At 43.0% G+C, this 144,179-nt stretch overlaps 2 protein-coding genes, 1 long non-coding RNA gene, 1 other non-coding gene and 3 pseudogenes across 9 annotated transcripts; 4 read left to right on the top strand and 3 right to left on the bottom strand.

Moving 5' to 3' along the window:
* Positions 1-24,926: 24,926 nt before the first annotated feature.
* Positions 24,927-39,596, top strand: LOC127688680 (uncharacterized). Of its 2 annotated transcripts, none has more exons than XR_007978731.1 (6): positions 24,927-25,037; positions 25,467-25,557; positions 26,248-28,992; positions 29,258-29,332; positions 32,850-32,901; positions 39,476-39,596. It is a non-coding gene; the product is annotated as an uncharacterized LOC127688680 (long non-coding RNA). The 2 variants fall into 2 exon arrangements; XR_007978730.1 differs by lacking the exon at positions 24,927-25,037 and adding an exon at positions 25,259-25,349.
* Positions 39,597-53,758: 14,162 nt separating this feature from the next.
* Positions 53,759-54,993, top strand: LOC127689603 (60S ribosomal protein L9-like; annotated as a pseudogene).
* A 3,027-nt stretch (positions 54,994-58,020) lies between these two features.
* LOC127689602 (60S ribosomal protein L17-like) lies at positions 58,021-58,557 on the bottom strand (annotated as a pseudogene).
* Positions 58,558-60,841: 2,284 nt separating this feature from the next.
* On the bottom strand, positions 60,842-82,215 carry Faim (Fas apoptotic inhibitory molecule). Its single transcript, XM_052187565.1, has 6 exons — positions 82,131-82,215; positions 72,792-72,867; positions 70,017-70,137; positions 68,679-68,907; positions 66,574-66,623; positions 60,842-61,939 (listed from the first exon to the last, which is right to left on the bottom strand). Exons 3-6 carry the CDS (start codon positions 70,125-70,127, stop codon positions 61,790-61,792), a joined length of 540 nt encoding a protein of 179 aa, XP_052043525.1. The 5' UTR covers positions 70,128-70,137; positions 72,792-72,867; positions 82,131-82,215; the 3' UTR covers positions 60,842-61,789.
* Cep70 (centrosomal protein 70) lies at positions 81,444-137,237 on the top strand. Of its 5 annotated transcripts, none has more exons than XM_052187561.1 (18): positions 81,444-81,512; positions 83,438-83,537; positions 97,069-97,191; positions 105,225-105,315; positions 105,453-105,576; positions 106,252-106,432; positions 109,468-109,637; positions 111,249-111,305; positions 112,586-112,667; positions 112,759-112,847; positions 115,217-115,291; positions 123,754-123,859; positions 129,327-129,497; positions 132,787-132,933; positions 133,037-133,205; positions 134,545-134,659; positions 135,438-135,517; positions 136,493-137,237. In XM_052187561.1, exons 2-18 carry the CDS (start codon positions 83,529-83,531, stop codon positions 136,552-136,554), a joined length of 1,851 nt encoding a protein of 616 aa, XP_052043521.1. In that variant the 5' UTR covers positions 81,444-81,512; positions 83,438-83,528; the 3' UTR covers positions 136,555-137,237. The 5 variants fall into 5 exon arrangements, with proteins under 5 accessions (XP_052043521.1, XP_052043522.1, XP_052043523.1 ...); XM_052187562.1 differs by lacking the exon at positions 81,444-81,512 and adding an exon at positions 81,648-81,768; XM_052187563.1 differs by lacking the exons at positions 81,444-81,512; positions 83,438-83,537 and adding exons at positions 88,176-88,268; positions 98,807-98,909.
* On the top strand, positions 107,147-107,265 carry LOC127690234 (5S ribosomal RNA). The gene has a single exon (XR_007978975.1). It is a non-coding gene; the product is annotated as a 5S ribosomal RNA (ribosomal RNA).
* Positions 130,248-131,826, bottom strand: LOC127689481 (39S ribosomal protein L46, mitochondrial-like; annotated as a pseudogene).
* Positions 137,238-144,179: the final 6,942 nt, after the last annotated feature.

The raw sequence follows: 144,179 nt of genomic DNA, 5'->3' as shown, positions 1-144,179 counted from the left end.
AGGAGAGGACATGAAGGAGAGGGAGGGGGACTTGGGGATGGATCTGAGCAGGATATATACATTTGTGAAACTGTCAAATAGTTAACAAAAGGCATTCTGTTAAAAAAAATAGGAAAGAAATTAAATTGGGGGGCGGAGACCTAGGAAAGCTATGCCCTGGTGGAATTACCAGCCTAATGAGCGAGACAGTTTTTCATCTATTATTAAACAATATCAAAAGTTAAATAAAACTTTCAGTTGCAGTATTGTTTTAAGAGTGCTAGTCAGATAGGTAAAATGTAATGTGTGCAGTCAGGGGAAGTATCTTAGAATAGCTGTCATGGAAGTAATTAGTTAAGGGCCAGGTAGGAATTAATCACACTTAAGGGACAGAGTCTGGGGTGTGGCTCAGTTAGGTGAGGATATGTACCAGCATGCTGCAGAGACCTTCATGGGGAGGGGGTCTCCTCTAATTTATCCTTTGACCTTCACATGCAAGCCCAGGCACATGCCCCTCCCTCCACATAATAAATAAACAAATGGCTTTGTTGGTAATGTTTACAGAACTGAGAAGAAAAGCTGTGTGAGATGGCGGTAGTCTAGCACTTCCGCTAAGACCAACCTGGGTTTACAAACAAGTCCTTGTCTCAGCTGGGCCTGGTGCACTGACTACCCAGGCCTGTAATCCTAGGCTACAGGGTAAGTTTAAGGTCAGCCTAAGTGACCAACTTTGTGAGACCCTGGTTCAAAAACTATATAAATAAATAAAAGAACTGGGATCCAGGTGGGTAGGCACATAGCATTGATCCCAGCACTTGGGAGACACAGAGGTAGGAGGAACTCTGTAAGTTCGAGGCCAGCCTGGTCTACACAGCCAGGTCCAGGACATGGAGAGCTATGTTTTCTTTTAGAAAAACCCAACACAAAGCAAAGTAACAGTTGAATATGGGTAGGAACCCCCTCACCATTACTTAGCCAAATACAGTGAGGAGCTTCAACGTTTAGGAAAGAAAAAGAAAAAGGAAAGGAAAAAAAAGAAAACCCCAGGAAGATCCATTGTTCCCAGGGACCGGTACCTGGGACCAGTGAGGCATTGCCTTGGAGTTGGAAAGTGTTTGTGTTTCTCCAGAGACTGAGGTCTGAGCCTAGGCTCAGCATTACTCAGCATTAAGTCAACATTATTCAGCAAAGTGCTGCCAGCAGAACCGCTGTGCTTTGTGAACTGACCGTATTTGATGAATCCTGGCGCTGTCCAAAGACAAAAATGTGTTTGTCTATGTGTGTTCCTCCAGAGATGGAGGTCTGAGCCTAGACTTTGTGCGACAAGGTTGAATAACCTTTGGTAACCTATCCTCAAGGTTCTTTGCCGAGTTCAGGCCCACAGGAAAAACGTGGGGTTAAGGGAGCCATGGGATAGCCAGGCGGTGGTGGTGCACGCCTGTTATCCCAGCACTTGGGAGGCAGAGGCAGGCAGATTTCTGAGTTCGAGGCCAGTCTGGTCTACAGAGTGAGTTCCAGGACAGCCAGAGCTGTACAGAGAAACCCTGTCTCGAAAAAAACAATTCCAAAAAAAACGGAAAAAGGGGGGGGGGGGGGCGTGGGATGAAGAAAAAGAAAACAAAGTTAAGTTCCAAGATTCCTGTCTGGGCTTCTTTGTCATAGCCAGCAAATGGGATGTAGAGATACAAGATGTGGAGATACAAGACACAAAGTATGTGGAGTGGAGCAGGGAGATTACAGGAAGACTTGAGTGTATTAAACTCTTACAAAGAAACCAAAGATGAGAACTTGCTGGACATACTAGACTGGGGTAAGAGTGCAACTCCCTCAACTTGGATCCTACACAGAGAATACCTAACATTGAGCTGGTGGTGGTCCATTAATTTGTCATCCAACTATCTAGTATGTGAGCGTGTGCATGTGTGTGTGCGCGTGCGCGTGCGCGTGTGCGTGTGTGTGTGGTGTGTCAGGAACCAACAGGCCAAGGACTTCTCATTGTTCTGAGACTTCAGCTTGGCTCAATCTCTGCTACAACATGGCCTACTCAAATTGCTGTGCATTGCTGGGCTACAGCGTCATCTGTCTGGACTTGCTGTCTGTCCATGTGGACCTGGGCCTTTGCCATTGTCCCTTTCCTTATTTCTGCAGCCCAGGTCCATCCTGGGGCTTGGATCAAACCTTGACTCAACAACTGTGACAGCAGACCTCCAGCAAGGATAGTTAGTTGACCCCCTGACCCAGATACTCTGCATCCTCTTCTGTGTCCTACTTTCTGCTTAGTGGGTTTCTTTGAAATTCTTTAAACGTTGCTACAGCCTGTTTAACCCTCTTTAACCGCATTCTATGACCCCACTACATTTACCGCGTGACGCGGGACAGCGTGTGAGCTGAGAGTTAATATTAGTAACTCAGAATGGAACACAAGAACCTGCATTTCCCTCGGCCAAGCCATCGAGGACGTCAACATTACTCAGCAAAGTACTGCCGTCTGACGGGACTGCTGTGCTTTGTGAACTGATTGTTGTTCAATGAATTCCGGTGCTATCCAAAGAAAAACTGTGCTCGTTGCAATGCACGCATGATGCTGTCTCAAACACCACAAACCGAAAGAACTCAGAGATAAGCTTTGTGTGACAATGTCCCTGTAGGTAAATGTTTCCCTGGATCAAAGCCACACTGACTCCTCAGGAATACTCGAGCCAGCCAGGCATGGTGGTATAGACTTTTAATCCCAGCATGTGGGGGTGGAGGCAGGAGGATCACAAATTCAAGGCTGTTGTTGACTACATAGTAAGTTTGAGTCCAGCCTGGGCTACACAAGATGTGAAACTGCTTCACCCTTCCCAGCAGCTGACCCTGCCCCCTACAAGAAAATAAAACAAAAAGAACAAATAAGCCAGCCTACCTGCCCAGGAGGCCACCTTACCAACTAGGCAGTTGAACAATATGGATTTTTATATTGTTGCATTTTATATGTTAGATGGGACCAGAATCATTGCCAAGAGGGCAGGGCATGGTGGCACACAGCTATTGTCCTAGCACTGAGGCTGCCAGGCAAGAGCATTGAGAGTTGGAAGCTAGCCTAGACTACGTAGTGAAACTCTGCCTTAAAAGCAAACAGCTGGTTGTCGTGGTTTAATCCCAGCACTTGGGAGGCAGAGGCAAGCAGAGCTTCATGGATTCCAGATCAACCTGGTCTCCGTGGCCAGTTCCAGGTCAGCTGTGATTGTGTGGCGAGGTCCTGTCTCAAACAAAACCAAACAGCTAAACTGGTTGTTGTGACACACACATTCCTGTAGCCCCCATTACTCTGGAAACTGAGGCAGGAATTGGGGACTATTTGGACTACATAATCAGACCACATGTCTTAAGAAAAGAAAAAAAAAACGAAGTAAAAGGTAAGAGGGTAGGTAAGAGGAGCAGAAGACTCTGTCAAAGGGAGTGCTGAAGGGCCAGGGTGGGTGATAGAACACAGGGCCATCAGGCACAGCCTGCTTCTAACCTGGACAGGCAAGATTGCTGACCCTCTCTCTCTCTCTCTCTCTCTCTCTCTCACACACACACACACACACACACACACACACACACACACACACACACACCTGGATGGATGGATGGAGCTTCGGGCTTTCCTTCAAAGAAGCATGGGAAAGGAGAAGTCGGAGAGACTACACGTGAAGAAGCCCAGCCCTGTCCTGGTCTTGGTGTCAAGGTTCAAACCAGGACTCTCCAGGTCACTTAAAAAATTGGCAGCCTCCTTAAAGCCAGTTAGTTGTTTTTGTCAGTCCTTGTTTCCCTGAAGTGTTAATGTGGAGAGAGGGGGCAGCAGGGCTGGGGAGGCAGCTCACTGGTGGAGAGCTTGCTTGGCATACAGGAAACTTGGCGAGGCTTGAACTCCAACACCACATAACATCAGAGGCCAGACCCTGCCTCAATATAAAACAGAGAGGGCAGATGGTGGCTCGGTGGTTAAGAGAACCGAATGCTCTCCCAAAGGTCCTTAGTTCAAATCCCAGCAACCACATGGTGGCTCACAACCACTCATAATGAGATCTGACGCTCTCTTCTGGTGTGTCTGGAGGGCTGAAGACAGCTACAGTGTACTTACATATAATGAATAAATCTTTGGCCGGGCAGTGGTGGCTCATGCCTTTAATCCCAGCACTTGGGAGGCAGAGGCAGGTGGATTTCTGAGTTCAAGGCCAATCTGGTCTACAGAGTGAGTTCCAGGACAGCCAGGGCTGCACAGAGAACCCCTATCTCTAAAAACCAAGAGAGAAAGAGAGAAAGAGAGAGAGAGAGGGAGAGAGGGAGAGAGGGAGAGAGAGAGAGATACTGGACAGATGGTGGGTGGCTCAGTAGTTAAGAGTATGGGCTGTTCCTCCAAGGGGTGGGGGTTTGATTACCAGCGCACACGGGGTGGCCTACAAGTATCTCTAACCCCAGTCCCAAGAGATCTGATGCCCTCCCTCTTCTGGCCTCACAATCCAGCAAGATACCCATGTGCATAAACTCAAATTAACTAGAACATTCATGACTTGAAAAAGAAAAGGAAGAAGAGGAGGAGATTCAAGGGGATTGTTGGAGGGCACTGCAATTTGGGGTGCTTTGGGGGGTAGTTTGGCTGTGCGACCATTGGTGCAGCCTCCAGACTGTATGATAGGGGCGTGGGACCGAGACATACCAGAGCAGTCCCAAGGGGGAACTTCGGTCTACCAGGTGGGGAACCTTTTCCTATCGGTTGCTTTCAGTTAGGGGTCTAGGAACTGACTGCTGTGGGGGAGAGTCAAGGGGGAGTAATTCTGCATCTCCCTCTCCCTAGGCTCGCACAGGTCCCTCTGCTACCTCTTCCATCACTGAAGAGTCCTTCTGTCATTGTCCTTTCTTGGTCTCCTCCCACCAGACCACGAGCTTCCTAGGGAGTAGGCCCCGGGGCCTGATTCACCTCCTTCAGCCTCACAATGCGGCCCAGCCTGGGGCTCCACACTTTGGACGTTTCTCAAAGAGTTACTTGTTGAATGGATGAACAAAGGAATGCTTTCTCTGAATTGCTGCGGAGCTCCAAACGGGATTTACAAAATGCGCCTGCGCAAAGCTCTCTGCTCTTTACAATCCTTACCAACATGTCCCTGGGTCTCTGGGATTCAAGCAGGCAGTGAGGCCCCACAGTTTGGCTTATACATTTGTAGGCATTTTCCCCCGTTGGCAGGAGTCCCACCTTTATCAGGTCTCCACGGGAGTATCTTACTCTCAACAGAACAAGAATGACCATTTAAGAGAAGAATCACAGGAAAGGATGCAGGGAAGGTGCAGAGCGCTTGTCTAGAATTGAGGACGTCTAAAAAGGCATGGAGGGGTGGAGCATGCCTGTGGAGGCAGGAGGAGCAGAAGTTCAAAGCCGTCCTAGCTACAGACGGATTTCTGAGGCCAGCCTGGGCTTCTCAGGCTCTATCTTGGGCTAATGAGATGGATCATTGGGTAAAGGCACCTGTGTCAAAATTGATGACCTAAGTTCTCTCCCCAGGTAGCAGAAGGAGAAAAGCAATTCCAGAAGTCCTTGGAACCTCAGTGTGTATTTGTGCATACACAATTAAATTAATAAGTACAGATAAAAATCTCTCACACACACACACAAAACTGGGGAGGAGGGGTTTGCCAAGGATACAGTTAGATCCAGGGTGTGGATCTTACATAAATGTGCCCAGCATTGATTTTCCTGAACCCACTTGGTCTTTTCCCAATATTTTTTTTCTTCCTGTATATGATCTGCACAGCTTGTTTTGTGCTATTAGGTCCCCTGGCTCACTTCAGTAACAAGATACCATCACTTTCAAATTCTCCCAGAACCTCCCACTGGAGTCACAGCCAAGACACCAGTTCAGCGCCAGCTACCCTTCCACTTGACTGGATTCATAACCATCCTGCCAACCGAAAGACAGAGTGTGGTGCAGGTATGGAAGTGAGACCTCAAGGGCAGAAGCTGAACCAGGAAGAGAAAACAGAGATAACCTGCTACTGAATCCAGTTCTCCTTCTGGCACCTTCGGTGGCTGCCCCTTCCTCTGAGCAGCATTGAAAGAAAAGAGGAAGTGGAAACAATAAGGTATAATTGAGTTAGAACAGTAATTACCAGAACCCTGGAGCTGAGAAAGGGGGGTTAAGAAATCCCAGTGTGCAGGGCGGAGTGGTGTGCGCCTTTAATCCTGGCACTGGAGAGGAGAGACAGGAAAATGTCTGGCTTCAAGGCCCTCCTGGTCTATAGAGTGAGTTCCAGAACAGCCAGGGCTATGTAAAAGTCTTGTCTCAAACAAACAAACAAGCAAACAAGCAAACATACATACATACATACATACATACATACATACATACATACATACATACAATCAAACAAGAAAATCCAGCACTTTTGAGGTAGAAGCTGGAGGATCAGAATCCTGTTCAAGGGCATCCTTGACTACTTAGGAGAGTTCCCGGAAAGATGGATCATCTGAAATTCTGCCTCAGGAAAAAAGAGAGAGAGAGAGAGAGAGAGAGAGAGAGAGAGAGGAAGAAGACAGGAAGAATGAGGAGGAAGAAAGGAAGGAAGGAGAAAAAATAAAGGAAAGATAGGGGAGCCTGTGGAAGAAGGCTCCACAGAGTGCTTGCTGTATTTCAAATCCCAAGAGCTGGGCGTAGCCAAGCATGTTTGTAACCCCAATGAGAGGAGGCAGAGACAAAGGATCCCAGAACTCACTGGCTAGCCAGCCTCACTGAAATGGTGAACATACCTACACATGCACACAAACATGCACATACACTAACACAGACACACAGACATACACATTCACACACACACACACACACACATGCACACACACACACACACACACACACACACGAAAGCCATGAAGCCAGGGAGTTGGGAAGTTAGTAAAAAATATTTGCTTATACAGAGAGGCAAAAAAGAAAAGACCGCAGTACTGAACTAGACAGGGGCTGGGGAAGCCTCAGTAGCCTGAGGTTGGGAATAAAGGCTGAAAAGCTGTGGAGGCATCTGGAGAGGACAGACAGCTCCGAGCAAGCCTGGGGTTTTTCATCAAGGGCTGTGGCCTGATACTGAGTATCGGTGCCCCAAGGAACAGATGAGTCAGTCCTGGGGCATCCACTCTTCCTGTGGTGGGGCTTACTAGTGATCTCTGCAGAGCACAGTCCTAGCTCGTCTCAGGATGCGGAGGAGCCCTGAGCGCATGAACAAGAAGGCTGAGCATGACGGGCTATCTTCTTCCTCATCCTGGGAGTCTCAGCTGGATCCGCTATCTTTTGCTTTCAGAGTTGGCTAAAGTCACGGTTGTCAAAAGAAAGAAGCCAATGGATTAAATGCCAGATTAACTGTGAATACATATTAGTGCAGGAGGCAGGAAAGGAGCGTGGAAACCCAAGACTATCTTTGATTATTGCTGTATATCCTTGGTCTGGTGCCTCCTGGGAGACAATGAAGATCTGGTTGACCTTGGCCTGACCCCAGAGGAAGGTAAACGCGACCTCCCAACCTTATACCCACAGCTAGAGAAAAGATGTCAGCATCTCATAGTCACTTAGCCTAAGTCTGTGCTTGGGAACATGGAAAGTGACTTTGGGCAGGCATTGGCTGCTGTAGAAATTGTTGGTAGGGCCAGACATGGTGGTGCATGCTATAAATCCAGTACGTGGGAGGCTATGGCAGAAGGGTTGCCTGGCAAGACCCTGACGCAAAAGAGAAGGAAGGAAGGAAGGAAGAAAAAAAGGAAGGAAGGAAGGAAGGAAAGAAGGAAGAAGGAAGCCTTCATACCTGGTTCTAGGTGATCAAATACACACACACACACACACACACACACACACACACACAGGGTTGGTGAGAAGACAATAAAAAGCAGAGGGTTAGCTCTGTACAAGCTGTTTTGGGGGCTGATACCACACAAAAAAAAGACAAAACTCGCAGACAGACAGTCTGCCTGGCAGGCAGGACAGGTCAGGTAGCATTCCAGGTAACACGTGGCCAGAGGGTGGTTTGAGGTAGAAGCCAACAGGAGGCTTGGTCCAAGACAAGCAGTGGTCCTGTTAGACCTGCCTCTGTCAACTACAGGGCTGCTGGAAGTCAGATGAACAGTTTTTCCTGAGTCCAATTAAACGAATCTGGTGACGGGAGCCAGTGTCAGTGCTGGTGCTGGTGCCGTAAGCGTAGCCAGGAGAAAAGAGGAGGCTGGCGTGTCCTTAATGAGGGCCAGGTACAGCAGCTGCTGCTTACCACAGCAGCGCATGACATTCGTCTCCCGTGAGGGCTGTCTTCATGATATAATAATAGGCTGCTTCGAAAAGGCTCTCAGCAGCACCTAGGGCCTCCACAGAGCCCAACGACATCGTGCGAGGTGTCTTGGTTCTGATTTATGAACTTAAAACCATCGCCAGCAAGGTATCAGCATCAGGGGACTGACCCAGAGCCAGCAAAGTATGTTCTCTGACAGTGGGACTGCACTAGTGGGGTGATGATCTCTTTGCTTTGCTTCATTAAGGCAGGGGTCTCATGTAGCACAGGCTAGCTTCCAGCTTGCTATGTAGCAGAGGATAATTTTAGACTTCTGATCTTTCTTCTACCTCTTTAGCCGTCTGGAACAGCCATTCCTTGCCCCACTCAGGATCATAACTAACATCTCCTGATGATGAATAAAATCCTTTTAGAATTTTTTGACCTAGCAGAACACTAGCTTCTGTCAATCCAAAAGTTAAGAATGTCACCAAATAGCATGTTAGACCTATAGAATAGCTCCTCTGATCTCGTTGTCCTTGACTCTCTGGTCCCCACCAATGTATTTTATTTTTTATTTTTATTTTTGTAAATATCTTATTTATTTATTAGATGTAAGTACACTGTATCTGTCTTCAGACACTCCAGAGGAGGGCATCAAATCTCATTACAGATGGTTCTGAGCCACCATGTGGTTGCTGGGATTTGAACTCAGGACTCTGGAAGGGCAGTCAGTGCTCTTACCCACTGACCCATTTCTCCAGCCCCACCAATGTATTTTAAATGTGCCTTGGTTTGTGACTTTTTTTTCCTGTAAAACTATAAAAACTTTCTGAAGCTGATTTCACATTGGAACATGGAATTGGGGTAACCTAATGTGTCCCAGGCCAGGGTCACTCAAAATGGTGCTAGAATAAACTATTTCCTAGTCTCTTAAAAATGGGGGCTGTGATTTTTACATCAACCCTTCCAGTGGCTAGGAGTACAGCCTTGGGGTAGAACACTGTTTTTTGCTCTTCATGCCCCTTGCTTTTGCTGTTTCCAGTGCTAGTAGACAGTGAACCCAGGGCTGGGGCTGACTTACACTCTTGGCTCTTCCTTTTTAAAATTAGGCATCCTAAAGTGTGTGTGTGTGTGCATGTGTGTGTGTGTGTGTGTGTGTGTGTGTGTGTGTGTGTAAATGAAATGCCTCTGGAGACCAGAGGACAACTGTCCAGAGTTGATTCTGTCTGTCCACTGTTCATCATATGGGTCCCAGGGATGAACTCAGGTCATCAGGCTTGGTGGCAAAATAAATGTCTTTCCCCTTTGAGTCATCTAAATGGCTCCTTTTTTGTTTTTATTTTATGACAGGCTTTTATTATGCAATCCAGGCTAGTCTCTAACTCACGGCAATCCTCCTGTATCCTTAACGCTGAGATTGCTGGCGTGAGTCACCATCCCTGGCTACACTTTTGAGTTTTTGAGCTTTTTGCTGTTATCTGTGGCTCTGGCATGGTTGTTAGTAAGAAGGGAGCTGATAATGGGTAGGAGAGCAGGCCTAATGAAAATGTAGGCTATTTTGACATAAACTTGCTTAAAGGATCACAAACTGTATGAGAGACAGAGAATGAGACAAAGAAGAAATTCCACTTTTAAAAAGAAATGGGCTGGTGAGGTGGCTGAGCAGAAAGGTCTTGCTCTGCAAACATAACAATCTGAGCTTGATCCCTGGAGCCCACAGCAAGGTGGGAGTGGAGGGCTAAGTCTACAATGCTGCCTTTCTTCCACAGATGCTCTGTGGCATACACGCACATGCGCACACACATATATACATGCACACACAAAGAGGCTTCCCACATCACACAGACTCCAAAAGGTTGCCTTCTGACAACATGCTAACAGTCAAACACACATACACATGCACATAAACACACACACACACACACACACACACACACACACATACACACTAGCAGCAGCAGTCTTGATATCCTTGTACCTAAGAGAAAAGACCCTTTGGCTGCCTCTCTGGGAGTGCTGTGTGAGCTCACAGTTAAAGGATTGCTTTGATTCTCAGGAAAGAATGCGTCAGGTCCTCACCCTTGGAGTTCCTCCAACTCTCTGGAGTTCTTTCTCCATTGCTCTTTCATAAATCCACAATCACTTGGAAAGTAAAAAGAGATTTGGAACTTCTAAAACATGGCATTAGGTGTGTCTGGGTATGTACTCACGTGGATGTGTGCGAGCCCTGGTGTGCGGACGGTCAAAGGCAACTTTTCAGCTGGTTCTCTCCCCTCCGTGTGGGATCCTGGGACTGAATTCACATCAAGTACCTTTACCCAGTGAACCATCTCACCAGCCTGATCTTGGACTGTGAACAGTGCTGGGATGGCTTTCTTTCTTTTCTTTCTTTCTTTCTTTCTTTCTTTCTTTCTTTCTTTCTTTCTTTCTTTCTTTCTTTCTTTCTTTTCCTTTTTTTTTTTTTTTTTGGATTTGGTTTTTTACGAGACAGGGTTTCTCTGCCTCCCAAAGTGCTGGGATTACAGGTGTGTGCCACCACCCAGCTCTTTTTTTTTTTTAATAATCTTTTTAATTGGATATTTTCTTTATTTATATTTTAAATATTATCCACTTTCCTGGTTTCCCCCTTCCTGGAAAGCCCCTATCTCATCCTCCTTCCCACCCCACTCCCACCTCCCTGCCCTCGATTCCCCTACACCAGGGCATCTATCCAGCCTTCACAGGACCAAGGACCTCTCCTCCCATTGATGCCTGACAAGGCCATCCTCTGCTACATGTGCAGCTGGAGCCATGTGTATTCCTTGGTTGGTGGCTTAGTCCCTGGGAGCTCTGGGGTGTCTGGTTGGTTGATATTGTTGTTCTTCCTGTGAGGTTGCAAACCCCTTCAGCTCCTTCAATCCTTTCTCTAACTCCTCCATCGGGGACCCTGCGCTCAGTCCAATGTTTGGCTGTGAGCATCTGCCTCTGTATTTGTAAGGCTCTGGCAGGGCCTCTCAGGAGACAGCCATGTCAGGCTTGGGGTGGCTTTCTTCTCCACTATTTTTTTTTTCAGTCCAGGACCCCTGCCCGTTGAGATGGTGCCACCTACAACCAGGACAAGTCTTTCTGTCTAAATCTGGCTAAGGTGACAGTGAAGACTAACTCTGGAGATGTTGGAAACTGAGCTGCATACTCTTCGCTGTATGCGATAATTATACACTTATGGGTACCGGGATTATTGGAGTGCTGGGTTTATAATCTGCAACTGGGGCTCAATTGGCAGAATGTCTGCATAGCATGCAGGAGACCAGGGTTCTGTCCCCAGCACAGAATTAACAGGGCGTGATGACACACATACTATTTTAATCCTAGCACTGGGAGGAAGAGGCAGGAGGGCCAGACATTCAAAGCATCCTAGATTATGTAGGAATTTGGAGGCCAGACCAGGTGGCATAAGACATATCTCAGGTTTGTGTTTTTTCCAAAGTGGTATGCTTTGGCATCAAGTTTACAAGGGGTTGGCTCGCGGTGGTTAATTACTATTGTCAATGTGCCCAGATGGAGAGTCACCTAGGAAACACACATCTGCTGTATCTGTGGAGATGTTCCTGGAGGGATTTAACAGTAATGGAAAGACCCGCCCTGAATATAAGCGGCGCCTTCTCAGCGGGCTTGGGTCCTGGACTGAATAAAGACAGAGTAAAGGAAAACGCAAGCCAAGCAGAAGCATTTATAGCCCTCTGCTTCCTGTCTGCGGATGTGACGTAAACAGCCTCGCCACACTCCTTCCCGCACAGCTACCGGTGGCCTGCGGCTGACGTGGACTGTACAATCAAACTGCGAGCCTAAATTAAAACACAAACCAACAAACAAAATCCTTCCTTCTTTCCTTAAGAGGAAGAAAGAAAGAAGGAGCTGGTACCGCCACATTTTGAAATCTATATTTTACCACCTATGAATGAACAAAATATAGGGATAAAATACTCGGAACCCGGAAGGGCTGGTGGCAGAGGGAAGCGGGTGTTTGTAAAGTGGGCGACTTGGAAGAGTGTTTCCTGCAGCAGATGTCTTGGTCTCCATACGAAGGTTAAAAGGTTTGTTGGCAAGGACCCACGCAGATATGTGTCCTGACCCTGCGCTGGGCTCTGCTTGGCTGGGCACGCCTCTGGGCATGCACCAGGCTGCGTGGACAGTTTCAGCTTTCACAAGAAGTCCAGTCCTGGACTCATTTGGTCTATTTCTCCTTTCCTGGTGTCTCAGTAGAGGCAGGGTTAGTCTCCGTGACCTACTGTATTACATCAGTCTGGTTCCGTGGTTAAGAGCACCGGCTGATCTTGAATTAGGGTTCAGTCTCCCAGCACTCCCTTGGCAGTCCATAGACACCAGTTCCAGGGGTCCAACTCGTCTGGAATCTGTGGGCACCAGGCATGTACACGGCACATGTACATGCAGGCAAAATACTCACACACACGAAATAATACATTTTTTAAAAAAAGATTTGTTTGTTTATTTATTTATTTATTTATTTATTTATTTAATGTATATTAGGACACATCAGACATACCAGAAGAGGGCATCAGATCCCATTACAGATGGTTTTGAGCCACCATGTGGTTGCTGGGAATTGAACTCAGGACCCCTGGAAGAGCAGTCGGCACTCTTAACTGCTGAACCATCACTCTAGCCCCCACATTTTTTTTTTAAGAATTAAAAAAAGAAAATGTTTCATTTTTTAACTAAATGCTTACCTTTATGCATCTGGTAATTGTATGTACATTTTTTGAGATTTGATATTTTTTAACTTTTGTTCATTTAGAGAGAGAGAAAGAGAAAGAAAGAGAGAGAACTTTTTTGAGATAGGATATGTGATGGTTAGTTTTGTCACAAGCTAGAGTCATCTGAGAGTAGAGAACCCTGTTTGACAAAATGCCTCCATATTGGAGGTATTGGGCTGTCTGCAAACCTGTAGAATATTTTCTTCATTAGTGATTGATCGGGGAGGGCCCAGCCCATAGTTGGTATTGCTGTCCATGGGCTGGTGGTCCTTAATGCTATTTAAAAAGCAGGTTGATCATGCACCATTTTCTGTCTTTATAATTTCACTTGAGTACACACACAGAAACACAGAAACACATATATACACATAAGCACTCACATATATAAACACACAGTGCATATACACAAATCAGTGCATTAAAAAATACTATCAAACACATAAACCAAGAAATATAGTCACACATATATAAACATACACACATGAATGCACACATACAAACACATTAACACATAAAAATACATGTACACATGTACACACAAATGTACACATACACATACCACACAAGCACACAAACCAACATAACATACACAACACACAGATATACATACCCTACAATTACACACACACAAACCCATAAATACCCAGGAGTATACACACACACACAATTAAAAAATAAAATGTAAAGAAATGTTAAGAAAAGAGGTGACAGTACCAGCAGAAGATGGAGTTAGTATGTGGAGGAGCTTTGTTCTCACAGCCATTAGAAGCCACCAAAACTTAGCCTTCAGAACTGTGAGAGCATGTATTTATGTCACTTGACCCATCTGTAAACAGTCATCCCTGGGTCTGTGAAGAATTGCTTCCAGAAATCACCAATAGACACTGAAATCCAAGGACAGGTATTGGAGGCTGAGCTCCATGGTGGAAAGGTAGGGCCCTCAACTTGAATGTATGACAACGTGTGAGGACCTGGGTTCGTCCCTAACACTAAAAATGCTATTCTGCAAAGTACTGCTAATCTTACCTATCTTTCAATTTAATTTAAAAAATATTTTTGAGACAGTGTCTCTCTACATATCCCTGGCTGTCCTGGAACTCACTGTGTAGATCAGATTGGCCCAATACAGATCCACCTGCCTCTGCCTCCCAGGTACTGGGATTAAAAATGTGTACCACCATGCCTGGCAATTTTCCTCAGTCTCCTGTATTACAGGCTGGCTTTGAATTCATTATGTAGCGAAAGATGACTCTGAATTTCTGATTTCTCAACCTCCATTTTGCACTTCTGGGATTAAAGGTCTAGATCATTACCCTACAATTTCTCTGATGGTAGAAACTGAAAGCAGGGCTTCATGCTGACTAGCCAAGGACTCTAACAATTGAGCTGCTTCTCCAGCCCCCTTGACCACAGTCTTTAGCAATTCTGCCTTAATCTCTTGAGTAGCTGGAGCTATAAGCCAGTACCTTCAAGTTCAGTTTTGTTTCGTTTTTCATGTTGCCAAAGCTGGCTTTAAATTTGGTAGGTAGCATCCAGAATGCTAACGTTACTGGTGTGGACCACTATCCGCAAGGGCTTTATGAAATCAAGGCCAGTTTACGGTTTAGCTGAGGATGACCTTGAACCTCTGATCCTCCCTCATTCACCTCCTGGGTGCTGGAATTACAGAGCTGTACAATCTTGCCAGGTTTTGTGAGGTACTGGAGGCGAGGGCCTCATGGGTGCACTCTTTAACACCCGAGCAGCATCCCCGGCCCTGGTCATGCATTTCCTAATGAATAGTTTGTCACATAAAGGTACAACCCAGATATTTAGGAAGGCTACATTTTCAGCCTATTTGTTATTACACAAGATTTAAATTAGCCTTCTCCTTACACCTGCCCTCAAATCACCTCTTTACTCTCATAAAAGTATAACTCAACTCCAGAAAACTATAATTCCATCCCATTTAAAAATCCCCATATCTCCCTAATACCTGATTATGCTGTTTAATTTTAGGTGTCAAGTAAATAGACTGGGTTAAGAATACATAGGAGAATCAGGCATGGCGGTACATGCCTGTAATCCTAGTACCCAGGAGTGAGATGCAGGAAGGTCACTAGTGTGGGTTGGCTTGGACCACATGAACCCCTATTTCAACCTTGTTCCTCCTCCTCCCCCTCTTCTTCCTCCTCCTCCTCCTCCCTCACCCCAGGCAATACCTAGAGATCTAACAAATTATTATTCTGGGGATGTCTGTGAAGATGTTTCTAGAGCAAATTGACTTGGGACTTGGTGCTCTGTTGGAGAAAGATCCCCTAATATGGTCAAGCACCTCAAGTCAGTTGTGCCCCTATCCATAAGCATTAAAGGGCCTTGAAAAATACATTCTATCTTTCTCCAAAATTGGGGACACCGTTCTCCTATCCTTGGATATAGGGACCTTGGGTTTTACAGCCTTTAGACACTGTTATTTATCCAGAAGCCCTTTGCTTCTGATCCTCCCACCCCCACCCCAAGTGGTTTTGGTCCAGAATACTAAATACCAGCCAACATCCATGTCTTTACTTATTTTATTTTTTAAGAGGGTCTCAATACCTTAGGCTAGCTTTGAACTTCCTATGTGCGTGAGGATGACCTTCATCCCCCTCCCCCTTGAGCCCTGGATCTTCCTGCGCAGTCCTCAGGATGCCAGAATGCTGGGGCCTCTCCGCAGCTTCAGCTCGCAAATGGCCCATTGCCCGGTTTCTCTGTTTCTGTCACGATGTGAGCCAGTTTCCCTGGATCAGCTCCTGTCTGTGTGACAAAGCACCAAAAGAAAGACAATCGGCCTAGTGGTTGGAGGGACAGCTTAGTGGAGAAAAGCACTTGTTGCTTTTGCAGAGGACCTGGGTTTCATTCCCTTTAGAGAAAAGTGAGTCTCAGAAGCCATCAACTATCCACAGCTCCTCAGCTTGGGTTTGAGGGTCCAGCTTGTGAACCCATTACCCCTCAATGCTAGAATATTTATTGACTGGCTCGATCTTGAGTGGGTCCTGTGCGGACATCAGCAGCTGCCGTAAGTTTATGAGTGCGGTAGTCCCCGTTATATACAAAAGACACTACTTCACCCCAGTCCTCTCTGACCTCTGGTTTATACAACCTTCCATTCTCTCTAGCAGTGGGTTGGCCTGATGCTGCTTGTATTCTAATGCTAATACCGGATCCTCAAGACCTGGTTGCCCTAGAGACAAGAGAGTCCACATGTAGAACCAAGTGATGCTATGTGACTTTGCCCCCCATGTTATTTCTGATTGGTGAATAGAGATGCCAATGGCCAGCCAGGCAGTGGTGGTGCATGCCTTTAATCCCAGCACTTGGGAGGCAGAGGCAGGAGGATTTCTGAGTTCCAGGCCAGTCTGGTCTACAGAGTAAATTCCAGGACAGCCAGGGCTATACAGAGAAACCCTGTCTCAGAAAAAATCAGCCAACCAACCAACCAACCAACCAACCAAAGAAACAAAACAAAACAAAACAAAACAAAACAATAGGCAGAAGAGACATAGGCGAGTTTTGGGATTACCAGGCTTGGGGATTGGAGGAGAGTCACTAGAGGGAGAGGAAAGGTATAGAGGAGAAGCCTCCACGGGTTAGGTGAGTCTTGAAAACATGTCCCTGAGGGCTGGCCAATTGGAGTTAAGAGCAGCCCAGATGAAACATGGTAAGTAATAACTAGGGATGTCAATAAAAAAGGAGAAATGTCTGACCTTCTTGTGCTGCTATTTAAGGTTTATTATAAATAATAAAAGCTGTGTGTCCTTTATCTGGGAACTGAATAGTCAAGACAGGGTAGAAACCTCAGATTGGGATTAAAATTATACAACACACTCCTTCCTCTCTTTCCATTTACCTGAGCCTCAGTGCCTGCTTGTGTGTGTGTGTGTGTGTGTGTGTGTTTTACCGATGTTCCATTTGTAGCAGAGCAAGCCGTATCACCTGCACTTCTTCTCTGCACTTTGACAGTTTGTGAGTTTCTGAGGTGAACCACCATCACTCCCAAAGAAACTTCCCTCGTAAGATCTGAGAGCTGAACTAATCCATGGGTAGAGGGATACCAATTTTAAAGGGCACCTTGATCCTATCTGTCCAATTAGCAGAGTAATAGTAGGTTCATCCCTGGGACCTATGAGCTCACCTGCCATGTATTCTTGGCCAGATTTACAATATCAGACATGTGTTTCCTTCTGTAGAGTAAGCTTTAACACTTGTCAGAAGCCATAACATCCGTGCCATTATTGTACCCATGGGTGTCATTGTTATTTCCACGGGGTTCATACCTGGGTAAGATTGCAGATGCCTTTTTCTCCCCAGCAGACTAGACAGAGCTCTCCATCACTATGAAAACCAGGAAGCAGGGAGGAAGCTTCGTGGTCAATGCCAACTTGATTTCTCCATGTCCTGTGACGAATGTATGTGGTGTCTTCAGCAATAGGGTCTTACTAACAAGCTCTGGCTGGTGGCCGAGAGCAGTGGAGCAGGGCTCTCTAAGAAATACAAATATAGCTGGGCGGTGGTGGTGGTGGTGGCGCACCCCTGTAATCCCAGCACTCTGGGAGGCAGAGGCAGACGAATGTCTGAGTTTGAGGCCAGCCTGGTCTACAGAGTGAGTTCCATGACAGCCAGGGCTATACAGAGAAACCCTGTCTCGAAAAAACCCAAATTTAAAAAAAAAAGAAAAGAAAAGAAAAGAAAAGAAATACAAATATAGATCAGTTTCTTCTGTATTTCTGTAGCAGCCACTCTTAGGTACTCCCGGAAGATCAGTGATGATTAAAGACTCAAGAAGGAGAGGCCTAGGCTGCAGACTTGTAGCTGCTTCTGTTGGTGTTATGTCAATCGGGATCATAGAGTATGTCGGTCAACCTTCTGGGTCCATTGACTTTGAACAAATAAACTTGCTTCTTGCTTTACCTAAACCAAAGGTAAAATTGTGGTGACAGAAACTTCTCCACCAGGAAAATGTTTCACAGCACTGTCTTTGTGGTATGAAAGGCAAGAAAAACAATGTGTGACCCTACAGTTTTGGACACTGAGACAGATTCCTATTGGCTGTGAATAGCAGATATCTCAACAGATGTCAAGACACAGTTTTATTTGAAAAGCTGTTTCATTTTTGTTTGTTCATTTGAGGCAGAGTCTTTAGCCTAGGCTGCCTTCAGACTCAGTATGTAGCCAAGGGTGGTCTTCTCTGGCTCCCACTGGCATCTGTATACACATGCCAAAAACATACGGAGACATATATAATCAACACAATAAAGTAAAATTAATAAATATTCAAAAATAGGCAGGGTGGAATTCACATCTTTAATTTTAGCACTTGAGAGCAAGAGGCAGGAAGATCTCTAAGTTCAAGGCCAGCCTGTTTTACATAATGAGTTCTAAGACAGCCAGGGCTATGTAGAGAAATTCTGACCAAAAAACGAGAAAGAAAGAAAGAGAAAGAAAGAAAGAAAGAAAGAAAGAAAGAAAGAAAGAAAGAAAGAAAAGAACGAAAGAAAGAAAAAGAAAGAGGAGAAAGAGGAGGAGGAGGGTCTAGTTATTCTGTCCTTAAGGGATTTGTAATCTATTTGGATAGTTGAGGGGAGAACAAAGCCCAACAAGAAGTAGACATCCCGAGGCCAGCCTGGTCTACAGAGTGAGTTCCAAGACAGCTAGGACTACACAGAGAAACCATGTCTTGAAAAAAACCAAACCAAAACAAAACAAAACAAAAAAAATGGACAAAGAAAAAAAGAAGTAGACATCAAAACAACAGAACTGGGCTGGAAAGATGGCTCAGAGGTTAAGAGCACTGACTGTTCTTCCAGTGGTCCTGAGTTCAATTCCCATTACCCATATGGTGGTTCACAACCATCTGTAATAGGATCTGATGCCGTCTTCTGGTGTGTCTGAAGAGAGCGATGGTGTACTCATATAAATAAAAATAAATAAATTAATAAATCTTTTTTTTTAAAAGAACAACAGAACTACAGAATGTATTATTTCAAATGTTTGGAAATCCATCAGGTCTGAACTTCCCTGCTGAAGTGGAATTTCCCCTACTAGCTACTCAGTCTTTTCAGCTATGTACCACCATGTATGTCTCCAGTGATAAATCTACTGTAATTAAAAAAATTAGTGTATATAATTGTATGTTGTTGACATTCAGAAGAAAAAGATGAGGAAAACAAAGACTGAGAATGGGAGGAGCAGCAAGGGAGGTTGCTGAGGTTTGGTCTGTTGCTGTGTATTGTAATGCTAAATACCGGCCCCCAAGGTCTGGGTGCCCCCCCCCCCCCAGGGATGAGGAGATCCTCCTGTACACCAAGGGATGCTGTGGAACCTTGCTCCTTGATTTAAAACTATTGACTAAAGATGCTGACAGCCTATAGCTAGGTGCAAGAGAGGCAGGCAGAGTTTCAGTTTCTGGGCTTGGGATCAGAGGTAGGACCACGAGGGAGAAGATAGAGAAGACAGAGTGAGGAGAAGATGCCACAGGGTAAGAGATCGTGAAAACTGTCCATGAGGGTCGACCAGTCAGAGTAAGAAAGGCCCAGGCAGAACATAGCAAGTCATACCTCAAGGTTTTTGGCAGGGAAGGAGACATAATAACATAGAGGGTAGATTAAATATTTTCTACAACAGGAGGGATATCAGAATTTCTTTTCTAATTAGAAAAAAGATCTGTGTGGAGCTGGGGAGGTGAATCAGGAATTCAGTGTTGTGCTTTCAGGTATCTGTCCTATAAACATACAGTGTACAGGGAGAGGAAGTAAATCGTCATTGGTTTCTTTGTTTGAGAGCCCACCCCTTGCTTGTACTTAGAAGTCCAGTGCTTCACCCTACGGCCTAATTACAGCCACTAAATGAAATAATTTTAATTATGAAATGAATCACTAGGCAAGGCAGTGCAAGCCCATGATCCAGCACTCAGGAAAGGGGAGGCAGGAGATTCAGGAGTTCAAGACTAGCCTCAGGTACGTAACAGATTGGAGGCTAGCCTGGCATACGAGAGGCCTGCCTTAGAAAAACAGACAGTAGTGGAGGTGGTGGCATGTGCCTTGTAACCCCAGCACTCAGGAGGTAGAGGAGGGTAGGGTCAAAGGTATCCTCTGTTACACTCAGAGACCAAGGCCAGCCTGGGCCACATAAGAGCCTGAATCATCAACAACAACAAAAATCAAGCAAACAAACAGGAGATGCTTTCATCTGAATTATGGCCAGGCAAGATGGCGCACACCTGTAATGTGAGCTCTCGGGAAGCCATCCAGGGCTGTATAGCAAGATACTATCTCAAACAACACAAAACAAGATTATGTAATTATGTTAAATTTATAGATCACTTTATTGTGAACTATATCTTTATATGTTTAGTCTTCTTGTCTAGTAAATGTGTTTTTCCCCCTCTGGTTTGTTTGACTTGGGAGGGGAGCTTGAGACAGACTCTGTCAATGTAGACTCGGTGGAATTCCCATGGTGCTGTGCTTTCCTGAGTCTTCTCAGTTACTGGGATTACAAGCACACTGTACTACACCCACTGTACTGGTTCCCACTGCTCCATCATTGACGATGTTCCATTCTCAACACTGGGGGACGCAGATGAAGCTTTTTACAGTCCAGGGTGATCCTGGGAATAAGGGGATGTGGCTGCCTCAGGTCACACTGGGGAGATCAGCAGGGGGAGTCATGGGGGAATGCTGTAGGTGTTCTCCTCTATTGGCTTCCCCTACCTCATATAATCTGGGCAGTGCCCCACCGGGGAATCTATGCCTTGTCCCTGAACATCTCGTGTTACTTCATTTCAGCTAGGAGGACCTGTTTCTTTGTAGACTCCTGTATCCCAAGCTGTTTTACAAACTGAGCGATGACAGGTGGGATAAAAATCACTTTATTTTGATTCACTCATAAATAAATACATCATTCACAGCTGGTTTGAGATGGCCAGATGCGTGCCCAGCCTTGAACTCTGCACATCTCTGAGCTTGTATACACTGAGAACTTTCCCACGGCCGTCCTGAAACAGGGTACTATGGTCAACTAGAGGCTTACAAACAAGTCACACTTTCAGTATTGCTTTCTCTTTCTATGCCAGAATAAAGGTTCTCAACCTTCCTAATGCTGCAACCCTTTAATACAGATCCTCATGTTGGGGTGATCCCCAAGCATAAAATTATTTTCTTTGCTATTTCATAACTGTAATTTTGATGCTGTTTATTTGTTTGTTTGTTTTTCTGAGATAGGGTTTCTCTGTGTAGCCCTGGCTGGCCTGGAGCTCCCTTTGTAGACCAGGCTGGCCTTGAACTCTCAAAGATCTACCTGCTTCTGCCTCCCGAATGCTGGGATTAAAGGTATGCATTTCCAGTGTCCCGTAACTAGTGTTATGAGTCATATTGTAAATATCTGTTTGGTTTGTTTTTCTCCCAAAGATTTTAGGCAACCCCTGTGAAAGGGTCATTTGACCCCAAAGGAGCCGGCCATCAGAGCAGACTGCAGTTTTTCAGTTTAAACCACTTGATTAGACGAATCCTGCATTTATAACTCTGCACTGTCCCAGCACTCCCTCCTTGAAAACTTCACAGACCGTGACATCAGTCTGATTCTGGGAACTCTCCAGAAACTGTGTGAAAAAAAAAAAAAGTACTGTCAGATTGCTGCTCCAGCAGCTGACCTCCCTAAGGCTTCAGGCAAGTGACACCACCCAAGCTTTGGTGGCCCAGCATTGCCACATCCACTGAAGGAAACCATTGGTGACAACAGTATGACCCAGTGTGCACCCCACCACAGCCTCAGGGCCTGTTCTGCTTCCATCAAAGCCTTGAGGCCTGGCGACCCAGAAGCAGCTGCTGTAGGAGAGCCAACTGCGGCTGGTGGCCTGGACGCTGGAGACGGGTGGACGGTGGGCGGGCAAATAGGCAGGTGTGGGCGTGGCCGAAGATCTGGTCTGAGTTGTCTGACTGGCCAGAGGGGTCACCCAGAAGAGTGGCTCTGGCTTCCTCTTGGCATTTGGAGTACTCACTCATCCGGTGGACCTCTAGAGCCAGAAATCTGTCTGTCCATCCTTATTTATTTATTTATTTATTTATTTATTTATTTATTTATTATTTTGTTTTTGGAGACAGGGTTTCTCTGAGATCTGTCAGCCTCTGCCTCCTGAGTGCTGGAATTAAAGGCGTGCACCGCCACTGCCTGGCAACTTTATTTATTTATTTATTTAGGGTTTTTTGTTTGTTTGTTTGGTTGGTTTGGTTTTTTTGAGACAGGGTTTCTCTGTGCAGCCCTGGCTGTCCTGGAACTCACATTGTAGACCAGGCTGGCCTCGAACTCAGAAATCCACCTGCCTCTGCCTCCCAAGTGCTGGGATTAAAAGCTTGCGCCACCACCGCTCGGCTCAACTTATTTTTTAAGCTGTTATTCTTACTGCACGTGTTCCAGGCTTGAACTCAGTATGTAACTGAGGCCGGTCTTGGACTCCTTAGCTTCTTACCTCTACGGTGGAGAGCGCAGGCTGAAGCTGTGAGTCTCGACACCCAGACACACCCATCTTCTCACCGCTCTGCACACTCCCTGGGCCACCTGAGCCAAAAGAGATCCTCTCCCCTGCCCCTGGTCACAGAGTATTTTTCCTTCCTCCCTCCCTCCCTCCCTCTCCTCTTCGGTCCTTCCTTCCTTCTCTTGTTCTTCTTTTTTAAAGTCTAGTCTTTTTTTTAAAGGAATTATTTATTTATTTTATGTATATGAATACATTGCAGCTGTCTTCAGACACACCAGAAGAGGGCATCGGATCCCGTTACAGATGGTTGTGAGCCACCATGTGGTTGCTGGGAAATTGAACTCAGGACCTCTGGAAGAGCAGTCAGTGCTCTTAACCACTGAGCCATCTCTCCAGCTCCCTTTTCTTCTTTTTAAAACTTATTTTCTATGTAGATGTTGTTTGTGTGTTTGTCTGTTTGTACACTACATGTAAAAAGGTACCCCCTCCCCCATCATCATCAAAAGAGGACATCATCTCCAGAGGAGCTGGAGTTACAGGTGGTTGTGAGCTGTCCTATATGGGTGCTGGGCTGAACCCAAAGCATCAAAGTCAAGTTGGTAACCTTGGTGGCACAAACTTTTCAGTGGAGTCATCTCAGCCACCCGTGTGGTCGGCTTTGGCACGCGGGGACGTGAGCACACGGGTCATATCTCATAACATCCTTATTTTCTATAGATCCACATTGACTCTTCTAATTCCAAGGTGTACATGGTGGCCCATTCTTACAATCCCACTGCTTAGGATTGAGATTGAGGCAGGAGGACCACCAGGAGAAGCCTTGACCATCAAGGATAGCCTATGCTAGGTAGCAAGTTTGAGGCTGGTCTGGACCAACCACGATACACAAATGACAACCACAACAAACAATAATAATCCAAAGATTGAATTTCAGAATTAGCTAAGTATTATATTCAGAAGCAGATACATGCAAGCCAAGCTGGCTTATAACACAGCTCATTAAAGCCCCAGGTCTGCAGTATTTCCCTTTGCTTAGCATAGGAAGAGGAAAAGGCCCACAGTGGGATAGGAAGTGAAACTGAATTACCTGCCTTACCAACAACTGCGTGACCACGGTGGGCACGATACGTAGTCATTTAAGCTTCTGTTTCATTTTTTTGTGAGATGGGTGTTAGTGCCTGCTTCACAGGGTGATTGGAGGATTGGGGGAAAACAGATGATTAACACAAAGCCCAATCAATGGTGCTTATTGGTTTTGGTCGAAGCCCCTCTTCCACAGGTGCCTCCAGAAAACTGAATCCCACGTAGGGGGACTCACCAACCCTCCACCTTGTGCTCACCAGCCCAGAGCACACAACAAGCCAACACACATTACAGGGAACTTCCCTATCTAAGCACAAACAGCCCTGCACAACTCACCCCCTTGTGATTTACTTCACAGCCTTACAACAAGTCTTACATTAACTTCAACTAGTGTTAACCCCCACATCGCTCAGGGTTTCTCCACCAGTTGCCAAACTGACCTCACTTCCTACTGAATTAACCTCATGTCCACTTTTGATGTGTTACCAAACAGGATGGTCTCTGAGGACATAGCACATCCAGTGTCTGCAAGACAAATGATAAGGCCCCGTGGTCCCTCTGTGGTCAGAAGGACAGGGCAGTTAGCAGGAGTCACAATAGACCACATCATTCAGACATTTGTCTATGGGAAATGAGTGGGCGGACCTGGAAGAAAACTAATGTGTGCCTCAAAAGAACTCTTCAAGACCTGGAATAGGAAGTCCATCCATTCATTAATTTAGTAGCTATTTACTGAGTGCTTATATAATTCTCTGAGGATAGAAGAAGCAGCCCATAGACTCCTGTGTTTGGGGGACACTGACTGTGTTTGAGGGGTGCACATTCTAATGAGGGGAACAGAGAGAAGAAACACATACTACCTGGATGATTTTAAAGCTGGTGTTTACCAAGAGAACTGAGCACACTACTGTGTCCGCGATCCCAAGTATTTGGGCAACAAAGTAAAACTGTGAAAAGACTTGTCGGGAAGGGAAATGAAAAGAGAGAAGAGAGGAAGAGAATGAAGGAAAGAGACAAGAAAGGGGGGGGGGCAGTGCCATTGCCCTGTAAGAAGAAGCCTCTCTGAGTCAAGCTGCAGTGCTAACCTGTGGGCTTAAATACAACTATTTAGAAGACAGTTTGATGGTGGCGTCATGTCCTTTTAGCAAAGTGATAGCGGCAGCTGGCCGGCTTGGACCTGGGACTTTTCCCTATGGGCTTTTGACTAGATAACATTAGCAGACATGAGTTCTCTCCCACGGAGCAGGCTTCAGATCCAATCAGAAATAAGCTGGCTGCTCCCATGTTTCAGTTCCTTTTCTGTTGCCTTGATAAAATACCAGGACCAAAGGCAGAAGCCACTTAAGGAAGAAAGACCTTATTTTAGCTTATGATTCCACAAGGATGAGTCCTTCAGGAATATGAAGGCGTGGAAACCGGAAGGGGCAGGAAGCTGATTGACCACACTTTGACCACATATGGGAAGCAGAAGGGTAGGAGGAGGGAGGACAAAGGGGAAGAGGAGGAGGGTGGGGGGAGAGAACAAGAAGTGGGGCATCATAGCCCTCAAAGCATGCCTTTCTCGGCGTACTTCCCCTAGCAAGGCTCCACCCCCTAAAGCTCCCAGAACTTTCCTATATAGCACCACCAACTGGAAACCAAGCTAGTGAGTCTATGGGGGGGGGAGGGGAGTTCTCATCCAAACCACAACACTCCCTAACTGACTCGCCTCTATTGTACCATTATCTTGTCTCGCCTCAATTGTACCATTATCTTGTCTGAGTCTTCAGTATCGGAGGCCACAGGTGAGTAGCACTGTTAATTGCGATTACCTCCCGCAGCCTGCATAGCTCCTTCTTGCACTATGAGGGTGAGAGAGTAGGAAAAGAGCTTCCCATTTAATGCCAACTTGATTTTGATAGGTGACCAGAGCTTGTGATGTCGGCAACAAAGGAACATTACCATATAGATGGACAAGCAAACACAGAAGCTATTGCCTGTATTATTTGACTGGTAAGGCCTCAGGGTTTTTGTTTTGTTTTGTTTTTGAGGTCCTACCTTTTACTTCGAAGTGCTGGAATTATATCTTGCTTGAGTGCCCCCCCCCAAAAACCTGCATTAATTTAACAATTTCATAGTACTCTATATAAGGAAATGAAAGTCAGGGCAGACATGCTCAATGGTTAAGAGCACTGGCTACTCTTGCAGAGACTTCAGCACCCACTTGGCAGCTTAGAGTCAGATTCAGGGGATTTGATGCCTTCTTCTGGCCTCCATAGGCATCAGACATACACATACATTCAGGCAAAACATTCATATACTTCATATAAAAATAAAACTTAAAAAAAATTGAAAGTTGAAAGTAATCTTTTAAGGGGCTAGAGAGATGGTTCAGTGGTTATGAGCTGCTGCTTTGGTAGAAGATTTATCTCCCAGTAGCACATGGTGGCTCATAATCATCTGTAACTCCAGTTCTAGGGGATCTAATGTTTTCTTCTGGCTTCCCTAGGTACTAGGCGTGTATATAGTATGCATACATGTACACACAAACAGACAAAATGATCACATAGACAAATGTGGTAGTTTGAATATGCTTGCCTCAGAGAGTGGTACTATTGGGAGGTATGGCCTTGCTGGAGTAGGTGTCTCCTTGTTGGAGGATGCATGTTACTATTGGGGTGGGCTTTGGGACCCTCCTCTTAGCTGCTTAGAAGACAGTACATAGCCTTCTGGCCGCCTTCCGATCAAGTTGCAGAACTCTCAGCCTCTCCCCTTGCCATGACTGTCTGGATGCTGCCATGCTTCCTGCCTTGATGATGATGGACTGAGCCTTTGCATCTGTAAGTCAACCCCAATTAAATGTTGTCCCGTATGAGTTGCCTTGGTCATGGTGTCTCTTCACAGCAATGTAAACCCTAACTAAGACAACAAATAAATCAATAAAAAGATTATTTTTAGAACAATCTTCAAAAAGTCATCCAAGTGAGGCATCATGACACATGCCTATAATCCCAGCATTCCTGAGAGTGAGGCCAGAGCATCACAATGAGTTTATACCAGGCTGGCCTCGAACTCAGAAATCTGCCTGCCTCTGCCTCCCAGAGTGCTGGGATTACAAGTGTGTGCCACCACTGCCCGGTGTTCCTTCCATTCCTAATCCTCAGAATGTTCCACTGAGACTCCCATGTCCCTCTGACCAGGTCTTGTGGTGCTAGGAATGAAACCTCTGACCACTGAGCTATAAACTCTGGTCCTCTAGAAAAGCCATGACATCACCATTGCATTAGTAAAGGAAGCACAATATCTGGAGGCAGGATGCAATTCAAAACTGGCCTTCCTGACCTGGGCGTGACCTTCAGCAAGTCTCTTAAAAGTTTGTAGTTGAAACAGGGTCTTACGGTGTAGTGAGTCTAGGTTGGAATTCACAGAAGTCCATCTTTGCTAGGACTAAAGGTGTGTGCCACCATGTCTGTCTAGATTTTTGACAGCTTTTAATTTGTCCTTATCCATTCATGTGATGATTATGAGAAAGTACCTCATATACATTGCATGCTCATCAAGTGTGTGCTGCGATGAGAAATTGCTGAGGGAATTGAACTCAGCAAGAAGTTCCCTTTGATGTCTAAGGCGCTAACTCAGTTTTTAGCTCACTGAGACCAGAGAACATGCCTTACCCTCAGTTTGTTCAAACACCAAAGCCCTAGGAAGAAGCATTTGCTTGGTCAGCAATTATTAATGAAGTGAGTACAAAGGTTAAAATACCACCAATTGTTTGTTTGTTTGTTTGTCTGTTTTTGAGACAGAGTTTCTCTGTGTAGCCCTGGTTGTCCTATGTCTCAGAGATGCCCCTGTCTCTGCCTCCCCAGTGCTGGGAGTAAAGATATGTGTCACCATGCCTGGTAAAAGACCACAAATTTTCATGGCATCTGTTACTTTGTTTTGCTTGTGCATTGTCTCCATTTGGTGAAATAGATGTGATCGCAGCCTGAGTTCCTCTCTGGTAGGCAGTCACTCTGGGAGGTAAAGAAGGCAGACTTCTCCTCAAACCAATTATTTCCAGTTTTTTATGTTTTGTTTGGCTTTTTTTCCTGCTTTTGGTTTTTTGAGACAGGGTTTCTCTGTATAGCCCTGGCTGTCCTGGAACTCAGTCTTTAGACCAGGCTGACCTCAAACTCAGAAATCTGCCTGCCTCTGCCTCCCAAGTGCTGGGACTTTTGTTTCGTTTTTAAGGTGGGATCTTACCCTTTGACTGGACTGTGTCTCATCCTGCTTCAGGCTCCTGCAGGCCACGTTCTGGAATTTCTAGCATTCGTCACTTAACTAACAAGTCTGCTTACTCAGTGTCATGAGGGTCCAACATCAGAATAGCGATAGCTTGTGCCTTTCCATGATGTCAGAATCTAATGGCTAGCAACAAACAGATATGCTACCTTGTTTTTCTTGGCTGTAATTTGTCAAGTAATCCCAATTTCCCTTGATAGCCATTTAGGACAAACCCAAGTTCCTTTACCCCAATTTTACCTATTCGTATCAATCTTACCTGGTCATATGTTACACGCTATACAGTAAATGCATCTTTATGTGCGTTTATATAGGAATCGTTAAACAGGTACAAAGGGTTAAAGAGGCTGAAGCAGAATTCAAGGGCCTCTACAGAGGCAGCAGGAAGTCTACAGGAATGTGAAGAGAGTCTGGAGAGGGACTGGATAATGGATCCTGCCGGAGGTCTCCAGAGGTGCCTGTGCCACGTCACACTCACTCAGCCTTAGGGTTGAGTCCAGCTGCAGGGCCATGGAGGTCATAGAGGCAAAGGGCTGGACCAAGTCCACACGGCCAAACAGGAAGACAAATGGACAGCAACCCATCCACAGCAGAAACTAAGCCTAAATCCTGTCACTTGAGGGATGTCCAAAATCCTGCAGACTCTAGATTGGGCATACAGGTTCATTTTACTTCTGAAAATGTCGGCAACAGTGGAAGGCATAGCATAACATCAACATGATTATTATTAGCATTTACCCCTGAGCTGCAACCCTAGCCCGAATATTAAGGGAAATGCCTAAGAGAAGGCCGATAGAATACACCCAAGGGCCCATCATGGGCTTCCCAGGACAGTGGTATTGTTAGGACTTAGGGAGAGAAGGTCAACTCATGAGTTAAGCTGGCAGTGGGGAGTTTCAGGAAGTAACTAGTTTTTAGAACTAGGATCCAATCCCCTTTTCTTTCCTACTATGGGTTTTTCCAAATGTGTCATGGAGTCCAGTCTATGGGAAAAACAGGCGATTTGGCAAGAGAAATTATATGCTATGTAGCTTACCTCAAAAAGATTTTGCAATCTCTTTTCTCTTGTTTTGTTTATATACAGCCCTGGCTGGCCTGGAACTTGCTATGTAGACCAGGCTTGCCTGTTCCTGAACTTCAAGTGATCCTCCTGCCTCTGCATCCTGAGTGAGTACCACTATGCCCAGTATGTTTTACACTCTTGGAAATGGAGTTTCTCTGTATTCTTTTTTTTTTTCTCGAGACAGGGTTTCTCTATATAGCCCTGGGTGTCCTGGAACTCACTCTGTAGACCAGGCTGGCCTCGAACTCAGAAACCTGCCTGCCTCTGCCTCCCAAAGTGCTGGGATTACAGGCGTACGCCACCACTGCCCGGCTGTTTCTCTGTATTCTTTCACTACTCATCTGATGGTTTTTGTTTGTTTTGAGGTAGAATCTCCTGTGATCCCCAGCTGGTCTTGTCCTCCAGATCTTTCTCCCCGCTACCTCACCAGCTCAAGGATTACAGGTGTGTAATACCATCCTGATTTCCATCTCCTTGACTCTTCAAAGATCAATATTTATTTTCTATGCTTATCAGCTTGTTTGTGGATTTCTTTTTAAAAAATCCCATCATGTAGAGGATCACAATTAATATTAACTCAATATTAAGTCAACTGGTGGGCTTTTCTCTGGGATTGCTAGGGTCCAATCATCTATTCGAGGAGTTGGGCTTACCTTGAGGTGGCACTGTTTGTTTTGCAGGAACAGCTAGGAGCTGGGGGGACACTGGGAATAGTTTTTAGATTGAGACCTCTTGGCAAGGTTGGCCTCCTCCTGGTGGGCATTATTTAAGGTTAGAGGAGCACCAACTTGGAGTTTAGAGGAGCATCAGCTTCAAGTTAGAAGAGCATTGGCGTGGCTTTGCTGTTGAAGTTAACACTCTCCTGGAGTAGGCTTAGGTTTGTAACTGATTTTAGCAAATTCAGAGACAGAAGGAGTTCTTTGTTCCAGATCACACTGCCTTGCAGTCTAAATGGAGGGGTAGGTAGTTCAGGTCATTTACAACAGGGATTCCTTCAGCATCTTTCCCACATGCTGAAAAACAGTCTGAAGGTCATAGGCCAGGTGAGCATTTCCTGTGCTTTGGGATTAAGACCCAGGGTCTCCAGGCCACAGATCAGCTGAGGAGGCGCTACTAGAGTCACAGCTCTGGGATCTACCCAGAGGCAGGATTTGAAGGAAAATGGTGACTTCAGTGGAAGGGAAAATTCCAGATTAGGCAACTTCCTTGAACAGAAGCTTAAACTGAGGACGTAATAGTTACAACTTGAATACTGATTAATCTGATCTCAAATAAGTTAAAAATTAGCCACACAAAGGAAGGAGCCCAAAAGTGTACACAGGTTTTCTGTTGGTGATGGAATTTACAGGGACTGTCTTTTTGTCACCTTCTGTGTTTTCCAAAGGATTTGTTACTCTTTCCTCTTTGGAACAGTTTATCTTATTTATTTAATAGTGTGTGTGTGTGTGTGTGTGTGTGTATGTGTGTGTGAGGTAAGGCATAGAGGCACAGACTGTTAATCCTAGCACTTGGGAGGAAGAGGCCAAACTGGTCTGCACTGCAAGTTCTAGGACATAATAAAGAAACTGTCTCAAAACCCCAACTAAACACATGTCTGCCCATTTGTGCTTTGTTCATATCAAAAAAAAGAACATTCATTCTTCCATAGTTTTTCCAGAAATGGAGATTATTGGGTTTTTAAATCACCTGGCCCCAGTGGCATTATGGGGGCAGTATTAAATACCCTGCAGGAGGTGGCAGGCTGGACAGGAAGCTCTTTACGGAATCAGTCCCACCTTTGTATTCTGGGCATTGTCAGGTTTGCATGGTGTGTGCTTCGCCCTTCAAGCCACCCACCAACCCCATGTTCTAGTTCACCATCATTTCTGTATTTCTAGTGCGGATGAGTACCTGTTCACATCTCTATGCTTTTTTAGACAGGATCTTGTTATGTTGCTCTAAATTGTCTGGTAATTGCTATGTAGTCCAGGCCATAAATTACATTCTGTCTTCAGCAATTTGTCATTGTGGGGGTGGGGGTGGGTGGGGAGTGGGAGTGGGGGGGGCGTGTGTGTGTGTGTGTGTGTGTGTGTGTGTGTGTGTGTGTGTTGCTGAGGGCCCAGGCTGGCCTTGAGCTCCTGCTCTTCCTTCTTCTAATCCCCAGGTGCTAGTATTGCCAGTGTGCACCAACACATCCAGCTGTGCAATTGTTTTTAGGAAAAAAAACAAACAAACACAGGTGCTGGAGAGGTGGCTTAGAGTTTAAGAACACCCTTTGCTCTTGCCAAGGTCCTGGATTTGATTCCTAGCATCCCCATGGAGGCTTAACTCCAGTTCCTGGGGAACACAATGCCCAGTTCTAATCTTTGTGACACTAAACATGCATGTGGTGCACATATGTGTAAGCAAAATGCTTATACACATAAAAATTAAATAGGTAAATCTAAAAATCATAAAACAAATAAAGAAACAAACAAAAAAAAAACCAGGCCAGCAAAAAGCCTTACAGCCTGAGGTGGACACCAATATTCTCGCAAAGCTGAAAGGAGGGAATTAATGTCACAGAGTTGTCTTCTGACCTCCATGTGCATGCTGTGGCAAACCCATCTCTCTTCTCTCTCTCTCTCTCTCTCTCTCTCTCTCTCTCACACACACACACACACACACACACACACATATACAAACAAATAAATCAATAAAATACAGTTTTTAAATATTAACAAAAAGGAGCTAGAAAAATGGCTTAATGGATAACAGTCTGCTGTTCTTCCTAAGGGTCCGAGTTCAAATCCCAGCACCCACACTAGGTAGCTGACAATTACTTGTGACTCCAGTTCCAGAGGGCTCAGATACCTTTGGCCTTAGTGGGCATCTATACTTATATACTCAGGGGCATAGTGCCCCATGCCAACACCCCCCACTCACAGAAAAAAATAGAATAGATATTTTTAAAAATAACAAAACTTGGGCTGAAGAGATGGTTCAGTAGGTAAGAGCACTGACTGCTCTTCCAGAGGTCTTGAGTTCAAATCCCAGTAACCACATGGTAGCTCACAACCATCTATAATGAAATATGATGCCTTCTTTTGGTGTGTCTGAAGACAACTACAATGTACTCATATATAAAATAAATACGTCTTTAAAAAATACATCTTTATTGAAATACCTGACCACAGAAATGCGTGTGCTTGAATTCAGAAACAGGAGTCTTAAGGGATGTTTACTGTAGAGGCTTTCTGAGTGTGGTGAACGTCTGTCTTCCGAATGCTACAAATTCCTCTTCAGAGGCTGGCAGCCACTTTCTACTTTAGCAAATTCAAGCTGTCTCCCTCCCAAAGTTGGTTTGTCTTAATCTTTAGTTACTTCGTGGGTACAAATGCATGCAGCCTTTGCCTTAGTTCTAAAAGGCTGGACCAGTTCTAAAAGGCTGCTCCTGCTTTAGAGGTCCCTGGGGCCTCTTTTGTAACTATCTCACAGCCTAGCATTGCTTTAAACTTAATCTGTTTATCACACTGCTTACGTATGTGTCTGAGCGTTCCTCTAAGTAAATGATCTACATACAATTGTGTCTCAGAGTCTATTTCCTGGAGTACCCGTCCTATAGCAACGCTTGAGAAGGTGGGAGTTATATTTTCTGTCTGTAGAAACTTGGAATGTGTATTACAAATCTATTATCAGACGGGATGAGTGTCCAGAATCTGTAAAGAACTCTGTAGGGTGTGGTGGGTACAGACCTGTAAGCCCAGCATTGAAGGGGTGGGGGACTGGGTGTGGTCCCCACTTATGGGAAGTATGCAGAAATAAATGACTCGATGAGGTAGTGAGAATAGGTGGGTAGGTGGGCAGGAACTGAGTTTCTTTTTTACATCTTATTTATTGAATGGGTTTTGTTTTGTTTAAAAGATACAAGGTTTATTACAGACTTTTTTTTAAAGATTTATTTTTATTATTTTTAACTAGGTGTCTCTGCGTGTTTATACAGGTGTTCACAGAAGTCTGAGAGGGTGTGGAATCCCCTGGAGCTGAAGTAACAGGTAGTCACGAGCTACCCAACATGGGTGCTAGGAACTGAGTTTTGCTCTTAACTGCTGAAATACCTTTCCAGCTAACTAAGTATATATAAATCGATTTTCAAGACAGGGTTTCTCTGTGTAGCCCTGGCTGTCCTAGAACTCTCTCTATACACCAGGATGACCCCGAACTTAGAATCCACTTGCCTCTGCTGGGATTAAAAGCATGCACTATCACTGCCAAGCATGAAAGTGTTCAGAAAGAGAGACACACCCAAAAGTGTGAGTGTAGACTTCTTTAAGAGAAAGTCAACACACTGCCATTTTTTGTTTTGAGCCAGGGTCTTATATAGCTCAGGTTGGCCTTGAACTCTTGGGTGGGGGTGGGGGGTGGGGGGACAGTTGTTTGTTTTTGTTTTTCTGAGATGGAGTTTGTCTGTGTAGCCTTGGCTGCCTTGGAACTAGCTTTCTGGACCACACTTGTCTTGAACTCACAGAGTTCTGACTGCCTTTGCCTCCTGTGTACTGGGCTTTTTTGCCTCAAATTCTTGACCTTCTTGTTTCTGTTTCCTGATTGCTGGGTTTACAGGTAGGCGCTATCATACTTGGTTCATGGATCTATTTTAAGATTCTTTGGACCCTAAGTTCTCTTGGAGAATGTACTTCACTCTCCTATATCTGTAAAACTGCCTACTTAGACATCAGGAGTTCAAGCTGACCTCTGAGCAAACTCAAGTGGAAGGCTTTGAAATGTTTCCAAAAACCCAAAGAAGACTAGAGCGATGAATCAGCAGTTAAGAGCACTCACTGCTCCTCCAGAGGTCCTGAGTTCAATTCCCAGTACCCACATGGTGGCTCACAACCAGCAATAACTCCAGTCCCAGGAGATCTGGTGCCCTCTTCTGGCCTCCATGGACACTGTATGTATATGGTGCACAGACATTACTCAGGCACACATACACATACATAAAATAAATACATTTTTTTAAAAATGAAGAACTTGGTTTGGTGTGGCTCCAAATATGTGAGAAGCAGAAGGATCATCCACACATTTGAGGCCAGCCTGGTTTATGTAGGAAATAGCAGGATAACCAGGGCTACATAGCAAGACTCTAGCCTAATCACTCCCACGACAATGTCCACCACCATCACCACCACCAGTGCTGTTCTCCCTCCCCATTTCACTTGGTCAAACATGAACCCACACATGCATATACATACACATACACGCACAGATACACACACACATATGCCCACATAAACACATATACACAGATACACACACACACACACACACACACACAAACACACAAACTTGAAAACTGAAATCTGTTAATTGATCTGGGACAATGTACTTTATTTTGTCCAAGCCAACCCTATCTAATTCTAAATTAAAACAAACAAATAAACAAATAAATAGCACAAATGTTGGTGAGTATATAGAAAAAATGAAAATGGCTATTGTTTGGGGACTGGGAAGTGAACCTATGGCCTTATGCATGCTGGGTGTATATTCTGTCACTGAGCTGTATCCTCAGCTTCCCAGAGTTTGGACTTTCTATGCATTATTGTTGGGATTATAAAATTATACAAACTCTATGGAGAACAACATGGCAGGTCTTCAAAAATGAACCAGAAAACCACATCTAGCAAAACAACTTCTGGCCATATGTCCAATAGAATTAACAGTAGGAACTTGAAGAGACATTTGTATGTCCACACTTACAGCAGCATTGTTCATGTTAGCCCAAAGGTGGAAGCATTGGAATTTCCATTGACAGATGATGGATGAACTGAATGTATGCACATGCAATGTAATAATTCAATGCAACTTTAAAAAGAGGAAATCCTACCATGTGCTACCACATGGATTATCTGTATGTGCTTCATGTTGATTGAAATAAGCCAGTCTTGAAAATGCAAACATCCTATGATTTGAATTATGAGTGCTTGCCTGTATCCCCCAGCATCCGGGAGAGGGAGGTGGGGGTATCGGGACTTCAAGGTCATTCTCCAGAACTTGGACAGTTCAAGCCCATTCTGGGTGACTCGAAGCCCTATCTCAAAAGAAAAAAAAATCAGGTATAATCGGATAACAGAATACAGAGCTACAAAATGGTTCAGTAGCTGTGATAGAGAAACGTAGGGATGATCTCAAATGCAGATGGTTCATGAGCCACCATGTGGATGCTGGGAATCAAACCCAGGTCCTCTGCCAGAGCAATGGGCACTCTCGACCACCGAGCCATCTCTCCAGGCCCTCAGTGCTTGGCCATCTGTTTAGGTCCCTCTCCTCCGTTGTTTAGACTCACTTTCCCAGCATTTACTGTGCATCTCACTACTTAATGGCCTTTCAGTTTCGAGTCCAGGACACTTCCTCCTTATGCCAGCAAAAGCCCCTGAGCTAATTTCAATTGAACTTCTCCATCGTGTTAATAAGAAAACTAAGGTTCACAGGCCACATTAGCTTGCCGTTGTCGCTTTCACTAAATGCTACAAGGATCATGGCTTATAACAATATACACACTTTCTTACAGTGACAGAGGTCAAGATCTGAAATGGGTCTCTCTGGATTGAAAGCTAGGGAAGGCAGAAATGCTCTTTCTTCAGGAGTGCTAGACAATGGCTACTGAATGTTGGAGAACCAGAGAACAGGAAGCTGCTTAGTGCGACGAACCTGGACTGGAAAACTCAGAGCAAGGGGAACCCAAGATGCAGCCCTAGCTTAAGGCTGGGGACCTGAAAGCTACCTGGAGAGATGCTGCCCTGAGCTTGTTCTGACTGGCTGATGCTCACACATGATCACACGTGATCACACATGATCACACATGACTGTAGCTGTGAAAGACACACTGAGGAAGAGCAATGCTCGCACCCAGAGCTTGCTTGTTGTTTTTTTTTTTCTATCATCCAAGCCTGCAAGCCTCAGTCTATTGGATGGTGCTACCCACATTCAGGATGGGTCTTCCGCCAATAATTGTTCTCATTCACGCCCATCTTCTCTTTAAATGACCTCACAGACACTCCAAGAAGTGTACTTTTCTCGTCCCCTCAGAATCTCCCAGTCTAGCCAGGCTGACAATTAAGATTTAGTATTACAGGTGCTGGAGAGGTAGCCCAGCCGTTAAGAGCGCTTGCTGGTACATGCATGGTACCTGGAGTAGGGCAGGCTGATCTCTGATTTTGAGCCAAACCTGGACTACAGAGCCAGTTCCAGGACAGCCAGGGCCACAAAGAGAAACCCTGTCTAAAAAAACAAACCTGGTTTGGTTCCCTGTATCCACATCCATATGTGACCCCAATTCCATGGAAACCTGTCACCCTCTCCAGGCCTCCAAGCATGTACATGGTACATACACACACAGACTCATTCACAAGCACACACAGACTCACACACGTACACACACACACACACACACACACACACACTTTATAAACACAAAATAAAAATAATTTTTAAGAAGATTCACTTTCACAGGTAGGCATGTGGAAAATTTTTCTTGTCTTTTTTAGGTTTTCAAGGCCACTTGTGTTCTTTGGTTCATAGTCCTGTCCATCTTAAAAGCCACAACAACAGGTCTTCTCACATAGCCTCACTCTGATCTTGCTACCGTGGTCCCCACTCCTTCCCTAACTCAAGAATCTCCTAAACCGCACCAGCCATCTTTTGCGACAGCATCTTTTTATATAGTCTAAGCTGGTCTCAAACTTTCATCACGTTGGCTCTAGCCTCCTGGGTTCCAGTTCTACAACCGTGTGCCACCATATCTGAGATCCATTCACTGTCTAGGACTCTGTGACTGTGTTAGGTCTAGGAGATGACCAGGAACAACCTCGCTGCATTAAGGTAGTTGATTAGCTATCTTCATTCCAGCTGCAATGATCATTTGCCTTTGTGGTTGAACCAAATACACTCACGGATGCCAGGGATCAGGGCATATGAGAGAAAGTAATTTGTTCTGGGGTCAGTAAGTCAGCTGCAGAGCTAGCAGGCTTGGGTTATGCAGTTTGCTTCCAGTATATAACACATACATGGTTTGTTTCCAGCATATGTACACATACATGCATATATAGAAATGTGTGTATGTTTGTGTGTTTGTGTGTGTGTGTGTGTGTGTTTGAGAAACCGTTTCATGTGTTCTAGGCTGACCTCCAAACTGATAGGGCCTGATGACCTTGAACTTCTGAGCCTCTGCCTTCCCCTCCTGAATGCTGAGGTTATAGGTGTGCCCCACAACACAAGTTTTATGCAGTGCTGGGGACATGTGTGTTCACCACATGCTGTACCGACTAAGCTATATACATAACCTATCTTGTTCTTTAAAAACTTTAAACATTTTATTTACATATGTGGGTGTTTTGCTGACATGTGTGTCTGCATTGTATGTGTGTGCCTGGTGCAGAAGCCAGAAAGCCAGGAGAGAATGTCAGATCTCCTGGGATTAGACTGTTGTGAGCAGTCGTGGAGGTGCTGGGAGTTAAACCCAGGTTCTCTAGAAGAACAGCAAGGGCTCTTATTTTTTTTTTAAAAAAAGATTTATTTATTTTATGTTTATGAGTATACTGTAACTGTCTTCAGACACAATAGAAGAGAGCATCAGATCTCATTACAGATGGTTGTGAGCCACCATGTGGTTGCTGGGATTTGAACTCAGGACCTCTGGAAGAGCAGTCAGTGCTCTTAACCGCTGAGGCATCTCTCCAGCCCTAGCCAGGGCTCTTAACTGCTAATTTCCAACCCCATGTTATTATTTTATTTTTAGACTCAATCTTACTCTTTAGCCTAGACTGCCCTAGGCTGTTTATGGAACCTAAAAATAAAACTTACAGCAATCTTCCTGCCTCTGCCTACAAGAGGCAATAAAAATGCCCAGATATAAACCCATATTTTTAAAATTCCTATTCTGTGCTTCTTGTAAATGACTGAGAAATGGGGTTAGAATAATTTATTATGGCTTACGTAAGAAACCCCTCTACTTTGCCTCTATCCTTAATTTCACAAGCCATCATGAAATTCTCGATTACAATTTGGCTTCCTTCAAAATGCTGTTGAGTCTAGAGTCTGGGGCCAGCTGGCTTGGGCTCAGACCCCAGCTAAACTATTCATTTGCAGTTTGGGTTTTGGATTTTTTTTTTTAAGACAGGATCTCCCTATGTAGTTGTGGCTAGCCTGGAACGTTCTATGTAAAACAGGTTGGATTCAGGGTCCTCCCAACTCTGCCTTCTGACAGATGAGACTAAGGGTATATGTCCCCTACCCACACTTAGCTTGGGTAGGTTATTAAAGCTCTTTGTGCCTCTGTTTCCATAGCTGTAATGTGAAGAAAATAGCATATTGTGAGGATAAAAAGTCATTATAGGGCTGGAGAGATGGCTCAGAGGTTAAGAGCACTGACTGCTCTTCCAGAGGTCCTGAGTTCAATTCCCAGCAACCACATGGTGGCTCACAACCATCTGTAATGGGATCTGATGCCCTCTTCTGGTGTGTCTGAAGATAGCAATAGTGCACTCACATAACATTCATAAAAATAAATAAAATGTTTTAAAATGTCATTATAATTGAAATGTACAACCATAACCATTTTTTTAATATTTTCCTGAGAGCTACTTGCTCATGTGCTCCCTCTCGCTCTCACTGTTGCCCTCCCTCCCTCCCTCCTTTCCTTCTCTCCTCTCTCCCCCATCCTTTCTGCTTTACTCCATTTCTTCCTTGGTTTTTAGAGTCATGGTCTCTCTATGAAGCCCTGCTTGCCCTGTGACTTGCCCAGCCCATGCTGGGCTAACACTTGGGGGGTGACTCCCCTGCCTCTGCTTCTCATGTGCTGGGCTTTCAGGCTTAAGTCGCTGCCCTGCCCAAATTGTCCCCCCCCCTTTTTTTCCTTTTGAGTTTAAAAGGGAAAATATAAAGAAAAATATAAAGAAAAATCCCTGAAATTCTGGTTTTCCACATTTGCCTGTGGAGCTCAGACTGGAAGTAGTCTTCCAGAGGTGGACCAGGTATAGACAAAAGGGACAGAATTCGCAAAAGGAATCCTTAGATCTTAGGCTATGGTGATTCTGTAAAAGGACAGCTGCTCAGTGAGGCCCCATTCGGGTCCCCATCGGCCACTGTGAAGGTCGTATCCCCAGTTTCACACTGTGAGCACCAAACTAGACCACTCCATGGCTAGAAGGAAAGCTTACTGGGGACTCATACTGCTGGGCTCAGAGAACAGTGGGTGCCTGGAAAAGCCTTGTCACCTTGTCCCTTTTAAGGGGGCAGATGGTAGCAGGAGGGAGAGCAGCCAGAACAACCTGGAAGCTACTGTGGGTCATTTGGGTTAATAGGGAGGCTCTTGCCTGAGTCGGTTGACCTTTGGGACAGAGTAGAGCAGTAGTGACTTTCCTGTTAAAGAGAAATCTGCCGTGGGAGAAGAATGCCGAGTTTGGGCTTTTGTTTACTCAGTAGCAACCTTCTGTTCACCCAGCACAGTCTTGTTTAGGACATTGTCACCAGCACTACCCTTTGGGGGACTTGTTTTGTACCTAACATCTACCACAGCAGACCTACCAGGGAACAGTGACAAGACTTTTAACCTCTTTGACTCTGGTCCCCTAGTGAGGCTGTCACGTAGGAGAAATCGTGTCACAAGGAATACGAGGCCTCAGCAGATGAGAAGTGTGTCATCTCCATGACCACGGACGGCATTGGCAGGAATGCATGACGTCACTTTTTTTTTTCCAGTGTAAGTTTCACAATCAAATTGATTCTTTAAAAAGTCATGTTTCAGCCATATTGGTCTAGAAATGTTGAACTTAATTTTTTTCCATTTGTATAGGGGTAACACACTGTATTAAATATGTAAGGTCTTATCTACATGGGTTTGATTACAAAAACTAAAAAAGTATTCTTTTCTTCTCTTTTTTTTTGTTTTTTTTGGGTTTTTTGTTTGTTTGTTTGTTTGTTTTTTGTTGTTGTTTTTGGGTTTTTTTTTTTTTTTTGGATTTGGTTTTTGCGAGACAGGGTTTCTCTGTGTAGCCCTGGCTGTCCTGGAACTCACTCTGTAGGCCAGGCTGGCCTCAAACTCAGAAATCTGCCTGCCTCTGCCTCCCAGAGTGCTGGGATTACAGGCGTGCACCACCACCGCCCGGCTTAATAAAGTGTTCTTTAAGTAAAAACAATCATGTTTAATTTTATAACAATCTTGGGGAATATGACATCTTTGTAGCTTTAGTATGACTCATTTTTTTCTCTTTCTTTTTCTTTTTTCCCTCCATTTTGCAGTCTGGGTCCTTTATTTCTGTTTTGTACAGTAGGCCATGAATTCGTATGGAGTCGGTGCCAGCACCTCAGGCTCCTTCCCGTTAGTCCTCACACAGTGGGCTTCTTTGGGTGGCGCAGGCTGGTGCTCCAGCTGAACCCAGGTGCCCTTCTCTTTGGCTTCCTCTTTCTTCTGATCGTTCTCCTTCCCCCGCTCCAGGAAGCTGCCTCTGCTCTGTGAGTGCTTGATGTGCTTAGTCCTCACGTTGATCCTCCTGGCCAGAATCTGCCCTTAACTTGTTTGTTTACAATGATGCCCACGGAATGCTGGGTGACATCGTAGACTCTTTGGTTTGCTGTGGTGACATTTATGGAGCATTCCTTTTTGAGCAATGTCTGTTCCCTTGATGTCTACGATATCACCCTTGTTGTAGATTCGTATGTATGTGGCCAAAGGAACAACCCCATGTTCCGAAAAGGCCTAGGGAACATATACAGAGTGCCTCTCTTCTTTCCCTTTGTGTTGGTCATTTTAGCGAGTTACTGGAAGATGGCTGCCACACTCCAAAGTGTCTCATTTCTTTCAAAAGGACTCCAGGACTGGATGGGCCCTGTGGTGTGTCCCTTTAATTCCAGTACTCACAAAGATGGATCTCTGTGAGTTCCACACCACCTTGGTCTGAGTGTAGGACAGTCAGAGCTACATAGATTGTCTCAAGAAATATAAGGCAAGAGAAGAAAAGAGAAACTGAGTCTGAGGCTGAAGAGTGCAGGCTACAGTTGGGGTGCTTCTACCATGCAAGAGGCTCTAGGTTCGTTTCCTAGCATGACCACCCCAACTACAAGAAGATTTTATTTCTTGGATTAGGTTTACATAAAAGCTGGTGATTGTTCAGAGAGATCTTAAACATGCCATTCAAAAAATTCTGTTAATCCCTTTGCATTGAGACAGGGTTTTACTGTGTAGTTCATGCTGGCCTAGAACACTTACTTGTCGTCAGGGGTCATCTTAAATATAGAATCTCCCACCTTAGCTTCCCAAATGATGGTATTATGGGCATGTGCTGCTGTGTCTAGTTATTAGTCTTGTGTTATTCAGGCATGGTGGTGCAGGCCTTAAGTCTAAATCTCAGCACAAAGGGCAGCTAAGGCAGGCAGGTCAGTTCAAGGTCATCCTCAGCTACATAGAGCTTGAGGTCAACCTAAGCTATTTCAGGCCTTATTGAAAAATAACAAATAACCCCCTCCGTAACCAACAAAACAAACAGAAACCAACCTAATGCTAGTATGGTATATTTCTCCAATTAATAATAAATTAATATTGATGTTCATTAATTAATTTAAGTCTATAGTTTATTCTGATTTTCTTCAAGTCCTCTTTCTTACTTGGGGTTCCATGCAGGATTCAGAATTTCCTTTAAGTCCTTACATACATCCAGACTTCTGTTGATTGAGATAGCTTCTTCCTTTTCTTAGTCTGGATGACCTGTCAGTTTTGAAGAGTCAAGTTCTTGGGATATTTCTATTGGAATTTGTCTAGTGTGGCTTTCTCTCTCTTTATCTTTCTTTCTTTCTTTCTTTCTTTCTTTCTTTCTTTCTTTCTTTCTTTCTTTCTTTCTTTCTTTCTTTCTTTCTTTCTTCCTTCCTTCCTTCCTTCCTTCCTTCCTTCCTTTCTTTCTTTCTTTCTTTCTTTCTTTCTTTCTTTTTTCTTCCTTCCTTCCTTCCTTCCTTCCTTCCTTCCTTCCTTCCTTCCTTCCTTCCTTTCTGTTTTTTTTTTTTGAGACAGGGTTTCTCTGTGTAGCCCTGGCTGTCCTGGAACTCACTCTGTAGGCCAGGATGGCCTCGAACTCAGAGATCCACCTGCCTCTGCCTCCCAAGTGCAGAATTAAAGGTGCGCGCCACCACCACCTGGCTAGTGTGGTTTTCTTGTTTAGACCTGAGCTATGGTTTTTTGAGGTCAAGGCCCATATTCACCAGGTCATAGCAAGGAACAGACCATCAGTATGATTGTATTAGCCAGGGTTCTCTAAAGGAATGGAACAGGTAGAATATGCCTATATACATACATACACATATACATATATATGGGAAATTTATTACAGTGGCTTACAGGCTGAAGTGGAATAATCCAGCAATGGAAAGGCCAAGAATCAAGTAGCTGTTTAGTTCAGGAGACTTGATGTTTCAGGAGTCCCTATCTAGTGTTACAGCCCTGGAGGATTCCTATAGAGCTGCTGGCCTTCAATCTATACTGGAATCCTGAAGAAATAGGTTCTAATACCAGCAAAGGAATGCCTCAGCATTAGGATAGATGATCTTGCCATCAAGAGTGAGAACAAGCAAGCAAAAAGCAAATGCTTTCTTCTTCCATGTCTTTTTATGTGGGCTAACACCAGATTTAGGGTGAGTCTTCTAATCTCAAATGATCCAATCAAGAAAATCCCCTACAGGTGTAGCATCAGTTTGGGTTTTAGTTAACTCCAAATATAGTCATGTTAACAGTTAAGATCAGGCAGTGTAATGATCCTGATGCTGGACTTGACCACTTGTCTCTTTCTTGGCTTTGGCAGAGTTTTTACAGTAAAGTAAAATCCAGTCTTGACATGATAATGCATACTTACAATCTTAGCCTTATGGAGGCTAAGATAAGAGAATTGTAGCAAATTGGAGACCAGCCTTGTCTGGATAGTGAGTTCCGGGCTAATCAGTGCTACATAGTGAGATCTTGTCTAAGAACAAAAACAAAATAAAACAGAACAAAAGGCTCAGCTGAGTCATGGCTCAGTTGGTTGAGGGTCAACTAACAACATGTGCAAGGCTCTGCTTTTGATTCTCAGCACACCTCACTGTCGTGGTACATACGTGTAATCCCAGCACTTGGTGTAACAACAGATCCCCAGACTTTAGAAGGCCCCCAGACCTTAGCACAACTTACGGCATGATAGAAATAGCATTTAGGCCTTGGAACCCTGCATGTGGACAGCACTACCCAATGAAACAAGAACAAACATTAATCCATCAAAGCCCATAGTTCTGGGAAAGCCCATCAATGTACCAACCTTGCTTTTTGTTTTCTGTAGCTCTGCTTCTGGGAAACTGTTCTTGTTATCTGAGGTGTGTCAGCCTAGCCTACCTTGAGAAAGGCTCAGGACTGCACTCAGGTCTTGAACACCCACTGTAATCACCAGCTGGCTAATGAAGACTTTCTTATGGGCTGTCTGAGTGGATCCATCTCAGAAGACCTGAGTGATGGTCTTCTCTGGTGGATCCTTCATACCATTTTGAGGCAGAGCCAGGGGACCAAAAGTTCAAGATCGTCATTGACAGTATAACAAATCTGAGGTTTGCCTGAGCTTGAGTATATCCTGTCTTCAAAACAAATAATAGGCCAAGACAAGCAAAAGTTACTTCTTTTATCCTTTCCACACTGGAAAGACCCATTGTTCCAATCCATTGTGAAGACAGGGAAGTCAAGTTCCATCTTCTTGAGAGATATGCTGGTTTCTCAAGGATGTGGTCACAAGATGCCACAGTGGTGGAAGAATTTTTCTTTTCTTTTGTTTTCTTTTGTTCTCTTTTGTTTTCTTTCTTTCTTTCTTTCTTTCTTTCTTTCTTTCTTTCTTTCTTTCTTTTTGTCTTTCTTTCTTTCTTTGAGACAGGGTTTCTCTGTATAGCCCTGTCCTAGAACTCACTCTGTAGACCAGGCTGGCCTCAAACTCAGAAATTCACCTTCCTCTGCCTCCCAAGTGCTGGAATTAAAGGCATGCACCACCACTGCCTGGCAGAAAAACCCAAACCCAAACCCCAAATTCTTATAAATTTGAAATGCTTGTATACTTACTTATTGATATTTTTCATTTTTCATCATTTCTTTCAAATTTGAATTACTTTTTATTTTATTTTATTTTGAAATAGTAGCTCACTGTATAGCTCTTGCTACACTGTATAGACTAGAACTCACTATGAAAACAAGCCTGTCCTTGAACTTGTATGGGTGTTTTGCCTGCATGCATGTCTGTGTACACCATGCATGCCTAGCATCTGTGGAACCAGAAGAGGGTGTATGATCCCTCAGAACTGGCGTTACAGATGATTGTTAGCTGTCATGTGGGTGCTGTGTCCTCTGGAAGATTAGTCAGTGCTTTTAACTCCTGAGCTATCTTGAGCCCCTTCAATTGAATTATTTTTTAAAACATTTATATTTTTAATTATGTGTGGGTAGTTGCATATGTGAGCTCACGGAATCTAGAATGGGGCATCAGATCCCCTGAGCTGGAGTTATAGTCAGTTGTGAGCTATCCAATATGGATACTGGAAACCAAACTCCATACACGGACTTTAAGCTCTCAGCCACTGAGCAACCTCTCCACCCCCCTGAATTATTACACTTTAAAAATATTCATGGGTGTGTGCCAGGGTGCCTGCAGGTACCCCCAGAGGTTGGAAGAGGGTGCCCCTGGAATAGGTGCTTGTAAGCTCCCAATGTGAGTGTTGAGAATTGAACCTGGGTCCTCTATTAAGAACAACCGGTATTCTTAACCACTGCGTCGTGTCCTTCGCTTCTCTGTTTCTTGTTCTTTTTGTTTGTTTGTTTGTTTGTTTTGTTTTTTGGATTTGGTTTTTTCCGAGACAAGGTTTCTGTCTGGAGCTCACTCTGTAGACCAGGCTGGGCTAGAACTCAGAAATCCACCTGCCTCTGCCTCCCAGAGTGTTGGGATTACAGGCGTGCGCCAACACTGCCCGGCTTCTTCTTCTTCTTCTTCTTCTTCTTCTTCTTCTTCTTCTTCTTCTTCTTCTTCTTCTTCTTCTTTTTTAAGCTAATGTTTTCCTGTTTATATACTTTAGATTTCCATTTCTTAGACTGGAAGTCTTGACTGGAAGTTTTTCTCTGAAGCCACATGTATGAATGTCACCGACCAGAATCTTTTGTCTTTCTTCACTGTCAGATAAGTTTCTTGTAGTTCGGTTTGCCTCTTTTGACATTCATTGTAGTTTTTCTTTGGCCATGGAAGGAGCAATCCTTTCCAGGGTATAATTTAGCTCCCTTACCAGGCTTTTAGGGTAAAAGCCCTCTGGCTCAGAGAGTCCCCACAGAAGACGCTCTGCCTGTCACCCTAACACACAATTAAAGAGATGAATCGTGGTGAGAGGCACGGAAAAGAGATTGGGCTATTGTGTCCACACTGGGAAGAACAGATGAAGGGACTCGGTGACCTCGTGTCTGTCCTCAAGGGATTGTCAGGAACTTTGTGAGCTTTATGGTAAAGCAAACAAAGGAGGGGGTGGGGCATGCACAGGCGACAGTGGGGAGACCTTCGAGAGTCCGGTTCAGAAAGGAATGTTAAAGTTAGTGCTGTGGGCACCTGGGAGGGCAGTGAGCTCATGAGAGGCAGCTCCTGGGCTCTCGTGGGCAACTGTCCTCATGGCTGGTTCCCACCATCTGTCCTGCAGGGCTCACTGATGTCTGGGAAGAGTTTTGGGTCCCTTGTCATAAACACTTTCATGTGTGAGTTCTGCTACTCCGGGAATCCAAGGTAACTGCGGCAGAGGGTGACTCAATATGTCAGATTCCCTCTCTTGTTGCTGTGACAACATTCCTCACAAAAGCAAGGCAAGGAAAAAAGGATTCATTTTGTCTCATGGTTTGAGAGTGTGACTGGCACACTGCTTTCACAGTCAGAAAGCTGTGAGAGGTGGAGGCTGGTGCTTATCTTTTTTAAGATTTATTTATGTATATGAGCACTCTATATGCCTGCATAACAGAAGTGGGCATCAGATTCTATTCCAGATGGTTGTGAGCAACCATGCTTTTCCTGGGAATTGAACTCAGGACCCTAGATGAGCAACTACTGCTCTCTGGCCCTGGGGGTGCTTTTCATATATTCTCCTGTTTATTCATCTGGGATCCAGTCCACATTTAGAGTGCGTCTTCTCACCTCTATTAATTCAGACTTTGCACTTCCTCTTGGACATGCCACGAGGTCGGGTCTCCTAGGTGGTTTTTATTTTTTTCCTGGGTGATTCCAGGTGTCGTCAGGCTGGTAATTATTAACTGCCCTCAAGAAGAAAATGTGAGGTCAAAGCAGAGCCAGAGGTGCTAGATATGGCGGTACATGGCTGTAGTTTCAGTATTTGGAAGGCAAAGGGTCACCACAAGTTCAAAGCTAGCCTGTTCTACAAAGCTAGGTGAGCCAGGACTACTTAGCAAAAGTCAACAACAAGAAAAATAAAAATCAAAGTCAAAGCAGAGAGAGAGAGAGGAGAGAGAGACAGAGACACAGACACAGAGAGAGACACATACAGAGAGACAGCGACAGAGAAAGAGAGAAAACAAATGTAGTTTTAGCCCCACAATCTGTGTCCAACTTCAGCTCTGCTACTAGAATGCAAAATAAATAATAATAATAATAATAATAATAATAATAACATTTCTGTTTAATTTTGAGAGGGATCATTAGAACTGTCCTCTCTTGCTGGAGCAAACTCGAGATATTTACAGCCCAATGAGGTTTAGAACGTCATCTAATTTCTGGAGTTTCTTTTCTTTTCTGTTTTGCTTTCAAAAAAAAAAAAAAACACTCCTAGTGGTGGTACATGCTGTTAATCCCAGTACTTGGGTGGCATAGGTAAATCTCTGTAAATTCTATGCCAGTCTTGTCTACACAGTGAGTTTCAGGTTAGCCACAATGACATGTGAGATTTTATCTCAAAAAGCAAAATGGAAAAAATGTTTTAAAGATTATTTTATTTTATTTGTGGGAGTGTCTTGCCTGCCTATATGTATATGCACCTAGTGTGTACCTGTTGCCTGAGGGTGTCAGAAGAGGGCTTTACATTGTCTGCAACTGAAGTTACAAATGGCTGAAACCCACCATGTGAGTGTTGGGACTGGAATCCTGGTCCTTTGCAAGGGCAACAAGTGCCCTTAACCACTGAACCATCTCTCCGGTTCCCGACCGAGTTCCTTTCCCGTGTAGCTCCTTCCTCTTTGGGATTCTGACTCACTGTATCCTTCTCGGACTTCCTGAATTCTAGTTTCTTTCTTCTCCAGTCCTTGAGACAGTCATGGTCTGCTGAGAATAATTAATTCTCCCTGCTCTAGGTTCTAGAGTCCAACTTAGTAGAAATGTAGGGCAGTCAGGTGACTCACCCCTTATTTCTGTCCTCTCCGGGATCATGGACCCATGCTGGCTTGTGTGGAGTGTATAAGGACAGAAGTTAAATGTGATTTAACTTGGATCATAAAAAGCAAGAGAGAAAAAGTGTTTAAATTGTATTTATTTTTATTTATATGACTCTGGTAGTTTGAATATGCTTGGTCCAGGGAAAGGCACTATTAGGAGGGGTAGCCTAATAGGAGTGGGTGTGGCCTTGTTGGAGTAGGTGTGTCACTGTGGGGTGGGCTTTGAGACACTCATCCTGGCTGCCTGGAAGCCAGTCTTCTGCTAGCAGTCTTCAGAGGAAGATGCACAACTCTCAGCTCCTCCATGCCTGCCTAGATGCTGCCATGCTCCTGTAAGCCAGCCCCAGCTAAATGTCGTCCTTATAAGAGTTGCCCTGCTGCCCATCTGCCAATCCAGATGCAGAACTCTCAGCTCCTTCTCCAGCCTGCGTGCCACGTTTGCCTGCGTGCCACCAGGCTTCCCACCATGCTGACAGTAAACTAAACCTCTAAACTGTAAGAAAGTCCCAATTAAATGTTTTCCTTTATAAGAGTTGGTCACGGGCTGGAGAGATGGCTCAGCGCTTAAGAGCACCAACTGTTCTTCCGAAGGTCCTGAGTTCAAATCCCAGCAACCACATGGTGGCTCACAACCATAGGCAAAGAGATTTGACACCCTCTTCTGGAGAATCTGAAGACAGCTACAGTGTACTTGCATTAAATAAATAACTAAATAAATAAATAGTCTTTAAAAAAAAAAAAAGAGCTGGCCATAATCATGGTGTTTTTCACAGCAATAGAAACCCTAACCCAGAGAGCGGAGATGGCATTAGTTGTCTGGTCACATGGCATCCACAGTGATGTGGGTGCAGTGAGAGGTAGATGCTGCTACTTGTTCTCTCCTCTTTAATCAGCCTGGGACCCAGCCCACATTTAAGGTGAGTCCTCTCACCTCTGTTAATCTGTCTACAAACTTCCTCATCGACATGCCAAGAGGTTCAGGTCTCCTAGGTTTTTTTTATTTTTTCCTAAATGACTTTAGGTGTTGTCAAGTTCACAATTATTAACCACCCTCAGGAAGAAAATTTGTGGCTAAAGCAGACCTAGAAGTGCTAGATATGGCAGTGCATGGCTGTAATTTTAGTTTTTGGAAGGCAGAGGGTTACCGCAAGTTCAAAGCCAGCCTGGTCTACAAACATAGTAATTGGGTATAAACTAGGAATTAAATGTAGGGGAAGAAGCCAGGCAGTGGTGGTGCACGCCTGTAATCCCAGCACTCTGGGAGGCAGAGGCAGGCAGATTTCTGGGTTCGAGGCTAGCCTGGTCTACAGAGTGAGTTCCAGAACAGCCAGGGCTATACAGAGAAACCCTGTCTCGAAAAAAACAAATCCAAAAAACCAAAAAACCAAAAAAAAAAAAAAAACCCTCCAAAAGAAAACAACCCCCCCCCAAAAACCCCAAAACAAAATGTAGGGGAAGATGTTGGCCTTTCCTAGGAGGAGACTGAAATTCTCTGAACTTTGGCTGTGGGTTGTTAGTGAGCTGTCAGCTCTTTCTCTTCTTTCTCTGAGACCATCTCTCCAGGAGACTTCTCTGCTGTGTCAAAACACTTCCCAGGCTTGCAGATCCTCAGCTTCACCCCTAAACTTTGTGTCTTCTCCCCTTCTTATCTATGTGGAAATGTTCATGGCCCTACCTGAGTAGTCTCCCTCTACTGGCCTGGGTTCAAACATTCAGAAAGCTAGCCTTTTACAACCTCCGTCCTCTTCCTTAGCATTCATCAGTTTCCTCCTCCTCCGACTCCTCCTCCTTCCCCCTTTCCTCCTCCTCCTTCACCTCTTCCTCCCCCTTCCTTCCCCCCTCCCCTTCTTCCTTCTCCTCCTCTTTCTAGTTGAGGGAGTCTTGCTACATAACACAAGGCAAACCTCTTTCTGGTGTCTCCCAAGTGCTGGAATTAAAAGCATGCGCCATTACCACACAGGATTTCAGTGTATTTTATGTTAGTTTGCACATGGTAACTGGACTTGTTCATGGAGTGTGGTGTGACATTTCCATACAATGAACAATAATCCAGTCAGAATACCCGACATCTCCATAATCTCAGACACCACATTTGTTTGTGTTGGGAGCAGACAAAATCCTCTCTATTAGCTATTGTGGGTAAAACATGACAACTCTTGGTCAATTTGATATTTCTGAGAGCGAGTGACAGGAATTTGCACATGTTTTTACCCTTATTTAGATAAAGGTGTGTACAACCCTATTACCTGTCCGTTTTAAGAGTAGATACATCCAAATTGTGCAAAGTATGAGAGCCGGGAAAGAATGGACAAATATAGCATCTTCTTCTGCAATTGCCTCAGACTAGAGATGTGGCGTGTCTCACGGGAAAAAGGATATATAAATTACAGGATGTCTGTAAAACAGTACATTGTACAATGGTCACAAGAAATGACGACAGCAGCCGTGCCCCCACGGCTAAACCTTGAGTGAAAGGAGACTGACTCCCCAGAATAGGCAGCATCGCTCTAAAGCAAGGACACAGATGACTGACGAGAAAAGGGCGGAGAGGGAAGAGTGTGTGTGTGTGTGTCTCCTGATGTGTGGGCAATGGTCTGGATACATGTTCCAGTCACATGGTGTTTTCACTACAATACAAATATAATTTGTATTTTGCCAATGGTTTATGCACTCTGTGCTACTTTTCACAACCCAGAAAAAGTATATCTAGAAGGTACATTGTGAGAGTCTGCCTCAAAAAACAAAATAAGCCCTGGAGGTGGGGTGCACACATCTTTAATCCCAGCACTGAAGAGGCATAGGCAGGAGGATCTCTGAGTTTGAGACCATCTCTCTGTAGCCTGGTCTACAGAGTAAGTTCCAGAACAGCCAAAGGTACACAGAGAAACCCCCCCCCTCTCTCTCTCTCTCTCTCTCTCTCTCTCTCTCTCACACACATACACACACACACACACCTAAAACCTTAAGTCATTTTTAGGGTGCTTAGTAAATTAATTTGTATCTCTCTAATATATTACTTTTCTGTTACTATGTTAAATACCATTTCTACAACTACAACTAGAAGGAAGGGTTTATTTGGGCTATGGTTCCTGAGAGATAAAAGTCAGTCAGGTAAGGAGGCGTGGCAGCAGGAAGGCAGTGTGCTTGGAACAGGAAGCTGAGAAGCCACATGTCAATCACAAGCACAGGGCAGAGAGAGCAAACTGGAAGCGAGGGAGCTTACAAACTCTCAAAGCCTGGCCCCAGTGATGTACTTACCCAGCAAGACTGGACCTCTTACCAGACAGTGCCACCAGCTGCTCAGATACTACAAGGCCATGGCGGATACTTCTCAATTATTTTCATTTCTTTATTGGGCTACCCATGATTTTGGTGGTTTTATGTGCAAAGAAGTAAGTTCTCTCTCTCTCTCTCTCTCTCTCTCTCTCTCTCTCTCTCTCTGATTTATTTATTTCATGTATGAGTACCCTGTAGCTGTCTTCAGACACACACCAGAAGAGGGCATCCCATTACAGATGGTTGTGAGCCACCATGTGGTTGCTGGGAATTGAACCTGGGTCCTTTGGAAAAGCAACTAGTACTCTTAACCACTGAACAATCTCTCCAGCTCTGTGTCATCATCATCATCATCATCATCATCATCAACAACAACAACAACAACAACAACATCATCATTATAATAATAATAATAATAATAATAATAAGTAGTAGTAGTAGTAGTAGTGTGAATGAGATAGGATCTCAAGAATCCCAGGCTAGTCTCAAACTTGGTATATATATATAAAGGGAACTTCTGGTCCTTCTGCTTCCTCATCCCTGGTGACGGAATAACAGGTGTGTGCCACCATGGCCAACATCTGAAGTGTAGAGAATCAAATCCAGGGAATTTGCTTTCAAGGCACACAATAGCACAGGCATAACGTGCTCATATCCAACCCCCCCACTATCCCCTCTTGCTAGTTCACCTCCCCCTCTTCTGTTAGATGAGATTTTACCCCGCCCCAATAACACTCTTTCCACTTTAAGTCACTGGGTCTCACTATGTAGCCTTTGGCTGGCCTAGAACTTAGAGAGATCTGTCCACCTCTGCCTCCCTAGCACATGGTTTTATATATATATATAAATTTAGATTCCGTATGTGAGAGAAAGCATATGATATATCTTTTTGGCATATTTCATTTAGCATGGTAATCGCCATTTCTTGATAATTACCCAATTTCACTTTTTTTTTCCGTTTTTATTTTTGTTTAGATAGACAGGATCTCTCTATGTAGCCATGGCTAAAACTTACTATGTAGACAAAGTTAACCTTGAACTTGGAGTGATCCTCCTGCCTCTCCATTCTGTGTGCTGGCATTATAGTCATCATCTGGCCATGCCTAGCATAACACTGGTGTTTTGTTTTGTTTTTTGGAGACAGGGTTTCTCTGTGTAGCCCTGACTGTAAATGTTTCTGCTTGGATGGGAGGGTGTCCTGGGACTCGGAAGCCCAGGAACCACGTGGCTCTGAGGTGGAACAAAGTCCCAGTGGAAAGGCATCCTGAGACATAGGAGACCAGGAACCACGCGGCTCTGAGAGGAAGCCTCCTCAGCAGAGGTGTTGCAGCTCTCCAAGGAGGGTCTCCCCAGCTGAGCTGAGGCGCTCAGGAGCCTCAGCCCTGCTCCTTCTCTTCATTGCTTCTTTTCTCCTTGGCTTCTTCCAAGGACAAAGCCACACCAGGCAGAAAGTCTCATGAAAGAGATGTGTTGAAGGGTTCAGGGTGTAGAGGGCCGAACCCAGGGATGGCTGCCCTCTGCTCCTGGAGCAGACAGCAGGGAACTGGACAAAGGGGCGGGGCTTATATAAGATTTCTGAGGGGGCGGAGCTTCTCAGGGCACAGATATCCAGATTTATCCCAGTCGGTGGGATTTCAAGTTCTGAGCTTGGAAGGGGCTCAGGGATTGGTGGATTTTCCTGATCAGGAAATTGGTGGGGGGTTTCCCGTTCCAGGATTGGTGGGGGGTTTTGTGGGAAGCTCAAGGATTGGTGAGTTTTCCTGCTCAGGGATTGTTGGCTATTTTTTTACCCCTTTTCCCTGCACCAGGCCTATGGCTTGGAAGTCTTCCTGACTGAGGCGCCATCTCTGTGGGGCTGCTTGGGGGAGAGAAGGTACAGCCACTGTGGACAGCTCTTGAGGGGCCGCTCCCTCTGAGGTGGGAAAGGGGGCGCGCCACCATGGACAGCTCCTGCAGCTTCAGGCTGAGCTGCAGGCTGAGCTGCTGTGGTGCTGTCATTTCTATAGAAGCAGCCATTTTGGACAGCTCCTGTGTTTTACTTCAGCAGTCATAGGCTGGGGCAGGAAGGAGAGGCCAGCTGCCGCTTTGACAGCTTTTGTGGTGCAGTGGCTTTTGTGATGTGCCACTCAGGGACTACACTTGCTGCCCTGGAACTCACTCTGTGGAACAGACTGGTCTAGAACTCAAGAGATTTGCCTGCTTTTGCCTCCCATATACTGTGATTAAAGGGCATGTCCCATCACCACCTGGCAAATACTGCTATTCTTTATGGCTAAATAAAAACTATTATGTATGTCTGTATATAGCTCACGTTCTTTATCTATGCATCTGTAGTCTGGTTCCACATATTAGCTCTTTTGAATAGTGAAGCATTAGACATTGATGCACAGGTATTTCTGTGGTATGTGGATAGTCTTATGTCAACTTGACAACAAGCTGAAGTCATCGGATAGAACAGAACCTAAACTGAGTAAAGATGGGGGTGTAGGCTAGCCTGTCGAACATATTCTTTATTAGTGATTGATGTGAGAGGGTCCAGCCCATTGGGAGGTGGTGCTACCCCTGGCTGGTGGTCCTCGGTGCTGTGAGAAAACAAGCCAAGGGACCTTCCGGGCTGTGAGCCCTGGGAATCTGAACCCATCCTCTTTTTTTTTTTCCTTTGGTTTTTTTGGATTTGTTTTTTTGTTTTTGTTTTTGTTTTGTTTTTTTGTTTTGTTTTGTTTTGTTTTGTTTTGAGTCAGGGTCCCTCTGTGTAGCCCTGGCTGTCCTGGAACTCACTCTGTAGACCAGGCTGGCCTCAAACTCAGAAATCCGCCTGCCTCTGCCTCCCAGAGTGCTGGGATTACAGGCGTGCGCCACCGCCGCCCGGCTGAGCCCATCCTCTTTTGAGGACCCTGGAGTCACAGACCCAAAACCCTGAGTCTTTGTCCCAACTATCCCCATCATGACACGCATCCTTTTGGTGGCGCTAGCTGGAAGTTGCTTTTGGGCTTTAAAGCCCACCCTGGCCACAGCCCTTCCGCCAAGGCGCACCAGGTAGTGCTCACTTACACTCCCCGCTCCTTCCCGGCCCTCGCGCCTCCAGGCTACTCCTTGTCATGGACCCACTTGTGTCTTTTGTGCCGGATTTCCTAGCTGGCGATTTCCGTTTGGAGCAGAACTCTGCCTGGTATCGGGTGTAGAACGTTCCCTGCTCCAGCCTTCTTACCCGGGTGTTTGTGTTTCAGAATGAAGACCATTCTCAGCAATCAGACTGTGACATTCCAGAAAATGTCGACATCACTCTGAAGGGGCGCACAGTCATTATGAAGGGTCCCAGGGAAACTCTGCGGAGGGACTTCAGTCACATCGATGTAGAGCTGAGTCTCCTCAGAAAGAAAAAGAAGAGACTCCAGGTTGACAAATGGCGGGATAACAGAAAGGAACTGGCCACTGCCAGAACCGTTTGCAGTCATGTTCAGAACATCATCAAGAGTGTTACACTGGGCTTCCAATAAAAGATGAGGTCCGTGTGTGCTCACTTCCCCATCAATGTCGTTATTCAGGAGAATGGGTCTTTGGTTGAAATCTTAAATTTCTTGGGTGAGAAATACATCGGCAGGGCTCGGATGAGGACAGGTGTTGCTTGTTCTTTCTCAAGCCCAGAAGGATGAATTAATCCTCGAAGGAAATGATATTGAACTTGTTTCAAATTCAGCGGCTCTGATTCAGCAAGCTGCAATAGTTAAAAACAAGGACATCAGGAAGTTTTTGGATGGCATCTATGTGTCTGAGAAGGGAGCCGTGTAGCAGCCTGATGAGTGAGGCCTCAGATTCCTAGCTCCAGAAACAAGATCCTGATCACAAGTACAATTTGGGCTCTTTGAGGACAATAAAGGACTTATATATTGAAAATAATTAAAAGAAAAAATAAAAAGAAAAGCTGAGCAAGCCACAGGGAACGAGCCAGGAAGCAGCATGCCTTCACGGTCTCTGTATTAGCTCCCGCTCCCAGATCCTGCAAAGTTTGAGTTCCTTCTGTGTCTTCCCTTAACGGAATGTGACTCAAGATACACACGCCAAATAAGACCTTTTCTCCCCAAGCTGCTTTTGATCATGGTGTATTCATCACCGCAATAATCAGGTTAACCAAGGAAAGTTGGTTTAGAGCCCTTTAGATATATTCTCATGAGTGGCACAGCTGGTATAAGATAGTTCTGGTTTTAGATTTTTGAATAATCTGTGCCAGGTAAGTAAAAGGCCTTATTGTTGACAGTGTATTTTTCTGGTGCTGGGGTGTGAACCTAAGGTCTCATGCATGCTAGGCAATTGTGCTGACACTGAATTATATTCTCAGCCCATTCGACAGTATTTTCCCCTCTGATGATAGCCATTCTGACAAGGGTAAAGTAGACTCTCAGTGTCACTTTGATTTCCAATTCTCTGAGGGATAAGGAGATTGGACATTTTTTAATGTATATGTAGGCTACTTGTACTTCTCATGAGACTATCTGTTGAAACCATGAACCCATTTATAGATGAATTTTTTTATACTTTAAAGGTCACATTTATTAGGCGATTAAGAGGTGTGTTATCCATGGACTATTAATAGTTCATAGCTGACACTTTGGTCACAGTCAAGCAGAAATGTCACCAGCACCAACCTATTTTGTAGACACTCTTGTTCTTTTGTTTGCACCATAAGACTTGGACTTGGGTTTCAGGATGTTCTCCTCTTCCACATCATAGCTCCGTCCATTTTTTTTTCTTCTGCAAAAGCAACTGCATCTTCTTTGAACTGAAAGTCAGAACCATGTTGGAGAGGGGATCAGCCCTCTTGGGGTTTTGCCTGCCTTTAGGTCTGTCTGTGTGAAGGTGTCAGATCTCCTGCAACTGGAGTTATAGACAGCTGGGTGCTAGGAGTTGAACCCAGGCCCTCTGGGAGAGCAGCTCTTAACCACTGAGCTGTCTCTCCAGCCCCATGCACACTTTTTTTTTTTTTAAATGGTGGTGCTGAGGATTGAAAGCTAGCGCTGTGTGCGTGGGAGGGAAGCATTTAACCAACTGAGCCACATTCCAGGCTGTCAACTGGGTGTTCTAATCTTCTTCGAGGTCATTGATCATTTTGCAAACTAGTCGTTTTTGTTGTGGGTATTTTGAGGTTAGATCTCACCAGGTAGCGACAATTCCTCTTCGTTCAGCTCCCCAAGTACTGGGATTATACAACTCGACTGCTGAGGGTTTTGTATGATGTGTCTACACTTTTCATTATCTTTGAATTCATGCTGTGGCAGATTTCAAACCTCGTATATTCAGCATCCACACCAACAGGCAGCTTTCCATTAGAAACAAATCTGAAACATGACTCACCGGTTAAATCAAAACTTTCTCACAGTGTGATCACAGGAAGACGGAACCAAACCATCCTGGTGTGTGCATGGTTGCATAAGACAGATGAAAAAAAAAATCACAGGCTAGAGTTCAACACACACAAAAAAGTTTTTTAATTGTTGTTTTGGATGCGATGTAAAACATTTTTGAACCAGATAAGAATATGGCCATTAAAGGAAAAATGAAACCAAATCATAACATGCAAAGACCTGAAAACCAAATGCAGCTGAGTTTACTCCTCGGGGTTGGGCTTTGTTCTTCTCTCGGTTTCCAGGGCAGTGGAGCAGAGGGAATGACAGTCAGATCTCTTAGTAAGTTTGAGACAGGTTCACATGTAGCCCGGGTTGTCCTTAAATTTAGTATGTAACCAAGGATAAGCTTTGACACCTGATCCTCCTGCCTCCACCTCTGGAGTGCTGGTACATGCTTGGCTTGTTATATATAGACATTTTTATTGTGTGCGAGGGGATGTGAGCATTCACATCAAGTGTGGGCATGTGTGTGTCTGCGTGTGTGTACATATCAAGTATAGGCCAGCAGACAAACTCAGGTACCATCCTCAGGAGCGCTGTCTGCCTCCCTGAAGACATGGTCTCCATTGCCCTGGGCTCATCAATTAGGTTAAACTGGCTGGCTAAGGAGCCCCAGGGAGCCTCCTGTCTCCATCTTTTCAACACTGGGATTTCAAATGTACCAGCACACTGACTATGAGGGCTAATTTTAGTTGTCGACTTGACTACATCTAGACTCAATAAAACCCAAGCTTCTTCTGGGCACACCTGTGCAGGACTGAGTATTTCTCTCTCTCTCTCTCTCTCTCTCTCTCTCTCTCTCTCTCTCTCTCTCTCTCTCTCTCTCTCTCCCTCTCTCTCTCTCTTCCTCTTTCCTTATACCTTCCCCCTCTCTCCCTCCTCTCCTCCTTCCACCCTCCCTCTTCTCCCTCCCTCCTTCCCTCCCTCCCTTCCCTCGACCCCCTTTGGGATTTTTTTTTCTGAGACAGGGATTCTCTATATAGTCCTGGCTGTCCTGGAACTCACTCTGTAGACCAGGCTGGCCTCAAACTCAGAAATCTGCCTGCCTCTGCCTCCCAAGTGCTGGGATTAAAGGCGTGCACCACTACTGCCGGCAACCCTGATTATTTTTATGAAAGTTTTGATGCAAATGTGGTGCTTGACCTATGGTATGGAATCCCAGTCCTGGGGAGGCAGAGGTTGGTGTTTCAGGAATTCTGGGGCATCTTGGGAAGTGATGAAACTTTGTCACATGCAAAAGTTTTGGTAGGGACTGGGAATATAATAGTTGCTATTACACAAGTGCTTGCTCTTGTATGCATGGTGTCATGGTCTGGCTACTCAGACACACACACACACTGCAGAGAGAGAGAGAGAGAGAGTGAATGGGGGGTTGGTAAAGGTATTTTGAGCTGAAAGTTGTAAAGACATTAAAATAAATGATATTAAAGAAAGCTGTCAAGTGGTAAAGGCTCTTCATGGTCCCATTACCATGTATGCTGGTTCCTCGTCTTAGACCTGCCCAAGCCGTCCTCCTCACGTGTCTCCTGGCCCTGAGTTCTTTACTGGTGTTGGAACCTGTGTCTGCCTCAAGTCTGCCCAGTTTCACTTGGAAATACATCAGTTCCTCAGAAAGCACTAAGGGGTGTGGGTGGTATGCTCGGACGCCCTGCGTTTCATCGCTTCCTAAGCTGCTACGGCTCCCAAAGCCCGAGGTAGTGTCTGGACAGATGCTGTCTGGCAGAACTTGGGGGTGATGATGGACAGTCTGTGTCTACATCATCTATAGCAATAGCCACTGGCCACAGGTGATTTCAGTAGCTAACTGAAATCTTTGAGACAAGTTTCTGTTGTAATAGCCCTGGCTGTCCTAGACTCGATTTGTGGACCAGACTGGGCTGGAACTCACAGAGATCCGAGTGCCTCTGCCTCCCGGGTGCTGGGATTAGAGAAATGCACTGTTATGCCTGGCTGGATGGTTTTCTTCTAAATTAGCATACAAAGTACTGGGTTTTATTCTGGCATTTTTTATTTTTTTACTTTACATTTATTTCATGCTGAATTTATTCCTGTGCCATGAGTTTTTGTTTCTCCAGTTTCTTCTGGGATATCTTTTTCTTCTGTGCAGCCTCCTCTTCTGGCTTTGGAGCAATCTGTTCCTTCTCAGTGAGGATCATCTCAGTGTGGCAGGGGGAGCTCATGTGTGGGACAATCCGGCCGTGAGCTCTGCAGGTTCGTCAGGGCATGTCAGGTGCCTTGTTCACCTGGATGTGTTCAATGACTAGAGAATCCACGTCTAAACCCTTAAGTTCAGCACTACTCTCTGCATTTTTAAGCATGTGCAGCAAAAATTCAGCACTCTTTTTTGGCCACCATCCCTGTTTGGCCTGGGTGCACCGACCAACTCCACCATTACACCGGAATGGCACACACTGCTTCTTTAAAGTGACATCCTTCAGACAGTTGGTGGCTTTGAAGATATGCATACCCTTGATGGCTTGAGCAGTTTCCAGGATGTTCTTAAAGTGAACACGAGGGTTTGAACTTCTTGATTTGCATGATTTTGTGGGGTTTTCTGAGTTAAGAGAGTAGTGAACCATCCTTACCGGTCACCTCTGGCTGCTTACAGTAAGAGTCATTCTGGCATTTCACACATGTCAGTCTGTTTTCCTTTGGTTCCCCCACATCCTGTGTGTACCCCCATTACCTTCCTTCACCAAGTGCCCCGCCCACACTGCTTTCTTCTTACTCTTCTTCATTTTTGTCTTTGTCTTCTTTTTTGGTCTTCCCCTCCTCTGCCACCTTTTTTGCTTGTTTTGGAGACAAGGTCTCATATGTAACCCCCACTGGCCTAGGGCTTGTTATGTAGACCAGCCTGGCTTCAAACTCACAGAGACCCACTTGCCTCTGCCTCCTGAGTCCCAGGATCAAAGATGGGTGCCACCAGGCCTGGCTGTGCTCCTGTTTCTTAAATCCCTATATAAATCATTTAAAGTTGCATTGGTTGAATTGTTTATAAGAAATCTCATGACTTTCACAGGCAGAGAGTGGCTTATTTGAGCCATATTTGAGCCATATAAATTTAGTTTGAAAAAAACATATTAGGCTATCAAAGATTTCTTAAAATTGGTACAGAATTTTTTTTTCTTTTTATAAAGCCAAAACCCCCTGAAGTCTAATTCTATAGATTCCACTTAAAAGTTCTCAGTGCATTCTGGAGAGATGGCTCAGCAGTTGAGAGCACTGACTGCTCTTCCAGAGGTCCTGAGTTCAAATCCCAGCAACCACATGGCGGCTTACAACCATCTGTAATGGGATCTGATGCCCTCTTCTGGAGTGCCTGAAGACAGCTACAATGTACTCATACACATAAAATAAATAAATCTTAAGAAAAAAATTTCAGGCTGGAGAGATGGTTCAGTGGTTAAGAGCACTGACTGCTCTTCTGAAGGTCCTGAGTTCAAATCCCAGCAACCACATGGTGGCTCACAACCATCTGTAACAAGATCTGATGCCCTCTTCTGGAGTGTTTGAAGACAGCTACAGTGTACTTACATATAATAAATAAATAAATCTTTAAAATTTTTTCTCAGTACTTGAGTATGAAATTGGGGGCAGAGGGCAATGAAAAGAACTTGTTTAGCAATGATTCTTCACTCTGGCAAATGGAGGCAGTACAAAGCCAGTGTGTTGAAGTTTACTCTGTTCTGGTCCGAGCTCTTGCACAAGGCTCTGCAGGGTCCAACATATCTCAGGCAGGTTATGTGCTCTTATGGAGGCTTCTTGGTAGAAGAGTAATTAACTTTCTGTTGTTGTTACTGTTGTTTTGTTTTCAAGACAGAGTTTCTCTGTGTGGTCCTGGCTATCCTGGAACTTACTCTGTAGACCGGGCTGGCCTTGAAATCAAGAGATTCATCTGCCTCTGCCTCCCAAGTGCTGGGATTAAAGGCATGCACCAACCACACCCAGCAGAGTAATTAATTTTACTGTTCACTTGTCTGCATATAGGCGGTGCTATGCCTGGCAGCAATCTCTACTGCTCTTCTCCTAAGCATGTGACCAAGAGCATCATGGGACTGCTCTCTCTGTACAGGTCTTTTCTCCTGGGAGCAGACACAGGAACTAAGCACTTTGTTTCAGCTCCCAAGTACCTGAAAGACTTGCAAAGATCAATAGGGTAGCAAACCACCCCGGGCACTTACCACGCTGCCTCTTCATGAGTTTCCCTGAGGCAGGAGGACACCCCACTCTGTCACAGAGACACCCATAAGGTTTGTCACCCCACCTGAAGATGGATCCTGACTGTTGTAGTCTGGGGTTTTCCCAGTAAAGCTATTTTCATTATTGTGATAACAAGTGGCTGTGATCACAGCATCTCTTGGTTGGATGTCACGGTGATGAAGTCAACACAAGCGGTGAGAGCCGGGTCTACGGTATTGGGGTGGATGACCCTCAGAAGACCCTCAGTTGACATTTCAGCCATGTTAGTCTTCTGCTCTACTCTCAGGTGCCAGAGCAGAGGAAGCGGCAGGTTTACCAGGGAGCTAGGACATCAGTGATGAGACTTCGGAGTCACCCCATCCTGCGAATACCATCAGTAAATGCAAGGTCACCAGGCTGAAATTAGTATGATAGAATCAGTCCTTTCAAGTGTTGGTATGCTGCCTCAGGTATGCTATCATGAGGTGGTAGGCCACCTCAGGTATGCTTTTCCTGAGGAAAGGTAGCTTAACAGGTAAACAGGCTTGTCATTTTTCTTGTATTTTTCTCATCATGGCATTAACTGAATAAAACAAAGACGACTTTAGAAATGCGTTTTAATTACACTGTTATGTGTCACTATTTGATGTTTTCAGAGAGGAAAAAAAATGCTTGTTATCATTATGGACCACCTGCTTTAACGTAGAGACAACCTATCGCCACAGGACACAAAGAAACATGAAGATGTGCTCTGTAGTGTAAAAGGTGGGAGTCCCACGCTTCTGCCCAGCACCCACTCCTTCCAAGTATCTGGCAAAGCATGACTCTTAAACTTGAATAGTTAACCAAATATATCTATGTATAAGGAACTCCCAATTTCACAATGCCAATTTACAATGATAAAGTCTTATGCTAATATTTCTAACCTCTTCAAAACACCAGGAATGCGTCTGAAGCCATCTGGATATCTGTGCCTCTTTCTCTGCTCTCTGCTGGTTTCACCCACCTAGCCCTTTCTCCCTCTCTCCGCCCCTCACCTCTTAGCTCCTCCTCTTCCTCTCTCCCCTCCAATCACTGGCCTCTCACTGCCTCAGTGTGAATGGGTGGGAAATATCTCGAAACAGTGTTCATTTGTAGAAACACCCAAAAACAGCAGACATTTTATTTTGCAGTGTGTACTGCAGGGGAGGTTACTGTTCTGCAGTACTCTTGGTTTGGGTCTCTATATTATTTTCAATTTAAATTTAAAACATCTTTACATTATTTAAAAAATGAATTATGGGGCAAACAAGATGGCTCAGTGGGAGCTTGCTACCAAGTCTGACAACCTAAATTCAACCCTCAGCCCCTGCAATGGTAAAGAGAGAACCAATTCCAGAAAGCTACTTCCCGACCTCTCTATATGCATTGTGGCATGCAAAAGTATACAGAAATATAATATAGATAAAAATTGCAAAGTATAACTTTTAAGATTCCATCCCTGACCATTGGAATATTATAGTTTCAAGCAACAAAAAAAATAAAAATAAAAACATCGCAGACTAAATCTACCGATAAGCACACATTGAGCACATTTAATTCCCACAGCAATCGGCGAGTCCTGAGGTCACCTCTTCACTCACTAAGAAGGCATCACTGAGTGAGCTCCGGGATCTCCCTATTATCCACAACGAGCGTGTGAATGATCCCTTCTCTCCTCTTCCCGCTGCTGACGGCTTTAATGTAGCATCCGTGGTTCCCAACGCTGAAGTGTGTCTCAGTCCCGTCATCTACAAACTCGCCCTAGGACAGCGAAGGAGGACGTGTCAGTGTGCAGAAAGCTCTCTGTCCGAGCGGTAACGTCATCTTAAAGCACTAGTGATATAATGCAATGGTACATGGGCAAAATGCTAAGCATTGCAGACTCAGAGTTTAAAGTTTGTATTTACATGCCTTTATGCTGCTGTTATAAATCGAAAGCTTCTTTCCTCATATTCAGTAATTGTTTTGGATTTTGGAAACAGGGTCTTCCTCTGTAGCCAAGTTTAGGGTAAGCCAGAACTTGCTGTGTAGCACAAGCTGACCTTAATCTCCTCCCCCTGATCCTCCTGCCTCTGCTTTCCTTCCTTATTTATTTATTTATTTATTTATTTACTTATTTATTTAATGTATGAGTGCTCTATCTGCATATACACCTGAATGCCAGAAGAGGGCATCAGATCACATTATAGATGGTTGTGAGCCACCATGTCACTGCTGGGAATTGAACTCAGGACCTCTGGAAGAGCATCCAGTTTCTCTTAACCAGTGAGCCATCTCTCCAGCTCCACCTCTGCTTTTTTAATTTCATCTTTATAATGACTATGGTAGAAGTCCTCTTATTATGTCTACTTTACAGATGAGAAAACTGAGCCAGATGACATGAAAATGCCACTTTGCAAGGAAAGTACTCTCAACCAGTTCAAAACTCTACTTCCATTGGGGATAAAGTAGTTTATAATAACATATACTTAGTAACTAAAACTAAGCACTGCTAAATCTATTCAGTCCTTGAAATGTGTCTCCTTAGAAATGAAATTCACTATATTCAAAGAACTCAAGAAGTTAGATTCCAGAGAATCAAACAAAGAACTAACAACTGAGGAATACAGAATGGCTGAGAAGCACCTAAAGAAATGTTTAAAATCCTTAGTCATCAGGGAAATGCAAATCAAAACAGCCCTAAGATTTCATCCCACACCAGTCAGAATGGCTAAGATCAAAAATTCAGGTGACAGCAGATGCTGGCGAGGATGTGGAGAGAGAGGAACATTCCTCCACTGCTGGTGGGATTGCACGTTGGTACAACCACTCTGGAAATCAGTCTGGTAGTTCCTCGGAAAAATTAGACATAGTATTACCTGAGGACCCAGCTATACCACTCCTGGGCATATGCCCAGAAGATGCTTCTACATGTAATAAGGACACATGCTCTACTAGGTTCACAGTAGTCTTATTTATAATAGCCAGAAACTGGAAAGAACCGAGATGTCCCTCAACAGAGGAATGGATACAGAAAATGTGGTATATATACACAATGGAGTACTATTCAGCTATTAAAAACAAAAAATTCATGAAATTCTTAGGCAAATGGATGGAAATAGAAAATATCATCCTGAGTGAGGTAACCTAATAACAAAAGAACACACATGGTATGCAGTCACTGATAAGTGGATATTATTCCAGAAGCTTGGAATAACCAGGATACAATTCACAGACCACATGAAGCTCAAGATGAAGGAAGACCAAAGTGTGGATACTTTGGTCCTTCTTAGAAGGGGGAACAAAATACCCATGAGAGGAGATACAGAGACAAAGTTTGGAGCAGAGACTGAAGGAAAGACCATCCAGAGACTTCCCCACCTGGAGAATCCATCCCATATACAGTTACCAAACCTAGACGCTATTGGGGATGCCAACAAGTGCTTGCTGACAGGAACCTGATATAGCTGTCTCCTGAGAGGCTCTGCCAGTGCCAGCCATTGAACTGAGCACAGGGTCCCCAAAGGAGGAGCGAGAGAAAGGACCCAAGAAGCTGAAGGAGTTTGCGGCCCCATATGAACCAATCAGACACCCCCCCCCCCAGAGATCCCAGGGACTAAACCACCAATCAAAGAGTACACATGGAGGGACTCATGGCTCCAGCTGCATATGTAGTAGAGGATGGCCTTGTTGGACATCAGTGAGAGGAGAGGCCCTTGGTCTTTTGAAGGCTGGATGCCCCAGTGTAGGGAAATGCCAGGACAGGGAAGTGGGAGTGGGTGGGTTGGTGAGCAGGGAAGAGGGGAAAAGGGAGCCTTCAGAGGGGAAACCAGGAAAGGGAATAACATTTGAAATGTAAATAAATGTAAATAAGCCGGGCGTTGGTGGCACCCCTGTAATCCCAGTACTTGGGAGGTGGAGGCAGAGGCAGGTGGATTTTTGAGTTCGAGGCTAGCCTGGTCTACAAAGTGAGTTCCAGGACAGCCAGGGCTATACAGAGAAACCCTGTCTCAAAAACAAACAAAACAAAAAACAAAAACAAAACAAAGAAATGTAAATAAAGAAATGTAAATAAAGAAAATATCTTAAAGAAAGAAAGAAAGAAAGAAAGAAAGAAAGAAAGAAAGAAAGAAAGAAAGAAAGGAAATTCACAACTTATGTTTAAAATATCTGATCTGCAATCTAGTGTGGACCTGCTAATTTATATAACTCACTGTTATCTTCCTCTGTTGGTTGCATGTTAAATTATAACTCCTTCCTTTTGCTTTTTTGAAATATGGTCTTATTTTGTAGCCCAGGCTGGTCTATTGTTAACTCTGTAGTCCAGACTGACCTAGAACTCACAGAAACCGTCCTGCTTCAAAGTACTCTAGTATTCTCCCAACCAAATGTTGGGATTTCAAATACGAGCTTCTATCCTTGGCTTAACATTCTTGATAAACTGATTTAAATTAAGCATATTAAAATTAATAAACTTTAAGTTTAGCATGCCTGCTTAAAAAAGAAGTTAAAATCAGAAGGAGGATCAGTATTCATGGTTCACATTCTATTTCTGCTGAACAGCAGTGATCCACAAAAAGAAAATGAAAAAAGGAGTTGGAGAGATGGCTCAGCGGTTAAGAGCACTGACTGCTCTTCTAGAAGTCCTGAGTTCAATCCCCAGCAACCACATGGTGGCTTACAACCACCTGTAATGGCATCTAATGCCCTCTTCTGGTGTGTCTGAAGACAGTGGCAGTATACTCTCATACATAAAATAAATACATCTTTAAAAAAAAAAAAGGAAAAAAAATAAAAGAAAATGAAAACAACATTCCAGAGGAAGAAGCAAGCCTTGAGTAGAGGTTCTACTGCGGGTCGTGACCCCTTTCGGGGTTTAACAACCCTCTCACAGGGGTCACCTAAGACCATCAGGGAAACAGATACTTACATTCTTACTCCTAACAGTAGCAAAAGTACAGTTATGAAGTAGCATCGAAACCAATTTTTATGGTTAGGGGTCACCATTACATAAGGAACTGTATTAAAGGGTCACAAAATTCGGAAGATGGAGAAGGCCTTAGAGGAGGATAGGGAAAAAACTATGCCAGAAAACAAGAAAACCATGAGGCTTCCAGGGAGGCTTGGAGAACGCCACTAGGCCTGGGGCTAGGCCCACAGGTACCTGATCTCAGGCATGGCTCTTCTACGTGGGCCGAGGGGGCCTGAAGAGCTCTGTGGGCCTCGGCAGGAGCAGGGCGTCTATGAACAGGCTCATTCACTCCTAGATACAGTACACGCCAGGCCACATGGACGCCAGCAAAGCGAGGCCAGTGGAGCCTGGATGGCTTCTGTGAGTGAGGAGCCTCCTTTCTCCTCATACCTTGTCAACACTGCTCTATAAACTCCATTTCTTCTGTCTCTTGTGTCTGCCTCCAAGTCATCTGACACTAGGTGGTTCATTACTACTTCTTTAATGAGAGAGAGAAAGACACAGAGAGAGAGACAGAGAGAGAGAGACAGAGAGAGACAGAGAGAGACAGAGAGACAGAAAGAGAGAGAGAGAGAGAGAGAGAGAGAGAGAGAGAGAGAGAGAATTTGAGGCCAGTCTGGTCTACAGAGTGAGTTCCAGGACAGCTAGGCCTAGGTAGAGAAACCCTGTCTCAAAAATGAACAACAAAAATAATAATAAAAGCCAGGCAGTGGTGGCGCACACCTTTAATCCCAGTCCTTGGGAGGCAGAGACAGGTGGATTTCTGAGTTCAAGGCCAGCCTGGTCTACAGAGTGAGTCCTAGGACAGTCTGTCTCAAAAATAATGATGATAATGATAATAGTAAAATAATATAAATAAAAACAAAACCACCCTATTTTTAGGAAAGCCGCATGTGCTTTGAGAATATGGGCCATGCCTTCCTACCCTAGTGTGATCTGAGGTCAGCAGCACTGCAGCTCAGAGGGTGGGAAGCTAGAATCTGCATATCATGGGGGGCAGGCTCAAGAGATTTCTAGAGGAACAAATGGGATTGGGGGAGGAACTTTTTAATGTGAGCTCTTCTCAGTGTGAAAGCCTAGCAGGAAGAGGCAAGGTAGAGTGTGTGGCCAGGCCAGCTCGGCCTGCAGATCGATTGCAAACTCTCAACTGCCCCAGGGGCTGACTGGAGAAGATTTTCAGAACTTGGTGTAGAAAGGTTATTACCAAGCCTTTTGGTTTTGCTCTGATCCCTTTGGTTCACTTTTAAAGTCGACAGATTTAGAGCTTGGTTGTGCTAGGTCAACACTTGTAACCCCAGTGCTGGGGAGGTTGAGGCTAGAGGATCGGGTTTGAGATTAGCTTTGAAAAGAGAACGTACTAAAATAAAGAAATGCAGTAACATTCCATCATTTATACACAGGTCAAGCTAGGAGTAATTCATGACAGTAATAATAAATAACTTACCGCTGTCTCTATTATTTTACCATTACACCATATATCCATAGTGTTTTTTTCTGTAAAAGTAACAACACAGAAGCATTATAATTCTGTATTTAAAGTTAACTTTTGTACATGAGTTTTAATTTGAATGTGTAGGAGTGTTTTTCTTGTATATATATATATCTGTGCACTCTATGCGTGCCAGGTGCCCACAGAGGCCAGAAGAGGGTGCCAGATTCCCCTGGAACAATCTACCTCAAATAAGAAAAACCTGGGCATACCTGTAACTCCAGCATTCAGGAGGCAGAGACTGGAAGATGGCTTGAGACAGGCCTTGGCAGTCCTAGAACCCCATATGTAGACCAGGTTGGTCTCAAACTGACAGAGATCCTCTGCCTCCTGAGTGCTGGGATTAAAACATGCCTTTAAAATTTTTATTAAACTCCTTTATTATGTATAGTTGTCTGCATCTTTTTGTGGGTATGTGCACATAATGCAAGTGCCCAAGGAAGCCAGTTGAGGCCGGCAGGTCCCTGGAACGAGAGGCACAGGTGGTTGTGAGCTGCCAGCTGTGGGTGCCGGGTTCTGCGCTCAGAAGAGCACTGTGTGCTCTGAATTGTTGCGCCATCTCTCCAGCCTCCATCCATTCCTGCTGTTCTCTGTTCTGCTCCTAGTTCCCTTGCCTGCTGCCTCCACCTTGTAGCTTTGCGATGGCTCACAATTTTATAATAACGATGGTACTGAAACTAGCTCTTGTCGGTAGAAACTCAAATAAATGAATCTCATTTGGAGGCGGGTTAAGTCTCTGCTGACATCAAATAGTTTTCTGTCTATTGGGAAATCCACTTCAGCATTTTTGGGCACCCAAGTATATGTGTACAAATATAATTGCATGTGCACATATGTATGTAAATATAATTGCCTGTGTGCATATGTATGTAAGTATAATTGCCTGTGTGCATATGCTGGGGGATGGGGTTTTTGTTATTGTTGTTTGTTTTTTTGTTTTTTTGGGTTTTTTTGGTATTGCTTTTGCTTTTATCCGGTCCTGGGGACAAGCCTTGCACCTTGCACATGCCTGGCAGGTGCTGTACCCCTGGCCCACATCTTCAGCTCTATGCTTTGTTTCAAAATTCCCCTTTGAACTGGTCATTAATATCTTTCCTTGTTAAACAATGAGTGAAATAAAACTTTTCACGTTTATTGTTCTCCTGCAAACAAAACTAACCAAAAGTCTTGAGGGTTATGTGATGGCCTGCTCTTAGGAACGCGTGAGAAACAGACGGTGCTTGAGTTCTCTGTCTTATTCCAATCTTCCACTTACCTCTACGGAGGAAATAATTAAATAGCCACTATAAACTCTAATGTGGCCTGAATAGGTTCGAGCTACATGGGGGTTACAGAGGGGCAAGTGGAACACAGTCTCCCATCCCTAACCAAGAAATGATCTTCCACAGGCAGCTGCTTGCAAAGAAAAATATCAGTTTTCTCCAAAGGAGTCTCTCTGGGCATATAAACCACACCTGAGTGTGGGCCTCACACCCAGCCGATGACCAACATAAAACACACTCAGTGGTGATTTTGAAGAATTTTTTTTTAAAGATTTATTTATTTATGTATGTAAGTACACTGTAGCTGTCTTCAGACACTCCAGAAGAGGGAGTCAGATCTTACTATGGATGGTTGTGAGCCACCACGTGGTGCTGGGATTTGAACTCAGGACCTTTGGAAGAGCAGTCCTTTTAATCGCTGAGCCATCTTTCCAGCCCCCAATTTTTTTTTTTTTTGGTCTCATATTACTTTTTCTAGGCTTTTTAAAAAAATCTTACTGGTCTTTTGCTTGTACGTTATGGTTTCTGATTTTGTGTTTTTATTGATTGTGTGTGTGTGTGTGTGTGTATTTCTTTTGATTCTTCCAATTTTTAAATTCCGTTTTTTTGCTTTTAAAATTTATATGTTTTCTAAAGAGATAGAAAAAGAAGGCATGGAGTTGGATGGGTGGGGCCAGGGAGAGGATCTGGAAGAAGATGAGGGAGAGGAGGCCACAACCCGAATATATTGCAGAATATAGCATATACATTAGCAATAAAAAAAATCTAAATCATTCTACAGAAACAGCCCTGACTTACCCAAAACAATTCTAAAGTCCTTGCCATCCAAGTGCAAAACCCAGGTGTTGGTAGTTTTAGATCTGTTCTCCACGAATTTCCTGAAGCTTCTTCCATCAATTTCCAGAGTATATTTAAAAACACAACCTTTGCCCGAAAGTATACGTATGGTGGCTTTGGTTTTTGCAGCTCCAACACAGAAGGTTTCTTTGCCCACTAACTGGAACATCCACTCTTTTCTTATCTCTTCCTAGATGATGAAATAGAACAGATTAAGACATACAAACGAAAGTCGGGGCAGTGGTGGCGCACACCTTCAATCCCAGCACTTGGGAGGCAGAGGAAGGCAGATTTCTGAGTTTGAGGCCAGCCTGAACTCAGTGAGTAAGTGAGTGAGTCCCAGGGAGCTAGGGCTACACAGAGAAACCTGTCTCGAAAAAACAAAACAAAACAAAAAGAAAAAGAAAGAAAAAGAAAAAACCCATACAAACAAAGGGAAATGTAATATTTAACGTTTGAGAAAAGATAAAACTCTCAAGGTGGTTGTGGTGGTTTGAATAAGAATGGCTCTCTTAGGTTCATATGTTTGAATGCTTAGTTACCAGGGAATGGAACTATTTGAAAAGACTGTAAGGATTAGGAGGTGTGGCCTTTTGAAGTAGGTGTGGCCTTGTTGGAGAAAGTGTGTCACTGGAGTTAGACTATGAGGTTTCAAAAGCCCACACAGGGCCCAGTCTTCCTGCTCCCTACGGATCAGGATCTGACTCTCAACTACATCCCCAGCATCATTCCTGCCATCCGGATGCCATGTTTTCCATCATGCTGATAATGAACCAAACTTCTGTAACTGTGAGCAAGCCCTAGTTAAATGATCTCTTTTATAAAAGAGTGGCCTTGGTCAAGGTGTCTCTTCACAGCAACAGAACAATGACTAAGACAGTGATTAAAAGCCCATGTTATTTGTACTTTATGAATGCATAATCTAAAGGTTAAGAAAATCATTTGCTGAGCATGGTGTCGTCACACAGCTTTAACCCAGCACTTGAGGAGATGGAAGTGGATCTCGGTGAGTTTAAGGCCAGCCTGTCTGCACAGTTCCAGACTAGCCAGGGTTACACAGTGAAATCCTGTCTGAAATGAAAAAGTCATTTTCAGTTTCAATATCAGGTTCCATATTCTTGAATTCTGGACTGCCATTAGATTGCTTTATACTGGAAAACAAATAGGCAAAAACAAAAACAAAAAACCATAACCATTGACAGAGAAAAGCCCTGAATTGGCATATGGGGAGGAGGAGCCGTGAGGGCGAGCGATCACTTCTCTGTAGCATGTTTTACCAAGCCGCATGTGCTCTCTTACCTTCCCATCCACATAGACGACTCGTTTTCCTGATGTGGTCCCATGCTCAAATTCAATCTTGTGGACTCCATCACTTAAAATAACATCCCAAATAGCAACAACATTTTTCATTTTCCCCAGGCTGCATAGGAAGCAAAGGGAACAGAAATGAAGCAATTAGAATGGGTTAATAGAATATAGCTAATTAATCCTCCCAAGACGAAAATATCAGACTTCTGTTTTTAAAGACAAGATGGCTTCAACTTACTATGCAAGCCTGGGTTTGCATGTCTGAGTTTGATCCCTGGGACCCACGTAAGTGTGGAAGGAGAGAGGTGCATCCACAGAATTATCCTCTGGGCTCCACATGTGCTTCATAATACACACCCCAACATATATGCTCATACATGTGTTCTTTATTTGTTCACAGCCATGTTCCTCCCTGATACATGCCAGTGTTAATGCCTCAAATCATTGTCTGAACCATTTTTCAACAGATCCTGTCCTAAGCAGGCATGGCGACACATGCCTACAATTTCAGCATTTTGGAGGTTGAGGCAGGAGGGTATCGGGAATTCAAGGTCATTTTCTGTGACATTGCCACATGAGACCTTGTCTAAATTAAACCAAACTAAACCACAGCACAACACTAAGACGTCGTCCTAGCCACTGGATTGACTGGAAAGCAGCAGTATGCTTTGTGACGGCTGATGTAGTGCCCTGCCCTTGATGGCAAGGACGACCTAGAATTACTGCAGAATGAGATCCCTAAGCCTGATGCCCGGCACCTGGTTCTGCCTCCTCACCATGTGTGAGAGGGATGAAGGCTCCAAGCCCAGCCCCCGAGCCTTGGCTCCCACTGGGGGGAGATCTACAAACCCTGAGAGTGCCAGGCTGTCTCGGTGTCCCCTGTTCAGTGCAGACCTTAGTGTTCTGTTTCCTCTGCATTTAGATACATGTTGGGAGACACCCCTAAGCTCAGACAAGTGCTACTCTGAAATGAACAACTAAGGATCCCGCGGGAACCTACCTGACCCACAGGTCATGAAGCTTGCTGGGACCACAGTGACTTCTGGGATAGGAAGGAAAGAATTGATGCTGACTTGTGCTGCCCACAGAATTGATACAGCACACGTTTTAGTGACAGGGACAAAAAGAGACACCAGCTGTAACCCCCTACCCTTTGACCTGGCAGATGTCCATAATGGAGGACCAGAAAGAAGTCTCTGTTGTCAATTGTCCTTTCTTATATTTTTAAATTTTTAACATCTCCCCTTTTATATTTTATGGTTGTGAGCCTAGCCTTTAACCGCTGAGCCATCTCTCCAGACCAACATCCCCCATTTTAAATGCATTTATTTCAAATATATTTTAGACTCCCCCTGTAAAACAATAAGTAAAAAACAAAACAAAACAAAAAACAAAAACAAAAAAACCCCCAACTCATCAGGGCCTTGAGCATGCCAGCAAGCGTATTTCCTGCCCATTTCAGGGCGTGGGTTTGTGCAATGGCCCACTCACCTCCAGAGTTGTTCAGGCAAGGCCCTCTCTACCGTGCAGGCTGGCATCAGCATCCTCGCTGCTGGAGTGACAAAGATGGCAGCCGCCATTCCTGCTTTTATTTTTGTTTCTGTTTCCTCAGCCTTCTATGTGTGCATCTTATTATTTCCCTTGCTTACTTTTGTTTCACTTCCTAGCTTTTTTTTTATTTGTTTTTTTCTATTCTTTTTTTGTTTGTTTGTTTGTTTTGTTTTGCTTTGAGACAGGGTTTCTCTATTTAGCCCTGGCTGTCCTGGAACTCACTCTGTAGACCAGGCTGGCCTCGAACTCAGAAATCCACCTGCTTTTGCCTCCCAGAGTGCTGGGATTACAGGCGTGCGCCACCACTGCCCGGCATCACTTCCTAGCTTTTAAAGGATTTATTCACTGATGTATGTAAATAAATGTGTGAGTTCATGTGCATAAGTGTGTGTGGGTGTGCGTGCTGTCAGGTGTCTTCTGTTGCTGTCTGTTCCTTTGCACCAGATCTCTCCCTGAATTATTTAGATCTTGTCTCCTTTTCTTTTCTTCTTTTCTTTTCTTTTCTTTCCTTTCCTTTCCTTTCCTTTCCTTTCCTTTCCTTTCCTTTTCCTTCCTTCCTTCCTTCCTTCCTTCCTTCCTTCCTTCCTTCCTTCCTTCCTTCCTTCCTTCTTTCCTTCCATCTTTCTTTTTCATTTTGCATCCTGATCACTCTCCCCTCTTGGTCCCCCTCCCATGCACAGTTCCTCAACCCATCACCCCTCCCCTTTTCCTCTGAGAGAGTGGAGGCCCCCCTCCCAGGATCCCCCCACCTGGCACATCAAATCTCTGTAGGGCTGGGTACTTCTCCCACTGAGGCCAGACAAGACAGCCTAGTTAGGGGAACGGATTCTACAGACAAGTAACAACTTTAGGGATATCCCCTGCTCTAGTTGTTCAGGATACACATGAAGACCAAGCTGCACATCTGCTACTATGTGTGTGTGGTTCTAGGTCTAGCATATGTATGCTCTTTGGTTGGTCGTTCAGTCTCTGAGAGCTCCCAAGGGAGGTTGACTCTGTTGGTTTTCCTGTGGAGTTCCTATCCCCCTTGGGGCCCTCAGTCCTTCTAACTCTTCCATAAGAGTCCCTAAGCTCCTTCCATGGTTTGGCTGTGGGTCTCTGCATCTGAGTCAGCTGCTGGGCAGAACCGGGAACTAGCAAACCCCAGTCACCCTCCTTTCTCTGTTGCCCTCAGAGCTGGAGATAAAGGCATGTCCCGGATGCCTGGTTTGTTACCTGGGTTGTACGATCTGAGCTCTGGTTCCTGTTGTTATGCTGCAAATGTTCTTGATGGATCAGGTATCTCTCCACCCTAGTATTATAAAGGTGACAGGTAGGCACAAATATAACAACACTGGGCAACTTTAACACACAACTCTCATCAGTATTGAAAGCACTAAAAAGCACAAAGTATCAGAGTTAAAATGCATCATGAATAAAATATACTTTAGAGACATCTATAGATGATATCATTTAACATCTGCAGAATGCATTTTCTTCTCAGGAGCCATAGAACTTCTTTAGAATACCATTTTTTTTTATGCCACAAATCTTAACAAATACAACGAAACTGAAGTAATTACTTTTTAATATATCAGTTCACAATGGAATAAAACTAGAAATAAGAGGCAAGGCAAATGCAGAAACTATAAAAATACACAGAGACTAAGCAATATACATGTTTTTTTGAGACAACATCTTACTCTATAACCCAGGCTGCCCTAGAAGGTTCCACATTACCTGACTCAGTCTCCACATTACAACCATGAGCTACCACATCTGAGTAAAAAAGTCTTAAATGTGTAGTGGGTCCTTGATGAACTCAAGAAGGAAGACAAGTGTCAAATGTGCCTGAAATGTCACCATTCAGAAGGCAGTTACGAGCATTTGCTGTTCTTATAGAGGACCCAGATTTGGTTCCCAGTACCGACCTGGTGACTCACAGTCATCTGATGCCCTCTTCTGACTTCTGTGGGATACACACAAGTGCACAGACACACATACAGGCGAAAGACTCACAGACATGAAATAAAAATGGAAAAATAAAAACAAATTTTTAAAAAGAATTGACTAAAGGGGTTTTGTGATGCAGCAGAGGAAGGCGGCAGCACATAGAGTGGAGGACCTGCTTTTCAGAACTCCGCCCGACAGAGGATTACTATCTGGGCTATATTAGGTTTTCAATAAAAAATTCAAAAAGAACAGATAACCCTATCAATAGCAGGGGTAGAGTGGATAATCATCAAAAGACAAGGGCCAGATATGGCAAGGAACACCTTAACATCTAGTGCTAGACAATCAGGCTACAGAGTGGGAGTGGATGAGAGGGAGGGCAGGAGGGAGAGGGAAAGAGAGGAAAAGAGGGGGTAGGGGGAGAACAGGGAGAAAGGACACTAACAATAAACGCTGCTAGGAACCGTTGTTGGGAATGTAAGGTATGCAGCCACCATGGAAATCAGTATTGAGGTGCCTAAAAAAAACCCTAAAAATAAAACTACCATATGAACATGAGTAATTATATTCCTGAAGGAATCTAACACAGCATACTCTAGAAATGCGTAGACACCCATGTTTGCACAATGGTCAAGATATGGAATACGTCTAAGTGCCCACTAATGCGTAAATGGATAAAGAAAACGAAGGCAATGTAAACACAAGAGTATTATTTTATCCATGAAGAAGAATGCAATCACGGCGTTTGCTGGACAATGGACAGAGCTGAAAACCAACATGTGGAGGCAAAGAAAGCACACCCAGAAACACCGATGGTACGTGTTGTCTTTCATGTTGAACCCTTGAACCCACCCACCCCCCCAAAAACCCCACAACCCACCAACAAGAACACCACCGCCACCACAAAAACACACATCACACCCCCAAACAAGGCATGAAAGTAGGGACTGTTGGGAAAAGGAACCGGACCCGCAGAAGCTAACGGATGGGTCCCGTTGGCGGGTGTATTGTAAGGAAGGATAGTATTGTAACATCTACTGCTAGAGTCTCTTAGGTAGCATAACATGAAACTACAGGGAGGCAAGTTGCCTGGTCAGATACTACTGAGGTCTGGGCGTGGCCACCGTAGATGGGTGGCTTCAGGCTGACTCCTGCTTCCTAGCCTGGGCTGTGGTCTCACCTGTGCAATTATGGCCTACGGACCGACCACCTTGCGAAGCAGCGTGCTGGGTCTGATTCCTTAGACTGCAAAGTTTTGCTCCGGCAAGCAAGCTTGAGGACTGGAAGCTCTGGGAGCATGCGCGTTGGACAGTACAGTCTATGATCTGCGGCTCTGCATTCCTGATCCTACCCAAGAAGCCGTCTAACCTCCTGCCTTTGTTCTCCGAACAGGTCTTCCTCAGCCTGTACCCCGACATCATCAAGTCCCACCCTGTGAGCAACGCCCAACAACAAACGTTGCTAAGAGTCATCCTCTCAGGGTGCCTGGCTCCGTTGCTGGGGTGAACTTGGACAAAACCCCAGGACCCCTGCTGCTCTGAAGCCCGTGGAAGGTAAATCTGCTGGTGACCTTGGTTCTCTAAAACCACTTTCTGGCCTCCCTTTCCTCTTCTCTGCTTTGTGATACCGGAGACTGGGCCAATGTTCGATGTCTCATAAATTGCCCAAGCTGGCCTTCAGCTCACTCTGTAACCCAGACAGACCTCAAACTCACAGTTCTCCAGAGCTCACCGTTACTTCTTTTAAGACCCAAACTCCTTAGCGTGGACTCTGACACATTTGGCAGGCGGACGGAAGATGTGCTCTCCCACCTTCCTACGCGACCACCACGAGAATCATTTGGCAAAACTCATTTCAGTGATGGGCATATTTTGAGCCAGAGAGAACAGGAGCTTGTTCCAAAACACCCACCCAATGGAAGAGGCAAATGGACCCTGTCACATCTCCCAGACAAAGACACTTGATTCCATCCATGAAAGCAGAACCCCCATGACCTAATTATCTCCTAAAGGCTCCACCTCTTTGGTTTTTTGTTTGTTTGTTTTGTTTGTTTGTTTGTTTTTTTGAGACAGGGTTTCTCTGTGTAGCCCTGGCTGTCCTGGAACTCACTCTGTAGACCAGGCTGGACTCGAACTCAGAAATCTGCCTGCCTCTGCCTCCCAGTGTGCTGGGATTACAGGTGTGCACCACCACCACACGGCTAAGGCTTCACCTCTTAACACGGGTGTTGGAAGTCAGGTTTCAACATAAAAAATTTTAAAGAACCTCAGCATTCAGATCACGGCCCTCAAATCTGCTGGGTCTTCAAATCTGCTGGGCCTCCGGAAGCCCTCAGTCTCTTTGCCTGTGTCTGTTCTGTTGTTGGGCCTACTCTCTGGGGACCACTCATTGCTGTTGTAAGGAAACTATGTGGATTAGTTTAAAACAAAACAAAACAAAACCAGACACCCAAAAATCAGTTCAAAATATACCAGAATGTCATAGTCACTATAGAAATATTTTGGGCATATGTTAGTGACTAAAATGATTCAAACAACTTACAGGAGGGACTTGATCTGGGCTCCAAATTCCAGAGGTGCCAGTCTGCCCCTGGCAGGGTTGGCATGGTGGATGGGCCACTTCACACCACGGTCCCAGAAAGCAGAGCAGACATGATAGACCGGAGGCAGAGGAAAGAGGGCATAGGAAGAGGCCAGAGCAAGAAGATCTGAGAAGAGGCTCCCTATAACCTACTTCCCCTGACCAGGCTCCATTCATGACCTTTCACCCCCTACTGATAAAACCTTGACATACTGTGACTCACCAAGGGATTATTCCATTTATTAGGTCAGAGTCCTCCCGATCTACTCTAAAAACATCATCACACTGAGGACTGCTTCACTAAATCTCTAGGCATTTCTCCATCCAGTCAAGCTGACAATGAAGATTAGCCAGCCCAGAGAAGACAGGATTTAGGAGTATTTATGGACTGGAGAGTGGAGAAAGGTGATTAGGGATTAGGAAGTAATTGGTTTAAGTGTTCATGACCAAACTTTAACAATTACAACAACCCCAATGTCAGCTCTGAAATTGGTGGTTTTAAAAACCGTCTAAAAGCAAGCAGCCAGGAGTGCATGAGATAGGTTAAGTCTACAGGATTTAGTATGGAATTAAGATCAGGTCAGACAGGTTAGGTGTGAAGAATTTGTTCAGGTTTTCCTTGGTTTCATATGGATGCAGGGAAAGGGTGCGATCATAGACAGGCAAAACAATCCCGCTCTAGATTCTTTATTTTTATTTAAGATTTATTTATTTATTATATGTAAGGACACTGTAGCTGTCTTCAGACACATCAGAAAAGGGCATCAGATCTCATTACAGATGGTTGTGAGTCACCATGTGATTGCTGGGATTTGAACTCAGGACCTTTGGAAGAGAAGTCAGTGTTCTTAACCACTGAGCCATCTCTCCAGCCCCCCTCTCTAGATTCTTAATTGTCTGACACCTTGATCTTGGACTTCTCAGCCAGAACGGAAAGCAACAAATTTCTGTGGTTTAGAGATTGCATAGTCAAAACATTTTTGTTATAGGCGCCCGAGTGTCCCCTATCTTACAGCTCATTTCTGCAGCTTGATGATAATGTAAAGAAAGGTTGTTCCAACTGTGGGATTAATAAAGTGGATAAAGTTTCAAGGCGCTAAGCTAGTGCAGTCTGGGAGAGAAGACAAAAGTTGACAAGAGGAAATAGCCTATTGATTAGGATACTAGATCTTGGAAATGATATGACCGAATGCTTGAGCAAATTGTACCACAGCAGTTCTGCTGAGAGAGCTTTGTACCTGACCTTGAGGTGGAAGATTCCCTGTAAAAGTAACTTTTATTCAACTGATGTAATTAGAATCTCCAAGGCTGACTGCCTCATATGCTAACCTGGGTCTAGTCCTGGAAGCTTCTAGTCTCTGTACAATCCTATCTAGGCCTGGAATGATTTCAGCCTCTGAGACTTACTGCTGAACAAGTTCACTCTTTCTAGCTCTTTCTGAACTCTGGCTGGCCAACGCAGCTGTTTTGACTCAAACTCCTCTCCACACTGACCGATTCAATCTGGCTTCTCTCTGCTTCTCCTGAACTGCTCTGGTTGGCCTTGTACTAACTTTGGCAGTATGTCCTATTATGTTTTGATCTGTCTCCTTCTCCTCTTCTGTCTCTTTCAGTCCTCACCTGTGTCTAGTTTGTTCTCTGTCTGCACCGTCTCTGTACAACCGTCCCAGCAAAACTGCCTCTCTCTCTGCACTGCCCCTCAAACAGCTTCCCCTTCCTCTCTCTCTATTCTTGTGAGTTGGGCGGATCCTATTCTGCCAAATCTTTCTCTGATTAGTCATTTTGTCTGCCACTCAATTAGACATGATTTTCAAACATGGTTGCTTTCTTTCTTCTACAGACTAACTTTAGCATCATTGTTTGGGATTAAAGGTGTGTACTACGGGTGGGTCTGTTTTCCAGCCAGAGTAGCCACGTTGATGAATTAAAATCCCCGAGAGGAAGACCTTCCTAGTGGCTTTCTCTTCATTATTTGTTTTTGTTTGTAGATTAGACACATAATGAGTGTCTAAATAACTATTAAAAGAATGAAGAAGGGTGGTGATATAGAGTGGAAGTCTCCAGAGGTGGCAGGAGGGCAGCTGGTTTCCTCCCTAATCTTTAGCTGCCCCCCTTCTGATTTTTTTTTAAATTATCAAAAGAACTCAGGATGGGTAGGACCAAGAAACCCTAGCGGGGTTGCAGCTCATAGCCTATCAAAGAATAATATTCTCTCATAAAAGTCAAGGAATCTAGCTATTTTTAAAGACGAATGAGACATAATCTATGAAGTTCTTGCTATGTGATTCTATTCCTCACAACAGCCCAGTGATTATATTTATTCTATTTTACACAGGGACCCAAAAGCCTTCAGAAGTTATGGGCTTTATATTTGGATTCAGGCACATTGGATTTGAAAGGTCTATGTTAAGAGATTATATATTTGAAAAATACTATGCTTGAAGAAAAAAAATTGCATTTAATATTTGGGTCTCATTCTCCAAGCTGCACTGAAATCTACTCTGGAGTTGGACAAGATGACCTATAATTTTTTCAGCCAGCTATTTCCTCTCTCTATAGTTTCTGATAGGCTGGACTTGAAAGACAGTTTGGGCTGCGTTTTGTAACTATTTCACAGAGGCAGGACACCTGTGGGAAGGAGAGTCATTTGTTACCTACCTGCCAGGACTACATGGCAGGAAATCATGTCTGAACAAGGCACTGCGAAAGGTCTTGAACTTAAACACGAAACGTTCTTGTTCTAGCCAATCGAGCTTGCAGCTTTGTTCTAAGTCTCAGATTGCTTTCCTGGTTTCTCAGGAAGTGCCTGAATGATGTTCAGTTTTATATGCTGCCTCTCACCTATATGATCACAGACACTATCTCTTTAAGAGAGCAGCTGGAAATATGTCCATCACAAAACAAAACATGGAATATGTTATAGGTTTTGTTTTGGGTCTCTTTTTGAAGTGGGTTGGCTGATTTTCCAAATTTGGTATTATCTATCTATCTATCTATCATCTATTTTTTGAGGCAGTGTTTATTTGTGTAGCCCTGGCTGTCCTGAAATGTACTCTGTAGCCCAGGCTGCCCAGAACTCAGAGATCCACTATCTCTGTCTCCCGAGTGCTGGGATTAAAGGTGTGTGCTACCACTGCCCAGCCAAATTTAGTTTTTAAACAACAAATGAAGACTGAAATAAAAGGAAAATAACTATATCAGATAGCCAGAGATTTAAAATTTTAATGCTAATGTTTTAATACCCAGGACTGGCTATGTAATAATGAAAGAGGCATCCGCCCTTTGGGGAACCATTTAACATTATGGCGCCTCCTTTGTACCTTCTGGGATTCAGTCTTCAGACCCCTCTCCATTGCCCGGGCAATCACTGGCCAGGAGGTGAGGTGCATCCGGCAGATCCAACTGGCTCAATTAAAAAACAAAAAACAAAACTGGACATGTTTCTATGGGATCCTGGGTGATCCTAATAGGCAGCTGGAAAATAATTATGAATTTATCATGTTTTCAACAGCACACACTAATAGCAGCTGGGCCCTTTGAAACGTATTGACCCACTTATCCATTGAGATTGGTTTGAACGAATAAATCTCAAAGTTTACCTCCTCTAGGGTTTCTGTTGTGTGACCTAATCAATCGCTTTGTTTTTTTAAGGTGGTTTGAATTAGTTGTTTATTATTATTATTATTATTATTATTATTATTATTATTTACTTGCATCAAAAGTATTTCTAACCCAGGGATCTTTGGCTTATGGGTCGGGTCGGCTCAGAAGATTGGGAAAGTCACTCTATTGTTCTGGAAAAGGCAAGCAGTAAGATTGTGTTATGAGGCTGAAAACGAAAGTCTGCTGGCTCCTTAGTGTGAATATCCAGATGGAAGGGAAGGGGGGCAGTGAGTAGGGGGCAAGCAGGGATTGGGGTGTGTTTGTAGGGAACACATACAGTTCAGACTCACTGTGGTTCCACCTGCCTGAATGTGGGCTTGAGAGCAGCACCCTCTTAGGAGAAGTGCCCTGGGACCGGCTAGAGAGAGTCTCTTTAGTTGATGTATTAGGTTCATTCACAAAGGCTCTGATGGAACTTTGCATTCCCAAGTCCTTCTGGAAATGCCTGTTATCAATACCGCCACCGTGTGGCTATAAGTTGCAAGGACAATGATGGTAGATCCCTGAAACTTCAGGTTTGTGGACGCGATTTATTTATTTATTTATTTATTTATTTATTTATTTATTTATTTATTTATTTATTTATTTATTTATGTGATTTCTTAACCCTCTTTTAGTTTTTGAAAAGAGTGGAAAATGACCATAGTTTTACTTTTTTCCTCTTGAGCCAAGGCCCCATGTAGCTCCCGGTGGCCTTAACTTTTGCTATGAGGCCAGGGATGACCTTGAGCTCCTGATCTGCCTGTACCTCCTAACTTCTGGAACTATAGGCACTTGTCACCTTTCCTGTCTTGAGGAATCAAGAACTCATGTTATGAGTCCTAACAACTGATCTACATCTGCAGTCCTTCTTCCCCACCAGGATTAGAATCAAGTCTTATTTCTCAGTGAGCAGTTCTCCCTCCTGGCTATACATTAGAATCACTTGGGGGAACCTTATAAAATCTGGAAGCGTGGGCCCCACTTCAGAGATCCTGATTTAATGAACCTGGAGGCCCACAGATCAAGTTTTCAAGGGGTTCTCAGCCGCTCCAAACTTGAAGCAAGGGCTGTGCCTTGCCCTCGCCCAGCCTTATGTAATCCTCCTTTATCTCTGAAGCTGCAAACCTTTTATTAACCAGGCTTATCAGTGTCTAACAGGAGTACAAACTTTCTATCTAGACTAAACTTCGCCAGGCAGGCATCTCAGTACTTCGTTGACATTTGAAAATATTCAAGGAGAAGGTGAAATGTTATCAAGAAATGCTTATGGGGGTTCCCCAAAAGTCGGTCTGTATTGCTCTTAGCCAGGTCTGGCGAGCGTGCAGAGAGTTCCTGAAAAGGCTCGCAGTTATGGCGTGAGGAGGAGCTGTAGTGAGCGCAAGCATCCAGTGATAACAAGGCAGCCCTGGCCTCACTTTCACTTGCGACCGCAAATGTGTGTATTTCTAGCTTCTCAAGGATCAAAGAAACTCTGGATCGGTGACTAAACCACAACCAGGCAGAGCGTCCAGGGAGTGTCTCAGCGCCTGCTCCAACTAGCGGCCGCAAATCCGGGGGTGGGTTTGGGAAGCTCCGCCCCGCCCCATGGGCGGAGCCAACGATAGAGTGCGGCGTGAACCCGCCTCCCCGGCGGGCCAGGTGGTGGTGTCCCGCCCCGCTGGGGGGGGGGACTCCATCGACTGCGTCGGCTCGATTGGTCAGCCTGGCTGCGCTAACGGTCGCGTAGGCGGGGCTTAAAGCGCGGGGCGGGCTTGGTGGAAGCTACAGGCAGCGATTGAGGTAAGTGGCACTTGGGGGTCGCTGGGGACTTTGCGTGGGCCCCGTTCAGGTGCACGCCCAAAGGTGGCTTCTCAGGAGTGCAGAGCGTGTCACTGACCAGGCAGACCCCCCCCCCCCCGCGGCGTGAGTCGCCCCGGGTCCTACACGCTAGCTACGAGTTGCGCGTGCAGGTGTGGGCGTAGACCACCCTGGGAGTCCGCCGATCGCTTTGTGTCGCTCCCTTCCAACTCATCCTCCGCTCCCAGCTGTGTTTAAGGTGAGCGACCTGGCAGAGGAGGCAAGAACTAAGCTTGGAATCCAACATGAAGCAGGCTGGGTTTGGGGCTGGTTGTAGATCCTGGGGACTGATTAGCTCCCGCTCTCTTTGAGACTCTGTCAGGTAATAGCGATTTGGGGCAAAGTGGGAAATCGCGGAGTAAACGGTAGACTAGTATCCCTCCTGTCAGACCCATTACAAATTCAAAGGGCGAGGACCTCACCTTTATGTGGATCCATGTTGATTAATGTGAAAAATACAGCAAAGCCTAATCAAGGTTCCCACTATTATCAACTAATCAATAATTGTTCACGCCACAATGCAGGAGTAGAGAAAGGACAACCTCGGACGTCGCTCCTTACCTCTACTCTTGTTTGTCAAGGTCGTTTGTTTTTCTGCATACTGTCAAGGCTAGAGGGGAGAGCTGCAGTGTCCGCCTCTGATCCCCCTATGGGAGGGAGGAGATTACAGAATTCTCGCCTCCCGTGGGTTCTGAGGATTGCATCTCAAGCTTTCTTGCTACAAGTACCTTTGCCCACTGAGCTGTCTCTCAGCCTGCCTGTAATCCTGTCAGCGCTGCTGGCATCAGTTTCAGCATTCCGCATTGCATTGATTTTTGTAACTAGTCCTGGAACTCACTGTGTATACCAGTTTGACATCGAACTCATAAGATCTGCCTGCCTTAGCCTCCTGAGTGCTAAGATTAAAAGTGTTTACCACCATGCTTGGCGGCTTCTTTTTTTTTTTTTTATTTTTTTTATTTTTCAAGACAGGGTTTCTCTGTGTAGCCCTGGCTGCTCTGGAACTCACTCTGTAGACCAGGCTGGCCTTGAACTCAGAAATCTGCCTGCCTCTGCCTCTCAAGTGCTGGGATTAAAGGCATGGGCCACCACCAGCCAGCTGCTTGGCTTCTTTCTTGAGATAGGGTTTTACTATGTAGCCTGGGCTGTCTGGAACTCATGGTCCTCCTTCCTAAGACCCAAAGCTGGGAATTATGGGCATGCAATTTTTCTCCTTTTGTTACACTTGGCTCTATTTGCCATGTGGCTAAACAATGTCTTTCTATCCTCTCCTCTTACTCTAGGAGTCCTGTGTGTTACTAACACTCTGTAAAGGGTTCTGCCTTGGTCCTAGGATGTGTTTATTTTCCTCCTGTGACTTTCAAGGTTCCAAACCGGTGTCTTGTTAATAGCCGGAATGGGAAAAAGACTACTACAAATGATTAACATGTTTGCACTAATAGGTAATACTTTGTGTTAATTTGTAATAATTGGCAATGTGCCCTTGAAAAAGCTTACAGATTTTTACTATGAGTTTTTAAAGAACACTTTCAGAAAACTACTTGGGAGTTACAGGGGAGATGGCTTGATCACAGGTGTAAGACCTGTGCTTCCTGCTTTTACTTGAATAAAATACACTTGCAAGCAAGGATAGCTACCCTTGAAGCCACATATCAGAATGATAGATTCGAATATCCAGCACATTTTAATAAAGCAATAGAATGGACAAGGGGACAAGAAAGGGGGGGCATTTGAGGAAAAGCCATTCTTGTTGCAGTTTTTCAGACTGTGGCTTTCTGTACTATAGATGCCTGCCTTGTGAATAACTCGGCCATTTTTAGTGACAGGCTGAACATTTCAAGTTTGGCTTGTATCTTTTTGAAACCTAGATCAAGATCCAGTTTCGGACATGAGACTCATTGGGTGATCATTTTATTGAGATTAACTTGAACGACAGGTGTAAACTACAGAGGAATCACTATGACTGAGGTATGTCCAATATAATAGATGACATGTTTTTTCCAATTGAGAGATCATAAATAAATTTTATTGGTTATTGTGCTAAATGATGTTATATGTTTTTGTCTACCTGATAAATCTGTCAGTCTTAATAGTTTAAACTTAGTAAGAAAACTGAATTTTAACGAAGTTATATAGATGGCAACTCTGTCCTTGAGGTATGCACTACTTTGTGCTCTGTGTGTATTGAGTCTTCTAGTCTTTCAGTGCTTCTGTGAGGTAAGTACTGTAATTCCTTTTTTATTCATGATACTAAAGCCAGAAGCATTAGTATTCCCTGAGTGTATGTCAGCATCCCTAGGCAGTGTAGTTACAGAGTAGTTACAGTGTAGTTACCTATCCTAGCTTTCTTTTGGTGAGTATTGCTTTAACATTTTTTTGCTGTTAAGATTTGACAAGCCTGTCCCCAGTTGCTGGCTGTGAGCTTTTTTGCTTTTATAGAAATCTTGGATAGGCAAGTAGCACTTCCCTTAGTGTTGAAGCCTGGACCCTAAGCCTTGGGGACTAGGGGCTTAAGGCTCCACCATTGGAACGCCAACACTGAGCAGGGCAGCTACAGTTAAGCTCTTGAGCTGTGGCGCTTTTACTGTGGTCTTGGACTCTCCCAGCTCCTGGGACTTGTGTCCTGGCCTCAGCGTCTGCCTTCGATTCTTCATAGACCCTGAACTTTGACACATTGGCTTTTGCAGTACACCACCGTCTTCTGTGGTTTTAGCATCTTGCTCTTTCTGCTCTGGGTTGTTCTCTGGAACTCTTCATCTGCTTCCTAGAGTTAGAGTTTTTTGTATCACGCCCCTGGCTTTCAGTGGTGTGAGAGGAATCTTTGTGTCTTTTCACTGACTCCTGTTGTCTTCGCTCTTGGTGGCTTTCAGAAATGTTTTGGTTATCTCTGCCAGGGCTAGAAGTTTGGGGATTTTTGTCTCATCTTTGTGCATCCAGTTTAATGACGTCTACAAGAAGTAGGCAAGAGATCATTTGGGAGAAGACTTTATTGAGCCTAATATTGCAACATGGGGCTTGGGAGTGATGTTAGCTCTTAGGAAAGAAGCCTCCTGACTGACCTGGAGAAGTGGGAAGTGGCTTGCTTATGTAGCTAGGAGAGGGGCCTGGTTTGTTGGGTATTGTACTGGCTAGTTTCGTGTGTCAACTTGACACAGGCTGGAGTTATCACAGAGAAAGGAGTTTCAGTTGGGGAAGTGCCTCCATGAGATCCAGCTGTGGGGCATTTTCTCAATTAGTGATCAAGTGGTGAGGACCCCTTGTGAGTGGTTCCACCTTTGGGCTGGTGCTCTTGGGTTCTATAAGAGAGCAGGCTAAGCAAGCCAGGGGAAGCAAGCCAGTAAGAAACATCCTTCCATGGCCTCTGCATCAGCTCCTGCTTCCTGACCTGCTTGAGTTCCAGTCCTGACTTCTTTTGTGATGAACTGCAACGTGGAAGTGTAAGCTCAATAAACCCTTTCCTCCCCAACTTGCTTCTTGGTCATGATGTGTGTGCAGGAATAGAAACCCTGACTAAGACAGGTATAGACTATAATTTTACCAGTTGTGATGGTTAGTGTTGTTAACTTGGCACATAGAATCACCTGGGAGGCTGGCTTCTGGCATGTCTGTGGGGAACTGTCTGAGTTATACTCAACAAAATGGGAAGAGCAATGGCTGGGCGGCACCACTCCCTGGAGAGGATGCTGCTCTATGCACGTGGAGAAGGGAGCTCAGTAGCATCTTTGCATTCAGTCCTGATTTCTGATAATGGGCTTACTCTCTCAAGTTGTTTTTGAGAAAGGGTCTTCACTGTGTAGATAGCTGCCCCAGAACTTGCTAAGTAACAGGCTCACCTCAAACTCACAGAGACCTGCCTGCTCCTGTTTCCCAGATGTTGGGATTAAATGTGTACCCCATCACACCCATTGATAAATTGCTTCTAAAAACATTTCACAGTTATCTCACATCTTTAATCCCAGGACTCAGGAGACAAAGGCAGGCCAGGGTGTTACATAGTAAGACTCTGTCTCAAAAAACACAAAACCAAAATCTAAAAAGCAATTAGATAAGAATACATTTGTTTGTTGTGTGTGTCAGCATGCTTATGCCACTGCACATGTGGAGCTCAGAGGACAACTTGGTCGGACAAATTGGTTCTTTCCTTCTACCTTCTGTGTCCTGGTTCACGGACTCAGGCTTGTCACGGTTGTCAGGCTTGGCCTCAAGTGGCTTAACTCACTGAACCATCTTGTCAGCAGGTAAGATTGCTTTTGTCAAAGTATTTTATTACAGCAACAGGGAAAGAAGCTATATACCCACAGCTGCATGGTTTCTGGTTCCACTGATCACCACCTTACATGTGGCAACCATCTTCCTCGACTGGGAACCATTCATGGGTCATGTGTTATGTTATGCCAACCACAGCTCCTTTGCAGCCTCTGAAAGGTGCTCCCGCTCCCATTCTGAGTAAGAATAGCTGCAGGGTGATCGGAATCAGAGTTGGCCATGCGCTCCTTGCCTGGAGTGCAGCAGTCTCAGATGCTTTCTGAAGCTGCTGTTATTTAGAAAGGCCTATTTGGGGAAGGGATTGAAGCTTTGACAGATTAGTGGTTATAGTGTTGTCTTTGCAACTGGAACAGTTCTTCAGAATGATTACGGAATACTCCCAGTAGCATGATTGTCCTGAAGACAGCTCAGGTGGGCATAAAAATGAACCCCAGCCTCCCGAATGCGGGGATTAAAGGCATGGACCACCATCGCCCTGGCCAACTTTCTTCTTCTCTTCTCTGTTCTTTTTTCTCTTTTCCCCCTTCCTCCTTCCTTCCCTCCCTCCTTCTATCTCTCTCTTTCTTGATGTTTCTCTTTTTCTTCTTTTTCTTTCTTACAGATAGGGTCTTCTGTAGTCCCTGCTGGCCTTGAACTCACTATGTAGCTGAGGATGACCTTGAACTTCTGATCTTCTTGCAGAAGCTTTGTATGTTTACAAGCATGAGTCTGTATACTTCCTTCATGTGGGAAAGTCAGGCTAGACATTGATTTTATTTACTGATTTCACAATGGTGAGTTGATTTTTTTTTTTTTACCAGTCATGTTGCAATGCTAGGGATTACACCCAGAATCTTGCACTTTCTAGGCAAGCACTGTGCCTCTGAGCTACATTCCCAGTCCTTGTTCTTGATCGTCTGAAGACATTTGTTTTTCTTTCATTAAAGAAACATTATGATAGATGCAGACATATTTGCTGGGTTTTAGTTGATTACAGTGATCATCATTGTTAAAACTGAGATTGCCGTATTTTTGACTAGTGGGAATCTATCCACTCAGTAATTTTTTTTTTTTTTTTGAGACATGGTTTTTCTGTGTATCCCTCCCTGCCTTCCTGGCTGTCCTGGAATTCGCTCTGTAGATCATATTGGCCTCCAACTCAGAGATTTTCCAGTTTCTGCCTCCCAAGCTTTGGGACTAAAGAGGTGCACCCCCACTGCTGGCTATTTTTTTTTTTTTTTTGATACAGAGTTTACCTATGTAGTTCTAGAATTCACTATATAGATCAGGCTGACCTCAAACTCACTGAGATCTACCTACCTCTGCCTCTGTTTCCTGGCTACTGGGATTAAAGGTGTGTGCTACCATCACAGGCAAGATTTGTCTTATTTGTGTGTGTGTGTGCGTATGTATACATAGAATTGTGGGTGTCAGAGGAGACCGGAACAGGATATTGTATCTCAGGTTGGAGTTAGAGGCAGTTTGTGTGCTGTGGGATGAGGCTGCTGAGATCTGAATTTGGGTCCTCTGGAAGAGCAACAAATGCTCTTAGCCACAGAGTTAGTTCTGTAGGCCAAAAGTCAACTCCTTGGAGTTTCAGGAAGCTGCAAGCTGCCTAACGAGGGTGCTGTGAGGTCCTCTGGGAGAGCCAGGCTTCTGCCAGGTGAGCCATGTCTTTAGCCCCAGCAATGCAGTTCTTAAGTAACACATTGAGGAATGGGCCAACCCCCACATGAGTATCTGTAGGACCCCTGAATAAAGTCAGCAAGGTTCCTTCCACTTTGGATTTCTCCATTTCTCATGTTTTGATTATTTTTTCATTACAATTACTAAAAGCTATCCCCATTTGTGATAGTTAATATTGTCAACTCAACAGGAACTAGAATTGCTTAGGAGACAAGCCTATGGGTAGAGTGTGGAGTGACCTCTATTAGATTACTTTTGCTATGGTTGGTACATTTCCATGGGCTGTGATCCTGGACTAAATAACAGGTTTCCTGTCCTCAGGCTCCTGCTGTAGTCACTGTGGTTTGAACCCTTGAACAGTGAGCTGAAGCCTTTCATCCTTACCTTTCATTTGTCAGCTCTTTTCTCAAGAACAAGGCAAGGACCTAATATATCATGTCACCTAATTGTTTAGACTTGGATCTCCCTCCCCCAACCCCTTGTGTATGTGTATGTGAATGTGTAGATTGAACTCAGGATTCATAAATGTTAAGCACTCTATCATGGACTATACCTCCATCAGCAAAGAAAAATCTTTTAAATAAATTTTAAGTCACAAGTGTGCTCAATTCTCTGGTGTCATTGACAATATTTTACACCTCTCTAGTTGATTCTCTTCCTGAGGAAACATGCCAGCATAAAGTAAATTACTAAATGGTACTTACCTATCATCCCGATTCTGAGGTGGCTGAAGCAGGATTCCAGCATAAGGCTAACATGGGATATATTGTGAGTGTCTGTCTCTAAGAGAAATGATTAAATGTTGAGCATTGTGGACATAGTTTTTATTATATATGCTTAATAATTACCGAATCAGAAGTCTCTTTGTAGATTATTTTTGTTTTCTTTGTGTCTGTTTATGCAGCTTTTTCTTTTTGTTTTCTTTTTTTTTTTTCTTTCTTTTTTTTTTCTAGATATTTATCTTTAGTCCAGGTTGGTTCTGGAACTCATTATGTAGCTGTCCTAGTTGGGGGTTTGTTTTGTTTTGTTTGTTTGTTTGTTGTTGTTGTTGTTGGTTTTTTCGAGACAGGATTTCTCTGTGTAGCCCTGGCTGTCCTGGAACTCACTGTAGACCAGACTGGCCTCGAACTCAGAAATCCGCCTGCCTCTGCTTTTCAAGTGCTTGGAATAAAGGCGTACACCACCACCACCACCACCGGGCTGTTTTTCTTTGTTTGCTTAGCTTTTGCCAACTTGACAAAAATTAGAATTACTTGAGAAGAGGAAACTAGTTGAGAAAATGCCTCCTTAAAATTGGCCTGTCAATAGGCCTGTGGAGGCATTTTTTAATGACAGATGTGGGAGGGCCTAGCCCATGGGGGGGGGGGCACCCCTGTGGTCCTGGAGTGCATGAGCAAGGGTGTTGAGCAAGGCAGAAAGAGCAAGCCCTCCTCCATGGCTTGGGCTTGGGTTCCTGCCCTGACTCTCTGCAGTGATGGACCATGTGGGAAGCTGTAAGATGAAATAAATCCTTTCTTCCGCCAGTTGGTTTTGGTCAAGGTTTTTTATCACAGCAATAGAAACCTTTGCTAAACCCAGGGAAACCCCAAACTTGTGATCCTCCTGCCTCAGTCTTCTGAGTGCTGGGATTACAGCTCTAAGCCTAAAGGCACTTTCACATCTTACTCCTTGTATGCTTTGGTTGTCTTGGAAAGTTTCTTTCTTTCTTTCTTCTTTCTTTTCTTTTTTCTTTCTTTCTTTCTCTTTCTTTCTTTTCTTTCCTTTCTTTCTTTCTTTCTTTCTTTCTTTCTTTCTTTCTTTCTTTCTTTCTTTCTTTCTTTCTTTCTTTCTTTCTTTCTTTCCTTCTCTCTCTCTCTCTCTCTCTCTCTCTCTCTCTCTCTCTCTCTCTTTCTTTCTTTCTTTCTTTCTTTTTGGTTTTTCAAGACAGAGTTTCTTTCTCTGTGTAGTCCTGGCTGTCCTGGAACTCACTCTGTAGACCAGACTGGCCTCGAACTCAGAAATCTGCCTGCCACTGCCTCCCAAGTGCTGGGATTATAGGTGTGCGCCACCACGCCCGGCTCGACATTTTTCTTTTTTAAAGTTCTTTTTTTCTTTTTAAAGATTTATTTATTCAGTGAAGATACTGTCACTGTCTTCAGACACACCAGAAGAGGGCATTGGATCCTCATTACAGATGGTTGTGAACCATCCTGTGGTTGCTGGGAAACTTTTTTTTTTTAATGTTAACCATTCCAGGCCCTCAGAGAGGATCTCATTTGCTTCTGCCAATAGTGCTTGGAAGTACTATTTATTCAGTATATCTTGAGTGATGGAATAGTCTAGAAGAGGGAAGCCAGAGTGTGGGTTAATGGAGAGCCGTTTCTTCTTGTCCACACTTACCTTGAGAGTTAAGCTCTTCTAAGGCACAACTTTAAGTTGGAGTGACTTCTGTATTTTGTATTCATTTTCTCAGCTCTTGAGTTTTATTAAATGTCTATAGAAGAAAAGTAGTTTTTGGCCTTTATGTTATTATAATCTCTTATTAGACTGGGTCTCTTGCTATGTAGCTAATCCTGGACTCTGTTTCTCCTGCCTGTACCTCCTTAGTGCTGGGTTTATAGACATTTACCATCTGTACCCCACTTATGCAGTGGTAAGGACACAACCCAGGGCTTTGTCTGTGCCGGGGAGTGGAGGAAATCCTGAGTGAATGTATGTTTTGATATGAACAAGGCCTGTTGAGGATTTGGAGACCAGTTGGCCCATGGGAAATAGGCAGCAATGTTAACCACATGGGTCAGGCTGAAGTTTTCCTCAGGAGTCAGGAGTCACAATGCTGGATCAGCAAAGATTGGTCAGTTTGTAACTGATTAGGAACTGGGACTTTCTTCTGTATCCTTACAGCCTGAGAATGCTTACGTAGAGCCAAGCCTTCCCCAGTGCTGAACCTAATACCTGCTGAGGCTCCAGGTTGTAATGGTGGAGCTAGAGAGCCCCACCAGATTCCAGCAGCATTGCATGTGGAGCTCTGTGTCTGTCCTTCATTTCCTCACCACCCCTAAATAAGTTTCCAAGACTCAAGCCTTGAAGGTCAATGCCAAGCTAGCTACACTTCTAGCCTACTTCTCTTGAATGACAGATTTCTCAACAGATCTACAGTATCTGGTTTATATACTATCTGGGAACCTGGAACAGTTCTTCCTAGGAGCGACAGTATCACTACCTCCTTCCTCCTTGACATATGCTTGGTTGGTTTGCTGCTCTTTGTAACTGCTGCTCCTGCTCAGGGATCTTTCCTGACTTAGTCAACTCTCCCTTTCCATGTTCATGCTAGCTAGGGAGTTAGTTTTAAGTAATATTCAGATTCTATGATGCTAATGAATATGATTTTTTCAGCCCCTGGAAAGTTTTATGTACATATCAAAGAAATCAAGGATTTCTTTTCCCCCAGAATAGTAGTCTTATATTGCAAGTAAACTGACTTTGTGTGCGTGGGGGGGGTGGGGGGGGGGGCCAAACAGAAATTCTTGTTCCTGGCTTCAAAGTTTTTGGTCTCTCCTTGTAGTCCAGTGAACTGATTGTTTAAAATCTGTGGATTAGACAAAGTCCTTTTAGATTTTTCAATATAAACTCCTAAATGCTAACAGTTCAGTAACCTCACAATCTTTTCAAAATATCTTGGACTAGGCATGGTGGCACAAACCTGTACATTCTAGTACTTAGAGGCAGAGGCAGGTGCTCTCTGAGTTCAAGGCCACCCTGGTCTAAATAGTAAAGTCCAGACAGTCAGTGCAACATGCAGAGACCCTGTGATGCATTTCTCCTCCTCTTCCTCCTCCTCTTCCTTCTCTCTCCCTCCCCTCTCTCTCTTGTATGTGTGTGTTTATATATATATTCTTTTAAACAGTTATTTCTCTCAATTCTTTATATGAAAAACCTAGAATGTATTCTAGAGAATAGTGTAAGATAGGATTTATTCAACTCTTATACAAGCATGTTATCTAGGAAGTAAATATTTACATAAGCATAGCCTGATTTTTCCCTATAGGAATAGTAGAAGTAGATTTTTTGTTTTGTTTTTTGTTTTTTGAGACAAGGTTTTTCTGTAGCCCTGGCTGTCCTGGAGTTTGCTCTGTAGATCAAGTTGGCCTCAAACTTAGAGACCTGCCTGCCTCCCAAGTGCTGGGATCAAAAGTGTGTGCCACCATTGCCTGGAAGAATAGTATTTTCTTTTAAATTTATATATTTTGGGGGCAAATTACTAAAAGACATTTTAAATACAGATTTTGTTTGTTCTGACCAGGCAGTCCTTGAACTCAGATCCACCTGCTTCTGCTTCCCAAATGCTGGGATTAAAAGTGTGTCACCATGCCCATCTTAGATATTCTAAGCATGAGGGTTAAGAAGGAAAGATGTAGAGGCCAGCTCACCCATCTTAATTGTGGGTTCTCTGGAAGGAAAGATGGGTAAGGAACAGGCTGCAAGAGAAGTTACATGGAGAGACACAAAACACATGGCTTTTGGTTCAAGTCTCCATCTTTAATCAATAGTGCCTCTCTCCCAAGAAACAAAGGCAGACCAAGCTTCTCCCCTAAAAGCTGGAAACCGGTTCTTCTTGTTCTTCAGGAGGTGGGTGGTCAGGTTGCTGGCTGCTATTATTGAGAGCAGTGGGCAGGGGGAGGTCACAATTCCTCCTTTTTTTTAATTTTAAGAAAAACCAGTGGATAACTATATTCGTCAAAAGACGATGGGCGTTGACCAGTGAGGGAAAGCAGAGGCCTCGACCCCCTTAAATATTAATTGACGTCCTTTTCAGGGGAGGGGAAATAGACTGCCTTATTATTTTAAAGGACAGTCTCTCAACGTCGACCCCTATGCAGCCAGGCTTACTTTCAGGGAAACTCAGAAGCAGGACATTTCCTTTTTCCCTTGCAGTGCCTCGCCTCGCACCTCATAACTGGTGCCCATGTTTGTTTTAATTCACAAACACGCATAGATCTGAGTTCTATGCAGCTCCATTTGTGGAGATCCACTGGTAAAGTAAATGCCCTGTAAATATGAGTTGGTTGGCTTTCATAGCCGCCCATCTTCGAGTCCTGGAAGCCATTGCTGTAGCAGCCCACCTTCGAGTGCTGTACCTGAAAGATATCTGCTTGAAACACAAAATAAGAGATTAAAAGGAAAAACTGTTTGGACTGTTTCTCTGGAGGGCCCATGGTATTTAATTTGGTTGTAAATTAGTGGCTCAGGAATAAAACCTGGCTTGCAAATTAATGGCTAGAGGAAAAGCAGCCTACCTTCCCAATATGGGAGAAGTAGGCTTAAGAACATTATTGAATTAGTCATACTTACCAGATGATTTAGGGTCTCTATTTACCTACCATATCAATCTTTCTGGCAGCCATTGGGCTTCATCTTATTTTTGAGAGAAAATATAAATAGAACATCTTTTCCATAATAAAACAGGGTCTGGATCGTTCCATGTATTGGTTAAAGAGTCCTGCCACTTAACCATGGCAATCCCTTGGTATAAAAACTTGTGAACAATGATTGATTACATTTAGAGGCTTCTCTCGAATGTAGAGAAGTGAAAAGAAATCTTTTTTCCAATTTTTGTATAGCGAGTTACATCCATTTGTCAAAAATGATAGGGCATAAGGCCACATAGATAACCCCCTAAATGGGGAGCTGGAGATAAGGAAAGGCAGTTAGGACATTGTTTTACAATAGTGAAAACAAAGATCCTGATGGCATATTAAAATTAAACATGCCATAGGTTTCCAATAAAGAACAAATTTTGCAACATACAAGCTAATTGTAAAAGGATTAAAAGTATAATTTATAGGTTGAAAAACATTTAATATCATTGTCAGCTCTGCTAACTGAGCTGAGCCCAGGTGTTTCTATAACCACCTGTTGATTACAAATAAGATATCTAGCTCTTCCTTCAGAAGAGCCATCTATGAAAATCAAGACTATTTTTATGCAGAGGCTATAAAGATCATATTAGGAAATACAACCTTATGTATATCTAAGAAACATTATTAATCTATCTTAAGGACAACAGCAATGCCAATAAGTGAATTCTTCTATCTCATCTAGGCATTAGCATGCCTAGTGATAGGAAGCCATAAACATTTAGCAAGGATTTCCTTGGCATCCAAATTTTAAAATTTTCTTAAAAATATATATGCATAATTCAAATGATATGCACCAGGGATACCATTTCTCCTCTGTTTTTCTTTTTTAAGATATTGTTTTGTTTTGTAAAAATGTTTTATATTACCTCATCTTTTGAGGATAATAAAGAATCAAATTGTCAAAGATATCTCAAATGAATAGCCTTTATTTATTAAGTGGCCAGTTCTAATGTTTGTTCTAATCTAAGTTGGAACACCAAGCATATACCATAACATAGGCAATAACTATGTAACTATAGAAAATAAACATAGCATTCTCAGTTGCCTTTTGCTAGAGCGGTTGCAACTAGAATGCCCCAAAATGAATCATAGTTATATGTACATATTTTGATTTTTAAATTAGAAATATGAGTATCATTTATCTGTAAAAGTTAATTAAGTCCTCTAGAATCAACACCATTATGTGGTAGAAGTAGAAATTGAGGACATCAAGAACAAATCTTTATAATTTGATGTACATAAAAATATAAAATTATTTTTTAAGCCATTACCTTTTTGATGATACAAATAATAAATGTGCTTGTACATCTGAATGTTTCTATATAGCCTCTTTGGGATACAAACTTTATGTGCCCTGACCCAAGGGGTCCTGTCCAGGCCCCTTTTTAAAGATTAAATTATAAATAAGTATATTGTAGTTGTCTTCATTCACACCAGAAGAGGGCGTTAGATCTCAGCACAGGTGGTTGTGAGCCACCATGTGGTCGCTGGGATTCGAGCTCTCATGCTCCATGAATGAGGACCTAGCTTTTAGCAGCTGAGCCATCTCTCCAGGCTTACAAACATAAAATACAAGAGTCTAGCTCTCAGCACCCATGGCTACCTCTCTAGCCTTTGGGTTAGCATATAAATATCTAAAGGATAGTAATTTAGAGAACATATCCTTTGAAATTTGAATTATATTTGTATAGACAATTGTAAAAATTAAGAATTAGCAGTATTAAAAATAGAACAATTTTAAGCAATTGTAAACCATGAACTTTATATATATTTACTATTATTAAAAGATTGATTTTTAACATCTTCAAAATAGTTGCTATAGCACCCAAGTGCTGAAGCAGGGAAAACTTAAAGGAATAGACGTTATATAAACTTTAGTCCCATAGTTGATGTATAATTTATGGGATTTATATATAGAAATACAAAGTAAATTGCAACAACTTATTTTTTGGATAACAAATATTAATTTTGCCTAAAAAGGCTTGCCATGTAATAGATCAACCATTAATAATAATTAATTTGATTGCTGCTTGAAGCAAGGAATAAATGTTTTATTAGGCACTTAAAACATTTATTTAAAGTATCTCTATAACATTTTAACACCATATCAATAGTTCTCCTGTGGCAAACTTAAAGAGATGTCTTAGCCAATTAACTTATTTTAATAACCTTTGAGAATTATTTATTTAAAAAATTTAAAAAACCTATAAGCAAAGGCCTGTTTCTCTATAAACAAAACATTTTTATAAACAAATATTTTTATAAAACAAAAGAGATTTCTAAAAATAAAATATATTAAAAAATGTAAGATCTCAGCTTCTTTTATTGAAGCAAAGACAAAACACTCCTCATGTAAGGGATGCTAGGGGCCTCTTGGAAAACCGGCGGCCAGCAGCAGGGGAGACACTTCTATCCTGTTGTCCCGCAGAAAAACTAAGTTCCTCAGGCCATGCCCAGAGGCCACTTGGCTCCAGTCCAGAGTCATAGCCGCTGACCCAGGCTGGCCATTGAGGCCGTCCATGCTGCTTTGTGCTCTGCCACCGCAGCTGCCATTTGTGGCTTTCACGCTCCACCTCTAGCTGCTTGGAAAACTCACGGGCCAGCGCAGCGGGCACGCAGTGACAAAGCAGAGGGGAGACACCTCTCTTCGGTTGTCCAGCAGAAAAAGTCCTCAGGCCCACGATCCCGACGGCCACAGTACACAGGACCAGGGCCGCCCGCTAAGGCCAAGTCACGCTGTGCTCTGCCACAGCCAGTGGCCGGGGTCATCGGCCTAGGGCCTGCAGAATATTGGGCTCCTTTTAGCCGTGCCGCCATTGGCGCCGCCTGGGCCACCCGCAGAGTTATGGGTTCATTCTAGCCGCCGCCATTATCGGCCTGTGCCCTGCGCCTTGATGTGAGCCACCTGGGCAACCTGCCTGTGGCCCACAGAGTTCTGGACTCATTCCCTGCGCTCTGCCTCCCAAGTGCTGGGATTAACCCGCTGCTGCACGAGGCTTTGAATTAGCCTGCTGTCTGCCTGCGCAAGGCCCCAGCAGACAGAATTTTAATCAATTTTTATTTTTAACATGAGACAAACACTCATTCACATAAAACACAGATAAACGTACATGTGGACAATCGGTGTACCGAAGATTAAAGTGCACCTGCAAGGTAACCAAATCCATTTTCCTTTTTTCTTTTATGTTCCTAGAAATATTTTGTTTTTTGTTTTTTACTGTTTTTATTTTGTTTTATAATTTATGCCCTATTTCTCTTGCCTGGTGCAGTTCTTAGACTGCAGATAAATGCCTAACTAAATTAATTCCCTGTTCCATGTTGTCTTTACATCCTAGCTGATCTCAGTGCAGGGCCTACATACTGAGTCAGTCTAGCCTGTATCTTTACACACTTCTGCAGCAACATTCTTTAGAAATAAATGACATTATTAGTGCTAAATTAATACCCTGTTGCTTACCATGCCCGATACATAAACTTTTTCCTTTTCTTTTTCCTTGGAGCTCCTAAATCCAGACAAACATACCTCATTTGCCTCTCCGTTTCCAGTTATGCCCCACGCTGGGCGCCATATGTAGAGGCCAGCTCACACATCTTAATCGTGGGTTCTCTGGAAGGAAAGATGGGTAAGGAACAGGCTGCAAGAGAAATTACATGGAGAGACACAAAACACATGGCTTTTGGTTCAAGTCTCCATCTTTATAATGCCTCTCTCCCAAGAAAGAAAGGCAACCAAGCCCTTCCCCTAAAGGCTGGAAACTGATCCTTCTTGTTCTTCAGGAAGTGGGTGGTCAGGTTGCTGCTGGCTGCTATTCTTGAGAGCAGTGGGCAGGGGGAAGTCACAATTCCTCCCTTCTATTCTTGAGAGCAGTGGGCAGGGGGAGGTCACAGAAAGAGGCACTCAGGACGGTAAACCATGCCTGAGAATGTGAGTGTTTTGTTTGTCTCAGCGAGTGTGTGTGTGTGTATACAGTCTGGGAATGACTCTGCCGTTGTGTTCCTCTTGCTGACTCCTCCTGAGCCTGGGAGTGTAGGCGAGTAGCAGCAAACTGGTTTTATGCAGCCTAGAGAATGCACACAGCACTGTCCATGTGATAGACAAATACATTGCCACCTGAGCTTTACCCAGACCTCTTGTAACTGCTGTTGCACTTTTTTCTTTTGTCATCTAGGAAACTCAAATATTTCTACTGCCGATCTCTACTTCAGATTCTACAAAAGAACCGCTGTCTCCTGCAGCTTCTAAAGCCCAGGATTCTAGCCTTCTACCAAACAGACTCATGATTGAAAAACAGGTAAACTGAAAATATTTTAGGTCACTAATTTTCAAAGTACATTCAAAGGAGTGCTACGTGTACAAATATGAAAATTATGACTTTAAAAAGATTGTTTGGTGGGATTGGGGAGATGGCTCAGTGGTTAAGAAAGTATCTTCTTTTCTAAAGAACCTGAGTTCAATTCCCAGCACCTACATCAGGCAGCTCCAGGAAATCCAACTCTCTATTCTGGACTCTGCAGGCACCTACACTTACTTGAACATATCGTATCCCTCACTCCACCCTATCCCCCGAACACACCTAAGAACATGTAGTTAAAAATACCTTTTTAAAGTTTGGTTAAATAACTGAAAAATAGAATAAGACAGAGTCCAGAATAAGGACTGTCAAGTATCTTTGTTATTAAAGCTTTATCAATTTTATCATTCTCCAGGAAAGTTTGGCATACAGCATTTTCCTTCTCATTTAACAGATGTTTGAGCTTTTTACTTAGCTGGTGTTAGCAGTACACATGTTGGAAAGTGCCATTTCCAGCTGTTTTCCTTAGTTATTTTTAAGGTTTATTTTTATTGTTTCTGGCTATTTGTGTGTGGAGGGAGGTATGCATATGGTTTTTATAGAGACTGGAGGCATCGAATCCCCTCTGCAGCTGGAGTTTCAGGCAGTTGTGAGCTGACATGGGTCCTGGATACAGAACTTGGGTCCACTTTAAGAGCAGAGGAATAATGTGCTCTTAACCCTGAGCTATTTCTTCAGGTCTCTCTTTTCAGTATCTGTAAACAACAGTTGCTGTATTCTTTCTTTTAAGACCCAAGATAAAGCCTGCAAGATGGCTCAGTGAGTAAGGCTATGTAAGCATTTAAGTCCCCAGAACCCTGCAGTGTGGTCATGGTTATTTCTAAAGTGCTATCAGGGGTGGTAGGTGGGCAGATTGCTATAGATATAGTAGGATTGCCAGAGTTAGCTGGCCACCAGCCAAGTTCAAGGCTTAGTGAGAGACACTATAGTAGAAAGTGACAGACCAAAACATTTAATGTCCCCCCCACACTGGCCTCCACATATGCACACATTCATGTTCATACAGTATACAAGAGGCATCAAGTAACAGCATGTATTATTTGTTCATATGAGATGTGTGGCCATAAGCAAAAGCCTTTTGTTTTTAATAAATTTAGTGGACAGAAATCCTTTGAGATATGCACACAATAATTTTGGCTTTTAGGACATTAGTGATAATTTTAGTCCTTTAGCTGCCAAAGTAGTCAAGCTGTGTGACCAGAAACATTAGGAATAAGTGAGAGAAAAGTTGTGTTTAAGAAAACAGAAGAGGGGAAGTATAAATAATCATAAAGATGTCTCTGTCAGCCATGCTAAGAAACCATCAGGGTAATTTACTCCATTTTTTCAGTTTTAAAAAATACATGTGTGTTTTTGTGTCAGCATGTATGTGCAGGAGCCTGTAGAGGTAAGGCCAGAAGAGGCATTGTATCTCTCGAAACCCAAATTACAGAAGGTTATGAGCTACGACGTGGGTGTTGGGAACTGAACCTGGGTCCTCTGCAGTAGTAGTAAATGCTTTTAACCCTAAGCAGTCTCTTCAGGCTTTCTCACTCATGCCCACTTTTTGAGATAGGATCTGACTATATAGTCCATTCTGGCTTTCAACTCAATGTTTGCCTGCTTCTTGACTCCTGAGTGCTGGTATCAAAGATGTATGCCACCATGCACAGCAGTTGGTAAGTTTTCTTTTTAATTATTTAAGAATTTATTAATAGGTATGTAGTTCGTAGGTTTTGCTACCCTGATTTAATCTTTACCAGCCCCCACCCCGGTTCCCTTACACCAGTTAATCTGAAAATGTCTTTGCTAACTCAATTACTGTACACTCCTGAACCACCCCTGACACCCCAGGCTTAATTGGATAGAGCGACCATTGATCACTCCATCTGAAAACTCACACGGTTGGTTGGCTTTTCTGCTGTTCCTCTTCCTCCTTCCTCTTCTTTTGTTCTCTCGATTTTTCTGTGCTCTCATGCACAACTCTTAAGTGTCCTGTCTTGCCTTCAGTCATTGGTCACTGGTATCTTTATAGATTGATCAAGAACCAATTGGGTAACAGGACCTTAGCATCAGAACCACCCCCTTCATAGGTGTTTATAGTTTATGGTTTATTTACTGTAGAAAAAACGTTTTGTGTGTGTGTGTGTGTTTTTTTTTTAAGACGGGATCCCTTTGTGTGGCCCTGGTTGTACTGGAATTTGCTCTGTACATCAGGAAGGCTTTGAATTCACAGAGATCCACCTTCCTGTGTCCTAATAATGCTGAGATTAAAGACATGTGCCACCACACCCAGCTAAAAATGATGAAATTCTTAAAAATTTCAATATAACCAAAAACGAAACCACTTAAAAACTTTAAAGGTAGAGTTGGAGAGATGATTCACCACTTACAAGTGCTTGCTGCCCTCGGAGAAGACTGGTTCAGTTCCCGGCATCTGTCAGGTGACTCATCACATCTGTCACTCCAATTCCCGGGGATCCAATGCTGTCTTGGCTTCTCACACATGTACTTCACATAAAACTTATTCAAACACACACATACACAAAGTAAAAATAACAATCAAGTCCTTAAAAAAATTTCAAGGGCGGTGGTGGCACATGCCTTTAATCCCAGCACTTGTGAGGCAGAGGCAGGCGGATTTCTGAGTTTGAGGCCAGCCTGGTCTACAGAGTGAGTTCCAGGACAGCCAGGGGTACACAGAGAAACCCTGTCTTGAAAAAACCAAACCAAAACCAAAAAAAACCCCAAAAAACCTTTTAAGATATATGGAGTAAAACCAGGCTTTAAAATAGATATTATTCACCCATATGGTGGCTCACAACTGTCTGTGATTCTAGTTCTAGGGGATTTGACACTTTCTTCTGACCTCAGGCACTACATACAAACATACTTGTAGGCAAAACACACATATACATACCAAAATGTCTTTATTTAAAATAATAAAACTCCATATTATATTGACACAGAATAGCTCTCTTGGGTACTGTCAGGAGCCAACACATAGAAGCTAAAAACTATCAGGTGATCTTCCTGAGATGGGTCCGCCTTGGATTAAAATCTACTACCAATTTGCTCTGGTAGGCAAGGCCCAGGAGAAATCCATTTTAGAAAAGATTCCTGCTACTTACATGCTTTTTCTTTTATTATATATATAACTATCCCTAGGTATTAGCCCACCCTTTGAGCAGATCTCTGCAGAACAACAAAGATAAACTGTCTTGTAGTGATGCTATATAGATATATAGATGATTTCTTAATTCTTAATGATTCTATAAGAAATCCTAAAATCATAGTAATTATTAATCTCCTTTAAAATAACACTGCTATTCAATCCTTTCTGCTAGTCAAAACTGCAGTGAGACTCTGCCAGTCTTTAGTGTTATGAGTTAATTGCTTCTGAGATAGCAACTGGGCATCTACTACTCAGGGCACATTCCAAGAGGTTGTAAAACCATTAGCCAAAGGTCATAAAAAGGGAGCTATAGGTGCTAGGACAGAAGATAAAATATTGACTGCGTTTGTCTATACAAAACTTCCCTAATACTTTGGTTACAAAAATTATGGTTTTTACTTCTCCATGTACCTGCAGAGATTATAATTATAAATTATTTCATCTATAATTTGAATTTATGTGTAAACTTGTGGCGAACTTTTTACCATGTGATAATGTATTCTGAAAAACTTATAAGTACTGAGGACAGAGAGAGACAGAAGTGAACACAAGAACTTAGAAGTAAAGGCCCTGGGAGTAAGAGCATTGTTATATCAGCAGATTAGAGAGCAAGATTAGAAGGAGAATGCAGAATGGAATTACTTAGAAACTGTAAGACAACCTAAAAAATGAAGAGGGTGAGATGCAGAATGCAGAGGGAAAGAAGAAGAGAGCTGCTGCAGCAGAGAGCAGAAGGAGCAGGCAGGCTGCTGCTTACGTGGGACAGAGCAGGTCTTTCCTTAGGAGCAAGGCACATAGTCTTACTAAAGACTACAAAGATTTCTTCTTACAACTTGGGTTTATTCATTTAGCAATAAAAGGGTAGAAGCTTTTTCTTTCTCAATGCAATAAAGATTGGAGCACATTTTTCATCCAGAATGAGTAAGCTCTTTTTGCACTGGTGCTTGGTCTTGTGCTCCATATACATATGTAAATATGGATGTGTGTGTGTGTGTGTGTGTGTGTGTGTAAGTATGTAATTATGAGATAGTATGAAAGCCAGGCCCCTCCCCATATGCAAATATAAATATGGAAGTGTGTGTATAAGTATGTAATTATGAGATAGTATGAAAGCTGGGCCCAACTGGTTGGAATAAAGATTTATGAATGTGTATGCATTAATCTGCATATGAATTTATGTGAGTTTAATCCATATTTACTTGTATAAAGGCTTTCCTTCTGTGAGTGTGATTCTCTTCTTCTGGATCAATGCAAGTTTATTGCTCCAAACTTCCCCCTAGCCTAGTGAAGTGAGTGGCATCTGGACAAAAGAGAAAAGGCTCTAGCAATTAATCCATTACTTAATACCCTGCTGTTTTCTGATGAGGTGTTAAATGCCAGAGACTGCCTTTTCTGGCCTCAAAGGGACTCAGGTCAGTTATGGTAGCAAAGTGACTTCGACTTAGGTAAACATTTTATTATACAGCAACCCTAAATAGCTCCTAAGAGCAAGTCTTACCTCCCCCTGCCCAATGCTCTTCCCCCTCCACTGCCTCAAGAAGAACCAAGGACAAGAAAGAACAGCCAGGGCTGGCCCCTGGGCGGATACCTGGTTAGTTGGCAAAAAGCAAGCAGTTAGGATCTTCAGTTCCTGTCTCTCATTTGCTTGTTTCTGGGATCTCCTATTCATTTATTCTTGTTAGGTGACTAAAGATGCTGATAGAGATGGTAAGCCAGAATTTGCTAAGCCCTGCCCTGCTCAGCCTCAGGAGTGGACAGATTCTCAGCTGATGCCTCAGCTACTTTTACTTCTCTGCCATTTTGTGGTTCAGAGTTCTTTGGGCATCTCCGTGGATAATTGACGTTGCTGGGTGTGATACCTATGTTGAGGTGACTGTTGACACTGGGTCTCATCTCTTTGATTTTCCTTGCCTTTGTCGCCTTCTTCATGCTGTCTTTGGTGAAGAGAGATGAAGAAAGATCTGTAGAATCGTGACCTATAACACCATGAATAGTTTGTCTTACTAGTCTGTCTTGCTCTCCTGTACTCTGAGTACCAGCAACCCTTCCTTCCACAGGAGGATTTGAAATACTGTGGTTGAGACCCATAGGATCTTCTTGTGTGGTAAGGTGGAAAACTTTACCTGAGACAGGGCCTGAGTTGTTGGGGCTCTCTGATCCTTTCTGTTTTCCCCTATTCTCACTGTTAGGTAATTGCATGGAACCCCTGTGGGGTGGATATCATCATCTATAATGGTACTTCCTGTCTGGAACCAGAACTCCACAGGGCCTGTAACATTTGCTTCTTCCCTACCCTTTAACAATATCAAATTTGAATCTCTACTTCCAAAACATTCTTCTTGGGCTTTTTCTTTATGTGAATCTATTGGGTGCATACCTTGGTGTCATTCTTGTTGAGAAAACCATATCCATTTCTTATAGTGAACTGATTTAGGGTCCTAGTGCCTCTCTTGTCCCCTGCTGCTGCATGCATAGCTACCTGTGGAGCCCAGCTTGGTGTCTGGGGGCGTGGAGCAGGAAGGGCTGGCTGCTGAGTCTCTCTCTTGCTGTTCATTTTTGAGTTGATGGTGATTGGGGTAGGCTCTGGCAGCTGTGGCTCCTGTGGGGTGGGGTTGGGGGATGATGGTCAGGAGACTGGAGGCTAGGTGTGTCTGCTTAGACATCTCCCTGGCTTATGGTCATAGATCAAAATGGTTGGTCAGTCAGTAGAGGAAACATATTAAACATGACAGGGCTTGAGAGCATTGAGTGGCTGCACAGTGTGTTCATAAATGCCTTCTTTGCCTGTTCCTGGACTTTGAGGATGGCATCTTCAGAATCAAGCAGAGAGACTTCTGAGGTAGCCCACGTTTGTCTGAACTCACAGCAAGCAAGATGATTTCCAGGAACTATCCATGAAGTTTCTAACCATCAAAATCCAGTAAAGTATAGAACATTAAGATACAGATTTTGAAATGTAAACAAAATGATTAATAGAAAAAAGATATAGACTTATAAGCACCAAGGATGGCTCCTTCCACTTGTGCTTGTTCAGCAGGCAAGCACTGGGGGTCGGGGTTCACCTGAGACCTGTAATGCACTAGAGGACAACTCTGTATTAAATTGTAGTGAAAAACTTAACTTAAAAAGTTAATGTTTTTCTATGTTGGTGGAAATGGCAGGAAAGAATGAGCCCCTGGTTCTGTCGCTGTGACCCAGATGGCTGCTCATGCTCCGTTTTGATCTTGAGTGGCCTTAGGAAGGTCTGACTCTTCATTTTTTTCCTCTCTTGGTGTTTGCCTGCAGATTTCATTTGTTATCTACCTGACCATCTTGATTTTTCTCATTGGCTTTTCCTTGAGCTTCAGCCCCGCTTTGCCACTTCCTCCATGTGTGCGACCGGCTTCTCTCTCTTTTAATGTGCAGCCCAGCAAGCCATGCCACGGTTTGTTTGTATAGTGCTTGTTTGAGCAGTTCAGGATCACTCTGTATCTGTAGGATTTCCTTCCTTTAATCCCCTGTCCCTAACAATGTGGGTTCTTTCTGCCTGAATTACACCCAGGGCGCTCTTCTGTTCCTGATGTCAGAGCAACTTGTAAGCTTTGTTCACAGCTTCAAAAGCCTTTTGTGCTCAAACAGCATTGTCTTGATTTTCATCAGGACACACCAATATTACACAGCTGCCGAGACCTCTCCTTTCTTTCTTTATCTGTCACTTCAGGGGTAGCTGAACAATCTCAGATGGCTTCACATTAGAGAGGGGCCTGGGCACATCAGCCTTGCAATCTGATTTTTGGATGTAGAACGTGCTCTCTCTTCTGCCTGTTTAACCTCCCTGGTGAAGGTCACTGTTGAACCTGCCCAGAGCCTACCCCTGTAGAAGCGGCCGTTTCTCTAATTAGGCCTCACACAAACCTTGATTTCTTTTCTCATCATTGTTAAAGGGATACTTGTTTCAGAGTGCCTGGTTTTAGTTTTCAGTTGTGTGCTCTGAGTATGGCCTGATCTTATTCAATTAGACTTATGTTTCACTGAAATTACAAGTTGTTTTTGTTTTAATTTCCCATTAGGGCCTACATGTGAATATTTTGTATAATGCAATAATTTACCCATTTGCATATTTCTATTCTCTTGCTAATTTTTGTAAAAAACATGTTTTACTTTTAATACATAAAATTTCATATTAAAACTAGGCATGGGCTGGGCGGTGGTAGCGCACACTTGTAATCCCAGCACTTTGGGAGGCAGAGGCAGGCGGATATCTGAGTTTGAGGCCAACCTGGTCTACAGAGTGAGTTCCAGGATAGCCAGGGCTATACAGAGAAACCCTGTGTCGGAGAAACAAAACAACATCAACAAAAAGCTACCAAAAAACAACAAAAAACCCAAACAAACAAACAAACAAACAAAACCCAGGCATGACACCCACATCTTTCATTCCAGCACTTGGGAAGCAGAGACAGTCACATCTCTTTAAGTTCAAGGCTGACCTGGTCTAACATTGCCAATTTGAGTCCAACTAGGGTTACATAATGAGACCCTATCTGGAGGAAAACAAATTATGAAACCAAATTATGAGTGCTGGAGACGTGGCTTGCTGATCTTCCACAGAACACAGCAGCCATGTTCATGAGTCATGCGGCTCATAACCATTTCACACTCAAGTCTTTACAGGCAACTGATCTTAATGTACTCATACCTACATGCAAACACACAAACATGTACATCTAAAAATCAAGTCTTTTGGAGAAAAGTTCCTTTTCTGAAAACATAGGAAATCATATACAAGATGTTTCTCCACGTCTTAAAGTGACTCCTTTTCTCTCCGCTGTGCTTGTAGCAGGAGGAAGCAGAATGGGAAAGTGTAAACGGGCTACTGCTGAAGCACGGCTTCACGCCTTTGAGTCTAGTCAAAGGAGCCGACCTCAGAGGTAACTACATCCTGCTGACTTGTTAGGTACAAAATGTAGTTTTCTTTAAGATGTTTTTTATCTTAAATTGGTTTTTACCATCTCTAGTGTGTGTGTAAGCATATATATGTAAGTGTATATAATTTTTTACAATGCAGAATTCATCGTTTTTGACAAACAGTCATCACAAAGAATGAGGCAGATTTTGAAAACATTGATGGAAGAAACAACACGTCAGCAGAACATGATGCGGGAGCTCATAAAGACAAACCAGCAGCTTAAGTAAGACAGTGGGGAGTGTTTGCATGCATTCTAAAGATAGCACTCTGAGGAGGATCCTGAAATGTCACTGTACTTTGATCCATTGAAGAGGATCTTCTTATGTCTTATGTGTATGAGTTTCTGTTGGCATATATGTAAGTGAACCATGTGGGTGCCTGAACCCTCAGTGTTCAGAAGAGCGTATGAGATCCTCTGGACCTGGAGTTATGAATGGTTGTGAACCACAATGTGTGCTGGGAACTGAATTTGGGTCCTTTGGAAGAGTAATCAGTGCTCTTAACCACTGAACCATCTCTCTAGCCCCCTGAAAGTTTATTTGTATTAAATGTAAAGCATAACAATATTTTTACAGATAAATGGGCAAACATTGAGTAGATGACTTTAGATAGCACTTAGCACTAATCTGTAACGGCATCTTCTGTTTCTTCTGTAACTATCTCCTATAAGGTGGACGAGATTGGATATGTCAGGACATGGCTGCAGGCCTATTAGAAGATAGAAGAGTAGAGGCTGGGCTGCAGTTCAATGCTAATTATGCTAATTCTTGATTCTCAGCACCAAAACAAAATAAGAAATATTAAGAATGTGAAGACATTTTGGAAAGTAAGCTACTATATGGCATGTATGATCTGGTTTATTTTAACGCTGAGGGAAGGAATTGTGTCTGTTAATTAGAAGTGAACTTCAACTAGAACAGAACCGAGCAGTACACCAGGAACAGCGAGCCAATGATCTGCAGCAGATTATGGACAGTGTGAAATCCAAAATTGGTGAATTGGAAGATGAATCCCTAAGCAGGGCTTGCCAGCAACAAAACAGAATAAAAGACCTTCAAAAGGAATATAAAATATTACAGGTATTGTATTGAATTATATAATTGTTATCTGATGGTTAGTGTTGAGACAGTTCATCATAGTCCCAGGTCTTAGTTTGCAGCAAAAAGGTCAAGGAACCAAATGCTTTGAAGTGTGTGGATAGATTGTTAGAAGAAAACAGTTAACATTGGCATAGGCCAGTAACGTTAAGTGATTTTTTTCTATTTAGTGCCCTGTTTTGGGTTCATGTTATAACCACAAAACTATAGTAACAAAACCAGTTTGGTGGGCTAGAGAGATGGCTCAGTGGTGAAGAGCAGTGACTGCTTTTCCAGAGATCCTGAGTTCAATTCCCAGCAATCTCATGGTGGCTCACAACCATATGTAATGGGATCTGATGCCCTGTTTTGGTGTGTCTGAAGTCAGCTACAGTGTACTCATACATAAAATAAATAATTCTTTAAAAAACACACCAGTTTGGTATTGCTGGTATAAAATGTGTGTATCCGTGAAATAGAATTCACAACTGAGAATTAACACTTAGAGCCAATTGAATTTTGGACAGAGAAGCCAAATACTACATTTGAGAAAGAGCATCTTCAACACAGTACAGGGAGACATGAAAAATGAGACGATCCTTATCTCTTACCCCAGACAAAAATCAATTCAAAATGAATCAAAATCTTCATGTAATACTTCAAATTGAAACTTTGAGGTGGGGGGGGGAGAGAAACCTCTTACAAATATGGACCTAGGTCTAGGGCCATACCACCCTGAACGTGCCCGATCTCTTCTGATCTCGGAAGCTAAGCAGGGTCGGGCCTGGTTAGTACTTGGATGGGAGACTGCCTGGGAATACCGGGTGCTGTAGGTTTGCCGGGCGGTGGTGGCACATGCCTGTAATCCCAGCACTCTGGGAGGCAGAGGCAGGCGGATTTCTGAGTTTGAGGCCAGCCTGGTCTACAGAGTGAGTTCCAGGATAGCCAGGGCTATACAGAGAAACCCTGTCTCGAAAAAATCCAAATCCAAAACAAACAAACAAACAAAAGTATGGACATAGGCAGGGACTTTCTGAAAAGGACTCTAATAGTTCATGAAATAATATCAAGAATCAAGAATTTAAAAGCCTCTTCCCAGGAAAGAAACCAAGCAACAGGGTAAAAAGACAGCAAGCAAAAGGGGAGAAAGCTATACTAGCTGTGAATTACTATCTACAGTACATAAAGATGCAGGCAGGAATGGTGGCACACTCCCTTAATCCCAGCATTCAGGAGGCAGAGGCAGGAGAATCTCTGAGTTCCAGGCAGCCTGGTCTACATAGTGAGCGCTAGGTCAACCAGGACTATACAGAGAAACCCTGCCTCAAAGAAACGAAAAAAAAAAAAAAAACCCAACCAAACACAATCAGTTGATTAATAGACAAATGGTAAACACCTTTAGCCACCAAGGAAATGGAAATTAAAACCACATTGAGATCATATTTTGCCCTAGTCAGAATGCCAATCATTAAAGCAAGTAACAACAAGTGATAATGAGGATTTTGAAAAAATAGAACTCTTACCAAAGGGAATAGAAATTAGTTCAGCCACTGTAGAAATTAGTGTGGCGGTAACCACCATATGATCCTGCTATACTCTTCCTGGGTATATTCCAAAGACACACGACAGACATTTGCACATCTATGCTTACTACATTGTGCATGCATTGAAGCCAGACTAGGAGAATGAAGAAGAGTGGGGAAGAAGAAAAAAAAAAAAGAGATACAAAGGTGAGCATTGTCAGAACACATGATACACAAAAATGTTATGAATCTCATCACTGTTTAATGAATATATGCCAAGAACAATACCAACCTCAGTGATTACTTCTAGGTTTTGGCTAGCTCACACACTGGCATCTCCATCACTTAGCTATTGAGGTCATGCCCAGTTTCATGGAGGACCAAGGCAAAGGATGGATTACTGTATATTTCATGGTCACTAGAAGAGGGTATATTGCCAGCAACTAAGACTATTACCCCTTTGAGGGTTGCTAATTTTCAATAAATTTGCTACCTTGGACAAATGACCATGTACTTGGCCATGAGTGTTTTAAGTGATATCTTTTTTTTATAAATCTAAGATGCATACTGATTATTCCTGGTTATGAACCTATTTTGGATTTATAGTCTTCCCCCTTTGCCTGGATGTCTCAACTGACTACATCATTTGAGATCCATAGATCATTTTAAATTTTTAAATTTTCTTTTGGGGTTCTTTAAAATATTTTTAATTTATAAGTCTCTTCCTGATTATTGTTATCTAAACCGAGATATAAGTTAGGCATAGTAGTACATACAACACCCTAGCAATTAGAAGTTGATATAAGAGTATGCAAGATGGAAGCCAGCCTGGACTACATAGAGACCTGATCTCATAAATCTATTAAAATAACAAATTATATTGACTTCATATAGTTTTTTTTAAATTTATTTTTGTATATGAGTACACTGTGGCTGTCTTCAGACACACCAGAAGAGGGCATCAGATTTCATTACAGATGGTTGTGAGCCACCATATGGTTTCTGGGAATTGAACTCAGGATCTCTGAAAGAGCAGTCAGTGTTCTTAACCGCTGAGCCATCTCTCTAGTAGCTTCATATAGATTCTTAAAACCCTAACTGATTATTTTACCTTGAATGCATGCAGTCAACATAGTTTCCTTATTTTATACATTTTTACATTTGTGACATTCATATTCCTTGCATCAGTTTTTTTTGTTTTTGTTTTTTGTTTTTTGGATTTGGTGTTTTCGAGACAGGGTTTCTCTGTATAGCCCCGGCTGTCCTGGAACTCACTCTGTAGACCAGGCTGGCCTCGAACTCAGAAATCCACCTGCCTCTGCCTCCCAGAGTGCTGGGATCACAGGTGTGCACCACCACCGCCCAGCTTCTTGCATCAATTTTAAATAGGCTTGATGTTACTTACTGAGTGAAACAGCTCAGTGGACATGGTGACACAGGTATAACGAGACTATGTGTCCTACATGTCTAATCATAATTGTGCCTTTACATTGTGCTTTTATAATATTCTTATAGATGAAATGCCAGAATTATAAGAAAAACCGAATGGAGCAAGAGGAGACCATTGCTTCTTTGCAAAAGGAGATCCACAGATTTGTCAAAGAGGAGGAAGAGCGTGTCGTCACTCAAAACAGAGTGTTTGCCCATCTCTGCAGAAGAGTTCCTCACTCAGTCTTGGATAAACAGTAATGCCTAGTACATAGAATGATAATAGAACTAGGTGGATTGTTTTATAGCTAATTTTTTTCTTGATGGTGATTAGATCTTTTGCTATAGAAATCTTTTTTTTCTAGTTCATCACTTTGTGTATGTGCACGTGTGTGTACGTTTGTATTGTGCATGCATGCATATATACATCTGTGTGAATATACTTTTTAAGAGTATTTTGAGGAATTAATTTATTAAGCTTTATTTTATATGTATAGGTGTTGTGTATGCATATATGTTTATGTGTATGTGTGTGTGTATATATATATATATGCATATGCACCACATGCCTCCAGTGACCAGAAAAGGATGTCAGACACTCCTTATGAATGGGTTTAGACATTTACTTTTAAAATATTAACTATGGGTAGGTATAGTGGAACATGCCTTTAATTTCAGCTGTTGGGAGGGAGAAGCAGGTAGATAGATCTCCGAGTTCTAGGCCAGCCAGGGCCATACAGTGAAAACCTGTCTCCAAAAGAAAACCCAAAATAAACAAAAAAATATTTATCAGTTTTTTGTGTGTGCATGCATATGTGCACATGCCTGAGTGTGTGTATATGTGTGTACACACACACACACACACACACATATGTATGCAGAGATTAGTAGAAGATGTTGGATTTCCCTGGAACTAGAATTCCAGACAGTTGTGTCCTGCCATATGGTGTGCTGGAATCAAACCCAGATCCCAAGTGAGAGAAGCAAGTTCCCTTAACCACGGAGCCTTTGGCAGATATTTCTGAGTGAGATTGCCAGAGGTAGGATTGTTGGGAGAGGAAGAATGTGTATTTAATAAAGTGAGACATGTTTATAAATATATTAATGGAAGTTGTACATATTGTTCAGTATACAATACTTGTTTCTGGCAAGAATTACTGAAAAATTTTAAGTTTGCCAGGCAATCTGTGCTAAATATTTGACTTTGAATAATGTGCATATACGCATGTATGTGGGTATATGTGCTTCCAGAACCACTGGAAATCTCCAGGGCTAGAGTTACAGGTGACTTTGTGCTACCCTATGTGTACTAAGAACTGAACTTGGGTCTTCTGCAAGAGTAGTATACACTTTAAAAATTTTTAGGCCTGGAGGGGGTGGCTCAGAGGTTTGGGAGTACTCAGTACTCTTGCAGAGAATCTGGGTTCTATTCCCAGCACACGTTGTGGCTCACAATTGCCTGTAACTCTACCTCCAGGGGATCAGATGCCTCCTTCTGGCCTCCACAGGCACTTGAACACGAGTGTACATACACACATTAAATCTTAGTTCATTTTCTGTGTTATGAATATTTGCCTATATGTATGTGTGTATACCACATGTGAGCCTCTGCCTGTGGAGGCCAGAAGAAAGCACTGGATCCCTTAGAACTGGAGTTACGATGATTGTGAACCACTGCGTAGGTTAGAAATCAAACCTGTGTCCTCTGAAAGAGCAGCAAATCTCTCTAGCCCTGCAGTGTGCTTGCTCTTTTAACTGCTAAACCATCTCTCCATCCCCAGTCTGTATTTTTATCTTTATAATTTGAAATTATATAGAAAGTATAGTAAATACCTTTTGAAAATAACTGAACATATCTTGTTTTCTAGATTGCTTTGTCTAATTGATTACTATGAATGTAAACTTAGAAAACTTCATATACAAAGGTATAAATAATTTTTATTTTTCTTATATTATTGTTATAATTATACATTGTTTCTGTAGCTTTTGAGATTTTGTACTATGGAAGTTTTGATATCATTATAAAGTTCTTTTCCAAATATAATATTTTGTATTCTGTGAGAATTTGACATCTGTATATAGTGTATTTCAAATATTTCAAAAATATTTACCATCCATTCCCCCCCCCCCCAATTCTTGGTTCCTTGTCACATCTTCCTCATGGATTCATGTTGAAGTTCTTTTAGTAAAGGTCTATAAGACTGTATTCTACTGCTTAGGTTAGAATGTACTGTATTTACATGAAACAACACAAGTGTATTTCCTTTTTATTGAAGCATTGTTATATATCCACTGGATAATAAGTACATTCATGAAGTATATGGACATATAGCACATTGGCTATGGGGCAGAGTAAACCCTAGTTATGTAAATTTAAATAATATAGAATGTCAGTGAAAAATCAGGCATACATATACCTGGGTGTGGTAGTTCATCTGTAATCCTAGCTCTCTGTAGGCTGAGGTAGCCAAGGAAAGAGGATACGCACAAGTTTGAAGCCAGCCTAGGCTACATAGTGAATCCCCAGCTGGCTTGAGACCTGTCTGATAGTCCCATGGGAAGATTACACTAATACCCGTGCAGTAAATGTACGCCATGGGGTATGTACTCATTGTGAGGCAGAGGGGTGGGGTGGGGCCAGAGGGCGGGGTGGTGAGCATTAAGGGAGCTCTGCACACAGACGGAGGAGATGGAGGACTTTCCAGTTAGATGAGCACACTAGCACTAGGGAGCACTTTGAGGAATGACCTGTCATCTCAGGGTGTGAAGCACAGGGTAAGTGAGGTGTGCTGTGTGTGGTGCATTGTTAGCCACTTATGCTCCACAGTTTTTCTTTAGACTTTTTTTATGACTTGAAAATACTAAAAGGAATAAACAGGATGTGTACAGTGTATTTTTTAAAAGACCAGGAAATATTCCATTTGTATCGTGTTTGTTCATTCAAGTATTTTTCATCCAGTCTTGTGTCTCGTGACAGAGTTTTCTGGTCTTCACACATTCTAAGTGAAGAGTTAGTAAACAGACAGTGCACTCTAAGATTAGGTAGTTGCTGGGATGTGATACTGTTCCTTGTAGAACAAGTGGGAACTTGGGATTTTCATGTTTAAGTCATTAAGCCCTTACTAAGTTGGCTTTAGTTCTGCTGGCTACATGTTCTCTTTAAGAAGAGAGTTCCACAAGATACAGTGTGTTTGTCTTCCCACAGGCAGTGTGAGGAAGACGACAGTCAGTCAGAAGAAAAAGACATAAACCTGGGTGCCTCGCCAAATTATAAAGGCGTTCTGATGGTATGGAGACCAGAGAACTGACATATACCTTTTCATAAAGCAAAATACTCCCCTAGGAGAGGTACTTATTTTACTGTGAAATGCATTGCAGTCATTACAGAAGCAACTTAAGGAATCAAAATCCAAGATCGATGTGCTGATAGGTGAAAAGCTGAGCCTCCAGAAAGATCTGGAAAACAGGTGAGACGACCTTTTAGAATGTTAGAAGAACCGTTCTTGCCACCTTTCTCTAAAACTGAACCTGAGTACCTGACACTCCTCTGCTCCCTTAGACGAGTTGTATTTCATGGCAAATGGTGAACACAAGAACCTGTAGGCAAGCAGGGGGAGTGAGAAGATAGGAGTCCATGTTGAGGATAAAACTGGATAAGAACTTTGAGGAGATTCAGGATTTTGTTTTCTGTGTTTGTATTTATATGTGAGTGTAAGTGTGTGTGCAGTTGTGTGCACATCTGTGCTCCAGTGTAGAGGTCAGCGTCAGGGGTCACTCCTGAGCTGTCTACCTTGTTTTATGAGACAGGATCACTCCTGGAGACCTGCTGGGAGCTTGTTAATTAGACTAGGCTGCCTTGCCAGTGAGCCCCAGGGATCCACGCATGGGATCACCCCTTCCCAGTGCTGGGTTTATAAGTGTGTACCGTCGTGCTTTTTTAGTAGATTCTTGGGTTTGAACTCAGGTCTTTATGTCTGCATGCCAAGCACTTCAGCAGACATAGCTGTCTCTCCAAGCCCAGGTTCAGTCTTTGTTTAATTTTTCTTCTCTAGTGAGGGCTGGAAGGTTTCTCATTTGGAAAACTGCTGTGCAAGCATGTGAGAACTTGAGTTCAGATCTCCAGCACTTGTGAAAAGGCAAGTTGTAGCAGTGTGTACCTGTAACTGCAGCACTGGGTGAAGGAGTGGAGACTGGCAGATTCCTGGGGCTCACTAGCTGGCTAGCCAGCCTAGCCAGTTGGTAGACGCTATGTCCAGAGAGAGAACATATCTCAAAACTAATATAGACAGCAATGAAAAATGATACCCAATGCCATGTGCATGTGTACTTGTACGCAAACATGCACATGCTCATATCCACACAAACATGTATATAGACTGGACACACATAAAGCTAGCTAGAGAGTCAGTCATGTATGGTTGACGTACAATATATTATACACAATGTGAAAGTGTGGATATATGTTGACCTCTGTGAACAGTCACCACCGAGAAAATTATCCCCAGGATTTTCTTTGTGTTTATGTAGTTTTATCCTTATACCCTTATCTTTACTTCAGACAACCTCTGATATGTTTTGTCTTTCCTAGATATTGTATAAATGGATCATATTTCTTGTTTATCTTTATAACTTCATATAACACTTTTAATTTTAATTTTTAAAATTATACATTGACAAATTGTAGTTGTAGTTATCACAGGACACAAAGTTATATGATTTAGGAATATAATGTGGAATACTTACATCAAACTAATTAACATCAATTACTTCAAATGCTTACTCTTTTTGAGGTGAAAACATTTGAATTTTAGTAACTTAATGATTTTAAAATGTATACTCTTGATTACTTTCTATAACACATTTCAATTTCAGTGGGTTTCTCATTCCAAAATTACTTTTAATTAAGCTTTTTTTTTTAACCCTGTGTTATAGGAACAAGAAAGTCAGTTGTTTCTGTTATAGAAAACAGGCAGCATAATTATAAAAAGAAAATACGTGTTGGTGGTGTGTTACCTGGAATGAACATTGATACAGCTTTAGTTTTAGTTAATACCTTTTATTGTAAGTCAGGCATTATCCCAGGATTTGGGCTAAAACAATGGCCAAAACAAATCCCTGTTCTGAAAGACTTGGAATTTAATTATAAAAGGTTATGTAGTGGCCTCATAGCATAAAGTAGGAAAACTTGCTGTGGCCCCTAGAAAGATGGAGTAAGAACTTAAAGCATCTAAGTTCAGGATAGCAGTTACCTGTAGTGTGAGAAGCAGGAGTGGTGTTAAAGATGGTGTCTTAGCTAGGGTTTCTCTGGCTGTGGTGAAATCATGACATGACCAAAAGCAACTTGGGGAGGGAAGGGTTGATTTCATCTTACAGCTTAGAGTCCATCATCCAAGAAAGCCAGGGCAAGAAGAGAGCCTTGGGGCAGGACGGAAGCAGAGGCCCTGGAATTTCAAGGTTACTGCTTTGTTCCTGGAGGCTAGCTCAGCCAGCCTTCTTATACCACCCAGGACCTGAGTGTGCTTGGGCCGCCCACATACTCATTAATCACTGCAGAGCTGCAGAGTCTTGCCTGTGGGCCAGTTTTACTGAGATGTTTTTGTTTGTTTTTCCAATTCAGTGGTGCATGCCTTTAATCACCACACTGGAGAGGCAGGTGAATCTCTGAGTTCAAGGCCAGCCTGGTCTATAGAGCAAGTTCTAGGATAGCCAGGGCTGCACAGAGAAACTGTTTATATATCTGAATAGTTACTAGTTACATATTACCTCAAAAGTGAATAGTAACTTTAAATAGCTATATTAAACTTTTAATGTATTCATCATGATTTCTTCTCTACAGGCCCACAGAACACGAATTAAGACTTTATAAACAACAAGTGAAGAAACTGGAAAAAACCCTCAAGAAAAACATTAAGTAATTACATTTTGTCAGTCTTTCTGCTTATAGTTGGGTCTTACGTTATTTTTTAGTTTTTTATTAAATATTTTCTTTATTTACATTTCAAATGTTAATCCCTTTCCAGTTTCCCCTCTGAAAACGCCCTATCCATCCATCCACCCCTCCCCCTGCCACACCCTATCCATCCATCCACCCTTTCCCCTGCTTGCCATACTCCCACCTGCCTCCTTGTCCTGCTAGTCCCCTATACTGGGGCATCCAGACTTCTGGTGGGGGCGGTCCTAGGTTTTATTATTTGTTTTTATATTTATCAGCTGTTGTGTATTATCCTTGGCTTGGAATTGCCAGGCTAAGTGGGGCTGTGACATTAAAAGTAATTTTGAACTAAACATGCTGACATCAACTTATAAATCCCAGCACTGTGAAGTACGGGCAGGAGGATCACAAATATGAGGGTAGCCTGGGCTATATATAGCAAAGCTCTGTCTCAAAAAAACCCCAAACAAACAAAGTAAACAATGGAAAAGGAGATTCAGGCATCTCTTGTGTGGTAGGTCTGTGCTACAGCATAAGGCCCAGATGGTGAGGACCGTTGATTCCTTTTCCAGCAACCTGCACAGCCCCTCCAGGCACTCTGAAGGCCAGCCAGCACTAGGAAGTTTCCTGGTTGGTTTGAGATTTATTTCTGTATGTTTTGTAGCCTACTTTTATGACGTCTTCACCAGTAGTACCTTTAGAGTCTTGTAATGTTGTCTTGTGGGTAGCCGGGGCAGTGAGAACAGCCTGTGTTGTTTTGGAGACCTCTAGTACCCCCCCTCACCACCACCATTAATTCCTAGAAAGTATCCATGACTTATACCCATGGATTCTGGGAGTGGCATTATCTACCCAACCAGGTGATTTCCATTAAAGAGGTAATTTTTTTAAAGTTGTAATTTCAAACCAGCTACTTAGCTAATGGACTTCCATAGGCTTTCCCCTATACCTTTAGTTTTGGTTAACTTGTTCTCTCTTTATCCTCTCAACCACAATACTCACGTAACCTTTTAACAGTCAGCGATTCTTTTATTTCACATATATTTTTCTGTCACTCCAATTTTAAAAATTGGATTTTAAGACAGTAGACCTCCGTATGGTTTTTTATGTACCTCACCTTGGGTCAGTCCTCTTGTCCATCTCCCAGATACCCCATAGTGTGCGCCCTTCCTGGTTTAGCCTGTATGCCACACTCTCCCACCATCCCAGTGACATTTCACCTATGACCTGCTGTCCTCTGTCCTTATTGTGTCTCCACAAAACACCCTTTCTAGATTGCTGGCTTCCACTCAGTTTCCAATTTAAGTACACAACATATTTGAAGTTAGAAACTGCACATGACACAAAGTGTATAACATTTGATTAACTGGGCCTGGACTTGGCCTTATTTCTACCTCATTTGAGTTAAAAAAAAAAAAGTATAGGAAGAAAAGAATGAATTTTGATGAAAATTACCTTTAGAAATGGAAAAGGTTAAGAGAAACAGAAATCATAGATAGCAGATTCTATATTGTAGCTAGGTTATAATCTGAAGTTTTATGTTAATTTTTGTGTTAGAGATTGAACCCAGGGCTTTAAGCATGGCAAGGTGAATGCTCCAGTAGTGAGGCGTCTCTCCAGCATGATCTAAAAAGTTTAGTAAGCTTTGTCACTTAAAACCTAAAAGTTCCAGAAAGCACACAGTGAACCAATCCTACCTAACACCATTACCTCCTCCTGCTGCTTTAAAAACTAAGGTCTTGGGAATTTTAAAAATTATCTTAAGTAGTGATGGTACTTCCATAAGATTATCTAGTATAATCATTGATTCAAAAGACTAGGACTTGAGAAATTTGTGAAGTTTTGGGATAGATTATTTTGAAAATTGTTAGTATATGCATTAAATAGATCAATTCATTTGTGTTATTAGTATACATATTTCAGTTTTTAATGATAGCTGCTCTTTCTCCTCCCTATGGAAACACTATTATCACAACTGAAAAGGCAAACAAAAACAAGGAGGGAATTATTGTCTATCTATTTAAGTTTGGGGAGAAAAACTAAACAGAATTCTAGGGAAAAGTTTGGAAAGGTTGCATTTAGTCAGTGAATATCCCTACTGTTGCTTTGTTTTGTCTGCAGAGTAGTACTTCCTAGTATCTGTGTGACGTCCTAAACTCTGGGGTTGCAAAAGCCAATAGACCTCATTGAGATGACATAAGAGAGAAGGATCATGAAGGAATACGATATTAATAGTGGCGTTGATAATGGCAAACAGGATAGTGTGGTGGGCAGACAAGCGTTACATGGTGTGTGGCTGTCAAGTTCTTTTTCCACCAATTAAATAATTAAAAGGCAATAAAGGATCCAAAGTATAGTACAGCTAATATTTTAATCAAAGCAAAAATAGCAGGTAAGAACAGAGTCCTCTGAAAGTATAGGTTTTGGAGTTCACAAGTTATCTTTGGCAGAGATTTTTATATTGAGTCAGTATCTCCATTACCAGTTTAATTGGAAGTCTCTGACACGATGTTTTCCAGCTCAGGGATTAGGTGATGGGCTTCAGGACTCAGGTAGGGAAGTTAATTTTGATTAGTTGGGGCTCTGTATCCACATTATCCACATGCGTTGCACTTTGTTCTACACGTCTCTCTCTACACGTACCCATTCTCTGATGTGGGCCATGCTGGAATAGAAGGTTAATTTTTGGTCCTGGCCCCTCTTCTATGATATTCAACATCCATTTTAGGATATGTGAAGTTAACATTAATCCTGGTCTCCTCTTCTCTCACTCTCTACCTAACAAGGGAACCATCTAACTCCTACTTTCTTTCATCACCCTTTCTCAGGAGGGAACCCTAACTGCTGTCAAGGGATTGGGTCGAGGATTGGTCAGCTGACAGAATAGCAGTCAGGGTCCCTCCAGAGGGGCCTGTTTAGTAGCCCCAAGCAGAAAGGTCCATGTGGTGGTGGGATGGCCTGTCATTTTAGTTCCACATGGTGATAGCTTTCTTTCTTTGTCTTATGTTCTTGGTATTTGTAGCAACATCTAAAACACATATTAAATAAGATTACGAGCATTATAATGATGGTGGTTAGGAGTGTCTGTTCCATTTCAGGAAAGGTCATTGATGCGGGAAACATACATAATAGCCAGCCACAGAACCTTGGCATGGTTGGTCATAGGTGTAACAAGGTTAAGGATGTCATTTCTTCCCTTGTCCACTGTTAAGTGTATCTTGTGGAGTGTCCTGTTGGCTTTTCTGAGAAATTCAGTTGTCTTATTATTTGCCATATCTAATTGAGTCTTAGGCCATTGTACATTCATAAGTTTAATGTCACTGGGTGTATTTACGTTTAGCTCTGGAGATGATGTTTCTTTAATATCAAGGTTATCATAGGTTGTATTAAGTATATCTGTTTTATTGCTTTGGTATTGCACCAAATTCCAGTGTGAGGGAATGTGTATGCTTTGTCGTTTACAGGAGAAGTCTGTTAGTTTCTTTATCTATACACTTCCAGCAAATATTCCCTTTCTCTTGTACCAAACATTATTACTAGTTGGAACTGAGACTAAGGGCCAGACATGGGAGCAATCAGAATTCCATTTCTTTTAGGTACATAGCCTTTTTGTTCACAGTTATAGAGATATAAAGTCCCACTGAAGTTCATTTTGGAGGATTGTCCATCTTTGTCCAGTGGACATGATGTAAATGTCCTCTTTAGTTTCCAATTAGTTCAGTTAGTTGTACAATAGGCGATTTTGCAGATTTATTTATTCTAGGAACCTGGGCAGTTAGAGTGCAATGACTCATATTGAATTTAGTAGTAATTATATTCCAGAGCCTAGTTCCCCATGTTTTTTCTATAGGTTTTTGGCATGTGGCACTGCATTAAGGATGGTTGGCCATTGTCCCATAGCTAATTATGATTCCATCTGCATCAGCATAGTTAAAATAGTCTCTTTTGAGTTAGAGTACAGGCCTTTCCCGTTTGGGGTTAGAAAGTAATTTTTTAAGGCCTGCCTAGTATAAGTTAGCCAATCTATTGAGTTAGAATTTTCTTCTGGGAGTATCTCTCATACTCCACTTTGCTCCTGACGTAGTAACTCTACTCTGTATCCTATTCTGGATGAGTCTTTTTCTAGAGACTGTACCCCACCCCCACCCCATTGTGGTTCATTCAGCTTGTTCCATTAATCTAGTGCCTAGTTTACCAAAAAAGATGTACTTTCTTTTAGACTATCAGCCAGTTCTGAGAAATATGCCCAGAATATTGGTTCCATTGAAGTGCTTGAGTACAGTTAGGGTAATGAGTATGGACCCCAAATCTTAAACCATCCCAGTGTAGTGTTAATCCAGTGAAAGTAACTCTGATGTAGGATGAAGTCTGAGTGTGCCATGTAGGTTCCCAGGGTTTTTCAGGCCTAAGGATGGTATTAGTACTCACTGGCATGGGGTCCACCGTTTCATTCCAAAGAGCTGAGGCTTTTTAGTTATTAAGGATTCAGTAATCCATCAGCAGTGACCAGGTAGAGAATTTGTGGGGAAGGGGTGAGTGGTATAACAGTGGACCTTCTATACCTTTTCCCTATCTTTAGAGGCCTCTGGTGGAATGTTGTTTGTTAATGGCAACACAGTAAGTAGTGAGACTGCTCATAAGTATTGTCTCTTGTTTCTCTTATAACAGAAGATAAAAGACCAGATATTTTATTTTGGTAGTGTTAAAGGGATTCCTAAAAGGTATTGCTTTATTGATTGAAGTTTTAGATATTCTTGAAAAATGGTCCCCTTTATAAAGACTTAAATTATAAATTTAAAAAGAGAGGTAGTCCCCTCCCATTCTAAAAATTAGGGTAGTCCTGTATTTGATTCAAATCTGATAAGAAAGTTCCATGTTTGGAGGAAGATGAAAGCCCTATATTTTCCAAGGTCTATGAACTTGGGTCAAAGAAATTAGGTTCCTGGGTAGGAACCTAATATGGGGAGGATGAATATTGAAGTAGTCAAAAAATCATCTGGAAGTAAAGCAGAGTGATTTAAGGACTCATCCTGAATTATGGGAAAAGTTACCCCACAATGTAAGGAAGTCACAAGACAAGTGAGATATAAACTAAAAGCTATAGCAACAGCGGTACCTATACATGCTTTGCACACATATGACCTTATCTTTTGTTGGAAGATAATTGTTTGAAGAGCAGCTTCGGTGGCTCAAGAGAATACCTGGGATGAGTTGGCCTTGGTCTCAGGATCCACTGACAGCTTAGGAGAATCAGGGGAAGTTTAGGCTCGAGACCAGTGTGATGGATTTATGCATCCAGTTTTGCTGTTCATGCTGCTGTAGGTAAGGATAGGATAAAAGATATGGGCCTTCCCACAGTGGGTGAGTGAGATAGCCATTTTAGTGAGGAGTTTTAACTAAGTCTCCAGAGTAGAAGAAGTAGAGCCTCTGCTGCTGTTCTTGAGAAAGCCCACCTTGAGGTTCTTGACAGTAGTTGCTAGAATTTTACTAATTGGAAAACATGAGAAATTACTTGGCCATTTCTGGGTCCAACACTGTATCATCAGTAAGAAATGGCCTGCTATGTAGTACCTCAAAAAGGATTAGGCCTTAATAGTTAGGGTGTTTAAAAGCCTGATTAGAGGTGTAGGAGTAATTTAGTCTAAAGAGATCTTGTTTCCTGGATGAGCCTTTTAAATGCCTCTTTAAAAGTTTATTTCCCAGAGCCAGCTGGTCAGTTGACATGAAAACTACAACTGGGGGAATAAGAGTGATTATAGAAAAGGCAGAAAGATGCAAGAGAGAGGTATGGAGGGCTTCAGGCTAATACCATGCCAGCAGTGAGTGTATTTTCTGTGTTTTTTAAAGGCAAGCAATTGGAAGCATGATCAATTCCAGTATCTATGTTTGACTGAGCCCATTTCTTTCAGGCTTGGATAGTCTCTCAAGGACATGTGCATAAATGGAGGAACTTGGCATGTCTTAACTAAAAACATAGACAGACGTTGGCAGACTCCTTCATGATTAATTACAAGCAAGAAGTCAGCCAAAGTTAACTCTGGACGTGCTCCCCACATGTCCCCATTTTTATCTATACAAACCAAAGCCGTTTTAGCTATTGGTGTATAAAGACTGTGCTGGTCTTAGTCATCCCCTCAAGAAGAGTGGACCTTACCTGTCACTGGTACATGAATCCTGGCATTCATGCCCTGTCTTAGGTTGATCCACCTCTGAGAAAATCTCACCAGTCTTTTTAATCTATGAGGACTGAGCACCTTCTCAATCATGGGGCAGAAAGTTGTGCCTGTCTTAGGTTGCCATTTGAAAGAACAGCTTTTATCCATCACTGGCACTCAAATAATCTTGTATTCATGGCCTGTCTTAGGTTGAGAAGGTTTTCAAGATTATCTTACCTGTCACTGACTACCAACTTCTGCTAGGGAAGACATTGGAGTTTGAATTTATGTAACCCTGCTTTGACATCTGTAAAAGCTCTGATGACTCTTCTCAAAAGAACAGGTAATAGACATGCCATAAAAAGGATCATAAAGCCAAGTCCTGCTATGCCCAATAAGAGAGGTGCAAACAAGGACCATGAAGGAAAAAGGCCTATAACTTTTTCAGAATATCATTTGCAATGCTAGCAGTGTCAAAAGATAAAGGGCTTACATTTCTTACACGTACAGCCTCCTTATGCAGGGCTAATAAATCTAAAGTAGTAATAGTATTATGTCATATACCTTGAAGGTGCCTTTAGACTTTGGTCTAACTATGCTGACTCTCATTATATATTTTTAGAGCTATACAAATCCATATATAATGAGCATGACATTTCTTTTTTTTTTTTTTTTTTTTTTTTTTTTTTTTTTTGAGCATGACATTTCAAATGGTTTCTGACTTTCATTCCTTGCACCTCATTTCCCATGATCGGCACAATATCATATAATGTGTTAATTCTTTGTTCTAGCTGTCTATCCAAATCCTCTTGTATGCCCAGGGCATTGGATACATTTTCTGCAAGATAATTAACAAAGCTATCTGCTTGTACCTCTTGTGCTAAAGTCTAAAGTTAATGCAGAAGTGATAGCACTGGCTATAAGCGTTCTGAGAGCAATAGCACCAGCAGTGATCTGCCCAACCATACATTTGCTCCTTGCTAGAGCATGATCTAGTTCTCCCAACATTTGTAAGCCCTTTTCAGACTGCCAGGATTCAGATAAATTTACAGGGATCATAATAAAAGCTGGTTGATGTACTACCATTACAAATTGACCATCATACAATACAGAAACACAATTGGACAAAAGACAGTTAAACATTGAACTCATTATCAGAGCCAAGAACAAATTCCTAATTATTAAAAGATGAGGTATGATAACACAGGATGTTATATTTACCCTATCCCCAGAACCTGTTCCATTTTTTTTACAGCAAACATATCATACAAGGTAACTGCCAATTTTCAGATATGTCTCTGAAAATGTCCAGAATCAGTCCTCCAAATGCCCACTGTCATTTCCTTAGGTCACATTAAAGGAAAGAGAAGGGTCACTCTAACAATTTCTCTGTTTGATTGGTTTTTCAAGTTCCACAGTCTCTGTTCTTTGTCCTGCAAGGCCTAAAATCTTGAGGCCAGCAGCTTGTTCAGTCTGAGATATGGGCATTCCCATCCTAATGTTCGCACTACAGTCTTAGGGATGTTCTTCCTCCAAGTCTGAAGGTGAACAGAAACACATCCAGCATTGGTACTATTTCTAGTAAAACAAGTAAGTAGGCCTTGACCTATAGCAATGTAACTCACCAATTTGGAATACTTCTTACTCTCAGACCAAGGGAATCCCTAACGGCTGGGTATTATTAGAGGTCACAAGTACTTTTGACCTTGAGCATAGCAAAGGATGTAACCAAAGATGGGTCAGGAACATAAGCCCAACACTGCTCCCCTGTTGCCATAGTCAGGGCTCAGCAAGATCACAGCCAGCATCATTGCTTGTCCCAGCTCAGCACTTCTCACCAACCGCTCTGGCAGCCGCCCTAACTCTCTCTCTCTCTCTCTCTCTCTCTCTCTCTCTCTCTCTCTCTCTCTCTCTCTTTCTCTTTCATCACCTCTCCCCTCCTCCCCCTTGGATCTTGGATTGAGCCAAATCCATCTTAAAACAACAGCAAGATAGGAGCTGTCCATGAAGAGTCGCCATCTCTCCTTCCCCCCCTGCCCTGAACCTGGAGGATGTCTCTGGTCTAGGAGAGATCTCTCATGTTTTTAGAGATTGTTTCTAACCTGTGACCTATTGGAAGGAACTTTTTCAGTGACAGTATGGCTTATATTTTATATCCCGGCATATGTAAGGTTTGCACACATAAAAGTTTTAGGGAGGCCAGCTGGATCATTGGCTTAATCATTTTAGTCTACTAAAAGACTAAAAAAGCATTTTTATTACCTTGATTTCTTTTTCTTTCTTTAGATTACAAGATGTTATTGGTCAAAAAAAGTCTGATGACATGGAGAAAAAAGATGAGCCCAGCAAAGACAGCCATCAGCAGGCTCTGGTTGACCAGAGATACTTTCAGGTATTGACTGTCTGGTGAAAAAGGCTGGTGTTTGTGGTCCTCCGTGGTTTTAATCGCAGTGTGATACAGTATCCCTTTATAAGGAATGTCTGTACAGACAGCTTGGGATCTGTGAGTGGCTGGTTCTGTGATACTTATCCAAGCCCAAGTCTGTGAAATTCCACAGCTAATGGCATTGTGTTGTGACTTGACTGTGAAGTGTCCCCTATAGGGTCATGTGTTTGACCATTTGATTTCCATCCATTTAGAAATCTGGTAGAACCTTTAGGAGGAGGAGCCATGTGGGAAGAAGTTAGTCATTGGGATCAGGCCCTGTTGGATAGCTTCCCCATTTTTTGTTTACCCTTTCCTTCGGAATGTGGGTGCCAAGTCATCTGCGAGTCTCCAGTTCTTGCCACCAGGCCACCCTAGCCCGCTGCTGTCTTTCCTGCTAGCATGGGATGTGTCTCTACAACTGTGAGCCAAATAAACACTTGTGCCCATAAGTTGCTGTTTTCAGGGAATTTCACCACAGCAACAGAAAACTGAGACGCATAGTATTTTCCTGTAACCCATCTACATCTCTTTATTTTTTATTTCCTTTTTTAAAATTGAATATAACCTTCAATAACATTTCAAATGCTAAAGCCTTTCCTGGTTTCCTCCCTCCCTGAAAACCCCCACCCCCTCCTCCCACCCCCTGCCTCCACATATATGCCCCTCTACCTGACCCACTCCCACCTCCTCCCCACCTCAATTTCCCTTTGTTGGGGCATCTATTGAGCCTTCACCTGACCAAGAACCACTCCTCCCACTGATGCCGGACAAGGCATTCCTCTGCCACATTTTTGGCTGGAACCATGTGTACCCTTTGGTTGATGGTTAAATTTTTTTAAAAAAAGTGTAAACAGTATATAACTGTTGTTTTAAGATTTTTATAGTTGTTTCCTCTCACCATTTAAGCTATTTGCCCTTTTATTCTGGTTGTTGTATTGTTATTATTATATAAGTAAATCTTCAGATCTTTGGCTTTGATTTAACTCAAACTATGTGATATGAAAGTAACCTTACTGTTTATTGAATAGATGAATAATTAAATCTAGTAGTTTATTGAATGAAGTGGGTTTGCACATAGACGTTTTTTCTCTCTTCTTTCTCTTTTTCTTTCTCATTTCTTTTTTTTCATTCTTCCCCCCTTTCCCCATTTTCTCTCTCTTCTTTCTTTCCTTTGTTTCCTTCGCTGCCTCCTTCCTTCTCCCCGCCCTCCCTCCCCTCCTTCCATCCCTCCTTCCCTTTGACCAGGCTGGCCTTAAACTCACAGAAATCTACTTGCCTCTGCCTCTTGAGTGCTGGAATTAAAGGCTTGCTCCCCCTTCTTTACACAGGGCTTTACACTGAGTTAATTCATTCTGAGCAGGTTGTATCTTTAATGTCCTTTGATGTTTCTGTCAGGGGTCAGAGGAGATGCGAGTGTGTGCCTTTGATGAGCTGCACTCCGCACCTGTCTGTCTGTTTGCTTGCACTGCTTGTCCTCTGTGCGCGCTGGAATTTGTGTCTTACAGTCGAGCATTGTCCCCCCTCATTTACTGGCGTGACACTTTTGTCAGACATTTCTGTTAACACACACATTTGTTTCTAAATTCTGTAGTCTGTTCCTCCCTTTTACTGTTTCCATTGCTGTTCTGCAGTTTTATAGTAAGTTTTTATACTACTGGAGCACATTAAAATTCTTCGCCTGATTATATTTGATCTCATTTACTCCTCTGGATGAACACTACAGTAAAATCCCATTAGGATGAATTGAAATATTATTGATTTTAGTAATTGATATTTGGAGAAATGATACTTTATAGTTTTAAATCATTCCCATTCAGAAACATATCTCTAATTTTGGGGCATCTTTTATAGCCTTCTATAAATTTAGTTCATGTGTATTTCTTGTCAGGTCTTATTTTCTAAGCCTTTAATGTCTTTCATTTCTTTTGTGTCACAAGAATCTTATTCACAAGAGGAAAAAATTCCAAAGTAGTTATGAAATTCACCTTAATTTTTCCTGTTCTCTGGTTACTTTTAAAATGCTTTTTAAAAAAACAACACTTGGTGTTTACTAGTATCCATGAGCTCTCTGAATGACATAAAATTACTGTTTCTTTTTTTTAAAAAAATTTATCTTTGCAGAAATTGCAGAAATACGATTTCCTCAGTGTTACTGTATCTTTGGCTGCCAACCACCAAAAGGGAGTTAATTCATATAGGAAAATATAAATTGCTACCAGTAAACATTCTGTATAGAGGAATTAATTCTCCTGTTAAAATCCTGACTTTATATATAATCACATTATTTGCAGATGACATGATAGTCTACCTAAGTGACCCAAAAAACTCCACTAGAGAACTCCTACAGCTGATAAAATGAAATATTGAAATGCATTATTTTAGATTTTTATTTATTTATTATATGTAAGTACATTGTAGCTGTGTTCAGACACACTAGAAGAGGGCATCAGATCCCATTACAGATGGTTGTAAGCCACCATGTGGTTGCTGGGAATTGAACTCAGGACCTTCGGAAGAACAGTCAGTGCTCTTACCCGCTGAGCCATCCCTCCAGTCCCCTGAAATGCCTTTATATGAACTAAAAGTCTAATAAATAACTTCTGAAGTAATATTACCATGTTCTACTAATATTCATTAGTGGAACATGAAGTATGCCCAGTACAGAAATTCAAGATCAAAATGCTAATCTCCTCTCCATACTGTGCGTGTGACACAGAAGGGAGAGGGAGAGAGAGGGAAGGAGGGAGGGAGGGGGAGAAAGAAAGAGGGAGGGAGGGAGTACAAGCACATGCTTGGGTGCCAGGTGCAGAGTGGAGATTAGACAACCCCTTGGAGTGGGCCTTATGGGTCCTGGGGATGGAGCTCAGCTTGGGGATAAGCAGGCCGTCTCCTTGGCAAACCTCACCTTCATACTTGTGTGACAGTTTCTTAAATAGGCTATAATTAATTTTGACAGATGGGAAATGATCCTTAATTGTGTGTGTTTTGTTTTTTAAGCACCATACAGGGCACATTTTTGCTCATGAAATGGTGGAGACAGGAAGACAGGCAGGGCCTAAACACAGGACATCTGGCAGATGCCTCATTAAGATACTTTCTGGCAGGCTCTGGAGGCCCTTGAAGAGCTAAAGTGAGAGAAAGCAAACAAGACTGAAAGAATGGTCTTTTTCACCTGTCTTGGGTGATGCATAACATATTACTTGTGACAACTAGAGAGTTAAAAGTCAAATTGTATACATAATAAGATTTAAAATTCAGTGCAGATAGCAGAGATATAAAAGAGTTGTCAGTTTTCCTCAGTGTGACAGTGGTGTTAGATTTTGCAGAGGATACCAGCTTTTAAAGGATGCATGCTCGACTCTCCATGGGTAATGATGTCCATAGCTGCATCTCTTTCTGCTGGCTCAGCTGAGCCTGTAGGTACAGGGTGAGCCCAGCTGGGGGAATGGTAACAGTGGCTGGATTTGGTAGTGATTCTGAGGTTAACTGGACATGTCAGACTGATTGGGCTGAACATTGCCCAGTTGTTGGGTTAAACAGTGTGCCTGTGAGAGAGTTGATAGAGTAGATTGTCCTCCTGTGGTAGGTAGATCTCATCTAATCACTTACAGAACAAAAAGGCCAGAGAGAATTTCTAAAGCCTGTGTTTTAATGTGCTTTGTTTGGTTTTGGTTATTTCCCCTACCTTTTGGTTTGGACCAAAATATCAGACTTCTAGGACTTTGGGACTACAATTCTGAGTCTCAGCTCAAATTGCTAACTGATAACTGTGGGATTCCTTTGATTCACAAGCCAATTCCTTATATCAAATTTTTTTTTTAAAATTATGGTGCTCTTTCATGTGTGTGTTGTATTTGAGCCTTCAAGTGGGTTATATAAGGGACACACACAACTATATATTCCAGTTGCTTTTGTTTCTCTGGAGAAGCCTAAAACCCTGTTTAACACATACCCTAAAGGTTTGGTTTAAGATGTTGGGTTTTGTTTAGTTTGTTTCGAGACAAGGTCTCAGTATGTAGCCTTGGCTGTTTTAGAACTTGATAGCTAAACTAGCCTTGAACTCCCAAAGATCCTCTTGCCTGTGCCTCTGGAGTGCTATGATTAAAGACATCACCATGCCTGGCTTATTTTAAATGAAAAGTTACGCAATTAAAAAAAACATTCAGACCTCAGTCATAGTATTGCTGCACATCCCTGACATGGTCTGTGGTGTGGTGGTGGTGGGGGTGGTGGTGGTGGTGCAATCTGCTTGGGTTTTTTTTGTTGCATTGTTTCTTCTGGTCCCTAATATTCTTCTGGTCCTGGCAATTCCAGGAGTGGCAGCAAAGGGTAGATAGTGGGTGAGAAGAGAGAATGACAATGGCTTCTCTCTTTCTGGTGCTAGTATATTACAGCACTGGTGCCCATGGTGGGGCTGCCATCCAAATACAGCTTTTCTTTCATGCAATATGTGTGTGTGCATGCATGTACACAATGAACTTTCCCCACTCTGCTGACTCGGGACCTTTACAGCGCAGCAGATTGTACAGCTGACTTGTAGTGCATGCTTTCCCATCCATGAGAGGACTGCTATGCTCCTCCAGCCATAAACACTTACTTTTCTTGAAAGTAACGCTTTTCTCTCTCCCAACATTTCTGTTTGGCCCGAGTGTGTTCTGATCTTACACAAGATAAAGGAACAGATACAGGAGCAGATACAGGAGCAGATACAGGAGCAGATACAGGAGCAGGCCTCTCTTGCTCACCCCCTCATCTCCGTCGTGATGTTCATGCATGGCTCAGCTCAGCTCTGCTGTGTGACGGACATCTTGTAGAACTTAGAGTGACTGACAGTGAAGCCTTTAACAGTGTCATGTGTGGACAATAGGTAGTTCTGCTAATATTGGCCATAAGTTAGTGGGGAGTCCTTAGAGCTGCTCTTCTTGTGGTAGTTGAGTGCATTTCTGTCTCAGTGTGGGGATGGATGGGCCTGTGTTCTGCCTGGACTTGGCCATCGGCTGGCATCAGAGTGCAAAGAGGAAACAAGACCAAACCAGTCTAGACCTCTTGAGAACTGTTGGGTGTTTGTTAGTAACTATCTTTACCTGAAATTTCAACTGAAATTGTGAAACAAATAAAAAAAAAAGCCCTTTTAATACCATACTTAGCTTAAACATGAGGAGACAGAACACAGAAACATGGAGACTCAGATAGGGATGTCTAGATTATTCTGTGTGGATTATAATAGTCGATGACAGCTTTCAAACCCAATTAATTAATTACAATGACTTAGTTTTCCTTAGAATTTATGTATTCATGCAGAGACTACATTACCACAGTATTCACAGATGTCTGGAAAGGATTTGTGGGCTCCTGACACATGCCTTTCATGTACCTCCCTTTGTCAGATGCAGACAAATATCTTAGCTACAAATACTGCTCATGCTTACAGGTCCTGTGCCGCATCAATTCAGTTGTTCACAATCCACGAGCTCCAGCAATCATTTATAAACAGAGCAAAGGAGGAGCCCAAAACTGCAATAAAGACAGTGTTCAAGATTGTGGATTTGAACATCTTGTTCCTGTAATAGAAATGTGGGCAGATGAACTGACATCCTTAAAGGTAAGTAGTTGAATATTCGTTTTATGTTTGGAAAATTTGTTGGGCTTGGCTTTTGTTGTTCTTTATAAAGCTTAAAACCCACTTTTCTAAAATTGGAATATTGTTGCTTTCATATCTTGTTGTTTTGTTTTTGAGACAGAGTGTTAGCTGTGTATAGTCCTGGCTGGCCTGAAACTATATAGACCAGTCTGGCCTTGAGCTCACAGATAACCACCTGCTTCTGACTCCTGAGTGCTATAATTGAGGGCCTGATCCACCATGCTTGTCCTTACATATTTCTGATCTTATAATTTTGTTGTTTTGATGAGCTTGCCTCCTCCAAAATTCTACTACAGAAAATGTTTAGAGTTTTCTCATTGAGAATTTGTAATGGATTCATCTTTGTACTTCTGAGTCCTTCCATATCCTGCATCTTCCTCCTGCTGAGATCTGTGCTACACATTTCCTGACCTTTGCACATGCTCAGATCAATGTCTTAGCCTCCGTTTCATCTTTTTTTTTTTTCAATTCATTTTGTTTTCCTGGGCCCAGTAGGTTTGTTAATCCACTGTAACATAATGCTTTTACTTGCTATAGAGAAATAATCTGTCCTGTCCTGATTTTTTGGACAAATCAAAATCCAACACAATGACAGACACATTTAATTCTCCGAGTTGAGTTTGCTACTTGGCAGCCCTGTAATGGTCCATCCACACTGCCCTGAGCTCCTGCATCTGACCTGTGTGAGCAACATCACAGGCAGCTGATCCATCAGAGGTCCAGGAGAAACCGCCAGACCTGAGCCAGGTTCTCAGACTGCAAAAAGAGAGTCACCCAGCTCTTCCTTGCTGACCACATGTGGCTGCCCTTTTTCCAGCCTGAGCAGCAGAGCTTTGAAGAAGAAGACTTTAACCCCAAGGTTGATCTGTCCGAGTTGCCTTGGGGAACTTGTAGTGGCCACAGGGTGCCTTCCCCAGGAACTTGGCTTCCATGTTGTTTTCTGAGAGTGTGACCAGATTCATCCAGCTATCCCTCGAAGAGTCTTCCCAGGACGCCACTTGAGGAAGCATCCAAAACTCTTGGTCTCCAAGCTTCTCTCTGACTAAGAGAACAAAGTTCTGTCTAGCTTTCCATGCATCGAGGTTCTGTCTTTTTTGTTTTTTGTTTTTTAATCAGCTTCTATTTCTCGAGCTCCAGGTCTGAGCTGTGGGAATGCCTGCTCCCACATATCTTCTAAGTCCTGTGTGAGCGTAATGCCCTGGTCTTGTTCCTCGTCATAAAGGCTTTCTTCTTTGCCGGTCACTGAGCTTCATCCAGAGCACGGTGCTCATGGTCTGAATACAGGCTTCTCTCTACCCTACCTGCTGAAATAGACCCGCCATCTCTTCCTGCAATGGGGCGAGCAGCTTGGTGATCAGTGGTGGCTGCCTCAGACACAAGCGCCGGACAAGTACCATGGAGTCCAGCTGCTGGACAGTGCAGCTTCAAGGGACAGGCCACGAAAACTACCTGCCCAGAGCCAGTCAAGCTGCCACCAACCTCCTGCCACCCTACCTCATTTCATCTTAATGGGGAATATTTTTACAATCTTCACATTTTATTTTTCTTTATCAGAACTAAATTTATTTCTGTTTGTTTAATCTCTAGAGAAGAAGATTGTTAACAAGCAACTAGGAAATTAGATATATTCACATTTGACTTATAGATCATTGTATATTTATTGTGTAACTTGAGTTTACTATCCAGGTCCCTCCCTCCCTCCCCACTTGTGATTGCTTTCTTCTCCTTCCCAAGTGGGACTGAGGCATCCTCACTTGGGAATTTCAGTTTGTTGAACTTTTTGAGCTCTGTGGCTAATATCCAGTTATTAGTGAGTACATACCATGCACGTTCTTTAAAATAGTTAATTTTTGTGAGTCTTAGTTACCATAGTATGGTATAGAACATTGCAAATTATTTCTCTTATCCAGCTGCACCACTGTTAACCATCCTGTCTCCATTCCTTCTGACTCAACCCTACTCAGGCTTTGGTAACTACTATAAGATTAATGTGTAAAACGTTTACCTATGAGTAAGAACATTTGGTATTTTGGTATTTGTGTGTTTTATTTCACTTAACATATTCTAGTTCTATACACACACACACACACACACACACACACACACACACACACACACACACACACATTTCTATCCATGTTGTAGTAAATGACAAATGCCATTATGTTTGTGGCTGATATTCCATTGTATGAATATGCATGTATTTATGCACACATACATATTTTTTAGCCAGAGCCATCCATCTATCATTTGACACCTACATTGGGCCCATATCTTGGCAATTCTTCATAGTGTTTCAGTAAACATGTAAGAGCTAGTATCTCTTTGATATAGTTTCATCTTGTTTGGATATGTATACATGGATGCAGGGTTGTTAGACTATGTTTTAGTTTTAGTTTTTGGAGGAAGCTCTTTATACTGTTTTATATGATACTTGTACTAATTTAAATTGCCATCAATAATAAATGCAGAGGATTCTCAAAAGAAGTCAGTCATACATGGCCACTTGTATTATTTAATTTACATAAAATGCCAGGAATAGGCAAATTCATAGCATCAGGAAGAGGATTAATAGCTACAGAGGCTAGAGGTATATGTATGAACATTTTGCTTCCATGTATGTATGTTTGTGCACCATATGATAGCCTGTTTCTTGTGAAGGTCAGAATAGGGCATTGGGTCCTCTGGAACTAGAGTTATGAATGGTTGTGAACCATCATTTGGGTGTCAGGAACTGAACCTGGCTCTTCTTGTAAGACGAGTGCTCTTTACTGCTAAGTATTTTTCCAGCTCTGGGTGTGGGAGTTCTTCAGAGAAGAAGGATGAGTTCTGAACTTACACAGAGGTATGTTTTATACCACTGTGAAAAGATGAAAACCATCAAATTGTATACTTAGTAAAGGTGAATATTTTGTTATGTAAATCTCATTTTAAAATTGCTACAAAAATATTTAAAACATACTGTAGAAATATGGCTCGGTGGTAAGATATTTGCTTGTGTATGTGAGGGAGGACCTGGGCTATCTCCAGCACTGATTAAATAATTAAGAATATATATATATATAACTACTTAAATAACATTATTACTTAGAACATCCAGATTTGTTTTAAATTGGCAATGCTATTAAAAAAATACTAATGGTGGTTATATAGCTATGTGTTTTTAGGCCCCCATGATTACTGTTATCAGTGTTACTATATAAACTTATTATATAACCAATAATGCCATGTGGTTTCTTTTATTGTAAAGGATTTGTATAAGTCCTTGAAAATACTGTCTGCAGAACTGGTACCTTGGCATAGTTTAAAGAAACTGGATGAAAATGAAGGCATCAAAGTAGGAGATCTGTTGTTTATGGTAGATACCATGTTGGAAGAAGTTGAAAACCAGAAAGAGGTAACATTTGATACTTACATAATTGTTCTCATTTTAAAGATTCATATAAACTATTTAATATCATTTCAAGTTGTAAACTACCCTTTTCACCTTCTTTATACAGACCAGCAACATGCCAAACCCTCAAACTCTGCAAGCTATTGTTTCTCACTTCCAAAAGCTGTTTGATGTGCAGTCTTTAAGTGGAGTCTATCCCCGAATGAATGAAGTGTATACCAGGCTTGGAGAAATGAACAACGCTGTAAGAAACCTTCAGGAGCTCTTAGAATTAGGTGATGACCCTTTGTCAATTGGGGCATTGATTTAAGAATTATTCCTAAAAATTAACAAAAAATAGGTTTTGGTTTTGGTTTGGGTTTTGGGTTGTTTTGGGTTTGGCGTTATTCTGGGTTTTGGTTGTTTTGGGTTGTTTTGGGTTGTTTTGGGTTGTTTTAGAGGTTTGGGAAGTTTTGAGTTAGGAGGTTTAGGGTTGGATTTGGGTTGGGTTGGGTTTGGTTCGGCTTAGTGACAATGTTGTCTTACTCTCACTGTAGCCAAAGCTGGCTTTCAACTCCCAGTCTTTGTCTTTTACCTTCCAAGTGCTCCGATTGCTTGTGGGTACCACCAGACTCCATGGAACTATTAATTACACATAAACACATACACATGCATGCATGCACTCATGCTCTCTCTCTCCTCTCCTCTCCTCTCCTCTCTCCTTTCTCTCTCTCTCTCTCTCTCTCTCTCTCTCTCTCTCTCTCTCTCTCTCTCTCTCTCTCACACACACACACACACACACATACACACACACACCCCAAAAAACAAAACTTGGGGAGGGATATAACTTAGTTGGTAGATGCTTGCCTAGCATGCATGAACTTTGGGTTTGATTCTCAATACTGAATAAACAGGGTATGGCGGTAGGTACACAATAGAATCCAACTTCTAATCCTCAGGAGATGGAGGCAGGAGGATTAGAAGTTCAAGGTACCGGACTGTAGAGTTGCCTCACTGGTTATGAGCCCTTGCTGTGAAATTGTAAGGATTGGAGTTCATGTCCCAGCATCCATGTGACAATGCAGACATGCCCCAAATCTGTAACTCCAGCTCCAAGGACTCCAACACTCTGTTCTGGTTTCCATGTCTGAAAACATACTTGTGCACACGTATATACATGTGCACACTCATACACACTTCTTTAAAGTTCTGTTCAGGATCATTTTTTGATACATATCAACTTGTAGGCCTGCCTTGGAGTCATGAGACCCTGCTTAAAACACCCACTCCCAGGGCTGGGAGATGGCTCAGTGGGTAAGAACACACACTCTGCGATCATGAGCACCAGAGTTAGGATCCCACGCTGGACATCTCACAAATATATTATCCAGCTCTGAGGAGAATGGAGACAGAACTGTCGAGCCTAGCCAAGAAAGTCTGAACTCCAGGCTCAAGAGGATAGTGTGTCTTAAAGAAATAGCAGAGGGTGATAGAGGGTAAACTAATACAAAGAAATCTTAATCCCTTCTGCCACAAGTATAAAATGAGTATAACTGAAGCAGGGAATGTTAGATGACTACTGAATTTTGGAAATTCTTTAAAAATAGATGTCATGCTTTCATTCCTCTTTTGCAGACAGTTCATCGTCATTGTGTGTGGTGGTCAGCACAGTCGGGAAACTGTGTAAGATAATTAATGAGAATGTGAATGAGCAGGTTAAACAAGTACTGGGACCTGAGGACCTACAAAGGTATTCGTTACATTTGTATCCAGAATGCATGGTGAAATGTAAAGGCTCCGAAGCTCTCCAAGGCCCTTACCTTCCGTGTTTGCAGTGACGGGGTCCTGGAACTCTTGTGTAGGTCAGGGTGGCCTGAACTAAACAGATCTGCTTGCCTCTGTCTCCAGAATGCTGCCATCAAAGGCGTGGTACATGTACTCAAGATAAAAACTGTTGGGCCCATAAGCTCACATAGGGCTGTTGGGAAGTCTAGCAGAACTTGCCCTCGGGGTAGTATATATGGTGAAATTAAAATCTTTATAACCAATTCTTGAGTTGGATTATAACCTGTAATTTATTTCTAGAACACTACCAAAACTACTTAATAATTACTAGCCATATTATTTTTTTTGCTTAGAAGAGGATTTTTAAAAGAGTAGGCACCACCAACATAAAAAACCTGATATTTTAAAAAATGCATTATAGGAATGTATGTGTGTGTGTGTGTTTATATATATAAACACATAAGACATGTGTGTGTGTATATATATATATATATATGTATATATATATACATACACATGCATCATCTATATATTCTGCATGTTTTCCAGTAAGACCCCTTATATAATCTGGCAGTTGAGTTTTTTTCATATCTAATGTTTCTTACTCTTGGCCTCTCCCCACCTTCCATTGTTTTACTGACCACTGGTACTTAATGTTTAATTGCATACTAGGTAGAGAAGCCTATTTTTTAGCAAATGTTCTGAAGATGGTGCTTTTTGTAACCTGTGTATGTTTTAAACAGCATTATCAACAAATTGGAAGAGCATGAGGAATTTTTCCCAGCATTTCAAGCTTTTACTAATGATCTTCTTGAAATCTTAGGTGAGATGTCTGTTGATAGTGGCTGACTCTTTGTTGGAAGGTGTTGGTGGATTTGAGAGAAGGGTGTTCCTTAGACACTGGGCTCATGTCTTACTTAAGGGCTTTGGAAAGCATTAACTTTTTTGCAGGAAGACTTGGTTAGGATTAATTCACAGGATAGAAAAACAACCTATAAAGAGATAAAAACTATCTTTTTTCATTTTAACTATTTTATATGTGTATGGGTATTTGTCTGCATGTGTGTATGGGCACAGTGTGCAAGCAGGTGCCTGTGGAGGCCAGAAGAGGTGGTCTGATACCCTGGAACTAGAGTTAGAGTCAGTTAGCTACTGTTGGTGCTGGGAACTGACCCCAGGTCCTCGTATAAGAGCAGCAGATGCTTTTAACTGCTGAGTCATCCCTTCAGCCCCTGGGACTATCTGGTTTTGGAAACTTGTGAGAAATAGCATTATTCTGTGAGACTCTGGGTTATATCATTGTTCATTAAAACATGACCAAGCAAAATAAGCTAGAAAAATGTTGACCCCACTGCTTGGAACCTTCCGATAGGGATATGAGACAAAGAATCTAGAAGGAACACTGTGTTCATTAAGGAGAAATCAATTTGTAAATCCTCAGGTGGAAACCCCAAAAAAGAGCTGCATGTCTTTGATGCAAGATCCACTTGTCTTACCCGTGTAGCTGTACAGGGGTTTAAAGAGACACCGAGGTATCAAACACAGCCGACTGGACGTGTTAATAAGTCTGTCTGATAAGATTAATGCCAGAGTAAGGGGACGCTGCAGATGCCTGTGAAGCGGCCGTGGTAATTCGCAGCCAATCTGGGGGAGGACCCAGTGCCCAAGAGCACTTACAGCTATTGCTGCCCTTGCTGCCCTTGCGTTTGAAGTTTGCTTCTATGTAGAGTGTCTCATTTCTATGAGCTTTCCACTAGAACATTTATCTCTTTATAATTCTTACTTTTTTCTATTACAGAAATTGATGACTTGGATGCCATTGTACCTGCAGTAAAGAAATTAAAACTACTTTCATACTGAAAACAAATCACATCAGTTTTACTGTGTAAATTGTATTCTTAACATTTTAAGTATTTCAAAGGTCTGATCCTGAGACAAGGTCATAAAATGAATCAGCTCTCAGAACTCATCCTCTCACCATGCGGTCATTCTCAATCCATAGAATTTTTATTTTTGATTATTTAATAAAATGTAGCTGTTAAGTTATTAAAATAGTAAATTAACTTTAGATTCCTTAATCATTTCCTAAGCAATGCTTGAGTGCTGTAAAATGTAAGGAAGAGATTGTGTGTAACAAAAGAGACTCACAGAGACATTGCAAATTATAGAAAGTTGCAGTTAACTTCAAGGTTTAATGACCCTTTGGTCAGGGAAAAAAGAATGCCAATTGCTTTGTAAGCCCAACCTGGGAAGCCTCTGTATCCCAGGCAAGGAATAATGGGCATATCCTATTAAGATAAACTTAGAGCTGTTGACCTGTCAAAGCAAGAAGAAAAGAAAAGGTTTTGTTTTTGTATTAAGATAGGAAGTTAGTCATGGAGTGAAATAGATGATCGGGTAGAAGTGTTTCTGTGTCTTTATTGCAATATTATGTAATGGATTTTTATAAAAAAATGAGATTACAAATAACGTTTTTGTAAAGAGTTTCCAAATGTAAGTCTCCTTAGTAACTTATTTGTATTGCTAACAAAAAAATAAAAATAAAAAAAAAAAAAAAAAAAAAAAAAGAGTCCTGTTCTCTCCCTAGGCCGAGACTCCCGTGGGCGTCCTCCTCACTGCGTGCACTCATGAGTCCTCTCTCTCTGTTCCCTACTTGTTCTCCAGTCTCAGCGTTCAGTCTGACAGCACGGGCAGTGCTCTACATCACAGCCATGGCCACGTAGGCTCCCGTAGCCTTCTTTTAGAAATGCCACTCTTACTGACTGAGATATGCATTACTTTAGGCATTTACAGGAGCAGCATGGTGGTGTGGAGAGTGCCAGTGAACAGGATTCAGACTCCTGGGAGTTGTGATTGGACAACATAAAATGATACCGTAGGTTCCTTCTTACTTTAAAATCTTTTGCTTTATCACCCTGTAGTTAATTTCTAAATAGTAACTCGGTGCTTTTCAACCTTTCTAACTCTGTGACTTTTCAGTTCCTCATGTTGTGGTTAACCCCAACCATAAAATTATTTTCATTACTATTTCACAACTGTAATTTTGATACTGTTATGAATGGTCATGTAAATATCTGTGTTTCTGATGGTCATTCAAGCCCCCAAAGGGGTCGTGACCCAAAGACTGAGAAACTGCTATAACTAATCCATAATCTGTAGAATATTTTAAAAGACATTTGGTTATTTATTCTGAATTGATTAAATTACTCTCAAATTTTGTGAGAATTGGAAGTCTTTCTAAAACTTTTTATATGGTTTAATTTTATTATTTTTAAGTGGTTTTGTATGGGTGTGTCTGTCTGTGTGTCTGTCTGTGTATGCACGCCGTGTGTGTGATTGCAGGTACCCATGGAGTACAACAAAGGATGCTGGATGCCCTGGAGCTGGAATTAGCCGCAGCTGTGACAACGCAATGTGGTTCCTATGAAATGAGCTGAACTCTGGGCCTCTGCAAGAGCAGGAGGCGCTCAGAACCACTGAATACCTTGCTGGCCCAAGGTTGGAAATCTTGACAATGTGCAGTGTGTGTGTGTGTGTGTATGTGTGTGTGTGTGTGTGTGTTCATGCACATGTACACATGTTTGAGGTGGGTTGTCCTGTATTCCAGGTTGGCTTTTGAACTCACTATAGCCAAAGGCAAAGGAATTTGAACTCAAAATAGCCAAAGGAGTTCATTTGAACTCCTGAACCTCTTTCTACAGCCCACCCCCCCAAAAGAGATAAGATTAGAAGCATGTGCCCCCACATCTGGCCTTAACAATATTTGAGAAAAAAAGAAATGCAACTAAAAGATTATAATAGGGGTTAGAGAGAAGGCCCCGCAGTTAATGTTTATTCTTGTAGAGGATCCTAGTTTGGTTCCCATGTGCGTCCCCATGTTGGGTGACTCACAGCTGCCTGTGCCTGCAGCTCTAAGGAGTCCACGCCTCCTGCCTCAACCTCTGTAGGTACCTGTACTCATAAGATCTTTCAGGAACTATATTAATCCAAGTTTAGCAGCCAGTTTAATCTCATAGGTAACTCTTAGTTTAAAACAAGTTTTCAGATCCTTTTCCAGAGGACAGGCATGTCTTGGAAATGCCTCAAGGGCCATTAAGAACTGCCACACTAATGGAATAGTGTAACAATTTTAGTTACTTTTAGTAGTTTTAGACTTTTGCTATCATGTCTACTTTTATCTAATTTTAGTTGTTTAAAACTAAAAAGTGCTGCAGTTGTTTCTGATTTATATAGAGAACTATGTAAACACAAGCTTTGGTGAATACACCTTTATGTTGATATATATAAGTAATATAAAGACTAAAGACAAAGTGTAAAATGTAACAAGTTCTGCTACGTGCCTGTGTTTGCAGTGCTGTGGTGGTTTGAATTGAGAACATCTGCTTGGACATTTGAATCTTCCCTCCCCTCCCCCCATTGGTGTCATTGGGAGGCTATGGAGCCTTTGGGAGGTGGAACCTTCCTGCAGGAAGTATTACTGCAGGCTTTGAGTATTTATACTCATTCTCTCTGCTTAGACTTGCGTTTTATGATGTGAGCGCACAACAGTCTACTTCCTGCCACCATGACAGCTGCTCGCTGCTGGGACTCTCACCGTGAGGGCTCTGCTGGTACTGTGCGCCCAAATAAACTTTCTGCCATAGGGTTGCCTTGGTTATGGGTTTTATCATGGCAACAGAATATGCTCTTTTGCTTTGGAGACTTTAGAATTTGTTCAGACTTTATGATTTTAGAAGAATATTAATAAATTTCATATATTATTTTAAAAGTTGAACCTCTATTGATACATTTTGCTTTGTGTTATTGATACCTATATTCCTACCATTTTTTTGTCTGCTTGATTTGTCAGTTTCCAGGAGATACTAAACTCTATATTAATTTGCCAAATTTCTACACACAGAGAAACCCTGTCTTGAAAAACCAATAAAAAAAAAGAAAAGAAAAGAAAAAGAAAAAGAAAAAAATTTGCCAAATTTTATTCTATTTAAGCCCATTTTCTAAGCACATATAAATCTAATTGATTTATTATTTTAACATCCCTCTTTATTGCTACTCATGTTCAGTGCCTTGAATGTAATTTTGTTTTTCATTATTATTTATTATACAGTTTTGTTTGAGACAGGTCCTCACTATGTAGCCCTGTCTGGCTTGCAACTCATAGAGGTCCACCTGCAGCTGTCTGAGTGCTGGGATTAAAGGCGTGTACTACCCTTACTGGCTTTGTTCATTTTAAAATTACTTTCAAGTTTGTGTTATGTATGTGTGTGTGTCTGCACACATGTACCACAACACACTTGTGGAGGTCAGAGGACAACTCGCTATAGTCAGTTCTCTCCTTCCCCTGAGTGGGTTCTGGTGACCGAACTCAGTCTTTAACTAACTGATCTATCCTGTTGCCTGATTTTATCTTAATAACTATTTATTTTATTGTACTAACCTTTAAAATCTGTATAAATTATAAATACCAAGTGTAATTAAATGGTTTAAGGTGAACACCCATGTAGCAGCCAGCCCCCACTAAGCTCTAGCGCAGGCTTGGCTGTCTGGCATCTCCCCTAAGCTCCTCGAGTTCTCTATTGTCCTGACTTTTAAGCCACTCCCTTCCTCTGACTTCACCAGCATGCCTGAACCAATACATTTGGCTGTTTTATAAAAATGTGATTATAGTATCCATGATACGTTCATATTCCTTTTGTCCAGTGCTGTGGCTGAGCTATACATCCATGTATGCTTGGACTAGGCTATGTGTCTCCATTGCCTTAGAGTCTTGTCCCCTCACTGTGCTGAGGATTGGCAGTTGAGTGCTTCCCAGACCTTGGCTGTGGTGAGCTGAGCAGAGTTCTGCTGCTGTCAGCATACATCCTTATACACATGTGCAAATCTTCTAGCATATATATCCCAAACCGAAACTGCTAGACCTCAGAGGCAATTGCTTCTGTGTACATAGAAAATAAACCAGTGTCTGCTCTGAACTCTGTTCAGCTCTACAATCAACTACGAGCTTTCTTGTTCCATTTTCTTTTTCTTGTCAATGTGAAGAGGGGATTCCCTGAACTGTGTTAATTAATGAGATTCATGCAGTTTAAAAGGAGCAGGATATTTGTCATTTGCTTTAAAAGTTAATGGTAAGACAAAGGCACACATACCCAGAGAAACACCTAGCACCTTTGCCATAAGGGAAATGGCTGTTTATCCTAGGCCCAGGCCCTATGCCCTTTGGACTAACCAGCCTCCTCTTTCATGTCATCGGAAAACAAGATTCAGTTTCTGAGTGCTGAGGAGGAGGGAGTGGCTGGGGAGCTTCCTGTGAGTACTGAGTGAATGGTTTACATTTTAAAATTGCCTTGAAAAAATAGTTGAGACAAACCAAGTACTGTACTGTGCGGACCCAGCCCTGTTGACTCACCCCAGCAGTCTTCTGAGGAAGAAAGAGCAGGGATGTTGGCAGTGGAGGAGAGGCTCCTCACTTTCTTCCACAGTTAGGATCTGGTTTCTTTCATGTACTGTGTTAGCCATGGAGGCTGCAGTGACCCAAGGGCCAGGCTGTAGAACAGCACAGAAGTTCCTAGTGGACAACCGATCAAGGGCTAATTGAAGAATGGGGCTCAAGAATCCTGAAGAAATGAGACATCTGGGATGACTCTCTTCTGACCACTGGTCCCCAGAAACCTAGAACCACATGTGATGTAGTCTGGAACTCTGGTATCCTGGGAGAGTCTCATGTGGGCATCAGCCCCACTCTGATGTCATAGACCTTTCCATCCATCAGGACACCGTGGGTGATCTTGAAGCCCAACATGGCTTACTACCCCAAAGTCTCCTGCCTCATCAGGGTACAGTCCATTAGGCTTGGCACAGTGTCCAGCACTCTTTAGTGCCTGGTGCGTTTCAATCCTCCGAAGCCTTCCTTGGTATCAGCTGTGCATCACAGTAGACACTGCCTTCCTGAGGTTCTCTTACACCTCGGTTCATTCACTGACCATTCCGGCCCATTCTCTACCATTCATTTCATCTCCTAGGCTTTCTGCCTTTCAAGGAGCTGACAGTGACCTGAGCTGCCCACAAAGTCCTGACAAGCTCCACAGCCCAGGATGACTTTTACCAGGAGGAGCCACTGCTGCCAACTGCCTGTGGGCCACCTTTAGGTTGGTATTTGGTGCTAGAGCTTCCGTCCCCAGCAAAGGAAGAGCATCCATCCTCAGAGACCCCAGCCATGATCAAGAGTCAAATCATTTAGTCTTCTAGTGGGCTGGCAATAGCACCCACTAGCTTATATGTGCATTGCCTGCTGATTAGTCTGCTACTTGACCCAAAGCAACTTCAGCCAACCACACTAAACTAGTCTTATAGCTTGCTGTCTCTGAGCAGAGTTAAGCAATATTGCAGGACTGAAGAATCCAGTCTAGTTAGTTAATCCATCCCATCAGAAACCACCAACTGGACTATAGACAACCCCCAAAAAAGAGTTGGAGGCAGGAGCAAAAAATACCCACTGCCTAAGAAAATGGGTGAGTAGCCTTCCCCTGTAGTAAGAGTTATTCTTCAGAAATTGGAATATCATCTAGGTCCAGCTGCTCAGTCGCCATGTCCTAGACCCTTACTGAAAGTTAAAAGGAGCCTTTCAGCTTCATGCATATATACATACACACACACACACACACACACACACACACACACACATATATATATATATACATAATATCACCAGACGCCTCTCTGTCCACGCTGACAGAGGGCCTCCTGTTCCCCACAGTCCCAGGCCTCTGCACTGAAATGTCTGTGCCTTGCTCCTGTGTATCCTTGGTTGGAAAGTGGTAACTGTTGCAGGCAACAGTTTCTACTAGACACTTGAAAACCATGGGAGTTTCAGAAGTACCTCCAACTCTCCATCTTCCCATGGGCTTGAGCAATATGAGGGCAAACACTGCTAGAAGAGCTTCTCAGAAGGAAGGCTCTCAGGGTTCCGTGGCTGCTATAAACAGATGGGAGTGCAAAGCAAAAGCTGTTCCCACCCTCCTGCTACCCAGCATCATTCACTCTCTCTCTCTCTCTCTCTCTCTCTCTCTCTCTCTCTCTCTCTCTCTCTCTCTCTCTCCTTTAATTAGGTATATTCTTTATTTACATTTCAAATGTTGTCCCCTTTCCTAGTTCCCCCTCCCCGAAAATCCCATAAGCCATCTCCCCTTCCCTAATCAACCCTCCCCTGCGTCCCTGTCCTGGTATTCCTCTACACTACAGCATCAAGTCTTTCCAGGACCAAGGGCCTCTCCTCCCTTTGGTGTCTAACAAAACTGTCATCTGCTGCCTATGTGTCTGGAGCCATGGGTAACTCCATGTGTACTCTTTGGTTGATGGTTTTGTCCCTGGGAGCTCTGGGAGTACTGGGTGACTCATACTGTTATTCCTCCTGAAAACCCCTTCAGCTCCTTGGGTCCTTTCTCTAGCTCCCCCACGGGGACCCTGTGTTAAGTTCAATGGCTGGCTGAGAGTGTCCCCCTCTATTTGTCATGCACTAGGAGAGTCTCCCAGGTGATAGCTATATCTGGCTCCAGTCAGCAAGCGCTTGTGGGCCCCCACAGTAATGCCTGGGTTTTGTAATTGTATATAGGATGCATCCCTGGGTGGGATAGTCTCTGGATGGTCTTTCCCTCAAATTCTGCTCAACCTTTTGCCTTTGTATCTCTTTCTGTGAGTATTTTCCCCCTTTCTACAACGGACCCAAGGATCCATACTTTGTACTTCCTCCTTCTTGGGCATCATTTGATATGTGATTGTGTATTCCAAGCTTCTAGGCTAATATCCACTTATCAGTGAGTGCATACCCTGAGTGTCCTTTTGTGTTTGGAGGATATTTTCCAGTTCCGTCCATTTGTCTAAGAATTTAATGAATTTATTGTTTTTAATGGCTGAATAGTACTCCATTGTGTATATATACCGCATTTTCTGTATTCATTCCTCTGTTGAGGAACATCTGGGCTCTTTCCAGCTTCTGGCTATTATAAAAAGGGCTGCTATAAACATAGTGGAGTATGTGTCCTTATTACATGCTAGAGAATCCTCTGGGTTATATGCCCAGGAGTGGTATAGCAGGTCCTCTGGTAGTATTATGCCCAATTTTCTGAGGAACCATCAAACTGATTTCCAGAGTGGTTGTACCAGCTTTCAGTTCTCTTAAGAGTCTACTCCGGACTCTTCTGCTCACCATGCCTCTCTCTGATGAGCATTCTCACCTGTGTGGTCTTGGACTGTTCAGAGGCCATGACTTAGTCCTGTGCAGTCTGTATGTACTTATGACCAGAGTGCCTTTGAGGCAGCAAGTCCCATTAGAAGTAGTCTGCTGAGTCTAAGGCCTGAAATGAAAGGCCCTCCCTGATGTGCCTATTTCTAGAAGGATGCTTGTACTGGGTGGTTCTGTGTCAAGTTGATACAAGCTGGAGTCAACAGAGAGAAAGGAGCCTCTTTTTCCTTGCAGTGACCCTCCATTA

Source organism: Apodemus sylvaticus, chromosome 7 (genome assembly GCF_947179515.1).
Source record: "Apodemus sylvaticus chromosome 7, mApoSyl1.1, whole genome shotgun sequence".
Lineage (NCBI taxonomy): Eukaryota > Metazoa > Chordata > Mammalia > Rodentia > Muridae > Apodemus > Apodemus sylvaticus.
The sequence above is the reverse complement of the archived record's forward strand: the minus strand, read 5'-3'. Positions and strand labels throughout refer to the sequence as shown.

What these genes read in the sequence shown, in the direction of transcription:
- Faim (XM_052187565.1), bottom strand. Translation starts at nt 70,127, where the DNA reads ATGAAAAATGTTGTTGCTATTTGGGATGTTATTTTAAGTGATGGAGTC. An exon ending in TCGTCTATGTGGATGGGAAG is followed by an intron (nt 68,908 to 70,016) that starts GTAAGAGAGCAC and finishes TTCATCATCTAG; the next exon opens with GAAGAGATAAGAAAAGAGTG. An exon ending in GTAAAATAATAGAGACAGCG is followed by an intron (nt 61,940 to 66,573) that starts GTAAGTTATTTA and finishes TCGCTGTCCTAG; the next exon opens with GGCGAGTTTGTAGATGACGG.
- Cep70 (XM_052187560.1), top strand. Translation starts at nt 88,194, where the DNA reads ATGGTACTTACCTATCATCCCGATTCTGAGGTGGCTGAAGCAGGATTC. An exon ending in AGGAATATAAAATATTACAG is followed by an intron (nt 106,433 to 109,467) that starts GTATTGTATTGA and finishes ATATTCTTATAG; the next exon opens with ATGAAATGCCAGAATTATAA. An exon ending in AAGTTGAAAACCAGAAAGAG is followed by an intron (nt 132,934 to 133,036) that starts GTAACATTTGAT and finishes TTCTTTATACAG; the next exon opens with ACCAGCAACATGCCAAACCC.